Source organism: Vulpes lagopus, chromosome 23 (assembly GCF_018345385.1).
Source record: "Vulpes lagopus strain Blue_001 chromosome 23, ASM1834538v1, whole genome shotgun sequence".
Taxonomy (NCBI): domain Eukaryota; kingdom Metazoa; phylum Chordata; class Mammalia; order Carnivora; family Canidae; genus Vulpes; species Vulpes lagopus.
In genome coordinates this window covers 549,893-694,071 of record NC_054846.1, presented here as the reverse complement: position 1 = coordinate 694,071, position 144,179 = coordinate 549,893, and the positions used below count along the sequence as shown (strand labels likewise).

The window sequence follows — 144,179 nt, the reverse complement described above, 5'->3', positions numbered from 1 at the left end:
GGTGTCTCTGTGCGTGTCCCCACGTGTCACCTTATAAAGACACCAGGCATATTGGATTTAATCACTAACTTAACCATCACTCTAAAGGCCCTATCTCCAAATACATTCATATTCTGAGGTACTGGGGACTAGGACATCAACACACGAGGTTTGTAGAGACTGAATTCGGTCCACAACAGTCCTCCAGAAGTCAGTGTCCTTGGTGAGAACTAATCTTTTATCTCCATTCCCTCTACTCTGTCTCATACTTTCTCCCATATACAGAGTAGGAAATAATCTTTGCTTCAATTTAGGATTATGCTAATTCATTAACATAACACAGAATTCACTACTTAGATTTTGATGTATTACTCTTGCTCTTTTACCCTAAAATAGTACCACATATGCTGAGAAAATAAGGAACCACATACCAACAACTAGATTAACATATATCACATTCACATATTTATTCACTTGAAAATATGTATCCATTAATATGAGAATGTCTATGGAATATTATTGCTCTAAAGATTATGAAAGATATATGCTAAAGATTAGAAAACATATGAAAGTCTAGTGAGCAAAAATTATGATAAAAAATTAAACTTAGGGGCGCCTGGGTGGTCCAGTCAGCTAAGTGTCTGCCTTCAGCTCAGGTCATGATCCAAGAGTCGTGGGATCAAGCCCTGCATCGGACTCCTTTCTCAGCACAGAATCTGCCCATGCCTCTGCTCGTTCTCTATCTCTCTCTCTCAAATAAATAAATAAAGATCTTAAAATAAAAAAATAAGGGATGCTAAGGTGGTTCAGCGACTAAGTGTCTGCCTTTGGCTCAGGGCATGATCCCAGGTCCTAGGATCGAGTCCCTGTAGGGAGCCTGCTTCTCCTTCTACCTATGACTCTGCCTCTCTCTCTATGTGTCTCATGAATAAATAAATAAAATCTTTTCAAAAATAATAAATAAATAAATAAATAATAAACAAACAAACTTATCCAAAGAGAAATCTGAATTTGCTTCAGATACTGGGAGGTGGTCTTTATGCCTTTGGAATGTCCTGCTGGATGGGAGAACCTGGGGCATTGGCCACTGAGAAACCCAACAATGTGATTTATGAGAGGAGCTGTGTGACACACAGTATATGCTTTACCTCTAGAAAGGCTGGGGTCTCAATATCAGCTACATAATACCTGCTCTACCTCTGGAGGGGCTGGAGATTGAAGGTCAATTTTGCAGACTATCCACAATAGAGCACCAATAAAATTTCTAGACAGCAAGGCTCAGGTGAGCTTTTCTGGTTGTCAATATTCCATGTGCATCATTACCCATCAATACCAGAAAAGTAAGATCAATACCTGGCCATGACTCCATCGGGAGAGGACAACGGGAAGCTCCACATTTAGATCTTTCCTATACTCTGCTCCATGCATCTTTCCCCTTGGCTGGTTTCAATATGTATCCTTTAGCTCTAGTGAACCCACCTGTGATTATAGCAGCTTTCCGTGAACTCTATAAGTCCTCGCAGCAAATCATCAAATCTGAAACTAATCTTGTGGACTCTGTTCTCTCTAACACAATGGTGTCTATAAGTAATTAAAGGAATATAAATGTTATTTACAAAAGATACATAATATAACAGGAAACATAGGGTGAGGCTGTGTTACTGACCTAAAGGAATCAAAAGTAGAGTCTCCAAGAAGAGATGGAAGCTAATTAGAAATTTGATGAACAATGAAAAGGTCATTTCAGCATATGGAAAAGTATGCTAATAGACAATGGAAAGAAGAAATACTGTGTTTTGAAGAATGGGCAGTAGTGTGATGCACATGCTAAGAATATGCTCATTTTTAGATAAATATAAGTGGTCACATGTCTTCAGTCTAGTGATGTTAATTTTTGACTTCCAGCCTCCAGAACTATGAGGGAGTAAAATTCTGTTGTTTTGAGCCATCAAGTCCATGGTAATTGTTACAGTCATTGGAAACTAGAGTTTTTTTTTAAATATTTTATTTATTTGACAGCACACAAGCAGGGAGAGCAGCAAAAGGAGAGGGAGAAACAGGCTCTCCACTCAGCAGGAAGCCCAACATGGGGCTTGATCCCAGGGCCCTGGAATCATGACCTGAGCTGAAGACAGATGCTTAACCAACTGAACCACCCAGGTGCCCCAATACTGAGCATTGTTATGGTGCTTATTTTCTGCCAGATTCTATTTGAAGTGGTTGCCATATATTGATACATTGCTTCTTAACAACCCTATGATGAAGGCACCGTATATATAACCCCATTCTACAACTGAGGAAACAGAGAAGGTAGGCAATTGCCCAAGGACACAGTCGGGAAGTTCTTAAGTTGGAATCTTTTTTTTTTTTTAATTTTTTTTAATTTATTTATGATAGTCACAGAGAGAGAGAGAGAGAGAGAGAGAGAGAGAGGCAGAGACACAGGCAGAGGGAGAAGCAGGCTCCATGCACCGGGAGCCCAATGTGGGATTCGATCCCAGGTCTCCAGGATCATGCCCTGGGCCAAAGGCAGGCGCCAAACCGCTGCGCCACCCAGGGATCCCCTTAAGTTGGACTCTTAAACATCTTTCAAGGTGCCTGGGTGGCTCAGTCAGTTAAGTGGCTGACTCTTTTTTTATTTTTTGAACATCAATAAAAAATAAATTTATTATTAAAAATAAAAAATAAAAAAGGAAACTAAAGAGTTTAAAAAATGTATACAAGATTCCTCTTTCTTGTCTAAAAACTAAACTGCACCAAAGAGAATGAAAATCCACAAGGTCAAGCAAAAGAAAGCTGCATTTTCCTAGATGTCAGATGGATAGGAAATGATCAATTCACAACCTACCAAACTAGAGAGATATAGGTGAGTATCCAAATCATTTGTAGACTCCTAATAGACTTACTCCTAGGATTGACAAATTTGGCAAATAATAATACAGGATACCTAGTTAATTTGAATTTCAGATAAACAACATTTTTAACATAAATATGTCTCAAATATTGCAATTGAAGGTTCAGTTTAATGTCCTAATTTTTATTTATAGTCTTACATGGGACAATCAATAGATGAATGGATAAAGATGTGGTGTGTATATACAATGGAATATTACTCAGCCATCAAAAATGAAATCTTACCACTTGCAACAACATGGACAGAACTAGAGCGTATTATGATAAGCAAAATAAGTCAATCTTAGAAAGACAATTATAAGATTTCACTCATAGGTGGAATTTAAGAAACAAAACAGAGGATCATAGAGGAAGGGAGGGAAAAATAAAACAAGATGAAATCAGAGAGGGAGACAAACCATAAGAGACTCTTAATCATAGGAAACTATCTGAGGGCTGCTGGGTGGCAGCAGAGGGTGGTGAGAGATGGGTTGACTAGGTGATGGACATTAAGGAGGGCATGGAATGTAATGAGCACTGGGTGTTATATATGACTGATGAATCACTGACCTATACCTCTGAAATTAATAATATACTATATGCTAATTGAGTTTAAATTTAAAAATAATAAAAAGAATAAATAAAAATAATATTTTAAACCCTCTGTTTTTAAATAAAATGATGGTACATACTATCCTGAAAAAAATGATATGTTGATTTTCTGGATTTCAAATTGACTGGGTTTTCTATATCTTAATCTGGCAACTGGCAACTCCTTAGACCCATGCTAATAGGATTAAGAAAAAGTCAGAAACAAACAGTTAAAAATGTCTGCCAAATCAAGCTCCAAAATTCTACAGAGAAAGATAAGAAAATATTAATATTAAACAATATTATAAATACAATGCCAGTAACTAATGAAAAATTTTCATGTAATCCTTCCTGCTCCCCCCCTACAAAAAAAATATACAAAATGTGATCTATAAACTGGATAAAAATCAGTTAATAAAAATAGATAAAAGGGACACCTGGGTGGCTCACTGGCTGAGTGTCTGCCTTTGGCTCAAGGTGTGATCCCAGGGTCCTGGGATCGAGTCCCACATCGGGCTCCCTGCAGGGAGCCTGCTTCTCCCTCTGCCCATGTCTCTCTGCTTCTCTCTCTGTGTCTCCCATGAATAAATAAATAAAATCTTTAAAAAGAATAATTAAAATTAAAAATTAAAAAAATATTAAAATTAGCAGTTAAGTTCTTTAAAAGTTATTGCAAAAACATCCAAGAAATTGAAACTAATAATAAAAATAAAAAGGCAAAAGGTAGGGAAAAATATAAAACATATGGATATAAACATAAAGAAAAACAAACTTGAAAATTATGAATAAAAAATTCACTGGTTGAGATGGAAATCAAATTAAACACTGTAGAGGGAAAGATCAGTGACCTTGAGGAAATAGTAATATCTGCTATAGAAATTGAAGCACACAAAGAAAAAATGGCAGTTAACAAATGAAGTCTCAGTAGGTCATGGATATCAGTCTAACAGATATATAATTGAAGTTCCATAAAAGGGGAGTAAATAAGAATCAGAAAAAAATATTTGAATAAAGTGGCCAAAACTTTTCCGAATAATATAAAAACTATAAACCTACAGATCAAAAAAAAAATCAATAAATCCTGAGCAAAATAAATACAATGAAAACATCAAGCCATCATTCAAATTATTGCGTAGGTAATAGCATGTTACATAAAACATTGAAAATACAATATTTAATATATATTTGAATATCTCAGAGCTATGACTCTGAATATCTCAGAGTTTTAAAAAATGAAATAAATCTAAAAGTCTATCTATAAGAAAAATTAAATAAAAATTATGTATGAAGAAAATTTCTCTTCCTGTGAAAGCATACCATGAATCAAGTGCTATTCTTCATTATTTGTTCTTTTCTCTTTGTTTTAGAATAGGTAGTAATCAATAAATGACAAGAATGTCTTTTCCAGTTCACAAAGTCAGTCTATAGCAATTGCAAATCATCAGTTTATAATATCACAATATCACAAATATCAGTGTGGGAAATATTCAACATTCAGAATAATTTAGGAGCAACATAAGAGATTTTCATGCAGAGTGTGTGTAGAGACATATACTGCATTTTTATCAAATTGTGTTCTTGTTTTATTGATGTACCCATTTAATTTCAACTAAATTAGTAAACGGTGAAAGCTTGATATGTTTGTTACATTTTCTCCAAGGATCTGAATTTAATGCGATTAAAAGGACCACTCTCACATTTTAAGCCTATATTTTAATAAATGAAGACGATTTAATAAATGATGAGGAAAAGACTAAATGTATATACTTAAATAACAGGAATTCATGTCCCTAAGGATTTCTAAGAAAGAAGGGTAAACCAAGGTGCAAATTAAGAAGCAAAAAGTCAAGTTAGGTTTGGTACAGTCCGAAGTGGTAGCCACATTATTTTCATCCAGAGAAAGATTGCTCTTTCATTTCTCCCCTCAAAGCAAACAAAATAGAATCTACATTGCATAAAAGTCCTCTTTCCCTTTCTAAAAACTGGCTTCCTTTTACTGAATAGTGATAATAACTTTAAAACCCATGAGCTTATCTTCAACACAACCACACAGAGTAACCATAGCAAAGCAGCTGCCGCCTTAGAGTTGGTTTGTGTCCGTGCAGTTTGCACACAGACGCCTCTCAGTTTGACATCCTTGGGCTCCTGGGCCCACTGAAGAAAAACGCGTAGGACGATGCTTTGCATGTAATGAGGTGCTATATGAGAACACATGTGGTAATAAAAATATATTACATTAAAATCTAGGAGCTTTATATTCTAAATTGGCTCTGTGATTTATGACAGACTAAATAAAACTACGTGATTATTTAAACAAACTAAAGAGCCCACAATACACCCGCTAGCTTGGTGTTCAATAAACAGCCAGATAACTAAATTGCGAGATAGGGTGTATCTTGAATCGCCATGTGCCACTAGTAGGTGACTGGAATCGCGTAGGCCTCAGTGACAGGGTTTTGATGAATAATAATCTTGCTGTTGGTAACATCAAAGCCCTTCATGACATGGCTATAGGCTGTCTGTGCGACCCTGCAAATCATATGAGTGATGCCAACCTCCTGTGATCCATTTACCCCTTTTCCCAGGTCTTGGCCTGAGAGCGGAGGCAACTTTGCGAAAGCCTAGCCCATTTCAAGACTTCACTTTTTTTTCCCCCTTTCAGTTTTATTATGGCATGAGTGACAGGAAATTATAAGATATTTAAAGTATATGTTGTGATGATTTGATATTTTCATACAGTATGAAAGGATCTTCCCCCATTTCATTAATGCATCCATCGCCTCACATATTCATCTTTGTGTGTGTTGTGAATATTCAAAAAATTCTACTCTCTTACCAAATGTCAGTGATACAATAGTCTTATAAACTAAAGTCACCATTTCATATATTAGATTTTCAGACCTTATTCAGCTTACAGCCGAAAGTCTGTATCTTTTGCAAACCTCTCCCTATTTCCCCTTACTTCCAGTCCCTGGTAATTACTTTTCTATTTCTGTGAGTTTGACTTATTATTTACTAATCTTTTTTTTTTAATCTTTTTCCACATATAAGTGGTACCATGCAGTATTTGTCCTTCCCTGTCCAATTTATTTCACTTAGCATAACGCCCTCAAGGTCCATCCATATTGTCTCAAATGGAAGGATTTTCTTCTTTCTCGTGGCTGGATAATATTCCATTGCTTGTTAGCAACGCATCTTTATTCACTTAGTCATTGGCAGACAGACCGTTTCCACATCTTAGCTCTCTTCAAGAAAGCTGCAATGAGCAGATGAGGGCAGATATCTCTCGGAGATCTTGTTTTCAGAATTTTCTTTGGATATATACACAGAAGTGAAATTGCTGAATCATATGGTATTTCTACTTTTAATTTTTTGGGGAAACTTTATACTGTTTTCCATAGGGACTGAACCTGTTTACGTTCCCCCAAGCAGTGCACCAGGATTCTCTTCTCTCCACACCTTCACCACACTCGTTATTCCTCACTCTTAGTCTATCATACTATATCTACCCCTCTTCACTCATCCCAAAACAAATTTTGTCTTTGGCCCAACCCAACCTCTAGTTCTCAAAGCCACAATTTTGGTACCATCATATTATGGCCAAGTTAAAGACGAGAAGGAGGCTGTGAGGAAAGATTTAACATTTGGAGAATAGTAGAACCTAGAAACAAAGAGCAGATTCCTTTGAAATATAAACCCTGCACCTTGACAATTTATGGGAAGAACCATCGTCCTTTAAAGCTGCGGTTCTCAAACGAGTATTTATCAGAATCATTTGCTTACAACAAAGATAGCAGGTTTCTTCCCCAGAACTTCTGATTCAGTAGGTCTGGAGTCGGACTAAAAAGTCTGCCTTTCTTACAATTTTCTAAGTGAAATATAACCTTGCTGGTCTAACAACCACTTTGGGGAACCATTGGTTTAAGGTAATATTTACCTGTTAGTAATTTGTGTGCCTATGATGCATTTTTTAACAGAATTTAAATGTGCACTGGGCTAGAAACAACTGCATTATTGTTACTTTTGCATGGCTGCTGTACATGTCCTATATTTTTCTTATGAGGTTAGCTTCCAATAGTTAGGAATTACTGAGGAAATAGACTTGCCCATATATTCATATTAATAAAGCTATTAATAATAACAAATAAAACTAATAATATCATCTCTGCTGACCTACTTTAAGCTAGCTTAATATCTTGACATCATTGACCTTGTTTTAAAAACATAAAGAACAATAGGGTGCTTAGGTGGCTCAGCTGATTAAGCATCTGAATCTTGGTTTTGGCTCAGGTCATGATCTCAGGGTCCTGAGATTGCGCCTCACACTCAGGGGGGAATCTCCTTGAGAGTCTCTTTCTCTCTGCCCCTCCACCCCCTTCCCCTTGCTCTCAGTACCTCACGCTCTCTCTCTCCCTTTCTCTAAAAAAAAGAGAGAAAGAAAGAATATTCCATTAAGATAAACTTGCATAATAATGGATAGAGCCTCAATAAGTTAATCAAATTATAGCAATTAACAACCATACATTTATATATCATCATATTAAAATAAATACATGAGAAAGTAATAATTTTATTGTGGAATAGAAGGCAAAAATATATATATATTTTTTATTTTAACGATTTACATAAATTTCGAGTTAGTTACAGGACGATGTCTATCCTCAAGTGAAAGTAGAAAATCAAGTAGTTAATAGGAAAGCTTTACACATAATTTTAAAAAAAAGTGCCTAAAATTGAAAAATAATTGAGGCCGGGCTTATCGGGAGACTTCACTTTCCTCATGAATCCCTGTGAAGCACAGCTACTTGCTGCTTCTGATGTCGTGCACCCTGCCGGCAGCGGCAGGTAATAGTCCTAAGTGATCTACTTCAAGTAGCAGGTGGCTTCACTGTGTCTTGTGCTGGGATTGACCCATAAATCTGGTGAAATGTAAACAACAGTGAACAGTGATCAATGGAGCTCTGCAAGACCCCACATCTCCCCGACCCTCCTCTCCTGTGAGCTCACTGAAGGTTGAAATCCCCATTCAGGGTTTTCGAGTCTGTGTACAGTATTAAACCTCAAAATGTGCTTGTAATAATTTGATAATCATATAGAGCAATTCAGTTGTTTACTAATAGCTTTTGGTTTTAGTGGCTTTTGTCTTCTGAGACTCTAAATGACTCTACAGTAATCACAAAATGTTACAGAAATGCCTCCAAGGACGTAGGGCTCAGTGTAGGCCCGCAGAGCCAGGATGTCTGAGTTCAAATTCTTGTTCTATCCCCTATTCACTGAGTAAACTTTGGCCAGGTGTCCTGTGCCTTAGTAGGCCTGGGTAAAAGAATTATTTTACAGCTGAAACAGGAACCTCTATGCTTGTCTCTGGGGTCAACTGGAAGTCTGGAACTGACTCTTTGATCAAAATAAGGGAAGCAAGAGTTATAAGTAATAACTTATAATGAACTATTTAAAGTTCAAAAGTTACCTCCCTGGTGGCACCAAACTGGTGAAGTTGTTCATGGCTTACACCTGGTATTTCCAGTTAGACACCTTTGATTGGGTAAGTGACTAGGGGCATTAAAAACTCCACTGGAATCTTTCAGGGATATCTCTCAAAACTAAGATTTATCATACACACCATGATCGTTCAACCCAAACGTGAAGTGTGTTCTGTGCAAATCAGAAAGACTTTGGGAAGCTGCCCCTGGAAATCTCTCCTGGAGCTTCTCCATACTCTTTCTACTGTTCTAGTGCCTTTATTAATACCTTTCAGGTGTACGTTCTATAGAATCTTTAAATTATGTGACCCATTGCAAGTTGTGCAGATGGAATAGTTTATAATTTAAGTAAAGGTAAAAGCTCTGTTTGGGAGAATACAAATGTAAAGAAGGGAGGCAAGGTCAGGAACCATTGGTGCTAAATGACTTTCTGCCCATTGCACAAATGTTGCAATGATTTTTATGAGGAATGCCTACCGATGGATGTTGGAGGGATAGACCCTTCACTAGGAGGATAAATGAATAAATAAATAAATAATAAATGAAATTCGAAAAGAAGGCAAGTCAATGAAGCATATTGTACCTTGGCTGCTTTTGTCCTTTCTGCAGAAAAATATAGTAACAGAAACATTTGGTGGCTTCTAGGGCCACAGACTTGCTGCATATGATTCAGCCAATAATGTCCAATGAGAGTTTGGAAGGTGACTATTTTTTGTCAAAATAAAGTCCCTATATTAACAAAAATCCCTGAAAGCTAATATGGGATAAAATCAAAAGACTACAGAAACACAAACATATTCAGTTCAATCATTGAGCTAATTCATAGATTATCCAAGCTCATTTCTGAACCTCTACTGACATCAACCAACTTGGGAAATCAAAGAACTATTTCCCTTGTATCAGATCCTGTTAAATAGACAAGCATGTTAGTTCTTACTCGGGACCCTCATGTACTGAAGCTTTTGCAGAAATATAGACGGAGGAGCAAACCCCTCATTTGTTAAGCCATATGAAGGCAAAGGTAAATTACATACGCCTAAAAATCATTGTCCAAATCTTCCTTAAATATTAAAGCACACTTCTGAGGCTGAGATATAGAGAACAAGTAACTTTGATTAGTTGTAATAATTCTAAAATTTCTCCTAACTGCACTTTTGGTGAAGATGTGGTTGATTCTTTGATAGAAGAGGCTCTAGGTGCTTGAACTCCTAATATGACTAAACTGTTGTAGAAACAAGATGAAATGAGGGGGAATGTGGTGGCACTTCTTGCCTACTTACTGCAAATGGGAACTGATGATGAAAAAAATAATTATGATTATTCAAAAGAAAGAAAATAAGAATAAAAGGAGTTAAAAACTCAAAAAGACTAAGCTGAATGTTAAGTATTCAGAGGATTGATTTAAAATAGCACTAAAAAGGAGACCACAGATGGTGTAACTAAAATTTTAATGCATCGCCCTATAAAGAGTAGGTGATCTGACTGCTGCACCAACTCTTCAAACTATGGCAAGACTGTGACAGATTTGCTCAATTTGTCCTAGCCTTAATAATTTATGAAAACTCTGATTACTATAAAAAAGAGGAATTTATAATCCTTGAGTCTATGGCAATTATAATTGAATGGAACAAAAGTGAAGAATATAACTCTGGATGACAGGAGGACCAAAGTCACTTAGCTCAATCCTCTAGCAAGGACTGCAAACCTGTTAATATTAATAAGGGTGAAATGTTCTGAGGGTGGTGAAGAAGCTGTAGATTGCTGGACACTGGTGCCCGATATAATGTGACACTAAAGCCTCATAAGGAAAAATTAGCCGGCAATATAATTCATGTGGGGAGATGCAATGAGCACCTGTAGAGGATACAGGTAAGAGTATGGCTTAAAATACGGGAATTTATTAACAAATTTTTGTGTGGTTGTCTTACCCTACCAGAATGTACTGTGGGAATAGATGTAATGTTCAAATGGAAGACTCTTACCCAAATTATTAGGGAAAAACATTGTCTTGACGATCTATTTTTCATTCTCTTTTATGGCACATAGTAGATGGGAACTTTTAAAATTATCTGAGCTCCGTCAAGTGGCTAATTTAAAACAATTAGGATGGACTAGAGTTGGATACCTGAGGTGCATAAAGAAATTCTAATTTTAATTAAAGTTCTTTTAGATGCAAGTTTCTCAATACCCACAAATTCCTTATTTAATGACCTGTGAGAAAAGCCAATGAATCCTGGAGAGATTCACTATAGACTATAGAAATCTTAGTAAATAACACCCCCTTGCCTCAAGTAGTACACAATATGATATTACATATTCAAACTGTGCAACAAGCTAAGGGAAACTAATTTTGTGATCAACTTGGCTAATGCTTTCTTTTCTGTTCCTACTCACATAGAAATTCAAGGCCAACTTGTATTCATGTGACATGGATGGGAAAATATGCTTTTACTGTGTTTTCAGATATTTGAATTCTTCTGCTATTGCTATATCTAATGAGATAAAGACTCTTATTTTTTTTTTTTTTGCTGTACAATAAATCCCCCAAACTTATTCATCATATTGGAAATGTACGATATCCTTTGGCCAACATCTTCCCACCCAACCAACCCCCCTCCACCTTATCTCAGCCCTGGCAATCACTATTCTACTCTCTGTTTCTGTGACTTCAGCTTTTTTCTATTTCTTATGTAGGGACATCATACAGGACAGTGTATTTGTTCTCCTCTGACTTATTTCACTTAGCATAAAGCCTCAGGGCCCATCCATATTGTTGTAAATGGCACGATTTCCTTCTTTCTTATGGGCTGTAAAATATTCCATTGTATGTATAAACCACATCTTCTGTATCCATTCATACACTGACAGACATTTAGATTGTTTCCACACTTTGGGAATTGTAGATAATGCTACAGTGAACACGGAAGTGCTGCTGTATCTCTTCAATATCTTGTTTTCATTTCCTTTGGATACATACCTGGAAGTGGAATTGCTAGGTAATATGGTAGTTCCATTTTTTAATTTTTTGAGGAAACCCCATATCATTTTCCATATTGACTGCACCAATTTACATTCCTACCAACAGTAAAGAAGGACCCTCTTCCTCCACACCCTTGTCCAAACTTGCTATCCCGTCTTTAGCTTTTCCAGTAGGTGAGGTGATACTTCACGGTTTTGATTTGCATTTGCCTGATGAGCCGTGATACTGAGCACCTATTTGCGTACCTCTTGGCTCTTTGTATAAAGAGTTTTCTTTGGGAAAATGTCTATTCAGTTCCAATCCCCATCTTTATTTGAATTGTTTTATTTGCTATTGAGTTGTGTGTTTTTTATATGTTGTGGGTATTAGAGATAGACTTGATTCAATTGAAAAGTACAGTTAATTATTACATTAATGATATACTGTTTTTATATCAATCTGAACCCTAAACTAAAACTTAATTATAAATACTTGTTAGTTGCATGTCTCCAGAGGATGACTGATTAACTCAACTACAGTACAGGGTTCAACAAAAATAGTAAAATGCCTAGACATCTGTTGGACAGGGGTGACTAGGGCATTCTTCAGACAACCAAAAATCATTTATTATTTCTGTCAACTTCAAAATCAAAGCAAAAAGTACTGAAATTTGTTAAGTTGTTCAGTTTCTATTAGAGATCATATGTAACATCTGAGAAATTTAAGAAGTCCAGTATTGCCACCCAGAGGTAACTGCTGGTATTTTGAACTACAAAGTAATCTGGTGCAACTTCAAAGTAGAGCATTTGAAAACAACTTGGCTTATTATTGTTATGGGGGCTTTAATTGAAACTGTTTCTGGTATGGAAGATATAAATTTATTTAAAGATAGATATTTTTGTGGATTATGTCATATCATGGAGGAAAATGGAGAGAAAAATTTCCTCTTTAAACAAAAAATAGTATATTCAGGAATCCATAGTGGTAAGGACTGCGCGGGGCACTCATTACATATAAGTACAGGAAGAAGCTGCCATCCCTTCGGGTCCTACATCTCCCTGTGGAGTTATATAAGGACGTATGTAACAGAGTGGTCCCCTCCCTACGACACATTATCAAAGAGTGACAAAAAACAGGATGGTTTATAGGTGGTCATCAAAGGCAAAAGGCCAGCCCAAACTGCACTCAGTCTAGAAAGCAGCTATACTGTTGAAGTGTTGATGGTATCACAGTAATTAAAGAGGTAAGAAATCTGCTCAATGGGCAGAATTGAATGTTCCCTGAGACATGAGAGGAACTAGGCCACAGGAAAAATGCCCTTCCCAATTCCTGGGTAATAACCAATGGGGTTGCAATATGGCCCAGATAATGAGCCCAAGAAAACTGGAAAGTGAAGGAACCCCAGTGTTCTGTAGGAGAGAATTTGTCATGGAATCAGAGGTGAGGGTCAAAATGCACCATTTCTAACATAATCCCCATATAAATCCAACAATAACCTCAATAACTGTTATTACCGGTCAGTCAGCCTGGCTTAGCTACATGTGCAGAGAGGCATTAAAGATCCCACCAGAAACTTTTAGCAAGCTCTTCCAAAGCAAGATACATTGCACAAATGGTGGCTCAATCTGGGGATGAATCATAATCTGGCAAATAGGAAGGATCTTGAGAAGCAGCTGAACTCCCTTCTCCCTGCCCTACTATGCCCGTATCTTTATTAAAAACCCAAACAAAAAAATAAAAAAATAAAAATCTAAACAAAGATGCAAGTGGCATTATTTGAGTCTAATTTTCAATCTATTCAACCCTATCTATGTTATGAAGAAATAATGCCTATTTCATAGAATCATTTTGAGTAATAAATGAAATCAGTTAAAGTGTCTGCAACAAAGCTGTAACAGGTGTTTAAAATACTCTTTAATCAGTGGAACAATGGCATCATTTAGCATAGTTAAGGTATAATTTCCCAAGGTGAAGGGCCATACATACTTAAATATATGAATTCTAATGTTTATTTTTTAATTACCTCATAGCTACACATTATAACAGAATCTGTTTTTTTTTTTACCAGAAACATATTTACTTCAATGGAAAATATTAGCATATGTATATGTTGGAAAAATAATATTTTCATATTTTGATATGAGTTCTATTTTCTATTTCAGGAAAAGTTAAATCAAGTTCAAGGCTCTACTTGGCCACATTCGCTCTATAAGAACACATGTTTCTCTCTATTACCAGGTTAAACACGTCAAAAATGAATAAGATTCATCCTATGTTTCATTTCAAAACAAAGGAAAAAGGATTTTTAAACCAAGCTATATATGATCCAGAAATATGTAATACTGCTTTTTAATATACTTTGCTTTTAATATTAATTTCAGATGATACCAATTTGGCAGCACAAATATTTCTTCTTCATTAATGATAATGATTCTCTGACTTCTAATCTCTATGAAATATATAAAAATTATTATTCCAGGAATATGAACTTTGTTTCAAATTAATATACATGACTAATGTGCTAGAATCTAATTTTCAGAGTGATGAAAATAATTTTATAGTATGTTACTTTTTTCTTTGACTTTTAATTAAATTTCTACTATAAGGATTTGGAGATCTGATTTGAAAAATAATTAAAAATGGGTTATTTTTATTCATGAATTCTATTGCTACAAAATGGAAAGGGTCAGTGCAGATTTCCAATTAGAGTGAAACTTTAATGGACTTTAGAATATAAGAGTATGTCCAAAGTGCAGAGATAATTTTTTTTAAAGATTTCACTTATTCCTTTCAGAGAGAGTGAGAGCCAGAGAATTCACACAGGGTGAGGGAGAGGGAGAAGCAGATGCCCCACTGAGTGCGGAGCATGACTTGAGGCTCAATCCTAGGACCCCAAGATCACCACATGAGCCAAAGGTAGACACCTAACTGACTGAGCTACCCAGGTGCCCCTAAAGATAATTTTTAAAATCATATTTTGTTCATTTATCCATGACATGGATATATGTTACCAATTATGAGTGAATTTGCTTGAAAAACTGCTTTAAATTTCAACATCAATTAGTTACCTTCATCAATTTACAAAAACTAACATGGCATTTTGAGAAGGACACGTGGTATACTAAGTAAAAATCTATTGTTATAAGAGATAAACAGTAGAACTCACAAAAGTTTGTTTTGTTTGTTTGTTTGTTTGTTTTTTTGCTATTTTGTATCAGAAAGAACCCTGAAGTAAATAAAAAGTGAGATTATGGAGATTGGTAGCTAGGATGACCAATAATAATATTTTACAGTTCTAGGACAAGTACATATAAAAAATAGTAACTGGAATTGGGTGATACATAATTTTGGTATTTAAGTTAACAGATAATTTGTATGTGCTCAGAGATTAAGAGAACTGCCCACCAGAGAAGTGTAGGCCCCATCAACATGATTAATAATCTTACCCTGTTCTAATTTCTGAGAAAATCAAATTCATTAATTCAAAAAGATATTCTTGGGGTGCATTTTACATTTTATACACTTCTGAACGTACATCGAGTATGGTAGTAAGACCAAGAAATTGTCCTCATAGAGCTTAATTAGTTGTAGAGACACTTTAAAAAAAAGAAAGAAAGAAAGAAAGAAAAACTATTTTCACTACAGACAAGATGAAGAAAGAAAGCAAAGGTAGAAATAGCTTTGTAAGTGGAGGAGTCTATTAAAAACAGGTCAAATAAGATATTTCTAAGGAGGAAATATTTAAGCAAAGGTCTAGGTAAGAGAGAGAGCCATCCTTCCTAAGCATGGAGATAGGGATCTACGTAAATGAAAAGGAAGTTAAATATCAATTGCTAAGGTTTTGAGTACGAGGCAAGCTTGGTGTCTGCGAGATATCAAGAAGATGCCATTCGGTCTATAATAGAATGAACCATTGGAGAAGAGGGCAGGAAGATAGGGTTAGATCATGAGAGGTCTTGTATGACTTGGGAAGAAGTTGGAATTTTATTCGAAGAGTTTTGAGAAGTCACTGAAGGATTTTAAAAAGATGAGCAACATAACTAGTATACTCTGCTTCCTGTGTGGAGAATGGACTCTATATAGCGAAGCAAGTTGTCAAACAAGCTCCGTGAGCAGGACTTTGCAGTAGTCTCAGCTTGGAATAAGACAGTTGTGTAGAAGGGATGAAAGTGAATGGTCATATTCAAGATATATGATAAAGATAGTGTCAATAGGACTTGCTGATTCTTCGGGGTAGACAAAGGTAGTAAAAGAGGAGACTTGGATTTTGGGCTTAAGCAACTCAGTCGATAGTAGTGGCATTGACGTGGAAGAGCAAATTTGTAGTGCAAAGCAAAAATGTATAGTTCTTTTAATATACTTTTGGAGATGAAACAAAGGTGTTCAATCGATACTATGGAGCTCAGAGACAAGGCATGAAGTTGAGATTCATAAATATATGGGTGGTTTTAAAGCTCAGGAATTAAATTTGAAAATAAAGGGCAAGTATTTACTTAAAAACAGAAAAGGACCAAAGGCCAATCCCTGGTACATTTCTAACTATGGAAAAAGAGAATAAGCCACTAGACTTGCAAAGATTATCATCATCATCATGACAAAAGCAGCTTCAGGGTCGTGGGAGAAAACTTGACTGAAATGATATGAAGCGTGGATGGTCAAAGTGGAGAGAGGGCGGTATCGGGAGCTGTGTGAAGGAGCCCTCCCTCTGTAGAGGAAAAGAAAAATGGGATTGAAGCTGGTGGAGAATGTGCAGTCAAGGGCATTTGTTCTCTGCTTAGTTGGTTGCTCACTTTTTAAAAAGACAGTTGCTATGACATAGTTTGGGGTTAATGGAAATATTAAAAGAATAAAATGATGATGAGAAGAAATGAGATAATCTCAAGATTAAAGAACTTGTGTAAGTTAAGAAAGAAGGCAGAAGTCAACTGCTTAGATACAATCAGGAAAAGGGCCTAAGTTGGGAGGAGTGAGGAAGAAGGTAATTGAACAGATGTACAAGATGGATGAGAACTTCATGGTTTATATTAGTGCATATTTCCTCAATTAAACAATAAATAAGAAATCCGCTATAAATTGAAAGTTTGAAAAATGGAGGAGCGGGATTCAGGTTTGGTGAAAATTAAGAGTAGAAAAGATGAGCAGGATTGTCAGATGTGCTTATCACATACTTCCTATTTTGAGTCACATATTTGAGTTGTACCCGATCAATCTAGTGTTTCTATTGTACATTTGTGACCCTTATTCCTTGTGAAGTGACCATATGTATATTTATCTCCTTCCATAAACATTCGACTTAGACTTAAATTGATCAGCATAACACAAACACATGAATTTTACAGTAAACAACTAACTTACTAAGAATTATTAGTGTAATATGCAAACCCTGCACTTTTTAATCGTCCAATATTTACTCACTTCATAGTGTTCATGTCTGCAAAGGACACAAATCTGCGTTCTAAAAAGAACATCAACTTAACTATGGATATAGGACAAAATATCCTCCACTCCATCCTGGAACATAGGACTTTGGAAAACCATCATCAGTCAAAATAAGAATAATATTTTTTTTCAGAGTTTTATTGCTGCTCTAACTCTGTCAAAGTCAAAATTATAGACAATTATTTTCAAACATGATATGAAATTATTAATATATCTTCTATCCATTTGCCAAGTCCTTTCAAGGGACTTAAAGATAATTAGGCATTAAGAAAGAAAATTAGGGGATCCCTGGGTGGCTCAGTGGTTTAGCACCTGCCTTCGGCCCAGGGTGTGATCCCAGGTCCCAGGATCGAATCCCGCATTGGACTCCCTGCATGGAGGAGCCTGCTTCTCCCTCTGCCTGTGTCTCTGCTTCTCTCTCTCTCTCTCTCTCTCTCTCTCTCTCTTTGTCTCTCATTAATGAAGAAATAAAAAATCTTAAAATGTTTTTAATAAAAATAAAAAAAGAAAGAAAAACATTAGCATAAAGATATAGGTCTTTGTTACCAGGTAAAGGAAGTTCAACCAAAAATTTTCCTGTTTATAGAGTTGCTTTCTCCCAGTCATGTTTAATTTTAACTCTAACAGCAAGATGTAACTAATAAAAGAATAAGAGCAAAATCAACAGTCATTTAAGAGGTCTTGCTTTTTGATTATTTATTAGAAATTGAAACGAATGATTATTATGACTGAGTAGCAAATCCTTCTGAAATAAATATATCTGTAAACTAAAAAACTGATAAATATTTTGATATAAAGTACAATGTTCAAATCACTTGGAGCTTTACAGAATTGAGTTACATTCTTTTTTGAAAAAGATTTATTTATTCTAAAGAGACAGAGAAAGAGAGAAAGCACAGAGGGGGAGAAGCAGAAGGAGAGGTAGAGAGAATCTCAAGCAGACTCCCCACTGAGTGGAGAGCCCATCTTGGGGCTGGATCTCACAACCCTGAGATCGGGACTTAGGCCAAAATCAAAAATCGGATGCCTAACTGACCCAACTACCCAGGTACCCCAAGTTACATTCTTGTAACAAAACTGCTATTCCTACCAAAGTACTTATTAAACACACTTCTCAGAGTTTACGCCTATTAAAAAAGTACAACTAGAATGTGCCTTATACTCTCTCTCATTCCGGCTATCCGTAACAGTCATGCCTGGATACATGTGCTCATTGAGAAAGTAATTCATCTATTTCACTATATTATAATATATTCACTATATTACAATATATTTTAAAGACATTTGTATTTTTGGCAAAATGCACGCTATTACTCCAAGGACGTCTATCAGGAAGAAACAATTTTCACACTTAAGGGCTTATGTTCACAGGAGTTTTTTTAAAAGATTTATTTATTTATTTACTTACTTACTTATTTAGAGCGAGCAAGCACATCAGTGGGGGAAGAGGCAGATGGAGAGGGATAGGATCCCAAGTAGGCTCTCTCATTGAGTGCAGAGCCCAGTTCAGGGCTCAATCTCACCACCCTGAGATCATGATTTGAGTTTAAATCAAGAGTTGGCCACTTAAGTGACTGAGCCACCCAGGTGCCCCATATGTTCAAATTTTTGAACATTTTTAAAATGTTCAGATTAATTTTTTTTTTACAAATTATTTTTCAATGTATAAAGTGAGAACTTCCAGTATTGGTGTCCAACTAAAGTAGTTGGGTAGCCTCAACCACCCTCGAGAGATGATAATTATAACAGATGACAGTGATAACAACTGGATAAAATAAAAAGTCAAGCTATAGGGGCACCTGGGTGGCTCAGTAGTTGGTGTCTGCCTTCAGCTCAGGTCATGATCCCAGGGTCCTGGGATCCAGTCCCCCATCAGGTCCCCACAGGGAGCCTGCTTTTCCCTCTGCCTGTGTCTCTGCCTCTCTCTCTCTCTGTGTCTCTCATGAATAAGTAAATAAAGTATTTTTTAAAAAGCTACTAGAAGTTGTCCAAAATCAGACAGAAACCATAGTAAATTTCACTCTCATAAATCAGCTCTTAAAACAGTATGAAATGTGAGTTTGAGAATTTAGAACCTGAGTTTGTTACTTTTGGGGTTTTTTTGTTTTTTGTTTTTTGTTTTGTTTGTTTGTTTTAATAATAAATTTATTTTTTATTGGTGTTCAATTTGCCACCATACAGAATAAGAGTTTGTTACTTTTGAATTACTAGTTCTCTCAATCCCTTCAGCTACGATAATGCAAATAGGCAGGAAAAAACATAGTCTCATATGGTCTAAGTGCCAAAACTGAGTTTAGGATTGGAAGAGGAACTGGCAATTTAAAACAAAAATACTAGACATTCAAAGAAATAGTCAAGTGTGACACATACCCAGTAGACTGTCCTAGAAATTAATTCTAAATGAGCCCATACAGTAAGTTAGGAGAAGACCTCAAAGCTCCTCTTATAAGCATTTGGACATAATAAGACATGGAAATTGGGGAGGGAAGGAGGCAAGATAGCAGCAGAGTGATGGGCCTCGGTTCACCTGCTCCCCTGAATTTAGCTAGATGATTGTCAAATCACTTGGAACACCTATAAATCCAACCTGAGATGTAAGAGAAGAATTGCTGGAATTCTACAAATAGAAAAGCAACCATTTTTCTTGCAAGGGAAGAGTGTGGAGAAGTGAAACTGATGAGAAGTGAAACCAATCAGAAGATAGGTCCAGCCAGGGGAGGGGCGGGGGAGCCCCGCAAGCCTTCTACTGGAGAGTGATGTAGCACCAGAGCTCACAACCAGAACCTCCAGAAATCTGCTCCAGGGAGGAACATCCTTACCTAAAAGATGCTCAGTAGTGCTGTGGGAGCAGAATCCTAGGTGGGACAATGTGGTCCCAGGATCCCCGGATCACAGAGAGAATAAGGTGCCTGAGCCCGAACAGTTCCCAAGCATTGGACCTGGGCACCTGTTATGGTCTGTGAGAGAGAAGACAGCTCGCAGCTCGGTTCACCATAAACCCCAAACCACTCAGGATCCAGTGACAGCTCTCGGTCAGGGGGCTTGGAGGCTTGCAAAGGACAAGAAAGTGGGGGCCCACTGCCTCCCCTCAAGAGGGGTGTGTGTAGTGTGCACGGTTAGGCAATTGCTCTCCTGGAGGGTCCCACAAAGAACAGCAAACAGGACCCTCCACCTTCCCCCGGGGAGGATCAGTGTGGGCACCAACCCCAGGAATCCGCAGAGTGTGGCACCTACAAGAGTGAAGACCGCGTATCCCTGCAGGTTTATTAAGAAAGGGGACCCAGGTCTTCCCAGCTCTGGCTCAGCCATTTTTATTCTCATCCTCTAAGGAGGGTGGAAAGCCTTCAGGGAATAAAAGCCACAAAAACAAGCAAACAGAAAACAAACAAACAAACAAACAAACAAACAGAATCAGCTCACACTGAGCTCAGGCCTTTGGCAAGGGGTGGCGTAACTGTTAATGACACCTGAGAGTCAGCCCTGCAGGCACCTCCCCCGGACCAGCTGGAAGAACAGGGAACACCAAGTTTATGGAGCACTCAGCACTGTAACACCCCAGCTCTAGAGGACAGCACATATAGAATTTGAGAGTTTTTCTCATGATTCATTTAAATTTGTTTAAAATTTTCTTTTTTTTTCCTTTTTAACTAGTTTCTTATTTTATCAATTCTTTGTTTTTAAGGGGTTTTTTAACTTTAATTTTTTTATATTTTATAGGTATATTCATTTTTGGCATCTTTCACTGTATTCAATTTTATTTTTGTATAATATATAAGTTTTACGTTCTATAAAATTTGGAGATTTAGTGTCTTCTAACACACAGACCAAAATACACTCAGGACCAAGTGGGTCACCCTGTTTTGCTCACCTGGGAGATTATATACTCTTTTCCTTTTTTTTTTTTTTTTCCTTTCATAATCTTTTCGATTTTGGGATTTTGGTTTCTGGTCTCTTTGAAATTGTCTACTGTGTATTTCACTTGAGGCAGGGTTTTAATTTGTTCACATTTCATCCACTCTTCTCTGGGAAAAATGACTAGAAGGAGGAATTCACAACAAAAGAAAGAATGAGGTAATACTCCCTATCCCAGATCTAAACGATATGGCTATAAGGAAGATGTCACAGCTGGAATTCAGGATACTTATAAAGTTACTAGCTGGGCTTGAAAAAAAGCACAAAAGACACTAAAGAATCTCTTAGTGCAAAAATGATATCTAATCAGGCCAAAATTAAAAATGTTTTAAATGAGATACAGACTAAACTAGATGCCCTAACAGTTAGGGTTAATGAGGCGGAAGACAGAGTTGGTGATATAGAAGACAAGTTGATGGAAAGGAATTAAGCTGAGGAAAAGAAAAACAATGGACCGTGAGGGGTGGCTTCAAGAAATCAGTGATGCCATGAAAATAAACAATATTAGAATTACTGGAGTTCCTGAGGGAGAAGAAAGAAGGGAGGATAGAAGATATATGGGAGCAGATCATAGCTGAGAACTTCCCTAATCTGGGGAAGGAAACAGTTACTCAAGTCCGAGAGGTAGAGAAGACCCCTCCCCAAATCAACAAAAATAGATCAACGCCTTAACATAATAGTGAAGCTTGCAAATTTCAGAGACAAAGAGAAAATCATGAAAGAAGCTTGAGACAAGAACTCCTTAACCTACAGGGGCAGGAACATTAGACTGGCAGCAGACCTCTCCACAGAGACCTGGCAGGTGAGAAAGGGCTGGCATGACATATTCAGGGTCCTAATGAGAAGAACGTGCAGCCAAGAATACTTCATCCAGCGAGGCTGTCATTCAGAATGGAAGGAGAGATAAATAGCTTCCAGGACAGACAGAAACTAAACGAATATGTGGTCACTAAACCAGCCCTGCAAGAAATAATAAGGGGGATCTTGTAAGAGAAGAGAGAGTCCAAAAGTAACATAGACCAGAAAGAAACAGAGACAACCCACAGAAACAGGGGCTTTACAGGTAAAACAATGGCACTAATTGCATATTTTTTAAAAGTCACTCTGAATGTAAATGGGCTATGCCCCAATCAAAAGATGCAGGATATCATATTGGATAAAAAAAGCAAGACCTGTCCATATGCTGTCTACAAATGATTCATTCTATTTTTTTTAAGATTTTATTTATTCATGAGAGAGAGAGAGAGAGAGAGGCAGAGACACAGGCAGAGGGAGAAACAGGCTCCATATGGGGAGCCCAATGTGGGACTCTATCCCAGGACCCCAGGGTCATGACCTGACCCAAAGGCAGATGCTCAATGACTAAGCCACCCAAGCATCCCAACAAAAGATTCACTTTAGGCCTAAAATGTGAGGATGTGGAGAACAATTTATCATGCTAATGGACCTCAAAGAAAACTGGAGTAGCAATCTTCACATCAGACAAATTAAATTTTAAAACAAAGACTGTAGTAATGAATGAACAGAGATACTATATCATATTTAAAGGGTCTATCCAATAAGATCCAACAATTATATAGATTTATGGTCCTAACTTGGGAGCAGCCAGTTATATAAACCAATTAATAACCAAATGAAACAAACATCGATAATAATACACTAGTAGTAGGAGACTTCAATGCCCCACTCACAGAAGTGGACAGATCATGTAAGCAGAAGATCAACAAGGAAACAAGGGCTTTGAATGACACACTGGACCATATGGACTTCACAAATATAGAGAGAGCATTCCACTCTACAGCAAAAAAATACACATTCTTTTCAGGTACACATGGAACTTTCTCCAAAAGAGTCACATACTGGGTCACAAATCAGGTCTCAACCAATATGAAAAGATTGCTATTATTCCCTGCATATTTTCAGACCACAATTCTTTGAAACTGGAACCCAACCACAAGAGGAAATTTGGAAGAAAACCAAACACTTAGAGGTTAAAGAGCATCCTACTAAAGAATGAATGGGTCAATCAGGAAATTTAAGAATTTTAAAAATTCATACAAACAAATGAAAACAAAACACAACTGTTCAAAACCTTTGGAATGCAGCAAAGGCGATCCCAAGAGGGAAGTACATAGCAATACAAGTCTCTTTTTAAAAATTAGAAATATCTCAAATACACATGCTAACCTTACACCTACAGGAGCTAGAGAAAGAATAGGAAAACAAGCATAAATCAAGCAGGAGAATAGAAATAATAAATATGAGCAGGTATCAATGAAATAGAAACTAGAAGAACAATAGCATAGATCAATGAAACTAAAAGCTGGCTCTTTGAAAGAATTAAGAAGATTGATAAACCCCTGGTCAGACTTATCAAAAAGAAAATAAATTAATAAAATTATGAATGAAAGATGAGAGATCACAACCAACACCAGGGAAATACAGACAATTTTAAGAACATATTATGAGCAACTATATGCCAACAAATTAGGCAATCTAGAAGAAATGGATGCTTTCCTGGAAACTTATGAACGACCAACATTGAAACAGGAAGAAATAAAAAATCTGAACAGACCCATAACCAGGAAGGAAATTTAAACAGTAATCAAAAGTCTCCCAACAAGAGTCTAGGGCCAGATGGCTTCTCAGGGGAATTCTACAAAACATTTAAAAAAGAACTAATACCGACTCTTCTGAAGATGTTTCAATAAACAGAAATGGAAAGAAAACTTCCAAACTCGTTCTATGAGGCCAGCATTACCTTGACCCCAAAACCAAAGACCCCATGAGAAAAGGAGAATTACAGACCAATATCCCTGATGAACATGGATGTTGAAATTCTCACCAAAATACTAGACAATTGGATCCAACAGTACATTCAAAGGATTATTCACCACAACCAAGTGGGAACCTGGGCAGCAAAGTTGGTTCAACATTCACAAATCAATCAACCTGAATCACCACATTAATAAAAGAAAAGAACCATATGATCCTCTCAATTGATGCAGAAAAAGCATTTGACAAAATACAGCATCCTTTCTTGATTAAAACTCTCCATAGTACAGGGATAGAGGGAACATATCTCAACATCACTAAAGCCATCTATGAAAAGACAACAGCAAATATTCTCAATGGGGGAAAAACTAAGAGCTTTTCCCCTAAGATCAGGAACATGACAGGGGTATCCACTGTCCCTACTGTTGTTCACCATAGTACTAGAAGTCCAAGCCTCAGCAATCAGGCAACAAAAAGAAATAAAAAGCTTTCAAATTGGCAACGAAGAAGCCAAACTCTTATTCTTTACAGATGACATGGTACTTTATGTGGAAAACCCAAAAGACTCTGGCCCCAAATTGCTAGAATTCATACAGCAATTCAGCAATGTGGCAGGTTACAAAATCAATGCACAGAAATGAGTTGAACTTCTATTCACTGAGGCTGAAGAAAGAGAAATTAAGGAGTCAATCCCACTTACAATTGCACACAAAAGCATAAGATACCTAGGAATAAACCTAACCAAAGAGGTATAGGATCTGTACTCTACAAACTACAGAACACTTCTGAAAGAAATTGAGGAAGACACAAAGAGATTGAAGAATATTCCATGCTCGTGGATTGGAAGAATTAATATTATGAAATGTCTATGCTACCCATGGCAATTTACACGTTCAATGCAATCCCTATCAAAATACCATCCACAATTTTCACAGAACTGGAACAAATAATCCTAAAATTTGTATGGAACCAGAATGACCCTGAATAGAATTAGGAACATTAAAAAGGGAAAACAAAAGCTGGCAGCATCATGATGCCTGACTTCAAGCTATACTACAAAGCTGTGATCATCAAGACAGTGTGGTACTGGCGCTAAAACAAACACATAGATCAATGGAACAGAATAGAGAATCCAGAAATGGGCCCTCAACTTTGTAGTCAACTAATATTCGACAAAGCAGGAAAGAGTATCCACTGGAAAAAGGACAGTCTCTTCAACAAATAGTGCTGGGAACATTGGACATCTACATGCAGAAGAATGAAACTGGACCACTCTCTTGCACCAGACACAAAGATAAACTCAAAATGGATGAAAGATCTAAATGTGAGACAAGATTCCATCAAAATCCTAGAGGATAACACAGGCAACACCCTTTTTGAACTTGGCCACAGCAACTTCTTGCAAGATACATCCACGAAGGCAAGAGAAACAAAAGCAAAAATGAACTATTGGGACTTCATCAGGATAAGAAGCTTCTGCACAGCAAAAGAAACAGTCAACAAAACTACAAGACAACCTACAGAATGGGAGAGGATATTTGCAAATGACGTATCAGATAAAGGGTTAGTATCCAAGATCTCTAAAGAACTCAACAGCCAAAAAATAAATAATCCAGTGAAGAAATGGGCAGAAGACATGAATAGATATTTCTGCAAAGAACACCTACACATGGCCAACAAGCACATGAAAAAATACTCCACATAACTTGTCATCAGGAAAATATAAATCAAAACTACAATGAGATACCAGTTTACACCAGTCAGAACAGCTAAATACAAGGCAGGAAACAACAAATGTTGAAGAGGATGTGGAGAAAGGGGAACCCTCTTGCACTGTGGGTGGGAATGTGAACTGGAGCAGCCCCTCTGGAAAACAATGTAGAGGTTCCTCAAGAAGTTACAAATAGAGCTGCCCTATGACCCAGGAATTGTACTACTATGCATTCATCCCAAAGATATCAATGTAGTGATCCAAAGGGGCACCTGCACCCCAAAATTCATGATAGCGATGTCCACAGTAGCCAAACTGTGGAAGGACCTGAGATGTCCATCAACAGATGATGGATAGAGAAGATGTGGTCTATGTATACAATGGGATATTATTCAGCCGTCAGAAAGGATAAATACTTACATTTACACTGAGATGTGGATGGAACTGGAGGATATTATGCTGAGTGAAATAAGTCAATGAGAGAATAATTATCACATGATTTTACTCATGTAGGAAATATAAGAAACACTACAGAATATCATAGGAGAAGGGAAGGAAAACTGAATGGGAAGAAATCAGAGAGGGAGACAAACCATGAGAGACTCAACTCTGGGAAACAAACTAAAGGTTGCAGGAGGGGAGGTGGGTGGGGGGGATGGGGTAACCGGGTGATGGACATCAAGGAGGGCACGTGGTGTGATGAGCACTGGGTGTTACACGCAATTGATAAATTCTTGAACACTACATCTGAATCTAATGATGCACTATATTTTGGCTAATTGAATTTAAATTAAAAAATACATTAATTTATGTTAATGATAAAAATAAGAAAAGATTGAAATTTGAGTAGCTTAACGTTAAAGCCATAATAGGAATAAACTTTACCAAGAATAAATCCAGACTAGTATGGCTTCACTAGTGAAATCAATCAACTACTACCAAAAGAAATAATATTAATAATACACATATTCTTTCAAAATTAGATGAAAAAGAAACACTTCATAACTAATTTTATAAGGTCATTATTCCTCTGATAACAAAGCTAGACAAATCTATTATGAAAAAGAAAATACCAGGGCACCTGGGTGGCTCAGCAGTTGGGCATCTGCCTCCAGTCCAGGGCGTGACCCCGGGGTCCTGGGATCGAGTCCTGCATCGGGCTCCCTGCTTGTAGCCTGTTTCTCCCTCTGCCTGTGTCTCTGCTCCTCTCTGTGTGTCTTTCATGAATAAATAAATAAAATCTTTAAAAGAAAAGAAAATACCAATATTTTATCCTTTATGAATATTAGATATAATTTTTAAAGAAAATATTAGAATACTAAATTCAACAATATATTAAAAACACAATACATAGTGGCCAAGCAGAATTTTTTGCAGGAATAAAGGTTAACTTAACATTCAAAATAAATTACTATAACTCAATATATTGATACAATAAAGGAAATAGTTCATTTAATTATCTTAATAGTTTCAAAAAAAGAAATTTTAAAAATCCACCAAACATTCATGATGAAAAAAAAACCTCTCGGTAAACTATGAATAGGAGATGTCCTCAAACTGAAAATATATCTTTTAAGGTATATTTAAATAGACCTTAGGTAATATACTTAATGATGAAAAACTGAATACTCCCCTCTAGGATTCATAAAAGTTTAGGATGCCTACTTTACTATTTATTCAAAATTCTTAGCCAATAAAATAGAGAAAAATAAATTTTAAAAATGCAGATTGGAAAGGAAGGAGAAAAAATTATATTTTTTTCTTCAAACTGACCTATTTATGTAGAATATCCTAAAGATTTACGAAAGAGCTGAAAAAACTAACAAATTAACTTAGCAAGGTCACAGAACACAATGTAGATATACACAAATCATTGGTATACCCATTTATTAGTTACTAAATAACTGTAAAATAAAATACCAAATATAATATTATTTTCAATGGAATCAGAAAATGTGAGGTCTTTTAATAAAATTAAAATAAAATTAATGCACTAAAAACAACAAAATATCCATGAAAAAAGTACATTTCAATAAATGAGAAATATACTGTGTTCACGAATATGGAGATTAAATATTGTATAGGGATCATTTCTTCTCAAAATGACCCATAAATTCAGTACAATCCCAATTAAAAGAAATTGGAAGGCTGTTTTAAAACTCATAAAATAATGTAAATAATGCACAGGAGCCACGCAATTAAAAAAGGAGGCAGTGGAGAAAGAAGAACAGGAGTAGGAGAAAGAGAAGTATATCAAGTGTGAAAGTTCACATTATTTGATTTTCACATTTACTATAAAGCTACTGTTATTAATTAAGACAGTGTAATATTGGTGAAAGGAAAGACATTCAGATTAGGGAAGCATAATGCAGAGCCTATTAATAGGCTATTAATAGCCTATTAATTAATAGTAATAGTAATAGGCTATTAATTAATAGCCTGTTAATTTTATTAATAGTAAAATAGTTTTTGACTCAAGTGCCAGGATATATTAACAGAGAAAAGAAAATCTTATAAACAAATGGAGCTGTAACTCTGCTTCCCTACAGGGAAAAAAAAATAAAGCATGACTCTTACTTTACATCATACAAAATATGAGTATTGATCGTATCCCCTGTAAGAAATGTAACCATAAACTTCTAAAAGAAACACTGTGACACTGGAGTAGGCAAAAACCTTTTAAAACACAAACAGCTTGAATCTAAAAATTATTAAGTGGACTTTGTCCAATTATTAATCAGAAATAAAGAAAAATTTCCCATTTGTAGGACATCATTTCAAAAATGGAAAGACAAGGCACGCGCTTAAAGCATGCATTTGTGAATTGAAGATGATAAAGAAAAACGATCTCTTACAACTCAGCACCGAAACCATCATCTCAGTTGGAAAGTGGATAAAAGATTTGAACAACTTGCGTAAAAACATGTAAAAATGCCCATTTGGTATATGAAAAGACACTCTGTCTCCTTGGTCATAAGGGGATTGCAAACGCGAAGCACAGTGTGGTACAGCCACACCGATAAAACTAAAATTTTAAGAGGTGATAATGTCAAGCGTTGGCATAAAACCATCCTTACTTATGTGACCGCCAGGTGATCAACAGGTAAATGGGTGAATAATATGTGGCAGATCCACACAATGGAATATTACTCTGCAATAAACAGGAAGGAACACTTGATATATACATGAATCAACCCCAAAAATATTCTACTGGAAAAACCCAGACAAAAAAGAATACGTAGCCTACAATTCCACTTCTATGAAATTCTCAACAAATCAAACTAATCCAGAGTCGCGAAAACCAGATCAGTAGTTGCCTAGGGCAGGAGGTAGATGGAGGAGGAAACTACACAAAGATCGGGAACACCTTTGTGGGGGATGAAAATGTCTTGAATCTTGACTTTGGTTTCAGTTCCACAGGTGTATATACCTCCAGAACTTATCAAATAACACACTTTAGATGGATGCGGTTAATTGTAGGTAATATAAAGTTGTTTATAAAAATAACAAAGATTAGGGGAAAGGAACCAGTAGCTTACAGATCTAAATGAAAATGGAAACCTATACAGGCAAGCTCAGAGGAAAAAAATATATACACATAATTTAATAAGATGACCTTTCCAAAACACACATTACTTCAGGACAGACATCTGAAAAAAGGGAAGTGGATGGAAATAGGAGTTCAGAGAGGCCAGGGAGGATGCACAACAGTCAACTGTTAAGGGCGTATTATATGTTTTTTTTTTTAATGACAGAGGGGATGGAATTGCTACGGTATTGGGATATCAGCAGATGCTTTTAGAAGAGTAGAAAGATACATTGCAACTATCTAATTTTGAATAAAAATATTTATACAACACCTTTTAGAAGGATGAAGACATACATAGTTCTTCAAAGCTCATTAGGGAAGGGGCGCTGGGGGGGCTCAGTCAGTTAAGTGTCTGCCTTTGGCTCAGGGTCCTGGGATCAAGCCCTCTCCTCCTCACTCAGGCTCCCTGCTCAGCCCTCTTTTTGTCTTAAATAAATAAATAAATAAAAGTCTTCAAAAAAAAATCATTAGGGAATATTGAGACAAAACAGTTTAAAAACCACTGTTGAACTGGAAAAGAAATTTGTTCTATTTACAGCCATCTTCTCACAATTGTTAGTTTTAGGTATTTTTGTAGTGCTCAAGGAGGCAGCATTATTATACGAGTATAGACAAATTTATATCAAACAACCTACATTAATAAGCCTTTTTTGGAATCATGTATAAAATTGAAATCCCAAATTATTAATTGATATATATAAGCAGCACAAGGAAGGAAACTTGGTCTTGTTCAGTGAAGTACCCCAAGCACCTAGTGCCTTTCTAGGCACGTATCTGTTGCTTAATGAGTATTTGCTAATAAATGGAGTGAATGATATATAAAATTTGGCTCCTAGGAGGATTACATGATTTTTTGGTATGACATACTACACAGGGATTCAAATTTTATCTAGAAGATCGCCTAGTGAATAATTTTCAAAAAAAAAAAAGATTCCTAAGGTCAAGGTTGAATTGCCTCCAGCCAGAATGCAGTGGTGAACGTTGCCCAGGTGGGGATTGCCTTCGTTGCCTACTGCAAATCCAGAGGCCGAGGCGCCCCTGAGGCCTGCTGCCCCTGGGTTCTCACCTGCGTGTCTGCCCTTCTGGAGAGAAGGTGCCAGAGAGCACAAGCCGCAGGCCAGACCAGCAGAAGACCTCCAGGCATCTAAAAGCCTGTGCACCTAACTCTGGGAAACGAACTAGGGGTGGTGGAAGGGGAGGTGTGCAGGGGGTTGGGGTGACTGGGTGACGGGCACTGAGGGGGGCACTTGATGGGACGAGCACTGGGGGTTATGCTCTATGTTGGCAAATTGAACTCCAATTAAAAAAAAAATTTAAAAAAAGGATCTAATCCCATGGATCTAATGGATATGGATGTGGGAACATTGATGCAAAGATGTAAAAAAAAATTTTAATTTGCAACCTAAATAAATAAATAAATAAATAAATAAATAAATAAATAAAAGCCTGTGCTCAGCCATACCATGCTACCCCCCGGTCACAACCCATCAGGTGGAGCTGGTCACATGGCTCATCCCCAAATCAAAGGAACAGCGGGAGCATATACATGTACCAGAAATGAAGAAATCGAATGATCAGTACAGTAAAAACAACAACCTACACCACACCTAGTGTCAGGCCACCGCACCTCTAACTTAAGCAAGTATCAGTGGGTACAACCAATATTTGCCCCATTTTTCTAACTAACCCACCTGCCTTTGGATTTATCACTTTTTTTTTTTTAATTTTGACTTTGTCAGGTTACAAGCATGTCTTTTTGGCCTCGAAGTCATTCTGTCTTTTTATACAGTTTTAGCTTATCTCCTCTCTGACCCAGCATGTGCTGATTTGTGACCAGGCACAACATTAATTCCAATATATTGAACGCTGCTAATATTCCTCCTTTGTACCTATAAGGATGAATTTTAACTCAAATAAATGTAACAGGAAAAATTCGATATAGGCCATATGTCACTCTTCAAAGCCAAATTTAGAATTGATACAATTACGGTACATACTTCAGACCTTCCACCTCCCTCCTCTATCCTCAAGTGTTTGTTTCTCCGTTTCTGCGCGGGAAGACCCTTTCCCTCCTTCTAATTTGTATTTCAAGTGCTACTTTTGCTTTTCTCGCAGCCGAAAGTAATTTGCTTTTTATGAAATTGTCCATAGTTTCCATAACCTGTTTATGGCACTTATCATTTCTCACCTTGTATACTATGAATTTTACCCATCTACTAAAATATAAATACCTTTGAATCAAGAATATGCTTTTAAATTTTGTTCTATGTAATTCCTGTCTTATTTATTTACTTTTTGGGGTTTTTTTCTTATTTATTTTTTAACAGAATATCTTTATACCATAGACATTGAAGTTATAGTTTCTGATGTTGGACTACGTAAGCTCAAATTTCCACTGAAGCACTTCTTAGGGTATGATTTTGGGCAAATTTTCTGACTACATCGTACCTCAATATTCTCCTCATGAAAATACAGGTAATAGCTCTTAACCTAATATACAGTTGTTGTAAGAATTAAATTCACTTATATGGGTAAATTTGCTTGAAACAGTGCCTAATATAGAGTAAAAAGCTTTATAACTTTTATATTAGTAACTATTGTTAGCATTTCTTGCTTTCCATATATTAGATATTTTAATCATATTCAAATAAACTTCAAAAATTATCATGAAAATTTTCAAATATAAACAAAAATTGAATTATCTAATGCACTGCCATCTCGAACAACTTTCAAGATTTTGTGATACTGAATTAACATTCCCCACGCCTCTTTCACAAGAAATGTTTTAAGCAAATCCCAGACATCATCGTTGTAACTAAGTTTATTTTTTAAAAAGCTAAGTAGCAAAGTAATGATGAATAAAAATAAAATAATCACCATCTAGAAGGAAAGTAGGAAATATCACCAAATCTCTTTTCTCTCAATTATCTGATAATATTAGAGAAAATATGTTTGTCTCAAATATTTTGAAAATTTTCATTTCACACTGACACAGTTTATAATTATGGCCACAAATCACACAACTTTTAAAAATAACCATAACAGAAAAAATGGATCATTTTGGTTCGGTGGCTGACTCTGTGACTCTGGTTTTCAGCTCAGGTCATGAACCCAGGGAGTCCTGGGATCAAGCCAGGTCTCAGGGTCCAGGCTCCCTGCCATCTGCTTAAGGTTTCTCTCCCTCTGACCCTCCCCCCAAGTGCTCCTCTCTCTCTTTCTCTCTCTAGAATAAATAAATCTTTTTTAAAAAGAAAGAAAATGATATTTTTAGTTGAAAAATAAATTTTCCTTTGTTTTTAACCTTGAACCGTATACATGCAAGTATAAAGCTATTAGTAATTACTATGTGCTCTTTACATACACACAGAAAAAACACAAGACAAATTCAGACATAAATACAGACACACGTACAAACACGTGTACACACATAGACACGGAATGATTCATTTTTTGTAACTTTTTCATAAGCAGGCATAACATGGTACCAAGTATATTATTAAATTAATCAGAATCTTATGAATTGAATGTGCAGATATATTTTTCTGCTCATAGTAAACACTGCATTATCTTGCTTAATGATTTTCATCCATATTTTAACAGTAGACTGATTTTGAGCAAAGTAGTTATGGAAGCTGATCCACTGATACTTATTGTAATTTTATGTTCTTTCCTTTTTTTAAATTTTATGTTCTTTCAATGAAAAATTTTTTACCTGTAATTCACTTTCAAAATTTTTTAAAAATTTTATAGACTAAATGAATTCTGTGCTGTTCAATAAATGGCAGTAGAATGATATAATACATGTTTATTTGATATCTGGAATAATGTGTGAAACTTAGGAGACAGATATTTCCTAACAATTCATTAGAATTTGAAGGTATTTTTAAAACTATTTCCTTAAAATGTAGTAAAATTAAATAGTAAAATGAAAATATATATGAAGTCTGAAAATGATAATGAATTTATAGTTTCTCCAAAGACTCATTCCTGGGTATTCAATTCTGACCTAAATATATATATATTTTTTAATTTATGACCAGATACACGGTAGTTAAAAATACTTAATAATATAGATGCACATAGAACTTAGCAATTTGAAACATGAAGCTAGGGGCCAGAGTACCTGGAAGATTATCTAAAAATGGTAAAGCAGAAAATAAATCATTAACTTTGTGACTAATCAACTTGCCTTTCCATAAGTCATCTGCTTTTTCTAAAGATTACACGTCTTTCATTGGTTGGCTAATGTATGTTCCTTAAATCAACACCGGACCAGGGGTTTTATTTATTTTGTGCAATATTCCTACCTGGTCACCTATGACTGATAACTCAGGGTAAATACTGTATCTTGAGACATGAATTGACCCTATAGTTTCTTTCCTGAGAGACTGGGGTGAGCAGTAGACATATAAATTTGAACCCTGAACCTCGATTCTGTGGCTCCATAGGAAGACAAGCCTATGCAACTGATCACCTACTAAAACTCTTTTGTTTTACTCTGAAGTTAACCTCAATCATCAAAATGTTCTGCGGAGACTACGTAAGTATAATGGCTGCTTCTATAAAACGTTTCCAGTCTTTTGAGATTTGAACCTTATTTATAACATTTCAGTGTAGTACTTGACGTTTTCACCAGAAAATATTGACATTTTAGTTCACTTTCATTAAATTTTTAATTAGTAGGTGTTCAACATGGCTATTAAATAAAGTTAATATTATTAAATCTCAAACCTATGCTATTTTTGAATTTATTATTCCGTAAAGGGAATTTAGATGCCGTTACTTTCATAAGTGACCTCTCTTTGATTTCTCACAGAAGTTATATTTCCCCATATGTATTTCTATAAGAAACTAAAAATAAATGTGATTGTTAATTTTTATTTTAAATCTATGTTCTCTACAGAAAATAGTTTATTTTTTAATGATTAGCTGTTGAATTAAGGCAAGGCATAACTCAGTTTAGTATTTTTTTCTCGTCTGAATCATTTTGATCCAACTGTTAAAGTCCACGAACTTTTGAAGGGCTGACATAGGCACTCAGTTGTCTAAATGTACATTTTTAAAAGATACCCATTATGCATGGTCTTAGAAATTATATGTAACTGTGTTCTGTGTTGACGACAATTTTTTAAATCTATATAATAAAAAAATGTTATCAGGAAACTTATTAGTTTTACTGCAAAAAGTTTTATGCAAAAAAATCACAGCATAATTATTTGGTTAAACTTTGGCAAAAAAAATAATTTTATTTACTTATTTAAAAAGTATTAATTTTTGAGAAATTTCATTTATTTTGCTTTTCAAATTAAATATTGAATAAGGATCTAAAATGAGTCCACTTTTCATCACTGTTGCCTTACGCTTAATCTCATCTTGAGATTCTAGGATCTCACAGGCAGTTGAAACTTATCATTACAGTTTTATTAATTGTGCAGCAGTTACACTTCACTACAAAGAAATAAAAGTCAGGAGGTAATTTAGACCAGCATGGTAAATGATTTTACAAATGATTTAATTTGTAAAAAGCTACTGTTCTCTCACTTTATAGTCATTAAAATATAATTATTTGGAAATAATATTATATTCTATATGCCATGTATGCCAATTTATCAAAGGAAGGGTATATAAGCTATATTTCAGGGAATATTAAAAGTTATGAAGATGATAAGATTTTAAAGAAATGCAACAATGGCTTAGGGTTCTAGAGCAGATAAAGGATATCCGAGACTAAAGAGTTTGATTTGAGCATGCTTAAATATTCATTTTAAGTATTTTTGATCATTTAAGAGATAAATGTTAGGTTTTATGTATTATCTCAGCACGTTTTGATAATAAAATGGTTTTACATAATCAATGTCATTATATTTTAAGGTGATTTTTTATTATCTTGAGATATGTGACCCACGTGATTAGAATTTGGCAATAGTTGAGGTTAAATTCATCTGTTTAATCGCTGTTTGAGTCTGGTGTTCTCAGGCAAAAGACAAGCTTTTCCAGGCAATAAAGCAGAAAAACTCATTTTATACTGTGGATGATTGTTGATTGGTTGCTCTTAGGTCCTCTACTGAGCCGTTTCTATTCAATATTTGACATCTGAACTTAAATGCTTGATATAAATATGTGATCATTTTTGAGAGGCACTGAGGTAACTCATTAGTATCAACTTAAAAATAGAGAAAATTGAAATATAAGTCAAGCAAGAGACAAGATTCATAGAAAAGTAGTTGCACATCTGAAAGAAATAATCATATGTGATCCTTTAAAATTACTTTATAAAATTATGGATGTAGATAACCCTTAATGATTAAGGCTAGTTTAAGTGGGTTAGTCACATTAAGAAGGTAAATTTACCTTTAATGCAATGAGTGTATTTTACCTATGTGCTTGACCAAAAGGCTGCCTACTGAAAGCAAGATTTAATTAAATGATTATGGAAAGTCTGAAATTGTTTTATTAATTAGTCAGATACAAATGACCTTTTAGGAAGATGTTATTATAATATCCCTCCTACATTGAGGGAAATCGCACTGAGGAGTGCTAATATATGTATATATCTGCCAAAACCCAGGATCCAAACCCAGTACCCCCATGTCATTTGAGCTTTTAGTCACCATAATATACTGCCTCGTCCAAATATATTGGTCTGATTCTTCTAGGAAGATATCTGAAATTGTTGGCTGTTTTTGTTCTGTTTTGTCATTAGTTGATCCCCTTTTCTATATAGTAGAATTTTATTTACTTTGGATTTATTTGATTATATTCTTCCTTTTTGACTCAAAGTAAACTTTACTCCTATTCTTTTTCCAATCCTTTTGACAACTTTCCTATTTCAACCACATTTATTGATTGATAGAAAAATATTAATTGTAGAAGTATTACAAGCAATATTACGTATTGATACCATCGTCCAATCTGAATTAACATTATGTATAATACCTAACGTAGAGAAACAGTTGTTAAAATTATCTGAATCTCTACTATACACCAGGAGCTTTGCATACCTTGTCTAATTTAACAGTCACAGAAAATCTTTTCACGAAAATACTCTTTGACATGCAAAAGTTTTAAAACTTTTTTTGGAAACACCAGATATTCTGTTCAGTGGAAAGCCAAGTACAGTACAAATAATGTACTGCTGCAGTACATTATTTTCCGTCTTCACAACCTTCAAGGAGAGTATTCCTATTTTCCACCCGAATATACTGAGGCTTATACTTTCCTCCAAGTGAAACACCAGGAAGAGGTGATGCACGATACTAATTCCAAAACTATTTCTAACACACACAAAAGATAAAGGTAAAAAAAAATACCAAATGGTGATCATCCTACATAATTACAGACTTCGTGTTTCAAAGCAAAAAGTGGGTCCTTTGGGAACCCAGTTAAGAGGTAGAAAATTAGCAGCAGTAAATTTACAAAGATGGCAAAGGATGGCTCTTCCTCATAAATCTGTCCCTAGAATGGCTCCCCAAAGAGCGTCAAAGCCAAACAACAGCAATTTAGGCCATTTCTAGTGTGCGTAACATGATAGTCTGCCTTTAGCCAAACGAATGTGGACTGGTACTTAGCAGTGAAGTACATGTGAAGCAGGAAGAGGCCTCATAAATCCAACAGATTCAGGGCATCCCATCCACAGTGATTGTGAGCTGAGAAGACCTCCCAGAGGAGCAGAAGCTGTTGATTAGGCAAGATTATTTTAAAGCAGGATTTTCCTATCGAAAGGTGTTCCTGAGAGAAAAACTTCCATCCAAGAAATCTGACTTTGATTATTTATCTGCAGTATGACTTACTGAACAAATATTAATAAAAGGTTATTCATACGTTAGATTGCTTCCTACTATCACAAGACTACATTGTCTGAACTTTACACACTTCGATTCGACAAAAGTTATGAATCATGCTGGTTATGCTTCAACTCTTACTGAAGCCTCTTGAATTAACGTATATTGGGCTGGAAAAATTAAATGTGGTGACTTTTTCCTTGAAGCAACATATAAGCATGTTGTTAAATTTTTAGGGCCCCATATACTAGCTATAGAATACTTTTAAACGTAAAGGCCAAGCAAATACAACTGTAGAATAATAATGAAACATAAAGTCAGAGCCAGCCTTGCCCCCATGGGACCCATATGACTGAGAAAAATTTATCTTTCTGCCTCTCAGTTTTCTACCTGTGAAGTGGATGTGATGATACCACCGGTGTTAAAAGAATTTCTTGAGAATTAAGTGGCAGATAAAATGCTAAGAAGACTTGAAGCATAAACAGTACCCCAAACAGTACCCCAATGGAGGAGGGAAATTAAGTATTCTCACATTAGTGTTTATTTAGTAGCAGGTCCAGCACTTTTATCCCACTCTAACTCAAAAGCCCTGGCCTTTAGCAACCCAGTGAGCTCCTTCTAGAGATGAAGCTGTTTTTACCAAGTTTAAGGCTACATAAACACACATATATGTGTGCCATCACTCACGTATATATGTACACACAAACACACACATACACAGGTATGTATGCCATTATTCATCAAATCTATTAATAAAATTGAATAACATCAAAAATTTCATGAGTGGAAATACATAGTCTCTTAAACTCAGCATAATCATTATTTGTGAATAGCTCCTACCATACTAAAATTTTCATAACTCCACTTCCTTCCCTCATTGGTTACTGCCAAACTCTCTTTTTTATGGCAAAATTCCTTGAAAGTGCAATGCATTTATCATATTCAATTCATCTCCACTGATTCTCTCCAAAACCAATTTAACTGGGTTTTCACCCAAACCCACTTCGCCTTAGCTCTCCTTGTGAACATCAATGGTGATCTCCATGTGCCTGAACCCCACATCCAGTTCTCATTCCTCATTTTATTAGATATGTGAGTGTGGTTTGACACGGTCTCCTTTGCCAGGAATGTTCTAGCTTTCAACTGAAACTTTTCTTTTTCCTACATATGGTCACTCCTTTTGTCATTATACCCAATATGATGGTTTGACTGTAATGTATACACACAAAGTTCCCTTGATTTACATCTCAATTTAGCATCTCTGCTTCAATCCCAGAGTCATAGGACCAGATGTCTACTCACTCAGTGGAAACTATCATCTTAACAGTTCAGGCCAAAAAAAAAAAAAAAAAATCTCTGACTCCTCTCTTTCTCTTGCGCCTTAAAAACAATCTATTATCAAAATCTTTTCTATCTACATTCACGATATATTCATTATCTGACTACCTCTCAGCACTTCCACTACAACTATCCTGGTCCAAGCTGCAGCATCATCATCACTTGCCAACTTTACGAAACAGCTTCCTACCTGGTCTCCCAGTCCAATGTCTGCTCTCAATTCTAGGTACTAGGGAAACAACAGTGAATATGATTGTCAAAAGCTCTGACTTATTGAAATCTGTATCCCACTGATGTATAAGGACCATCATTATTCCAGAATTAAACAAAGACATGAAGTAGGAGGTAAAAACATTAAAGAAGAGATTGTGAGAAAGGATTTGGTTCTGGCTTTCAAATTCTTAGAGCATTCACCATAAAACAAGACAAGCAATAAAACTTAAATTTGTAGGGGACGCCTAGGTAGCTCAGCAGTTGAGCATCTGCCTTTGGCCCAGGGCGTGATCCTGGAGACCCGGGATCGAGTCCCATGTCGGGCTCCCTGCTTCTCCCTCTGTCTGTGTCTCTGCTTCTCTCTCTGTGTCTCATGAATAAATAAAGAAAATCTTAAAAAAAAAACTTAAATTTGTAGAATCTGTTCCACTCTCAAAAGTGCTTACAGTAAACAGATCATAGGGCCTGTGGAAGATGTCATTCCATTTATTGCTCACCAGATCTGTATTATTGTTGTATAATAATAATATACTATTGTATTATTATTGACTTCTCTTAAATGCCAGGGCCCAGATTATTTTGAAGTCTTTCCGAAAGTTATTTTTCCATTATATTTCTATTAGTAACATTAATGCAATTCACTCACTTAAATAAACATTAGGTTAAAACTAAATCCTCTTCAAGTTTAAACAGCATTGAAAGTTGGAAAAGCAACAACAGAAAAAAAAATACATGGCTAATTATATTTTTATTTTTTCTACTTAACCTATATAACAGCACAGGAAAAAAGTCATCGGATTATCACAACTCACTTTTAAAAACCTGTATTTCTCTTGTTACACCACAAGATTAAAGTCTTAAGAAATGATGTTTGCGTACCAAGACTCAGTTATCTTAATGAGTCATACATTTCTGGGACTAGGTGGACTTGAGAAAGCAAATAGAAAGACAGCAGGGGCATTCCCGAGTGATTGGCCCCTTGTAGCCCCACCTCCCGGACCCACACCCAGCCTCCCATCCACCATAGATTTCTTCTATCAGCAGAAACTCCTTGTAATCAGGGATAGTCCAGCTTGATTCACCAAAAAAGAATGGATTGCAGTTTTTTTTTAAGTATTTCAGAGTTCACACTATCAGTCCCTGACTCAGCTGCTTTGAATTGTCTCCAAAGATTCTGAAAGTCTGCCTATAACTCGTGGACGTGCTTTTCTCACACAGGCATTTAAAGGAACTGCCTCTTGAGACCCATTTCCTTTGCCAAGATCCCACCTTATCACCACATATAATTCTGAATATATTCTTTCTCAATTACCCTTCTATTGATGTTCTTCAGACATTCTGATAATCATGCTAAAAGGAACCAGAAAAACTGTCAACAGTATTATGAGTATCCTGTATAAAACATAAAAATAATTATAGGCTCTTTGTACATAAGATGTGTTTCAGGTACCGCTATGGATAAAATGGGAATCAACTTTACTCATATGGGCTTTTCCTCTTTATTTTGTGGCAATTAATAATAAAGCAACAAGATGTCTTAATGTATTTTATCATCCTATTTCTTAATTGCAACGTTTGTGCTATTTTATTTTTAAATAGCCAGAGTTGAAAGCACTGTAGAAATATTTTTTCAAGTTAAAAAAAGCTTCAACCCCAGTAGGCACATTGTTCTAAATAATGTGTATTAGCAATCCTTTAAAAAGTATAGAAACCATTGTATTTTATGGTTCTTATGTTGTTGCCATCACCACAATAGTCATCTTCTTGAATTACCGTTCAATTCGTTAGAGATGTTGAATATATGTACACATTCTTCTAGATTGTCATTTAGCTGCCAGGCTCAAAATGTCAGTGTTTTAAAGGATAAATAAGAGAACAGACAAAGACGCTGTAAGATAATCCTTGGTACCTGGAGGTACACACACCCTCTGTGTACTTTTCATCACTGGCTATACTGACTACTGTGGGTTTAATCAAGCACGTAGCTCATATATTTAAAAAGTAAATATTCACAGTGAGTGCAGTAGTCCCTGCAAGGCAAAAAAGGGTCAGATTTGTGAACCCTCAATGTAGGCGAATTATTGGTTTTGAAACGAGGAATTTTCTGTGCAACAAGGTCGCAACTGAACCTATCACAACTTAAGGTTCACTAGAAGCTCGTCAAGATCTCACTCCCCTCCAGGTCTTATTTTATCTCAGATATTGTGAATTGTAGGATGACGGTGTATGGATACGCCATTTCTTTCAAGATACTAAATGTCTTCTAATTTTGCAGTTTAGTGGAGTTGGTCTTTTTCTTATGTAGAATACTGATTTGGACTAAGTTGAATGCTTCGGAGTTTGAAATATGGTTTTAGAAAATATTATTTAACTCAGTTAGAAGAAGGAAGTATTAAATAAGAGCCTTTCTCAGAATCACTGGGTTATATATATAACTTGTCTGCCAATAATAACCAAGAAATAGATGAGTCACCTCCCTCTCAGATACTATGCTTTATCTCCTCTCTTAAAAAAAAAAAAAGATATAGAAATGCAGCTTTATATTCTAGGTTTGTTTCCTTCTTAAGTCTCTTTGTATATTCAAAAGCAAATTCATGTAATCTAAAATTCAATGTAGGAACTAACTGTTAGGATAGGTATATTGTACTCTGGTGTGCTAAGAGGTCTATTGTACTTTTTCTGGCCCCAGTCCTGGCATTAACCACTTCTCTGAGGATCCCTGATTCCCTTAATCGAATAATAATATTTTAAAAACTGAGATCTGAATGCTGGGCGCGCTCATTTCTACAGGGGAACCATTGCTTATAAACTCTTTAAGATGACAGAGCCAGGAAATACGTGAAAATGCTAACCCATATATCTGCACGTATCTATATGCACGTATGTACGTTTAGATCTTCCCACCTATTCACCTATCTATCCATCTACTACCTACCTTTCGGTGTGTGTGTGTGTGTCTGTCTGTCTGTCTCTCTCTATTATCTGTCTTCATATTGATAACGTCAATCTAATCCAGTACCAAAATTTTAAATTCCTCTATTATTTATAACCTCACACAGTAAAAATCTGCCAATACCTAAAACATGTTTATTTGTTAACACTAGCACAAGTACAGTTTAAAATGTGCTAAACCACAGCCCTGTGAGGACCAGTTTTGCCAACAAGGCTCTTTTTATCTTTAGCTTTATGATATCCAGTTAAACACTATTTGCCAAAGTTAGGACATGTCCCTTCTCCCAACCCACTTCACTGTGGGTACAACACTCATTTATGAATTAGATTTGCTTGCTACAATCTGTGTTCCTTGTTGGATTCCCTCTACAGTCTAGTCGATCTTATTAAATTTAAATTTATGTGAGACAGAAGATGGTGTTTGAGCTATACAGTTGTATGAGTTATGAGTCATCATCCAATACTACATTTCCTTATAGAAGACTTTCCTCACCCCAAAATCCCTCCACAGTTCCCCTTCATAGTCAACCATGTCCCCAAGCCCTCAAATCCTGGCAGATATTCATCTGTTTTCCATTCCTCTAGTTCTACCTTTTCCAGATTGTCATATAAATAGAATCAAAGACTATGAAATCTTACGAATATGGCCTCTTTTACTTATTAGGATGCATTATCTCATTGTAGTTTTACTTTGCATTTCTTTGTGTGTAATGATATCAGTACTTTTTCATATGCTTATTTACCATAACTTCACTGAGAATAGGTCTACTTATAATGCTTAGCTATTTTTTAATTCAGTTTTTTTTCTGTTTATTTCTCATTGTTCTTTATCTATTGTGAATAAAAAGTCTTCATGAGAAATGTGATTTACAAATAGTCTCTGATTCTGGGACTTGTCTTTTCATTCTTTCAACAGTTTTTTCACGGATCAAAAGTTTACAAGTTTTTTCCTCAAAGATTATATTTTTATTGTCATGTCTAAAAAAAATGTTTTGCTAACACAAAGTCATGCAGATTTTCTCCTTTATTTTCTTCCAGATATTTTAGACAATCACATTTCTATTTAGGGCTAAGATCAATTTGGGGTCAATTTTTGTGTAACGTGTGAGCTATAGATCAAGGGTTTGTTGTTGTTGTTGTTGTTGTTGTTGTTGTTGTTGTTGTTGTTGTGGACATCCTCATAGTGCTTTAAAAGCACTATGGACAGTGCTTTTAAAGCACTGTTTCTTGGAAAAAGTCTTCTTTCTTCATTGAATCGCTTTACAACTTTGTCAAAAGCTATTTTTCCATATGCATGCAGCTCTATTGCAAGATATCCTATTCTATTCCATTGATCTATTTTTCTAGAACATTCATCAATACCACAATATCATTATTACTGTGATTTCATAAAAATTCTTAAAATCAGCATTATTCTTCCACATTTTTTTCAAATCTGTTTCAGTTGTTCTAGGTCCTTTTCATTTGCATGGGTATTTTAGAATCAAATTGTTCAAATCTACATAAAATGCAGATGGGATTGGTATTGGGATTGTGTTAAATCGACAAACCAACTTGAGGAGAATTGATATCTTAACAATATTAAGTTTTTCTGCCATGAAAATGGTATACAAAATCTCCATTAAGTTATGTCTTCTTTAATTATTGTCAAGAGTGGTTTTTTTAATAATAAATTTATTTTTATTGGTGTTCAATTTGCCAACATACAGAATAACACCCAGTGCTCATCCCATCAAGTGCCCCCCTCAGTGCCCGTCACCCATTCACCTCCACCCCCGCCCTCCTCCCCTTCCATCACCCCTAGTTCGTTTCCCAGAGTGAGAAGTTTTTATGTTCTGTCTCCCTTTCTGATATTTCCTACCCATTGGTCAACTAATATTTGATAAAGGAGGAAAGACTATCCACTGGAAGAAAGAGTAGTTTTTTTTCGTCTCTTTCAATATATATGCCTTTTAAAAAATATCTCGATTCCATGGGATGCCTGGGTGGCTCAGTCATTTAAGCATCTGACTCTTGATTTCAGCTCATGTCATGATCTCAAGGTCCTGAGATTGAGCCCCATGATGTGCTCCCTGCCCAGTGGGAAGTCTGCTTCCCCTCTCTCTCTCTCCTCTGTCCCTCCTCCCGCTCATGCATTCTCTCTCTCAAATAAATCTTTAAAAAATATTTTTATTCCAGTACAGTTGACATACAGTATTATATTAGTTTCAGGTATACAATATGATGACTTGACAGTTCCATATGTTACTCAGTGTTCATCAAATGTACTCTTAATCCCCTTACATATTTCACCAGTCCCTTCACGTACTTCCCCCTTGATAGTCATCTGTTTGTTCTCCATAGTTAAGAGTCTGCTTTTGGGACACTCGGACGGCTCAGTCGGTTAAGCATCTGCTTTTAGCACAGGTCATGATCCCAAGGTCCTGGGATGGAGCCCTGCATCAGGCTCCCTGTTCAGTGGGAAGCCTGCTTCTCTCTCTGCTCCTCCCTCCTGCTCTGCTCTCTCTTGCCATCTCTCGTTCTCAAATCAATAAGTAAAATCTTTAAAAAGAAGTCTATTCTTTGGTTTGATTCTCTTTTTTTCTGCATTCATTTATTCTATTTCTTATATTCCATATGTGAATGAAACCATATGGTATTTGTCTTTCTCTGACTGGCTTATTTTGCTTAGCATTATATTCTCTACTTCCATCCATGTTGTTGCAGATGGCAAAATCTCCTTCTTTTTATGGCTGAATAATACTCCATTGTTTACATACCACATCTTCTCTATCCATTCATCTATTGATGAACACTTGTTCTGTTTCCATAATTTGGCTGCACTAAGTATAGGGGGTGCATATGTCTCTTTCGATTAGTGTTTTTGTATTCTTTGGGTAAGTACCCAGTAGTCTCACTGCTGGATCAAAGGGTAATTCTATTTTTTTTATATTTTTTAAGGAACCTTCATGCTGTCTTCCACAGTGGCTGCACCAGTTTGCATCCCCACCAATGCTGCATGAGGCTTCTTTTTTGTTCACATCCTGATAAACACTTGTTGTTGCTTGTGTTGCTGATTTTAACAATTATGACAGGGGTGAGATGATATCTCATTATGGTTTTAGTTTGTATTTTCCTAATTATGAGTGATATTGAGCATTTTTTCATGTGTCTGTTAGCCATCTGAACATGCTCTTTAGAGAAATGTCTGTTCATGTCTTTTGCCCATTTTTAATTGGATTATTTGTTTTTTGAATGTTGACTTACATATATAAGTTCTTTATATATCTTAGATACTAATCCTTTTTGGATATGTCATTTGCAAATATCTTCTTCCATTCAGTAGGTTATCTTTCAGTTTTGTTGGTTGTTTCCTTTGCTGTGCAGAAGCTTTTTATTTTGATGAAATTCCAACATTTTTTGTTTTTGTTTCCCTTGTCTCAGGAGATATCGAGAAAACGTTACAGTTGATGTCACAGAAATTACTGCCAATGTCCTCTTCTAGGAATTTTATGGTTTCAGGTCTCACATTTAGGTGTTTAAACCATTTTGAGTTTATTTTTTGTATGGTATCAGAAAGTGGTTCAGTTTTGTCCTTTTACGTGTAGCTGTCCAATTTTCCCAACACCATTTGTTAAACAGACTTTTTATCTTTGCATATTCTTGCTTCCTTTGTCAAATATTAATTTACTATAAAATTATGGACCTATTTCTTGAATTTCTGTTCTGTTCCCTTGATCTATGTGTCTATTTTTGTGCCAGTACCATACTGTTCTGATTACTATAGCTGTGTAATATAACCTGAAATCTGGAATTGTGATATATCCAGCTTTGCTTTTCTTATGATTTCTTTAGCTATTTGGGGTCTTTTGTGGTTCCATATAAATTTTAAGATTGTTCTATTTCTGTGAAAAATGATTTTGGTATTTTGATACAGACTGCATCAAATCTATACATTGATTTGGGTAGTATGGACATTTTAATAATATTCGTTCCACTAATATATGAGCATGAAAGATCTTTCCATTTGTTTGTGTTGTCTTCAATTTCTTTCATCAGTGTTTTATAGTTTTCACACCTAACATCATATTCAGTGATGAAAAACTGAGAGCTTTTCCCTTAAGGTCAGGAAAAGACCAGTATATTCACTCTCACCACTTTCATTCAACATAGTACTGGAAGTCCTAGCCACAGCAATCAGACAAGAAAAAGTGAAGAAGGCACCCAAATTGGTAAAGAAGAAGAAAAAACTTCCACTATTTGCAGATAGCATGATACTATATATAGCAAACTCTAAAGACTCGACCAAAAAACTACTAGAACTAATAAATGAATTCAGTAAGGTTGCAGAATGCAGAATCAATGTATAGAAATCCAATGCATTTCTATATGCTAATAATGAAGCAGCAGAAAGAGAAATTAAAATAATCATAATAATAGTAATAACACCTAAGAATAAACTCAAAGAGTTGGAAGACCTGTATAATATACATGTTTTATTTTATTTTTTTATCTTATTGTACTGATTTTCAGTAGGATGTTGAATAAGTGATAAGAAAAGACATCCTTGCTTTGTTCCCAGTATGAAGGCAGTGATGGAGCAAGTGGTGGAGTACATTCATATTTCACCATTAAGTATAATGTTAGCTGAAAAGTTTTTGTAGATGTCTTTAATTAGATTAAAGAAGTTACTTTCTAAAAAATAATAATAAAATAAAACTAAATAAATTTTAAAAATATGTTGCCTTCTCTTTCAAGTTTGCTAAGATTTTTAAACATGAATAAATGCTATACTTGATTTTTTCACATCATATTTTGATGATCATATGAGTTTTCTTCTTAGTTAATTAAAATGATGAAATAGATTGATTAATTTTTGAATGTAACATCAGCTTTACACACTTGGAATAAAACTCACTTTGTCATGCTACGTTATTCTTTTTATATATTCCCGCATTGCATTTTCTTATATCAGGTTGTGTGTTTTTGAATCTTTGTCCATAAGGATTACTATTCTATAAGATTTATTTCTTGTAATGTTGGTTTTATATTGGTACTAGTGTAAATATGTCTCTATAAAATGAGTTAGAAAGTGTTATCTTCTATTTTCTTTTTTTTAAGATTTTGTTTATTTATTCATGAGAGACAAAGAGAGAGGCAGAGACACAGGCAGAGTGAGAAGCAGCCTCCATGCAGGGAGCCTGATGTGGGACTAGATCCCAGGTCTCCAGGATCAATCCCTGGGCTGAAGGCAGGCGCTAAACTGCTGAGCCACCCGGGCTGCCCCTATCTTCTATTTTTCTATAAGAGATTTGGTAACACTGGTTATTATTCATTCCTTGAATGGTTGGTAGAAATCTCCAGTGAAACTATGTCCCTGAACTTCTCTTTGTTGTCTATAAATTCAATTTCTTCAAAAGATATTAGACATTTCATTTTATTTGTTTTTCTTGAGTGAGTTTTGATAATCTTTGTCTGCTAACGAGTTACAATTATATTTATGGGCACAATTGTTCATAGCATTCCTTCTGGTAGTGATGTCCTCAGTTATTTTCATATTTACTATTTTGTATCTTCTCTATTTTTTTTGTTAGACTTACTAGAATTTTATCAATTTTACAGTCCAAAGAATAAGCTTATGATTTCATTTATTTTCTTTTGTTTTTCTTTTTAAGTTTTATTTTTACTCTTGTCTTTTTTACTTCCTAATCTCTGCTTGCTTTAAGTATAATTTTCATTGTTTTTTCTAATTTCTTATCATAAAGCTTAATTTTTTTATTTGTTTTAACATAGGCATTTAAAGTTATAAATTGTCCTTTAAGTACTGAAACTGAATACTGTGGATGCCAAACTTGCATGGTTAATGTAAATGGTTGACTTTGTTTCTCCTGTCTTTTTTTGATTAGAAAATTTCCATATAGTCTTGAAAGCTGCTAGGATCTGTGACCAACTTCTCAATATTATACAATATTATACAGTATATTTAGATCAATAATAGTTGAAAGCATTTATGAATTTATAAATTTTTAAGTATATAAGAAATGGGAAAATATTATAGGTATATGTGTGGGTATCTAAAAGACTGAAAGTTTAAAAAAATAAAAAATAAACTAAAAGACTGCAAGTTTTAATTTTACAACTGAATTAAGTTATTATTTCTAATTTTGCGTCTAAATGATTTTTTTGAAAATGATATTGCCTCTTAGAACTCTCATAAGAACAATTAAAATCTAAGCAGGAGTATAGGTTGAAGCTAATGATGATAATGAGGAATAGGAAGAGGAGAAATAAGATTAATAAAAACTACTACTAACTGGAATATATATATCCCATTAATCTCCATGACTACTCAAACGAACAATGTATCTATGACTGTAATTCCACAAAAGGTGAATGAGGAGAGTTTAGGGAACTTGCTACATTGTCCAACAAGGGATAATGATTATCTGAAGCCAAGCCAAGCCAGCCTTACTTAGATGTATGTGTTCATCAATAAGGGAAGTGGAAAGAGTGTCCTAATTTTTACTGATTACACTTTATAATTTTTTATAATATGCAGAGAAGGCAATTATCAGATGTTTCCTAGCTAATGCTACATGATACTTGCTTTACCTTTTCACTTACTTGATGGATGCATGTTTCTTTTAATGCCCCACCCCCTCTACTCAGGCATATGATAAACCATAGAAAATAAAGATGTATTAGATATAGACGTGGAGGCATCCTAATCAGTGACATGAAGCACTGACAGCTTCACACTCCACGTTGGGTGGGGGAACTCATGACTTTTCTCTGGAGAGCCATCAAAACATCAAAATAGACCATGAAATCATTGCTATATCAGTATTCTTTTCACACGGACCCCACTGGCAAAGGTATAAGCAGACCAACCAAAAAGAGAGTATGGATCTACCTGATTACAAATCAAAGACTGAATAATTCAATTTAAAATAAAAACAGGAAAGACAAAGCCTTGGGTTTTTGTTTTATTTTGTTTTGTTTTAAGATTTTATTTATTTGACACAGAAAGAGAGAGCACAAGCAGGGGGAGCAGCAGGCAGAGGGAGAGGAGAAGCGGGGAGCCCAATGCTGGGTTCAGACCCCAGGACGCTGGGATCATGACCTGAGCCAAAGGCAGCCCTCAACCGATTGAGCCACCCAGGCACCCCAAGACAAAGCTTTGTAATTTGTAGTTAAAATGTCTATTACTTGGTTTCACTTCTCACTGTTAAATATTTCTTTGGGAATGAAAGAAATATAGACTGAGAAAGTCCATTAAGGCAGGTAATGGGGTGAAATAGAACAAAGAATTTCAATGAAAGATACAAAGCAATTTAAGTTTTAGTTTTTTAAAATAAGTGTCTCTGACACATTGTTAACTTTCTGATTATGTAAATTAATGCACTATTATATTATTTACCCTTTATTTTTGGAAAATAGCAAAATGACCTTTTAGGCAGTTAAGCTTGGGCTATTAATTAGAAACAAAAATATATGTGACTTTTTTTATTCTCACACCGTCCATTTCAGCACCATGGGGCTAGTTTCCTACAGGCCCTGTCTTAGCTCAGGCTGCTATAAGAAAATATAATAAATTGGGTAACTTAACCCACACAGAGTTTTTGCTCACACTTGTAAAGACTAGGAGGTTCAAGATGAAGGTTGACAGCAGATTCAGTTTCTGATAAGAGCCTGTCCCCGGGTTTGTGGAACACTTTCTTCTCACTGGGTCTTCACATGGCAGAGACAGACTGTTCTGATCTCTTCTTACAAGGATATTAGTTCTGTTGTGGGGGGGGGGGACCCACACTTATCACCTTATATAAATCCAATTACCTTTCAAAGTCTCCACCTCCAAATATTAATACATTGGGAATTAGGGCTCTATTATATGAATTTTGGAGACACAAACATTCAGCTCATAGGAGATATCATGAGTCTATTACTCTACCTAATCGCATATTAATAAGTCACTTCCACTCACAAAAATTTATAGATATTAAAAAATGTCTGTTTGTGGAGGTAAAAATTTTGAACATCTATTTTTTTGTTAAGATTTTATTTATTTGAGAGACACAGAGATAACAACAGAGATAGTGAGAGAGGGCAGGAGCGGAGAAGAGAGGGAGATGCAGGCTCCTTGCTGAGCATGGAGCCCAACTCAAGGCTCGATCCCAAGACCCTAGGATCACGGCCTGATCCAAAAGCAAAAGCTTCACCCACTGAGCCACCCAGGCCCTCCTGAACATTTTATTCAAAGTTTCTCTCTCTCTCACCGGCTCCTGCAGGCCAAACTCCTACATCAGTAAAGAAGGCAAGACTGACTTTTTCATCCTTGTTTGGGTCTGTCCCTCATACCTGAGAGCAGTCTGACAGGCCTTCAATGCCTCCAGAATTAGGGAAGGGTGAGTATATGGGAAAAATGTTCCAGAAAGTCTTCGGTCTAATTTAACAGGTATTTTAGTCACGTAGCACTAAAGTTCTCTGGCCACAGAAGATGTTTCTTTGGAACCACAGGAGGTTTGGGGGATACCTCTCATGGCCAGGAATCCTCTGGAGTTTATCAGTCTGCTTCTAGAGTTCCTATCAATCCTCTGAAAGAAGATTTGGATCCAAATCCTTCAAAATGACTTATGACTAAATCTTCCTATTTGTGGCTCTCAACTGGCCCATGGTAAACACTCAAGATGTCCTATGTCCCAACAAATTCTGGGAGTGTGACCACCTCTGGATGTACATAAATTCTTAGAGTCCGGGCATTCCTGGTGGAGTCACCCCTCTTCACCTAAAGCCGCTAGTCACCCATGCAGCCTCACCGTTAGCCTTTCCCAGTGAGAGTCCACGGTGTCCCCCAAACTCCAGGAACATGGATCAAGTGCTCTCTGTGGTCTCCGTGAAGACGGTATCAGCATCCTTCAGCTTCCACCTCACTTACCCTGGACGGCAGAAAGGTCTTAGAAAACGCTATCATTTCTTCCAAAATATCCCATCTATAATTCTAAATTAGACCCTCTTCAACTTCTCAAGGTTGCTCAGTGAGAGTCAGAACACGGGTTCCTAGAATTTTCTTTGCAAGCCCCACCCAGGTGGCTTATCCTTCCATTTGGGATGTGGATGCACTTGGCAGCTGCTGTTTTGCCAGCAGGTTAGAGCCTCGATGGAAACTGAATTCTAAAGGGAGCAAAGTTAAAATCCTGTTCTAGTATTATATAAACATATTGATTTTTTGGGCCCGTTTTTTTTTCTAGTATTTGTCTATCAAATGAATATTTCTACCAACTCTCACTTTCCGAAAAGGAGATTAATATATGTCCTGTGCGGAGCAATCCATACTGATTCCTATTTAACACACCATATTTATTTGGCAGAGATTTTCCCTTGAATATAAGATATCATATAAGTTTGGATGAATTTTAACATATGTTCTCAATTTTTGTACATTACCTAAGTACTAGCATTGATTTAGCTCTTACATTCAACTGTTACACTTTTTAAGTGAAGAAAGGCGATGTAAAAACATTCCAAATGCAATTTAGAACAGAAAATGGAATTGTACTTGAGTACATATTACAAAAATTTTAGATGGGTTGCCAATGCTTTGAAGTATAAAAATAACCAAGTATTATTTTTGAAAATAAAACAACAAGACTAGATTTCCCCTTTATGTGGATGACTATCATTTCCTGAATCAGTCGTGGTATCATAGTGTAGTTTGGCAAACGGTTGGCAGATTATTTCAAAAATTAAAAAAAAAAGTTGGGGCGCACCTTACCATATAGTTTAGTGACCATCAATATTTTCTGAATCATCTTTTACTTCCTAAAAATTTGATGACTTCTAAGATACATACTTCTCAATGAGATCACTTATTAATTGTTATTTATCAGAATATTGATGAACATTTACAAGGAAAAGCATAATAAAACTTAAGTCCAATGACCTTATAAAACCAGGCACTCTTAAGAAATTACATTCTAATACTTTAAACATTTTTAAAGCCTTTTAGCTATTAATAAAATTAAGATATCTCACTTGTCTTAGATTCCTTACTCTAATGCCATCAGTGCATTTTATTAAGGAAGTAGAAAGCCAGGAGCCAATCAACATAAAACCAATCAAGGTATAATGTGCTCCTTTTGTCTCTTCATCTCCAGAGCAAACTACGGCTAGATAAACAAGGAATGTCTATAAAGAAATTTTCTAGTAATTAATGCTTTTCACCTTTATTATGATACCACATTTTTCTTTCTTTCTCTTTTTTTGATATTTGTACATCTTCACTCACCAAACATAATAAAATGCCATACGGGACATTTATTTAAAATAATATTACCCTAAACAAACATTACTTTAATTTTAGAATATACATTAGTTATATGTGTATCAAAATTAATTCCAAAATTCTAAAACTTTTGTTTGGGTTAAATTTCTCTTAATACAGAAATATAGTTTCCTTATTATATATGTAACCAACTTATTTATGGATTACCCAGCCAAGATTTTATTTAGCTGCACACTGGCTTTTCTTTGAGATCATATTATCTTGCTTTAGTTAATATTAATTCAGAGAAAGGGAAAAATGTAAAACTAGCCAAAACCAAGAATTATTATAAAAGTAAAATTAGGTAGAAATAGAGCATCCTATTTTCCACAGTTGTCCTTCAGTGTCCTAAAAGGAAATAAAATGGTATGCAAAAGAGGCCATTTTTTTCTCATTATAATTTCAAAAACATGCAGTTCACTAGAAAATATTATCTTTGATTTCTGTATTAAAAGCTAAAGAAATTTTAATTACTAGGAGGCTGATTCTCTTTGTCAAATAGATTACTGAGCTTTGGGAGTACAGGTTACTAACCTCTCAAAAATATCAGATTAGAGGAAAAGTCGCTGAAATTTTAGAATCACTATTCATCTAAGGGTCACAACATCATTTTGCAGAAATTGTTTCAATAATCATGAAATCCAATTCTTCACACATTAAATATCAGCATAATCTTCATAGGTAGGAAATCCAAGACTGCATGTGTTACATGAGTATGAGAAATCATTTAGATCCTATACTGAATGTGCTTCTCATTTAACCTTCCAAATATGTGAAGTTATTATGTTTTATGCCCTCTAGATTACATTATCTGCATTAGAAATGTTTAACCACTTTATGAGACATACACAAATATGAAAGCAGCACTGATGTTTTGAAATATGAGAAAAAAATCAACAAAGGAAAAAATGAATAGAGTTGAAAGATAAGATATCCTGGAAAAGCACTAGGTTTAAAGTCAGAACTCTTATTATGTTGAGCTGGTAATTATGAAACCAACAGGTTTGTATAAAAACGGAGTTTTTTTGTGTGTGTGATATAGAAATAAGAACACTTCCCTTGCCAGATATAGCCTTGCTGATAACTTCAAGTTAAGTAAAGAATATAAAAATACTGTTTAAATCACAAAGCAGCTATACAAATAGTAAAAAGCAAAATCTCTCCTTCACCTCTAGAATACTATGGTTTGCAAAACATATTCACACAGTATTTTATTTGGGGGCATGGTTATGTTCATTTAGACCTAAGTGTTATTTTAGCTATTTTTAAATAATATGTTATTAATGAAATTCAAAAAGTGTTTTAAGAACTTAATTAGGCCATTCATAAGAAAGGTTACATAGTATTTTTAGATATGTCCATGATATTTTTACCTTCAAAGATAAGAAAATAACAGAATAGACTTTAATACCCATGGAGTGGTACGATATGAAAAGAAAAGACAGATGACCACATGATACGTAATATATGATTCCACTTGGAAAAACATAACTATATGTAAAGATATGAAAAGCGTAAGAAGAGCTGTTGGCAGATGTTTCCTTTTATTTACAATCATTAAAATATTTAACAAGAATTTGTAGATAATACCATAAATTATTTTTTTGACTTTTTTCTCAAAGATTTCCTTATTTGCCGAATCAGTGATATTGATAGTATGCTAATTATTTAATGATAAAAATTTCCCACCTATGTTTCTTCTCTATATGGAGTCTAGTCTAGCAATTAAGAACACAGGCTTTAAAAAAAAAAAAAAAAAGGACACAGGCTTTAAAATCAGACAGATCTGGGCCTCTGGGAACCATTATTTACCAACCAGGTAACCTAGAAACAGAAATTAACCTCTCAAAATCTCAGTTTATCTGTGGCAATAGTACCAATCTCACTTGTTTGCATATTTGATTGTTAGTTTAATTCCTGGGAGTTAAATAATACTATGTAAATTATTTTACAATTCTTGATATATATTGAAAATTCAACAAGAGTTGACAGTTTTTTAGTTGTAGTATTAAGAGTATGAACCTACTTCTTTTGTTCACTTACTGTGTTACCCTGATTCAGATTTCTCTGGGTTGGAATCATTCTTGAGTATTACGTTTTGGAAAGGATATGTGTATGCTATTTTTCCTTTTTGCCCTTTCTCTTAAATTATAGTTTGGTCTAAAACTTCTAAATCCTAGATCTTTTCCTCTGAATTCCTCTGAAGACCCATCAAATGCCTTCTAACATTTAATTTTGTGGACGAAAATTATAATCCCAGTTTGATCATTCCTTATAAGCAAACTGAGTATGTCTAAATGTTGTGTCTTAAATGTTAATCTTGACTTCTTCACTAATATTCACCAATATGGGACGATCACTTTTCACAAAGATGTGATTTGTTCATTACCTGATTTTTTTCTATCTTTTCTCTTGTATTACTTTTCTTCCATTGTTCTGCTCACTTCAGATGCATGTACATTAAATGCAATGTCCTCAATTATGCTTCCATGCTTTATTTTTTATTTTATAATTTACAATCTCATCACTGTATCTTTTTCTGATTAAATATTCTGAAGGATATGAACAGAATTTTCTACTAGAAATAATCTTTTATAATCCTCGTTAATTGACCTTAGTCACATGAAATTCTTCTATGATCTTTCACAGTAGTATACCTATCCTAGTAACTTTAGTGAAAATCTTTATTTACTTATTGAATTTTATTAGCATTACCTTTTACTTATCCAGACAGAATGTTACTCCAAATGTCCTCATCATATCTTATTAAATGCTAGCTCCCCAAAAAATGCTACCAAAATACTCTGATAATGAAGCAAATCTAAGGGGAAACTCTACCTTGATGGTCTTAATAGCATTCGAGTGGAGGGAGAAATGGATTCTGGCCTTTTCTAGCTTCTAGAAGCTTCCACATTGCCTTAAGCCATGTCCCTTTCTTTCACCTTCAAAGCCAGCAATATAGCATCTGGTTTTGATCATGATGTTCCCTTCTTCTGTAGCCCACCCCCTGTATAAGGGCATTTAGGATATTTATGGCCTAGCCAGGTATTTCAGGATAATCTCTCCATCTCAAATTCCCTCGAAATCCCTTTTGCCAAATAAGGTAATATTCACAAGCACCAGGAATTACGAATTGGCTATCCTGAGCCTTAAAAAGTGGCCATTCAATGCTATCAATTTTACTCTAATTAGGTTAACTTTAGTAGTCTTCTATCACATATTATTAAGATAAAGTTAATACTATCTGTACGAAGATAAGTTATTTTCAATCATATCTTCCTAGGAAATTGTTTCCTAAAAATGTTAAGTCATGTTAATGAAGAAACTTTCAGATCTTAGTTATAAGAAGCCGTGTGGGTGAATTCAATTCTCTCTCTCTTTCTTAAACTCCTCGACGTCTATTCACTAAGTTGTAAAGACTTTACAATGACTAATTTAGTAATTGGTTCGTATTTATAAATACTTCTGCATCAATTTGAGAAATAATGTAACTAGGACTATCTTAATATCATTGTCTGTGTTAGTCATCTGATCATTAAGTTCTATTTTGATTATATAATATATACAAATTTTCTTTGAAAGCATAGCCTTGATGGAAATCAAAGTCATAACTGTTCTTTAAGATTCAAACTAAGTCACAAAAATATTATCTCTGCGACTGTTTCTCTAAAGATGGTTGCCTGAGGCTGGAGGAACACAGGAAATAAAGATGAACATGTCTCTCCCTTCAGGCTATGTTTCCATTTCTGTTCAGTCTATCTCTTCTCCATGGTGGAAACCCTATCATGGACACAACCCTAATTATTCACTCTTTCAAAACACCATCAACAAAAAGCCATCCCAAGCAACCTTTTTGGGGGGTTCATGATAAAAGAGAGGTTATTATTGGAGTTCTGCAAATACCTTGAAGTTAAATATTACGTTCCGTTCTTCAATGCATTTTGGTGACCCAGTCACTGGGAGTCTATTTTTGGCTTTTTCACATTCTCTCAATCCCTCCTTCTAACACACACACACACACACACACACACACACACACACACACACACACACACCTCTTTTTCTCTTTGAACTGACTTGAGTAAGAGCTTATGCTTTTAGAGTTTTGTTTTTACCAGCAAGATTCTTTGCGACTAGATTTTTTTTCCTGCAAAGATGAGAAAAAGGCCTCAATAATATATGCTATTTTTATTTTACATCAATTATAGCTATAATGGAAAGGGCACTAGCCATGAAGTTAAATTTGGATTTGAGTATTGGCTTCATGAAACATTACCTGTATGTATGGCTTTAAACAACTTTCTCAGCCTCATAATCTCATCATCTGTGAAATAAGATTAGTTTTATCAGTCTCACAAGACTGCTGAGGTGATTGCCAAGGAAGTGAAAGTGAAAGTATGTAGAGCATAGCCTACTTATATGAATAATGAATTTTAAAAACTACTGGATAAACTAAAACCGTTACTGTAGTACATGTATTTTTAGATTCTGTAAACATTCCAAGAGCCTATATTATTATATCTAAGGCACTAGCCTAAATTTTTGCAAAGCAAGAAAACAAATGTACCTGTCCTCCAGAAGTTTAAAATTTAGAGGACAAGACAAATGCAAAAACTGCAAGGCCATGTAAAATAGAGATGTAAAGTAAATGATAAATAATACTTGATACCATTTGAAAAGACTTCACATAATACACAGAGCTTGAGGTGACTGTAGCATTTGGGTCGGATACGATCCATATAGATGGAGCATATGGAGATTTTTGTTTTTAAATTTATGTCTAAGAAGTATGTGGTCAATGAGTACTAAAGAGTCTACTGACAAGTATGAATGAAACCTAAAGACTAAGATTAGAGATTGACCCGCTTGAAGATTTTGCACATCACTTATTCCAGCTTTCTTTCCCTGCATCTACCTCTCTGAGTACAAATTATACTTTCAGTATCCTTCCAGGCCAATTACGGTAAAAGATCAGTGGCCATTTACTTTCACAAAAAGTAAAGGTATGATGTTTACCACTGCCTTCTCTATCACCAGAATAATAGAGAAAAAAAAAAAAGAATTAGTATCTTCAGATACCCCAAAATAAAAGAAAAAAAAAAATAAAAGGAATAACTTTCTGTGACTAAGCTAGTAGATCAGATATGTCTGAGAGTGACTGTAAATTAACAAAAGGAACTATTTTTATATTTCAATGTTTATTATACAGAGAAAATGTTATTGATTTGAAATAAAATATTCTAATAACTAAGAAAAGCCTCTATAATGGTACAATGGTAGTGTTAAAAATCTGTGTCATTCCTCCTGTGGGATGTCTACTAACCAAGGCTCCAAGTAAGGTAAATATTTTTCCATAAGTTAGGATAGGTTTAAGCCAAATCCAACCACAGTTTTTAATCCATTCTTTTTGTGGCCTCTCAGCTAAGTGAAGTTTTGTTTATTGAAGCGTTGGGTAATGAAACACTATCAATTTATTATCAAAATTTTATTTTTTAATTTAATTTTAGTAATTGCCTCCAGGTTCACTTATTTCACAGTGTATTTTTCATCAAAAGAAAAAAGGGGAATTGTCCAGCTATATTACTTTACATATCCTTAGTCCTGCCTTCAGCTAATTAGAAACATCAAATCCATCATTAACTGAAAAAATATTCAAATAGCTCTAAAAGCAATACTGAAATAGCTGTCCCCATAAGGATATTTGAACAACTGGAATAATAGTGTGTTCTCCAAAATCAATTCTTTTTAAAAATCCATCAGACTATTACACAATAAATATATATTTTGTTCTCTCAGTTTTTAGCAGGAATAAATCATATCACTCCAGATTTCTTATAATCTTTGTCATACTAGCTAAGTGCTAAGCTTCTGGTGAACAAGGGACTCACCTACGTGTAGCTCGGCCATTCTAATAAGGGTTGGGCAGTGTTGTAAAGCTACAAAAGAAAAGGAGAAAATGTACATTTAGCCTTATTAGCATGGAACATTAAACAATAGAGCTTTCAAAAAAGATCGCATAAAAACACAAGTTCCTCTCTTTCAGCGGATCTAGTCACGCAGAGTGCCATCTGATGATCAGTCTCACAGTGGTTCCAGCCACGTGTTTCTATTTTGGGGAGGAAGCCTTGTAACCCTGCAGGTTCTTCCTCTTCACTTTGATTTATGCTGTGTTCTCCGGTCCTGAAAAATCCTTCAGACCAATCTGAGGGCCAAGGGATTCTAATGTGATTGCTGTCTCAGAGCAGGAGGGCCTGCGTGGTGGAACCAGCATGCTGTCTTTTCCAATAAGTCAAACTAATGAATGGGGAGTTGTTGCCTAAATTATTCAGAATCCTTCTGTTGTTTCACTCAAAGAAAGATATTAAGCCTTATAGGTTATATTCTGTTCTCTAGAGAATTTCTCCTTCAAAACCATTTCATGACGTGGAAGGAGTTTTTCAGAGATTTGCTGGAAAGAAAGTGAAAAATATGTATATATTTTAGGTGACAAGAAAATAACTCTGAAGATACTGTTTAAATGCATAATGATACCTTTATGGCATAGTCTATTATTTATTTGGAAAAAGAGAAAATATCAAGAAATAAAAATAAAATTAAAATATCAAAAATGTGATTATTTACATTTTTTGTAATTCTCTAAATGTTCACACCATTTATTCTAAACTATCTGGTCGATATAGAATATTTGTGCAGCCAAAGATAATAAAAAACTCTACTCGTTGGATAGATTTGAATCTATAATGCTTGTTTTTATATTTAATTATGAATGGCTTTATATTTATCTGATATTTTCCTTAGAAACATCATAAATAATAATATAAATATATGGTATGATAAACATTCTTTCCATAAGAATGGAAGACTATCTCATAGGTCTTTTGTTCTCTTAGTTTCAAGTATTTAATACTGTTTATACTGTAATACTGTCACAATTGCAATGAGAAAATTTGGCTAGAAATAATATGAAATAGCAAAAAAGGAATAATGTCAGCCCATAAAACTATTTAAGGGAATGAGAGATAGAACCTCATGAAAACACATGAGACTTCCAAACAACGCATTTCCACTTGCTGAAATCTAATCAAACATGAGGTTTTTGCCTCAAAACTTCTTCAAGAAAACGTCCCTTAAACTCTTTCCTATTTTCACTAGATTATCTCTTTCTCAAAATCTGTGACATTTTATTAGATTTTGATGGTACAAGTTATCATCTGCCTTGAATCTGTTGTGTAGATGCATTTCATGTACAGTAATTAATGATGAGATGCAGCACAATCTGTTACACACATTGTGGTTTATTTTAACTTTCTTCAAAAAATAACTAAATAAACTGACAGGGGATATGATATTTTATTTCCCGGGTAATCTCAATTTTCCCCTTGAATATGTTTTTTAAGCAAATTCATTCTTTTTTAGTAGCTCAACTTTTTTAGCCTCCATTTTCACCCTCTACTAATAAGACCCATTCTCTAAAGTCCATGTCAATTGCATTCTCTTTGGATCAGCGACATCTTGAGCTTGTTTCCAAGCCTCCTAATCTCATAAGAAAAACAAGGGTTATAAAAGGAAAGAGAAGGTGCTTCTGACTGAGATAAGGTGATTAGGAGGTAATTACCATTTTATTGGATTGCCTAGTAATATTTTTTTCAAGATCTATTTATTTATTTGAGAGAGAGAGAACAAGCTGCAGTGGGAAAGCAGAGGGATAGGGAGGGAGAGAATCCCAAGCAGACTCCCTGCTGAGTACAGAGCCCAGTGCAGGGCTCAGTCTCACACCCCTGAGATCATGACCTGAGCCAAAATCAAGAATCAGATGCTTAATCGCCAGAGCCACCCAGGCACTCCTGCCTACTAAGTAATTTAATTGGGAATTTGCACATAAACTTGAAGCTCAGTCCACCACATTACATGCTGTAGAACTATGTTCCAGTTGTGAACTTTAACTTCTAAGAGGCAACGCTTAGAACCAATGTGAATTATATCATATTTAGCCGAATTTTAAGTCAATTTGGTGAAATCAAAATTCTCACACTCTATTGAAAACTTAGAGTCTATTGAAAAGGCTGAAACAGCAATGATGTCAAATCATAGATAGCACCTCCAGTAAAATGACACCATATAATCTATGTCTTTTAGGGCAAGATGACACATAAGCCAGAGTCTGCATAGAGGATGTAGACATGAAACTGCCTTAAATACCCTGATTATGTGATGTAAATTCTAAAGCCTTGCCTGGGCTTCAAATTCTCAGCATTTTATGTTGTCAAGATATTTTTTTTTCCACATGAGACTGTACAGCAACTCATTATTTTATTTACCCAGACTGAATCAAATAACTCATCCTTTTCCGTAGTCTGAAAAACAATCCATATACAGTACCTTTTAACAAATATTAATGAGAAATTGTGAATAGCAGAGAGAAATCAAAGAAAGTAATTCAACCCCTCACTCTCCATTCCTGTTACTTATCACATATCGTCCCAAATTGCTTCCTAGAAATCCAAATATTCTTCCTTTGTTCATGAGAACAGTTCGATCTCCAAATTTGCACAATCACTCACATTAGGGTTCATTCTCAACAAGACGAAGGGAGCCCAGTTAATATAACTCATTATTCCTAGAAACCTGGTAAAATTAGAGATTAGTATTTTCTGCTGATATCCCTACTGGTGTTCTAACAGGATATAGTACAGCCCTGGCATAGGATACATTGTGGGCACCAGAGAAGGAGCAGACGATTCTACTAGACGCGTCGGGAAGGGCTTCCTGGGAAAGCTGATACTGGAGTCGAAGCTCGGAAGTTAAATCTTGAGTAGATGCTTACAAGAATCATAAGATGGAGTCAAGAGATGTGTGTGTGTGTGTGTGTGTGTGTGTTGTGGGAGGAAGGGGGAATATTCCACACGTACGGAACAGAACAAACAGCGATACAGATGGCCCCCTACGCTGGAGTGTGCAGCTATGTGTGTATGGGGTGGGAGTTGAGAGGTTTAGGAGAGAGAATATAAACATGAACTCAGATAATGAAGGACCAGCCACGAAGAGCATTGTTTATTCTGCTAAAATATTTGAATTGAATCCCACAAGTCATCTATTCTCAGTCCTAGGAATGAGCAGCAATATGCCCTGACATAGACATTGCCGTTCATACTAATAAGCCAAAGGATGAATGTTTCCTTCTATTCCTTACAGCTCATGTTTTGCCTATATTATGAGATTCTCATTCAGCATCACGATCTACTCTGCTGAGCAGGCGAAAATAAAATGTGATTAAGGCTAGCGTACTGGTACGTGCTCATGACCCTAAATGTTCTCAGGTCTGTTTCTTTCATGTGAAAATCATCTGTTCTGTGCACCTCAGTAGAAAACTAATATGAGGAGCACTGCTTTACGTACTAACAATTTTAAGCATGGGAAGACAGAAGATGTGTTTGATCTTTCAGAAGGATCATTCTGGAAAATTGGGCCTACTTAGCAGCCTATTGAAATAAACCCAAAAGAAAAGTGGTAAAGGCTAACGTAGTAATAACAGAAACTTTAAAAAGGGGAATCACCTGAAAGCTGTTGTGAGGACAGGGCTGACAGGACTGGACTGAAGGGCGGATTAGTCGTGGAAGGGTAAGAGGGGAACAATGTGTCTGTTAACACATCTTTCCGTGCTGTGTTCAAAGCCACTGAAATCCCATCAGAACGACTCTTGTCAGATATAAGACAGAGATCAGGTGGCGGAAGACCTTCTGGAGAGTTTAGGGCATTTGGGACTGAGGCAGTGGAGCCCCAAGAACCAATGCCCTAAAGGTGAATACCTGCCTGGCTTCCTTAGGGAAAGGAAATCCCAAGATTTCTGTAGATTTTCCTTTCATGGCTCTAAAATTCCTAGGTTAACTGGAGATCTAGTCACCTCAACTAAACCAAAACCAAGGTATTTCGATGATGTTCAACCATTCATGGAAACCCGGACTCTATCAAGCATCCAGTCACTAAATTGTCAAACTGCATGGCTAGTATTTCAGAGTCCAAAAGTCCAAAAGTCAAGACATTCAGATTTCGAGTGTAACTCAAAAACCACACGAGAAGAAGGATTAAAATGTGGAGAGCCTATGAATGTTGACTTTAGCCAGATACGGCCTTATGGATGCCGGCTCTGGATTAGCTGTGAATAAATGAAATATGATGTACTTACTGATGCACCTATTGATATGAGATGTTGCAAATAATTTTATCAACTTCCTGAGCAGAATAGATGTGAATTTTTTTTCAGTTTGTATTCATTTCCAGATAATAATTTAAATTTTTTTGTGTCAGTTAAAGAAATCTATTCATTATCTACTCAGGCTAGATTCTAGAACCAACGTTAAGTCTACAAATCACTCATGCTCTTCTGCTTAATGAGTTTATGGGGCAGTTTATTCTGTCTTTTAAAAAAGGGAGTATTTTGTATTCCTCTGTCAAAACCCGAGTTCACAAATGACTAGAAGCAAAGATTATATTTTGATTACCTTGTGGTAAGAATTTAAATCTAAATGACAAGCACTAGAATTTATTTTGCCTTCGACAAGTGATACTATTTCTAAATCTGCCAGTTTTCAGAGCAATAAAAATAAAATAATTTTACCATATGCTCATTATTTTCACGTCATACAGGAAAGCATCCAATTTTTCAAAATTTCCAATTAGCTCTAAGATGTGAAAAATTAGGAACATGTGTATTAAAAATAGCATTGCTTTAAAAGGCATATATGCTCAAAAACACCTGAAACAACAGGCTCGGACTCTTTCAGAAGATTTAACTAGTGTTACTGTGTTGTTAAAATATATCTTAAAAAGTTAAGTTGCATCCAGTTAGCTAAGCAATCTGTATTTATTAAGTGTATGCTATTTGTCTCAGTTCAGGGGTGCATTAAATTCCAACTGAGTTTCCAAATTAGCTATCTCTGCCACCGGCATCACTTCTGGTTATATCCTTCACATTGGAATACAGGGTTATTTGTGGGGTCAAATCAGATTATTTTACTCTCCCGCTTAAGAATCTCTAGATGTCGCTTGGTCATAATGTCTTTGCCGCTCCTCACCTCTGCTCTTTGCTCCTCACAGAAGTCAACTATCGAGACTCGCCGTGTTCCCATTTCCCAGATCACTTCATTGCTCATGCATATGGTTGGAAAAAATTCTGCCCTGGGAAACTAGGAACCTCTCCCTCTCCTGCACCTTCTCCTCCAGGGTGATTCTTGTTTGTCTCATTTATTCCTCTGTTCAGTTTTTCTAATACAAAGCAACAAATACGATAAACACAATGAATAAAAGAATCTTCTTAATTCATGTATGTTCTGCATTTGTAAAAAAAAATAAAAGTTTTATCATATTTATTGTGTATAAAGCTAGGTCATTCAGCCAAAAATCTCATTTTTTTAAATAAACTATTTAACAAAAGTGACATCGCCAGTGGATGAGAATATTTTTTAAAAGAAGTCTCACTGCATAGATTTGATATAACATAGTCAACAGGTATAAAACATAACTAGAAGGATAATTAATGGACCCAAAGACTAGCTACTTAGCACAGCAACATGTTATAAGCAACAAGTACTATATATGACTCAGTGAAATTCCCAATTTTAAGAATAGGTAGCAAATAAGAAAACATAAGGTTCTGATTTTAAATTAAAATGCAGTAAATTCTAGGGAGTTAGTAGAAGAAGTGGTGAGAATAGATTCATTTCATTGGAGAGCCTGGTGTTGGGTATTTAGGAATGCATAGACTATGCTTGAGCACAAATTTGGGGAAAAATATCCAAAGGAAAGATCAAATTACCTAAAAGTAGATGAATATATACCTTTAGGTACATCATATCCTTTGAAAAAATTTTATGGCTCGAGACACCTGGGGGGCTCAGGGTTGAGCATCTGCCTTAGGCTCAGGTCATCATCTCAGGTTCCAGGATCGAGTCCCACGTCGGGCTCCCTGCATGGAGCCTGCTTCCCCCTCTGCCTGTGTCTCTGCCTCTTTGTGTCTCTCATCAATCAATCAATCAATCAATAGATAAATAAAATCTTTTAAAAAAAGTTTTATGGCCCAAACCATTAATCAATCTTTTTTTTACATAATTGTTTCATTCCAGGGACAAAATTAGAAATTAGTAATTGACTGTTTAAATAGACTTAACTGGTCAGTTTAGTCAAACTGATCATTAAAAGACGTGAGTTCCAGGGGCTGGCAGGGGAGGGTGGTGCAGACTGGGAGAGGTTTGTCACAGTACAGACTTCGAGTTATAAGGAAAAGAAGTGAGGGATCTACCGTACAGCACGGTGATTTTACTTAGCAATACTGTATGATATACTTGAGAGTTCCTAAGAGTGACTCTTAAATGTTCTTATCAGAAAAATAAAAAGGCAACCGTGAGGCCATAGACGTGTCAGTCAACCTTACTGTGGTCATCTTGGACACGCTATACATGTACATGTCATACAGCTTAAATCATGTTAAAACAACTTAAACTTACACAATGTTATATATCAATCGCCTCTTAGTAAATCTGGAAGAATATTACCATTAAAGGATAAAATCAGTATCCCAATGACAAAATTAGTAAAAGGAACATTATGTACCTTATGTGGAATCATGTGGCTGACTTGAGCTTAAATGAAATAAATAATTAGCATAAAAATAAATATAATGCTTTCCTATTATATTTAAATAGGGGGTATATTTAAATGGTTTACTATTATATTAAAAATAAATATAATGGTTTACTATATAAACGGCCATAAATGACAAACGCTTACTAGAAAAATTGTGTCCAGTGAATTACTAAGCATTTACAATTTTTTCTTTACTTTGCTTTACTTTGCTTTACTTTGCTTTACTTTTACTTTACTTTACTTTTTTCTTTACTTTTCTTTAATTTTTTTTCCAAAACATTTTTAGCGTATTATTTTAATCCCAGCTGATAAGGAAATAAGGGCTTTAAATGGCAAAGAAGGTGAGGACTGTAACAAAAAAAAATGAAAAAAAAATGATTTTTATATTATATCATAAAAATATGTTGCACTAGTACAACCAACAAGGATCACCAACAACAAAAAACTCTAAAGGAAAAAACTGGACTTTTTCCTTTCAACTACAGATTGTGTCTGATAAATCACAATAAACATTTACAACTTCCTTTATCTATAGCTTTTTATCTATAGCATTTAAAGCTGTTTTTTCTTCTGTTTAATAAAGGTAAATGCTTTTCTTTTATAGCACTTACTCCAGTAGAAATTCTGGAAAATTCTAGTCTAGCCAGCAATGAAATGCTCTGCGGTAAACATTTGCATACTCCGTGCTTTAAAACTGCCTGGATGACTTACGCGTGTTTAGCAGAATGTCTTAAATTGTTTTCAAAACTATTTTCTCTTTTATAGTTTAAAACAGCCCTCTGGCTGATAGCAGTCAGCAAAATTAAGGTAAAAAATGGTTATTGTCCACATAAGACTTGTCCAAACAAATCATCCGAGTCCTAAAACAGGGGAAATAAAGTATCTCTGTTTCCACGGCTCAAAATAAATCTTGATTGTCCCAATGGGGGGAAAAAACTGAGAAAGAACCATGTAGACAAAAAGGCAGTGACAAATAGCAGAAAACAATTTTTCACATTCGATAGATGCCTGTTATTTCGAAAGTTTAAAGCTTTCATTCTTCTAGGATAACAGGATTTAAAGGAAGATGCTTCAGGTGAGGAGAACTTGGCCTAGGAATTTACATTAGAATCTGCTGCCGAGGCTTAATCTACTAAATGACAGAAGAACCAAAGTCTGACTTCTTAGTAGAGTCCCAGGGGGAAGTGTAGGGGATAAGGAGGTGACAGTCATATGGCCTCTAGGTGCCCGGCCCACGGAGCTGAGGCCTGGCTCTAGAGAACTTGACTCTAGACCACGTCCAGTGGACCTGAGCAGGGGAGCCAACCGCGCGGCCTGGCAGCCTAGGACGCAGACCACACTCTAACTGGACTTACAAGCATCCGTGCACGTCGGCATTGAAGAAAAGGTTTTGCACTTATGAAAATACGACTGTATCCCAATGATTATAGGGTTTCCAGTCTACTTCAGACGGACAGCTTCATGACCATGATCCTAATCAAAGGAAATCCGAACTGAATGTATTTTTTTTTTCATTTTTAACTCAAGTGAACGAGTTTCTTCATCCCCCTAAAATCGTTTCATAAATATTTTGCTGTCAGTATATGTCTTGGACTAGAAATTATGGTGCAATTTTCTCGTTAATTAATTAATTAATTTTCTGCAGTTAGAAAACCGCATCCTCAGCTGGGATACTATGCGCGTGGAAGGGCTGGTGAAGGCCTGAGTTCTCGGGGTCTCGTGGACGCACCTGTCGTGGGAAGCCGTTTCCCCAGGGTTTGTGGCCACACCGGCCGCCGACGGGGCACAGCTCCCAGGCTTAATGAATTTTGATTGATCGTTGCCCTGTGCTGAGTTTGATGACGGGGGGGCTAGTCCTGGCTGGCTCTGTCTGAAATAATGGACCGTGTGGGTTCAAAGCCTGACATATTTTGGAGAGAATCTGCCATGTTATTAGCAGATTATTTTATTTTATTAAAATAGCAAGTTCTGCTATTTTATTACTAGCAAGAAAGAAAATTTAAATGGAACGTCAGCCAGGTTTTTGCGTTTTCCTCCGCAGGGTAGGCCTCAGCTAAACAAATCTCTGCCTCATCTACACCACCTAGATTTTTATGAAACTGGCAATCTAAATTCAAATATTTTGGCTTTCTCTCATATGATTGTAGGGCCCCTGCTGGCTAAAAAAGCTGTGGTGGCAAGAGCCGCTTCTAACCCATGTGAATGTTGTGAATTCAGACACGATAACAGACAAGATAACGGAATTATCTTTTCAGTTTCTTTAAATAGCCACCAGTTCCTGAGAAAATGTTTGCTGTTGTTACAAAGATTTACACTTATTTGATTCTCACATTTTCTCCTATTGGCCCTGGAATCTCAAATTCGTGGATAAATAATAGAACCAATATAATAGAGGCCGATGGATTAAAAAAAAAAAAAAAACACTCAACCAAATTTGCTCCATACAATTAACGCACGATTAACACACTCGTTTAATAGTCGTGAATGCATGTCCTGGGGGAATTTAAACATACAGAATGTATTTTTGTTCTCATCTATCTGCCAAAAAAAAAAAAAATGTTGGAATCTTTCTTATAAAACACTGCAACCTCTTTCTCGTTGGCTCTTCCACCAGGTGCAAGGAACCATCTTCCCAGCTCCCAATTTCAGCCCCATAGCGGATGCCCAAATGCTGGGGGGGGCGCTCCAAGGATTCGGTAAGCCCGGTTACCCCTCTCAGCTCTGCCTGTAACCTCTTTCACTTTACCTTGTTTGGGACCTTAATGCGGCTGCAGAGAGCTGCTGCCTAGCAGAAGGCAAACAGATTAAAACAAAAAGCTGGGCAAACAACGAGAATGAGGAGAAAAATAATAGAAAAGGACAATAATGGTGAAGTGACTTGTTCTCTCAATCGCAAATCTGATCTTGATGTGTTTCTGCCTTAAATCCTTAAATGTCTATCATAATACATTAAATGGAATCCCAAACCAAAAAGTCAATCAATCAATCAATCTATCAGTCAATCCTAGGGAAAAAAATCGCTCTTTGCCCTTGTTTGTTTACTAGCCTATTTCTTTTCTGCTTCATTTCCAGCCAAACTGAACTTTCTGCTACTCCCCCATTGGATCTGCTTCTCCACGTGTCTGTGAACTAGCCCACAGTCCCCTGCGTGGAGCGCTCTCCTCTCCTCCTATTAGTTTGCATCCCGATTCCTTCCAAGATTCTCTCCAAGTAATCCCTCCCCTTTGGACCCTGTGTGTGGGCACTGCAGACTCCCGGGGCCCTGCCGACCGGGCCCCCTCTGTGCTCCCCGCACACCCCAGAGCCTCCCGAGGGTGGAGCCCGGCATGCGGGGCCTCCGTGGACAGGTGCCCAGTGAGTGACACGAGAGGCTAGAAAAGGACCGTAGAGACGAGGGAGGCGAACCGTTGAGTTCTTTCAACAAGTTTTGATCTTTAAGAAATGAAGTGGAGCTGGCGAGCACCCATGAGGTCTTCCTTACCTAAAACCTGCTCTCAGGCCTCTGGTGAGCCTGAAGGTAAACACTGAAACGTTGCATAGAATTTGCACGGCCTTCCCGGGGGCAGCAAGCTCTTGGTGGCCTTGGGGCGCTGGGGGGCTCAGAGGGTGGCACCTGCCTTGGCCCGGGTGTGACCCAGGTCCCGGGATGAGTCCGCATGGGGGGGTCCCCGCAGGGAGCCTGCTCCTCCCTCTGCCTGGGTCTCTGCCTCTGTGTGTGTGTGTGTGTGTGTGTGTGTGAGCATGAACGCGTGCGGGCTCATTTTTGTGTGAGCTCACGGGAAAACAACAAAGGACCTTAAATGTGCCCTGTGCGGGTGACGTTAGGCGTTTGGGATGCTTTCACGCCTTTGGAAATACCAGTCACCACTAGAGAAATACAGAGGCAAGTCAACAAAGGGCTATGGGTCAGCTGCCTTCGGGAGAGGGATTTTTGCTTTAAGACCATACATCAGTCTGTTCACTGAGAAACTTTTTCTTTGCTCCGCTTTCCACTTTCCTGTCACAGCACCTTTAAGGTCAGAACATGGATTCGCTTTGGCCCTTGTAATTTCTTGCCTATCAGTGTTTTTGGCTCAGAATTCAGGGGTCCCGGGCCTTACTGCAAGCCGCGCACTTGGGCCTGGCCCGCCGAGCAAGGACACGACTCAGGATGCTTCCGGGTCTGTCCCCCTGCTGACCCTTGCAAAGTGTACTTTAAAGGACAGTCGTCGATGTTCGCCCCAGCCACTTGCAGCTTCCTTTTCCTAGTCTTCCTGCGATATAACGGTACGTCACGTCGGTTAAGATGTGCCATGCGATGGCCCGCCGGGCACATACGCTGGGGAACCAGCAACTCAGGTCGGCCGCAGCCTCTCTTTCCCTGACATAGTCATCAGTCTTGTTCCTGCTGTCATGGTGAGAACACACGAGATCTACTCTCTCGGCAACTCTCAAGGGTAGGACACGGTGGTGGTAACTACAGTCACCACCTACACTTAAGGTCCCCGGGACTTACTCCTCTTGTAACTTCGTGCCCTCTGACAGCAGCTCCCCATTTCCCCACCACTCGGCCCCTGGCTGTTTTTCTGAGTTCAGCTGTTTTATTTTTTTATTATTTTTTTAATTTATTTATTCATGAGAGATACAGAGGGAGAGAGAGGCAGAGACCCAGGCAGAGGGAGAAGCAGGCTCCATGCAGGGAGCCCAATATGGGACTCGATCCCGGGACTCCAGGATCACGCCCTGGGCCGAAGGTGGCGCTAAACCACCAGGCCACTGGGGCTGCCCAGTTCAGCTGTTTTAAATTCTGCATGTAAGTGATACCATATGGTATTTGTCTTTCTCTGACTCATTCACTTAGCTTAATACCCTAAGGGTTTATCCATGTCGTGTCAAACAGCAGGCTTTTCTTCTTTTTTATGACTGAATAATACCCCACTGTATGTGTGTGTGTGTGACAGACAGACAGACAGACAGACAAAGAGTCTCACATTTTCTTTATCCATTCATCTGTTAATGGGACTTAAGTGGTTTTCATTTCTTGGCTACTGTGAATCCTACCACATTGCATACGGAGGTGAAGATTTCTTTATGAGACAGTGACTTCATCTCCTTTAGATAAACACCCGGAAGCAGGACTGCTGGATCATATGGAAGTTCTGCTTTTAATTTTTTGAGGAACATCCATACCGCTTACCATTGTGGCGTTACCGATTTACATTCCTACCAAGAGGAATTCCCTTTTGTCCACATATATTGTCTTTCTGATGATGGACATTCCAACAGGTATGAAGCGATATTTCATGGGAGTTTTGATTTGCATTTCCCTGATGATTAGTGATATTGAGCAGCGTTTCATGGACTTACAGGGCATTTGTATGTCTTTTTTAGAAAAATGCCTATCAGGTTCTTTGCCCATTTTTAATTAGATCATTTGCTTTTTTGCAATTAAGTTGGATAAGATTCTTATGTGTATAGATATTAATCTCTTATTAGGTATATAGTTTGCAAGTATTTTCTCCCTTTCTGTAGATTCCTTCTTCATTCTGTTGTTTCTTTTCCTCTTCAGAAGCTTTCTAGTTGGATGATGTGGTTCCATCATCATTGTTGATTTTTAACTTGGCTATTATGGTGTACTTAGAAACAAATCAGAAAGAAAAAAAACCAAAAAACTCTAAAACCATGAAAATGAGAGTTTTAACAAAAATTGTCCTAAGTTGTATAACAATTCACCAATCACACTAAAAAGGAACAACTCTCAGTTAACATTCCTTAGTAGTGCAGCCCAACATCTAATCCCTTACCATTAGAAGCTACTTTCCCTATCTATACAATCTAAGAATAACCGCATTTATTTTGTCTCAATTAATTAAATTTATATATACAACATATACATTTAACATGTATAATTTCCAAATCATCTTTGTGAGATGCTGGACAGCTGGAACTATTTTTATCCTAATTGCCTAATTCTTGACAAAGCTGGATACAATTCAAAATTAATCTTTTTTGAAACAGTGAGTTCTATTTTGAGTGGACATCTTTGCTTTGTTCCTTATCTTTGTCCCAATTAAGTTTAATGTTCCCTATAGATTTTGCTGAGAGTCTTTATCTTGAACAGGCACAGGATTTTGTCAAATGTTTTTTTCCTCATCTGTTGATACAGTCAACAGTTTCTATTATTTATTCTATTGATGTGATAAATTATGTTAATTGTTTCTCAAATGTTGAGATAAGATTTGCTTATGTGAAATAAACACCACTTGGTCATAATCCATAATTCTTTTTATACTGTGTTGAATTCAATTTGCCAATTTTTTTGGAAGAACTTTTATATCTGTGCTCATGACAGATATGGGTGTATAGCTTTCCTTTCTTGTAATGCTTGCTCTGTTCTTGGTATTAGGGTTATGCTGACTTTATGAAATGATTTAGGAAGTATTCTCTATGCTTCTATCTTCTGGAAGACACTGTAAAAGAAATCATATAATTTAATCTTTAAAACTTTGATAGAGTTCACCAGTGAACCCATCAGGGCCAAGTGCTTTCTGTTTTCACAAGTATTTAAATGTGTTTAATTCCTTTAATAGGTATAGGCCTGGTTCATACTGTCTACATCTCTTTGTGTAAGTTTGGGAAGACTGTGTCTTTGAAGAAATTGATCCATTTCATCTAGAGTATCAAATTTGTGTCCACACCGTTGTTCTTAGTATTTCTTTCTTACCCTTTTCTTACCCATAGTATCTGTAGTAATGTAGCCTTTTTCATTTCTGATGTTGGTAATTGTATCTTCTCTTTTTTTCTTAGTTAACTTGGGTAGAGGTTTATCAATTTTATTGATTTTTTTTTCCAAAGAATAAGCTGATTTTCTCTATTTCTTGTTTTCTATTTAATGGATTTCTACTATAATTTTTGTTGTTTCTTTGCTTCTGCTTGCTTTAACTTGTTTTTTTTTTTTTCTAATTTCTTAAGGTGGAAGTTTACATTAGTGATTTTAGGTCTCTCTTTATTTCCCACATATTTGTTCACGGCCATAAGTTTTCCTCTAAGCATTTCATTTGCTGCATCCCACAAATTTCAATAGCTTATATTTTCATTTTCATTTAGTTTGAATTCTTTAAGTGTCTTGAGCCTTCTTTGACACATATGTAATTTACAAGTGTGTCGTTTAATCTAAAAGATTTTTTTAGATTTTATTTATCTATTTATGGGAGACAAAAAGAGGCAGAGACATAAGCAGAGGGAGAAGCAGGCTCCAAGCGGGGAATCTGATGTGGGACTCAATCTCAGGACCCCAGAATCAAGACCTGAGCTGAAGGGCAGATGCTCAATCACTGAGCTACCCAGGTGCCGTAATCTCCAAGAATTTTAGGGTTTTCCAATTATCTTTCTGTTATTCATTTCTGGTTTAGTGCCACTGTGGTCTGAGAGCATATTTTGTATTGTTTCTATTTTTTTAAGCTGGTAGAGGTATATTTTATGTAGTCTATTTTAGCACTACATCTGTGTGTGAGAATAGTAAATAATCTGTTGTTTTTGGATAAAGTATTTTACATTTATCAGTTAAATCAAGTTGATTGATGTTGTTGATCTAAAGCATGTTCTGACAAATTTTCCACCTGCTGGATCTATTTATGATAAAGAGGTATTAAACTCCTGATAAAATAGTGGATTCGTCTGTTTCTCCTAGCAGTTCTATTAGTCTTTACCTCATGTATTCTGATGTTCTTTCAATGGGCTTATACATATGAAGATTTATAATATCATCCTGGAGAATTGGTCCCTTTATCATTATGTAACGGTTCTTTTATCCCTGACAATTTTCCTTCTTCTGAAGTTTTTTGTCTTAAAATCAATAGAGCTACTCCAGCTTTTTTTTTTCAATATGTTAGCATAGTATGTCTTACTCTGTCCCATTACTTATAATCTATCTGTGTTGACCACTCAGTGCTATTTAGATATAATTTGAAATTTCAGTAATAATTATGTTCTTGCTTAGTAGGCCACCTTTACTTGTTTGACCATAAGTCAATGTTTATTATTCACAGATTCCACATTTGCCAGTTTGACTACTAGCTAAAATTCATCCGTAACACCAAAATCAATACTTGCTGTGCTTTCAAGGTCATTAACAGACATACGCAGAGAGGTGTAAACTTTGAGTCCCCAGACTGCATATTTCCAGTCGACGTTAGACAAGATGATGCTCTCCCTCCCTGTCTCAGCTCTTATCCTGTTAACAAGTGTCCTTTTTGGGGTCTATTTAATGCTACATTATGCTTTTGGTTGGTGATCGTGTCCTCTAAAATACTCCCCCAAATGTTGTGGGGAAGTACTGTCAAGTGTTCTCAAGCACAAGAAGAAATATTATGGAAAAAATATGCGTATCAGATAAGCTTCATTCACACATGAGTTCTAATACTGTTAGCTATGCAATTAATGTTTATAAATCACTAATATAGTACATTTAGAAAAAAAGATAAAATTCACTGACCTATACATAAAGCTGTCCAGAAAAATGTAAAGTATTATCTGTTCTATTTTATAAAGCTATGGAAAAGCAGCTAAATTTGTGAGTTCATGAGATGAAAACTGATAATAATATAAAAAGTGTAGTGATCACCTTTCTTTTGAAAGTAGTGATAGATGGCTTACATATTTCAAAAGGTGATACAGCATAAGAACTGTTAAACTTTCAGTTGAACAAGTTCTGTAGATCAGTAGGTTATAGAAGAATGCCTCAATAGATTCTTTAAAAACACCTTCTAAATTTAATCCAGGAAAAGCATATGAGGAAAGGAAGGATTTCAATGCTGAAAAGACAGGCTTGTTTTATAAGGACATTGACAAACAAACAGATATGCTGAAAATGGCATTTCTGTTGAAAATGTGTGACCAGTGATTTTACCTAAGTGGAAAAAAAAAAAAACAACAACAACAACAACAACAAACAACAAAAAGAAACCTAAATGTATGTTTTCTCCCTAGCAATAGTTCAGCATCTATTAATTCAGTGTTAATCCAACTTTATAGAAAACTATCACAAATAACAAGAATCAACTGTACATCATAAAAGCCTATAAAATTTCTATACTTTGTTATGCCAAGCTTTTCTACTAAACCAGAATATAAGAATTATCTATAAATTCTTGTCAGAATGCAATAGGTTAAGAAAGAAAAATCTATAATGATTGTAAAGAAGAAGTCAGAATTCTTATTATGTGCAGAGTATATTATTTATAACTCAAAATCTAAGCTATTCAACTAAAAAGTTACTAAACATTGTAAGAGTTCAATAATTTTCCTAAATACCAGGTAATTTTATGGTCATAAAATGTAATGTCATTTATTTAAGCAATTATGTGTTAAGAAACAAAATAAAAATAATATAGCTTTAAATGTCAACTTAAATGCAAATATTAATGCTGTTTAGCAAACTAAAGTTTCTTGCCATTTACAAAAACTCCACAAATCCTTACTATGTCTTTTTTTTTTTTAACTTCATTTAAAAAAAAAATTTATTGGAGTTCATTTTGCCAACATATAGCATAACACCCAGTGCTCATCCTACCAAGTGCCCCCCTCAGTGCCCGTCACCCAGTCACCCCAACCCCCCGCCCACCTCCCCTTCCACCACCCCTTGTTCATTTCCCAGAGTTAGGTGTCTCTCATGTTTTGTCTCCCTCACTGATATTTTCACTCATTTTATCTCCTTTCCCTTTATTCCCTTTCACTAATTTTTATATTCCCCAAATGAATGCGACCATGTAATGTTTGTCCTTCTCCGATTGACTCACTTCACTCAGCATAATACCCTCCAGTTCCATCCATGTCGAAGCAAATGGTGGGTATTTGTCGTTTCTAATGGCTGAGGAATATCCCACAGTAGACACAGACCACAGCTTCTCTATCCATCATCTTTCGATGGACACCGAGGCTCCTTCCACAGTTTGGCTATTGTGGACATTGCTGCTATAAACATCGGGGTGCAGGTGTCCCGGCATTTCACTGCGTCTGTATTTTGGGAAAAATCCCCAGCACTGCAATTGCTGGGTCGTAGGGCAGGTCTATTTTTAACTGTTTGAGGAACCTCCACACAGTTTTCCAGAGTGGCTGCACCAGTTCACATTCCCACCAACAGTGCAGGAGGCTCCCCCTTTCTCCGCATCCTCTCCAACATTTGTGGTTTCCTGCCTTGTTAATTTTCCCCATTCTCACTGGTGTGAGGTGGGATCTCATTGTGGTTTTAATGTGTATTTCCCTGATGGCAAGTGATGCGGAGCATTTTCTCACGTGCATGTTGGCCATGTCTAGGTCTTCCTCTGAGATTTCTGTTCATGTCTTTTGCCCATTTCATGATTGGATTGTTTGTTTCTTGGGTGTTGAGCTTAAAAGTTCTTTATAGACCTTGGATACTAGCCCTTTGTCTGATACGTCATTTGCAAATATCTTCTCCCATTCTGTTGCTTGTCTTGTAGTTTTATTGACTGTTTCTTCTGCTGTGCAGAAGCTTCTTATCTTGATGAAGTCCCAATAATTCATTTTTGCTTTTGTTTCTCTTGCCTTCATGGATGTATCTTGCAAGAAGTTACTGTGGCTAAGTTCAAAAAAGGTGTTGCCTGTGTTCTCCTCTAGGATTTTGATGGAATCTTGTCTCACATTTAGATCTTTCATCCATTTTGAGTTTATCTTTGTGTCTGGTGTAAGAGAATGGTCCAGTTTCATTCTTCTGCATGTGGATGTCCAATTTTCCCAGCACCATTTATTGAAGAAACTGTCCTTTTTCCAGTGGATAGTCTTTCCTCCTTTATCGAATATTAGTTGACCATAAAGTGCAGGGTCCACTTCTGGGTTCTCTATCCTGTTCCATTGATCTATGTGTCTGTTTTTGTGCCAGTACCACACTGTCTTGATGACCACAGCTTTGTAGCACAACCTGAAATCTGGCATTGTGATGCCCCCAGCTATGGTTTTCTTTTTTAATATATTCCTCTGGCTATTCGGGGTCTTTTCTGATTCCATATAAATCTTAAAGTGATTTGTTCCAATTCTCTGAAGAAAGTGCATGGTATTTTTTGATAAGCATTGCATTGAACGTGTAAATTACCCTGGGTAACACTGACATTTTCACAATATTAATTCTTCCAATCCATGAGCTTGGAAAATTTTTCCATCTCTTTGTGTCTTCCTCAATTTCTTTCCAAAGTGTTCTGTAGTTTTTAGGGTATAGACCCTTTACCTCTTTGGTTAGGTTTATTCCTAGGTATCTTATGCTTTTGGGTGCAATTGTAATTGGGGCTGACTCCTTAATTTCTCTTTCTTCAGTCTCATTGTTAGTGTCTAGAAATGCCACTGATTTCTGGGCATTGATTTTTGTATCCTGCCACACTGCCAAATTGCTGTATGAGTTCTAGCAATCTTGGGGTGGAGTCTTTGGGGTTTTCTATCTACAGTATCATGTCATCTGTGAAAAGGGAGAGTTTGACTTCTTCTTTGCCAATTTGAATGCCTTTAATGTCTTTTTGTTGTCTGATTGCTGAGGCGAGGACTTCCAGTACTATGTTGAATAGCAGTGGTGAGAGTGGACATCCCTGTCTTGTTCCTGATCTTAGGGGAAAGGCTCCCAGTGCTTCCCCATTGAGAATGATATCTGCTGTGGGCTTTTCATAGATGGCTTTTAAGATGCTCAGGAATGTTCCCTCTGTCCCTACACTCTGAGGGGTTTTGATCAGGAATGGATGCTGTATTTTGTCAAATGCTTTCTCTGCATGTATTGAGAGGATCATATGGCTCTTGTTTTTTCTCTTGCTGATATGATTAATCACATTGATTGCTTTACGAGTGTTGAACCAGCCTTGCATCCCGGGGATAAATCCCACTTGGTCACGGTGAATAATCTTCTTAATGTACTGTTGGATCCTATTGGCTAGTATCTTGTTGAGAATTTTTGCATCCATGTTCATCAGGGATATTGGTCTGTAATTCTCCTTTTTGGTGGGGTCTTTGGTTTTGGAATTAAGGTGATGCTGGCCTCTTAGAATGAGTTTGGAAGTACTCCATCTCTTTCTATCTTTCCAAACAGCTTTAGTAGAATAGGTATGGTTTCTTCTTTGAAAGTTTGATAGAATTCCCCAGGGAAGCCATCTGGCCCTGGACTTTTGTGTTTTGGGAGGTTTTTGATGACTGCTTCAATTTCCTCCCTGGTTATCTCCCTTTTCAGGTTTTCTGTTTCTTCCTGTTCCAGTTTTGGTAGTTTGTGGTTTTCCAGAAATGTGTCCATTTCTTCTAGATTGCCTAAGTTATTGGCATATAGCTGCTCATAATAATTTTTTTAAATCGTTTATATTTTCGTGGTGTTGGTGGTGATCTTTCTGATTCATGATTTTATTAATTTGAGTCTTTTCTCTCTTCTTTTTAATAAGGCTGGCTAATGGTTTATGTATCTTATTAATTCTTTCAAAGAACCAACTCCTGGTTTTGTTAATCTGTTCCACAGTTCTTCTGGTCTCTATTTCATTGAGTTCTGCTCGAATCTTTATTAACTCTCTTCTTCTGCTGGGTGTAGGATATATTTACTGTTTTTTCTCCAGCTCCGTCAGGTGCAAGGTTAGCTTTTGTATTTGAGTTCTTTCCAGTTTTTGGATGGCTGCTTGTATTGTGATGTATTCCCCCCTCAGGACTGCTTTCTCTTTATCCCAAAGATTTTGAACGGTTGTATCTTCATTCTCATTAGTTTCCATGAATCTTTTTAATTCTTCCCTAATTTCCTGATTGACCCTTTCATCTTTTAGCAGGATGGTCCTTAACCTCCATGTGTTTGGAATCCTTCCAAATGTCTTCTTTTTGATTTAGTTCTAGTTTCAAAGCATTATGGTTTGGAAATATGCAGGGGACGATCCCAATCTTTTGGTATCGGTTAAGACCTGATTTGTGACCCAGTACGTGGTCTATTCTGGAGAAAGTTCCATGTGCACTTGAGAAGAATGTGTATTCAGTTGCATTTGGATGTAAAGTTCTGTAGATATCTGTGAAATCCATGTGGTCCAGTGTATCATTTGAAGCTCTTGCTTCTTTGGAGATGTTGTGCTTAGGTCTGTTGATTGTAGAAAGCGCTGTGTTCAAGTCACCAAGTATAAGTGTATTATTATCTAAGTATGTCTTAACTTTGGTTATTAATTGATATACTTGGCAGCCTCCATATTCCGGGCATAAATATTCATGATTGTTAGGTCCTGTTAAGTATGATATACTGTCCATCTTCATCTCTTACTACAGTCTTTGAGATAAACTTTAATTTATCTAAGGATCTAAGGATGGCTACCCCTTTCTTCGGAGGACCATTTGAATGGTAAATGGTTCTCAAACCTTTTATTTCCAGGCCGGAGGTGTCCTTAGGTCTAAAATGAGTCTCTTGTAGACAGCAAATAGATGGGTCTTGCTGTTTTATCCAGTCTGAAACCCTGCGCCTTTTGATGGGGTCATTAAGCCCGTTCACGTTCAGAGTCACTACTGAAAGCTATGAATCTAGTGTCATCATGATACCTATTCAGTCCCTGTTTTTGTGGATTGTTTCCTTGGACTTCCTCTTTCTACTACAGAGTCCCCCTTAATATTTGTTGCAGAGCCGGCTTGGTGGTCACATATTCTTTCAGTTTCTGCCTATCTTGGAAGCTCTTTATCTCTCCTTCTATTCTGAATGAGAGCCTTGCTGGATAAAGTAATCTTGGCTGCATGTTCTTCTCATTTAGGACCCTGAATATATCCTGCCAGCCCTTTCTGGCCTGCCAGGTCTCTGTGGAGAGGGCTGCTGTTAATCTAATACTTCTCCCCATAAAGCTTATGGATTTCTTGTCTCTTGCTGCTTTCAGGATCTTCTCTTTATCTTTGGAATTTGCAAGTTATTAAATGTTGAAGTGTTGAGCAGTTTTTATTGATTTTAGTGGGGGATCTCTCTATTTCCTGGATCTGAATGCCTGTTTCCCTTCCCAAATGAGGGAAGTTCTCAACTATGATTTGTTCAAATACACTTTCTGGACCTCTGTCCCTTTCGGCGCCCTCGGGAACCCCAATTAAACGTAGATTTTTCCTTCTGATGCTTTCATTTATTTCCCTTAACCTATCCTCATGATACTTAAATTGTTTTTCTCTTTTCTCCTCAGTTTCCCTCCTTGCCATCAACTTGTCTTCTATGTCACTAACTCGTTCTTCTACCTCATTAACCCTCGTCATTAGGACCTCTAGTTTGGATTGCATCTCATTTAATTGATTTTTAATTTCAGCCTAATTAGATAGAAATTCTGCAGTCATGAAGTCTCTTGAATCCTTTATGCTTTTTTCTAGAGTCACCAGTAGCTTTATAATTGTGCTTCTGAATTGCCTTTCTGACATTGAATTGTAATCCAAATTTGTAACTCTGTGGGAGAGTGGGCTGTTTCCAATTCTTTCTTTTGTGGTGAGTTTTTCCTTCTAGTCATTTTGCTCAGTGCAGAGTGGCCAAAAACAAGTTGTACTTGATAGAAGCACAAACTCCTCTCACTGTAGCATTCCAGCTGTTCTCTCTTTAAATCTCAGACTGAATTTGTAGTTTTTCAGGATGATTTGAAAGTTATTTAGGTAAGTTGGTGGGGACAGGTGACTTGGGGACCCTACTCTTCCGCCATCTTGCCCCGCCTCTACTAAGTCTTTTAGAAAAGAAAAACACTGACATAATTGAGCAGATATAGTGACAAAAAAAGGATAACTTTTCAAAATTGATTCCTAAATTTACAGTTATCTGAATTAAAATTTTTAATGAACTTTTGAGATTCATATAAAATTAACCTGAAACATCCTAGAAGAATAAATGAACAAGAATTGCTATGAACACTTTGAAAAATGAAGATTCAGTCGGAGAGGTAGGTTGTAGATAATCTCAAGAGAAAAACACAAAAAGACTGAAGACCATTATAATCATATAAATGTGATGATAGTAATAACAACAGTGGATGTAACTGAAAAATCTATTTATTATTAAAAATGTATTCCTTTTGGAATTCCCATCATGCAGTTAACAGACTCCTACAGAACTGCTCTGTGTCCTTCCAGTCCAGGGTATTAACCAGCTAGCCCCAGGGCAATATGTTACTCTCTGCTTCTCACAAACCATAAATTTCAGTGTTTAGAGATAATTCTAGCCTCCCTCCCTCCGTTTTACACCTTCTGGTCATTCCTCTCACCTGCATAAAACATGCTGCTCTTCCTTTTGTTTCTTTTTTAAAGATTTTATTTATTCATTCATGAGAGACAGAGAGAGAGAGAGGCAGAGACACAGGCAGAGGGAGAAGCAGGCTCCATGCACTGGGAGCCCGACGTGGGATTTGATCCCGGGTCTCCAGGATCACGCCCTGGGCCAAAGGCAGGCGCCAAACCGCTGCGCCACCCAGGGATCCCCATCTTCCTTTTGTTTCACATGGTATAATCATCTAGGTAAATCATAGTCACCTGCCTTCATTCACTGGCTATTTGACTGTGCTGACTCTGCTTTCCTAAAACCTAAGGGCATCCAAAAAGATAATTTGCTTAACATCCTAGCCTGTCGATTCCTTTTTTTCCTCTTCTCCAATAAATGTCTCCTTTTGTCAAAGAAAAATTATATTATACAGAATTGAACAGGCAAGGAAGACTTTATTTATTTGAGACTATTGCAACAGAAATCAAGACATAAGCAATAGAGGAGAGAGACTGAACTTAATTCCTCTGAAACTAATGACAAGAGAGCTTTTGAGCATCGGAGAGCAGTGGGGAGGGGAGGACTAGCTGAAAAGTACTGGAGAACACTGGGAGTTGGGGTGTTTGTCAATGTGATTAGGTCATCTATGTCTGCTAATTATTATTTTTTTAAGATTTTATTTATTTATTTATTCATGAGAGAGAGAGAGAGAATGGCAGAGACACAGGCAGAGGGAGAAGCAGGCTCCATGCAGGGAGCCTGATGTGGGACTCGATCCGGGAACCCCAAGATCACACCCTGGGCTGAAGGCAGGTACCAAACCACTGAGCCACCCAGGGATCCCTGCTAATTATTTCTTAAGAAAAGTAAGGTCCCTGTTCCCCCACAGAGACTGGGAGATAGGGATTCTCTCTTTCTTCACGATTATATTTCAAGGAGATGGCTTCCAAGCTTTTGGGAAAGACATTTCTGGGTTGTAAAACTGGGAAGTGATTGGCAGATTTATTTCTCAAGGGAGTAAAGAAGACTTTACAGTTGCAAGGTTTCCAAAGCAAATGCTCCCAGAAAAGGGGGAACAAGAGTCTGTAGTCAGAAAGAACCTGTCTGAAATTTAGTCAAGCTGAGGGAAATGTTAAGGCCTTCTTGCTCACTCTACTGTGACTACAATTAGGGCTAAATTTGTCTAACCTAGCTGTGCACTCAGCCTTATATCGGTACGAGGAGTTGGCATATAAGGAAGTGGAGGCCTCAGACAGCCCGGAAACAGCCTCGGCTACAGGAGGAGGAGGCCGTATGCTACATGGCGGCCATAAGGTTCACACAGTCCCCCAGGAGGTTACGCGGCCCTCGCACTTCCACACTTTCCTTCTCCATTACTCTTCCTTCTGGAGGTTTGGAACCGTAGCTGCTATTTTTGTCTTAGTGCATGTTCCTTACAAACTATGTCTCTTAACTGTAAGATGAGAAAGATGCTGCATCCATTTGAGCACCGATCAGCTTGAAGGTCAAGGAAGCCTTTTTTGGTGGAGCGGAAGAGGTGGCTGCCGAAAGACATGCATTTTAGCCCTCTCCCTCTGTATTTCTTAAATTGGATCTTTTTAAAGGGAAATCAGTAGGAACAGCACTAAAATGAGAGGGAAGAGGAACGCAGCCCTCATCAAGTGTTGCTCTACGATTTCCAATTTTAGTTAAAATCGCTCACTGCTCAAGCAGCGTCGGGGATGATGCCTGGGCCAAGGCTTTTGATCCTTAGATAACGGCTTCTTCCAAACCACAGAGCGGCAACTTGACTAATCCCCAAATATTCTTCTTCCCCAGGCTGCGACAAGGACCTGCTGATCGCTGTTCTGACTCAGCGCTCTAACGCACAAAGGCTGATGATCGCAGAGGCCTACCAGAGCTTGCTCGGCCGGGTAGGGTCTAGTCTCTTCTGCTTGACCTATTTTAGGGCAAACTCCTGGGAAATCCTAACCGTTTCAGAAAACAGGTCCTGCTATTCTCCTCAGTCTCACAATGACAAAGATCCCAGAGTCCACCGCGTGTCAGAAACGGCTCCTATGCCTCTAACATGCTCCAAGGACTGTAAGAAAGACGTGTGCATGTGTGAGGCATGTTCACACTCCTAGGAACTCTTCCAGTCCCTTCTCAAAAACCCTTCGGCTTCACATTTTGATAGGCCCACACTGCTGCTGGGCCCAATGAGACTAGAAATGTTGTGCTGGAAACGCCCCTGTGTCAAGCTTTAGGGAAAGCAGAGAAAGGGCTAATGATCACTGGGTCAAAAAAATAAGATCTTTCCTGCAATTCTGCACGGGTCTTCACCTAACCCTCAACCAAAGTGAATTCTGTACTAGCTTTTCTTCTCACAGCTTGCAGTTGCAGAGACCATTAAAAGAGAACGGAGGTTAAAAATAGTTCAAGGCGATAAAACTATCCATCGTGCTTTAAAGTAATCACCTTCTAATTTCAAAGCAAGTGCCATTAAAGATTCCTTCCTTTTGTTATGCATTTAAACCGCAGATTCAGAACAAAAACTCTTCAGGCCAAAAGGGCCTGAAATACCAATTACTTTGCCAACTGAGCATTATGGATGAGGCACTATCATAAAACTTTCCCTACAGAGTTAGCTCTTATCAATCCACTCCATCTCTAAACCTCAGTCTTTAACCAGCTATAATACATGAGATAAAGGATAGCCCTCTGTTGCAGTATAAATTAATAATCAAAGAAGCTACCCCTTCTTTGGGGTAAATTAGTTGAATGAAGCCGTAGAAGAAAACCAAGCATTCTTCTTATTTTTTTTTTCCAGGTAAAACTGCTATGTAAGCTTATGCTCCTATGATGCCAGGGCTAGTTTTCTTTTGAAAGAGAATGTAAAAACCATCAAAGTTGTAGGTAGCACCACTAATCAAATGTTATTTTAATATGCATACTGTTATAAGAGTGGTCATTTCTCAGTATTTTTTAATCCAAAAGTGTACATACATCTTTGCATTTTATACGTCAGGTCAATTTAGGTTGGAGGCATAACTTTACCACGTCCCACAAAATTACACTAAAACAGATTAAAACATTAAGAAAGGAGGTACTTACACTCAAGGAACGTAAAATCCATTAAACAACTTACACTCTGAGGTCTCAGGGTTGGTTGGCCCGTCCCCTCTGCTGAACGGCGCACGCTGCAAGGGAGATGGATTCGGATGACCCCGAATCCTGCTGGCCCCTTTCCTCCAAATACCCTTGTCGTGCAGTCTGTCATCCAGCCTTGAAAATTATTTTTCCTCTCACATCTCTGTCTTTTTCTCCCACTTGCACAGTCTTGATTCATCTGGTACCCAGACTGTGTGAAACTCCCGCCAGGTCCCTGCTACCCTCATGCCTCCCCGCTCTGGTCTATCCCCCACACGGAAGCCAGAACGATTCCAGATCCAGATCTCTGCTTTCTCGATTCGGGCCCTGAGTGTTTATCTCATTTCTGCCTCCCAAATACCCACAAGTCCATAGAACACGCCAGTACCTTCCCAGGACGAACCAAGCCTTGCTTGCTTTGTTTCTGTTCTCCGTCTACTCCTTTCCTCCCCTCTTCACACACCGCGACCGCAGGCCATTGAACTCTCTACACTTCTCCAGACGCCCATGCCCTCCCCTTTAATCAGGTGCTTCGTCTCCTTCGGTGGCCTGATTTCCTCCCTCCACAAGCTGCCACTGCTCACCCTCCCGACATGCACAATTCCTCACACCACTAACCCCCAAGAGTGGAACGGACTCGTGCTGCTGCTGTATTCACAAAACTTCGCCCTCAGGACCTAGGGACACATCAGTGAGCTTGTCTATATGTGTTTCCCTTTACCGGATCTGAATCTTTGAAAGTCGGAATGTGCTGATCCGTCCCTAGAGTCTAGCCCAAATGTCTATATGATGTGCTGAGATTGCTTAGTCCTGTTTGTGCAATGACAGTGTGAAGGCAGTTTCGGTTGCTTGTGTAGCCTTCCCCACCTGTCCCACTCACCCTCTGCCCTGAGCTAACCCCCGTACATACTGTTCCCATGGCCTTGCCACACTGGGTCGTGTCCGTTCACTTTTTTCTCTTGATGACTGGACTGAAATCCCCTAGAAAATCAGGGACCAGGTTGTTTGCTGCAATCCCTCCGGAGCTCAGCCCAGGGCCTAACATAGAAGATGCATTTCATTTACAGAACAAGGGAATCGAAGGAATTCTATTTTGCCTACTTACATGTATGTTTAAAAAAGGGGAGGGGACATTCCTGTACCATCCACTTTAAACTTTTGCTATCTTTCCCTTTCCACAGTGAGAGTTTAGAGACTTCCTGTGTGTTAGTCTTTGATATTATTTTTTATTAATATGGATAATCAAGGATTTCCCAGAATTATTTTTTTTAGCTGCCGAACAAAGCGCTAGTGTAGGCACGCGCCATAAATACGTGCTACTTGACATTTTACACTAGGGAAGAATGGGTGACTTTCATCAACTTTTCCTCACCCAGAGCACACTAATCCCTACACTCAAATGAAAAGCCTTTTGGAACGCCTCTGACTGACATATTAATCGACATGATTATGAGGGTCTCCCGTGACCTTCCACACCAAAGTAAACACTATGCTATCGCCAGTGCAGCAAGACCAGGGGAACAAGGAAACACCTCTGGGGCTAGGCGGAGAAACCAGACGTACCTGAGAAGTTCAGCACGTGGACGATGATTCCTGGATGTAATCAACCTAATCTGTGCTCTCAGTTTTCATCTGGAACAGGGACAATCAGCTCTGAAGTTCCCGGGCATGCAGAATTCATTAAAATGGTGGCGTTGGTCATACGATTTAGTGCCGAGGCTAACTTGCCCTGAGCAATACAAAGTTAGAACTTAAACCAAGGTTATCCGACTCTAAATCATGTCTTGCAAAGTTCTCCATGCCTGTTGTTCTCAACCGAATGAGCACCAGATTTAACAAGAGCAGATACGGATCCTGCTACCCCCCTCATATTCTTCAAGGCTTTGGGCAATGTCTGCTACTCCAGAAGGCCCAGTCTGATTGGTCTGTTTAAAACTGTCATCCACCCAAAGTCTGTGCCAGGACCCACATCTCTTTCACCTATTTTTGGTTTTTTTTTTTCTTTAACACTTACTGCTTTCTAAGACACTACCTGATTTATTTATATGTACGTATTATTTATTGTTTGCCACCTCTCCCTAATGCAAGCCCCACAAGGAGAGGAATCTTTGTTTTGTTCATTAATGTGTCCAAAGCACTTATGACAGTGGCAGGCACAAAGCTGGTGTTACAGCCTCAACTGTAACATTTAAATGTTGAAACCCTAACCTCCCAAAGTAACTGTATTGGAGATAAGGCATTTAAGGAGATGACTAAGGTTAAATGAGGTCATAAGGGTGGGGCCCTAATCCTATAGGACTGGTGTTCTTTCTTCTAAGAAGAAAAAAGATACCAGCAGTGCATGTAAAAAGAAAAGACCATGTGAGGATACAGCAAGAAGGCAGCCATCTGTAAGCCAGAAGATATCTCCCTAGAAACCAGCCCTGCCAGTACCTTGATCTAGGACTTCCAGGCTTCAGGCTGTAAGAAAATAAATTGCTTTGTTTAAACCATCCAGTCTATGGTAAACTGGCAGGGCAACCTGAGCAGACTAATGTAGCTGATAGTGCAGAAATGTGGAGGGCGATGCCTGGGTGGCTCAGGGGTTGAGCATCTGCCCTCAGTTTAGGTCATGATCCCAGGGAACTGGGATGGAGCCCCACCGTGGGGTCCCCACAGGGAGCCAGCCTGCTTCTCCCTCTGCCTGTGTCTCTGCCTCTCTCTGTGTGTCTTTCATGAATAAATGAATAAAGTCTTAAAAAAAAAAAAAAGGAAAAGAAATGCAGAGAGGAGTTAAGAAAGCCGAAGAGTGGGGGTGCTGTAAGCTGGCCTCATCCCTCAGACACAGATAAATATCAAATCATTTCGATCACCTAAGAAACTGATCTGAGGACGGAGAGCACAAAGCTACACAAGCAGAGGTAGAAATCAGCCACCCTGTGGGCAGCAGGAGCTGTGGAGAGTTGATGAGAGTTGATCTGGGGGAGAAAAGAATCAGAAGTGCTACAAAGGGGAGGGAGCCCTGGTCACAGAGAGAGAATTGAGACAAAGAGAGAGAGAGAGAGAGAGAGAGAATGAAAGCACGCACAAGGAATCGCATGAGAAAAACTCTTCCCCAAAACCACTGACTGGAGAAAGGAGAAGGCCAGTGTACCACAGGTGTTTATAGACAGTGGAGCACAAAGTCCGAAGTTTCGGTGGTCCACACCATCGCCAAGGTCATGCCTGTTGAGCTTGGCAGTGCTCTGGTGGGAAAAGAACGTAGAAACCTGGAGCAGGCGACAAGACCAGAGGATGCCCCGGGGCGCACAGGGAGGAACATTTCCCCACTTGGAGTGCATCTGGGAGTGGTGGCACAGCCTCTCTGGGGACAAAAGAACTGAGGGTACCAATGTACTGCCATGTTCACTAGCACAGGAACAAAGACATCAGCTTGGGAGAGCAAACCTTGGTGCTGGCTTTTCGGTTGTGCTTTATCATAAACTTAGAACAGTTGAGGGGCACCTAGTGGCTCAGTCAGTTAAGCATCTGCCTTTGGCTCACATCATGATTGCAGGATCCTGGGATTGACCCCCACACCTCAAGCTCTCTGATCAATGGGGAGTCTGTTTCTCCCTCTCCCTCTGCCCCTCCCCACACACGCCTGTTCACGCTGACATGTGGTCTCTTAAATAAATAAATAAATAAATAAATAAATAAATAAATAAATAACTTCAAACGGTTACATGGTTTCACAACCAATTTCAGGGACAAACTGGCATCAGCTACAGTGCAGCAAGACCCTCCCCCAGAGCATCATCATGAGTCCTTACCCACCCACCCCCAAATCTGTAAAATTTGAAGTTTTTAAGCCCAGCTGTGTGCCTAAGACAAAATGCAGAAGTACTGCGCCACCTGGCAGGTGGACAGCGCTGATGCAGGCAGGGTGAAGACGGGGACCTGATGGAAGCCAGCGACAAGAGAGATAATTGTTCCTTCTTCTGTGAGGGCTTCCTGATGAGTGGCAGATGTAGACTCCCTGCTCCGTGGACAAGAGAGTGAGAGCCAGGAACACAATTTCCCACCAACCCCACCCCCCAAATGACTGACTTCAGTGAGCAAAATAACACCACCCGGTGGAAGCTGGAGTCACTAACACCAGCCCAGAGAACTCCCAATAAATTCAAAAAGAGCCATCCATCACCAAGACATATAGTCAAATTCACAAAGTATACAGACAAGGAAAGAATCCTGAAGGCAGCAAGGGAAAAAGTCCTTAACCTACAAGTGAATACTGATTGGGTTGCAGCAGATCTGTCCACAGAAATTTGGCGGCCAGTAGAGAGTAGCAGGATATATTCAATGTGCTGGATCGAAAAACAATGCAGCCAAGAATATTTTATCCAACAAGACTGTCATTCCTAGACAAGCAAACACTAAAGGAGTCCGTGACCACTAAACCAGTCATGCAAGAAATATTAAAAGGACTCTGAATGAGTGAGGGGGAGACCAAAAGCAACAAAGACTAGAAAGGACCAGAGAATATCACCAGAAACACCAACTTTACAGGTAACATCAAGGCACTAAATTCCTATCTCTCAATAATGACTTTGAATGTAAATGGACTATATGCTCCAATCAAAAGATTTTACAGTATTAGAGTGGAATAAAAAAATAAGAGCCATCTATATTCTACCTAGAAGAGGCTCATTTTAGACCTAAAGACATCTGCAAGTTGAAAGTGAGGGGATGGAAGACCACCATCTATCATGCTAGCGGAGACCAAAAGAAAGCCAGAGTATCCATACTTATAGCAAACAAACTAGATTTTAAACCAAACACCATAACAAGAGATGAAAAAGAGCATTATATCATAATTAAGAGTTCCATCCATCAAGAAGGTTTAACAATTGTAAAGATTTATGCCCCCAACTTGGGAGCACCCAAATATATAACTCAATTAATAACAAACATAAAGACACTCATTGAAAGCAATACAATAACATTAGGGGACTTTAACACCCCACTTACAGCAATGGACAGATCACCTAAGCAGAAAATCGACAAGGAAACAGCTTTGAATGACGCACTGGACCAGATGGATTTAACAGATATTTAGAGCATTTCATCCTAAAGCAGCAGAATACACATTCTTCTTGAGTGCATATGGAACATTCTCCAGAATAGACCACATACTGGGTCACAAAACAGTCCTCAGCGAGCCCTCAGAAAGATCGAGATCATGCCGTGCGTATTTTCAGACCACAATGCTATGAAACTTGAAGTCAATCACAAGAAAAAAAAAATGGTAGGACCAAAAATACATGGATATTAAAGAATATCCTACTGAAGAATGAATGAGTTGACCTGGAAATGAAAGAAGAAATTTAAAAATACATGGGGGCAAATAAAAATAAAGACACCACCATCCAAAACATTTGGGATGCAGCAAAGGCAGTCCTAAGATGGAAGCATATTACAATACAGGCCTACCTCAAGAAGTAAGAAAATTCTCAAATATACCACCTAACCTTACCCCTTAAAGGGATAGAAAAGGAATAGCAAATGAAGCCTAACACCATCAGGAGAAGAGAAATAGTAAAAATTAGGGCAGAGGTAAACATATAGAAACAAACAAATAAAAAAATCAGTAGAATCGATCAATGAAACTAAGACCTGGTTCTTTGAAAGAATTAATAAAATGGATAAACCCCTAGCTGTACTTATCAAAAAGAAGAGAGAAAAGACCAAATGAATAAAATCATGAATGAAAGAGATCACAACTGACACCACAGAAATACAAACAATAATAAGAGAATATTATGAAAAATTATACACCAACAGATTAGGCAATTTGAAAGAAATAGACGAGTTCCTAGAAACATACGAAATACCAAACCTGAAACAGGAAGAAATAGAAAACCTGAACTAACCCGTAACCAGCAAAGAAATTGAATCAACAATCAAAAATCTCCCAAAAAACAAACAAACAAACAAAAGATTCAAAGCCAGATGCCTTTCCAAGGGAATCCTACCAAACATTTAAAGAAGAGTTAATACCTATTCTTCTCAAACTGTTTGAAAAAACTAAAATGGAAGCAAAATTTCCAAACTCATTCCATGAGGCCACCATTATCTTGATTCTAAAACCAAAGACTGCACTAAAAAGGAGAATCACAGGCCAATATATCTGATGAACATGGATGCAAAAATTCTCAATAAAATACGAACAAATCGAATCCAACAGTTTATTAAAAGTATTATTTACCACGACCAAGTGGGATTTATTCCTGGGTGGTAGGTGTGGTTCAATATTCACAAATCAGTCAATGTGATATACTGCATTAATCAGAGAAAGGATAAGAACCATGTGATACTTCAATAGCTGAAGAAAAAGCATGTGACAAAATACAGTATCCTTTCTTTTTTTAAAAAAAAAGATTATTTATTTATTTATTCATGAAAGACACAAAAAGAGAGAGAGAGAGAGAGAGGCAGAGACACAGGCAGAGGGAGAAGCAGGCTCCATGCAGGGAGCCCAACATGGGACTCGATCCCAGGTCCTCAGGATCAGGCCCTGGGCTGACGGCGGCACTAAACTGCTGAGCCACTGGGGCTGCCCCAGTATCCTTTCTTGATAAAAACCCTCAACAAAGCAGGGAGAGATGGAACACGCCTCAACATCATGAGCCATATACAAAAGACACACAGCTAATACCATCTTGAATAGGAAAAACCTGAGAGCTTTTCCTCTATGGTCAAGAACAAGGCAGGCATGTCCACTCTCACCATTACTATTTAACATATTATTTAAGTCCTGGCCTCAGCAATCAGACAACACAAAGAAACAAAAGGCACCCAAATCAGCAAGGAAGAAGTCAATCTTTCACTATTTGCAGATGACATGATACTCTAGATAGAAAACCCAAAGACTCTACCAAAAAACTGCTGGAACTAATACATGAATTCAGCAGATTCACAGGATATAAAACCAATGTACAGAAATATGTTGCGTTTCTATACACCAATAATGAAGCAGCAGAAAAAGAAATCAAGGAATCAATTCCATTTGTATATGCACCAAAAACAATAGAATACCTAGGAATAAACCTATCCAAAGAGGTAAAGGATCTGTACTCTGAAATCTATAAAAGAGAAAAGAAAGAAATTGAAGAGGATACAAAGAAATGGAAAAACATTCCATGCTCATGGATTAGAAGAACAAACATTGTAAAATGTCCGTACCACCCAAAGGAATCTACATAATTAATGCAATCCCTATCAAAATACTAACAGCATTTTTCACAGAGCTGGAACAAACAATCCTAAAATTTGAGTGGAGCCACAAAAGACCCCAAATAGTCAAAGCAGCCTTGAAAAAGAAAAGCAAAGCTGGAGGCATCAGAATTCCAGACTTCAAGGTATATTATAAAGCTGTATATTATAAAGCTGTAGTCATCAAGACAGGTATGATATTGGCACAAAGTCAGATACATACATCAATGGAACGGAAAAGAAAACCCAGAAATGGACTCACAACTATATGGCCAACTGATTTTTGACAAAGCAGGAAAGAATATCCATTGGAAAAAGGACGGTCTCTTCAACAAGTGGCGCTGGGAAAACCGGACAGCCATGTGCAGAAGAATGAAACTGGACCCCTTTCTTATATCAGACACAGAAATAAATTCAAAATGGATGAAAGACCAAATGTGAGACAGGAAGCCATCAAAATCCTAGAGGAGAACACAGGCAGCAACCTCTTTGACCTTGGGATGGTAGACATGTCGCCAGAGGCAAGGAAAACAAAAACAAAAATGAATTATTGGGACTCGATGAAGATGAAAAGCCTCTGTACAGTGAAGGAAACAGTCAACGAAACTAAAAGGTCACCTACGGAAGGGAGAAGATGTCTGCAAATCACATGTAATAAACGGTTAGTGTCTAAAATCTATAAAGAATTTATCAAACTCAACACCCAGAATACAAATAATCTAATTAAGAAATGGACAGGAGACATGAGTAAACATTTCCCCATCGAAGACGTACAGATGGTCAACAGACACATGAAAAGATGCTCAACATCACTCATCATCAGGGAAACTTAAATCAAACCACGATGAGATACCACCTCACACCAGTCAGAAAGGATAAAATTAGCAACACAACCAATACTGCATGAAATGTTAACTAACTAGAACTTAAATAAAAATTTTTGGGGGGAAAAAAAGCAGACATGTGAATGTGTGAAGAGTCTAGTTCACTCTTCAGACCCATCTTGTTCTTACAACACTATTTTTTTGCTATTATATCTCAGCTTTTGATTAAAAACACCGATATTGAACTATCAACATACCTAGGAAGTAGCTGTTTAGAAAATCACCCTCGCTACTCCCCAGGTGGGACAGTCTTGTCTCGAGCACCAGCGATAGGCGCGGCACCTGTTCGTCTATCCTCGCTTCTACCTTAGAACTGAGGGCTGATGTAGTTTTAGCCTCAAAAGCTTAAATTCATCACACAATTTATCACACATCAATTTCATAAACGTGAATTGAGTAATTTAAAATGGTGCAACTAAATAAAATAAAAAATAAAAAATAAAATGGTGCAACTATCTCATCTTCCAAGTATATAATGGATTCGATATACCCCTTTCGGTAAACCTTAACTACCAGGAACGTAATTTATAACTTCGAGACGATTTTCTGTAGAATCAATCAAAATTTTATAAGTTCAGAAAACCTCTGCGTATGCTCGTTACAGCCTGAACGATTATTTGTCTTTAAAATAACATCTGAGCTCTGCCAGGGAGGGATGGAGGGAAGAAGAAAGACGGGAAGTAGGAGAAAGTGAGCTGCTGCGGAAGCCGGCTCTGACTGGGCTTCGAACTATCTGAAACATTCTGTAAATCTGCACTCCACCTGCTGCAAATATATAATGATTCCCATTTCCCTTAAATCTTCATAAAACTTCTGAAGTTGTAACCCATTTTATGCATATAAATGGGATCTCATTATGGTTTTAACTTGCATTTTTCCCTGGTAAAATGTAACGTTGACCATCTTTTCACGTTTTTTGTTTTTTAATTGGCATCCTGGCTTCTTCCCCTTTTAAATCTAGATTCTCTGTGTATTTTTCTTTCAGTAGTCTGCCATTTACTGACTGTAATTATTTATAGAATTTGGACGTCAGTTATTTCTTGTGTATGTAGACTATAATTATTTTCTCCAAATATATGTTTTAATTTCCAATTGTGTCGTACAATCCGCCAAAAGCTGTGAAAGGTAATGAGACTTGGACGTACGAGACAGTGGGAAGCTAAGCAGCCGAGGGAACGTAGATCCTGGTAGGAGACAAGAGGCCCCCGCGGCGAAGGCTAAGTACAGTTTCTCACTCACAGGCACAGCTGCCACAACGTCAGAATGTTTGCACCAGTTCCCTGAGCCTCGATCCCAAAGGTCAAGGCAAAAATGAGTAGGTGACATTTGCACACACAGTGGGTTGCCCTGCAGAGAAGAAGCCATGCGATGGGAGACTTGACCCATTGACAATGGGCAGAGCCAAGGGCTGCCTCTGCACTTAAGGTGAGCCCGGCTACCTGAGGGTGCCATTCACCACATGAACACGCTTGGAAAGCTGGTCTAGAACATGCGACTGTCGGGGCCTCACTCTGCGCCACACTCAGAAACACGAGACCTATGGAAAACCGTCTTCCAGCAACATCGCCTGTCGTCGCATTTCACTACTTCACCGGTGGCTTTTCTCCTAGGAGCACAGCACGCTCGAAGCCACTCCTACGGTTCCAACGAAGGCTGAGACTAAAGCCATCAATTTGTCTCACATAGCACGTAACTATCAAAGATTCCAGCGGCAGGGGGAGGTATCGCTGCCAGTCACTCCAGGGGCCTGGACCCAATGAACTCAACAAATCCCATAAGTCATCAGGGCCTATTTAAAAAAGCTGAGCGGCTTGTTCCTAAGGTTTAGACATGACCTTTCCTCTTGAAGTCTTCATTTAGATACAATAAGATGTATTAGCGATGGCAGAGACCTTACCTTTGCCCACAAGGAGGAAGTCTAGAACGGGCCCATCGTCCATAATAACAACCTTGACCAGTGAGTTGAGGTCGTCCTACCTTCCAGAGCCGAGGTGATGTGATTAGGTGTTTCCTCTGCAGCTGCCAAGGTTGTTGCTCTTGCTCCACCATTAGGAAACTGTCACTTGTCAAGTCGTTGAGACTTCATTTTTCGTATTATTTCCAACTCAGACTCAGAACTTTCTTCCAGAAGGGTCAGGTGCAGGAGGGACAAAGACGTTTTTATAAAACTTCAAAAAAAAAAGCCCTTATGTTACACAAGCAGTGTACCCAACGAAAGAGCTGTTATCCTTATGACCCAGGACTGTGAAACTACAGAGGCAATTTGGTGGCTGAACTAGAATTGGTTCAAATCCTGAGCCCACTTCTGCTTAGACTGCCACCCGCAGAGCAGAGTAACCAATACACTGCGAGGCTGACAATGCTGGAAGGAAGAAAAGCATCTTCATACCCAAGATTGGTCGGGACAGAATGCAAAATTTTCAAAATAAGTCTACATGATTAAAGGAAAACTCCTGTTTCTCTCTGCATAATTCAACACTTCACTTCTGATACCAAATGTGCGAATTACTTTCCTCAAACTGAAGATAATTCTCAAACTAACCACAGATCCTAGGTTACAGGCGATATCACCAAAGTGTCTCCCACTTCAACGTCCTAGATTGTCACCTGTACCTCTGGTTAACTGAAAATCGGAGGCTCCCACAACATCCTCCTTAGCTCAGTAATTTGCTAGAATAGCTCACAGAACTCAGGGAAGTGCCGTGCTTACGATTACTCGTTTATTATAAAGGATACAGCTCAGAAACAGCAAAGTGGCAGAGGTGTATAGGGCAAGGCGTGAGGGCCAGGATGCAGGACTCCCCGCACCTTGAGGTGTTCAGCAGCCTGAAAGCACTTCATACCTCTTTACAGTTTCTGTAGAGGTTTCCCTATATAAGCACGAGTGATTGAATCATTGGTCACTGATGAATGAGACAGTCTCCGCCCTCCTGTCTTCCTAGAGATTAGTAGGGCTGCAGGTTCCAACCCAATCCTCTGGTAATCAGCCCCCTCCCTCTAAGATCACCTTCTGACCATAAACTTAGATCTGATTGAAAGGGGGTTTTTATGAGTAACAAAAGATGATCCTCTCACTCCTTTCAGAAAAGTGTAAGGTTTCAGGAGCTCTATGCCAGGCATGGGGATAAAGGCCAAATATTTATATATATTTATTTATTTATATTTATTATATATATTAAATATATATTTTATATATAAATACATATAAATTATAATAAATTTATATATAAATAATATAATATATTATATAATATATAATAATATATAAATGATTTGTGATAATAAATATTATTTATTAGTAAATAATTAATAATAATTATTAATAGATAATAAATATATAATTACAAGATTTATATAATAATATAATAATAATATATAATGTTATAAATGTAATATATAAATTAAATATATATTTATATATACGAGTATTTATATTTATATTTAAATATATTTATATATTTATAAATATATAAATATGTATATATTTATGTATGTTATTAAATATTATATATATAATCACAATATCACAGTAACCCTCTCCCCCACTTCACTATGATCATAATCCAGGAGGGAAAATTCCATTTGGTGACCAATGGCCCTACTAAGCTGTGTACAGCAGGAGGAGGTAAAGCAGACAGAGTCAGAAATTTTATTGAGTCAATCAACTATCACCAATACCAGAAACCAATGGATGGCGGGAACTATGGGAGCTCCATCAAATAGCTTCACTATCAGTCTATCAGTTGAGCGACTTTGATAATAAACATGGTACCATGTACCAGACTGCAAGTAGTCTGGAAAGGCAAACACATGACACAGATTAGTTTCAAGGACAATAATTGTGTCCAGAGTCAGCTGACTCAACAGGAACAGCTGTGCTTCTACTTGACAAAATATTAACGATTTCCAGGGCTACTAGTAACCTCAAGAGGAAGTCAACTGTGGTGCGTCCCATCAGCCGCGGCTGTGCGGGAGCAGTGCCCTGTGAATGATGACTTCGCTCACACTGAGTAAGGCAAGTCCAGTGTTGACCAGCTCACAAAGCTGGCAAGAAATGTTCACCTTGGCTTCAAGCACATAAAATACTACACGCCCAGCGTGTGACAGTGCATGTGTTCTGATGTCCAGGAGGATGATGGATCCAGGAGCAACACTATAATCCGGGCAGTGCAGGCCTGAGTCGGTCTCAGCAGGGAATGAGTCCTCACCATGGACGTCTGTGAGGGGGACACCCAAGTTCCCATCAGCAGCCACCGTTTGTCTTGATAGATTACAGCCCTCCAAAAAGTCCTTTTTCATATGGAATCTGTACATTTCCAAGAGTCAAACCAAAGAGATAGGTCTAACAACCCAGAGTGGGTAGAAAGACTAAAAAGTTTTTCAAGAGGGGCACTGGCCAGAACTATGAAAACAGCCTTGATTTCTTCCCATCAAAAAAAAAAGGGGGGGGGGAGGGGGCCCTTTTTGGTTCTTCACTGCTATTGCTGAGTTGAACAACCACGGCCACCCAATGGACGTCTTTTGGGTTTACCATATCTGAACCATCAATAAACCAGTCAAGGCATTTAGGGCAATTGACTAAAGACTCCATTGACTCAGTAGCTTGTTTCAAGAAGCAGAGTGGGGTTAAAGTTTCCCCAAAAGGAATAGCTGCCATTTTTTTTTTTTTAGCTGCCATTTTTTTTAATGTAAAACCATGATTCTCCTGGGCCCAGGCCAGCTGTTACCCTCAGTGTACCGTCTCCATTAGGTGAGATTGGTTGATTTCTTCCCACCTTTCCAGTCATTGATCCCAGTTGACCCCCCAAAATGAGACCACGAGGCACAAGTCAGCCCCAGAGATCAGCATTCAGTTAAGTAGTGTGCATGGAAGTTGCATGACGAAGGCAACAATTTTAAGACACCAAGAGGTACCTGTGGGATGCTGGCTCTTGTCCGAGACTCTCATCAACAAGCCATCCGTCACAGAGACGTACAGCAGATAGTGGCTATCGGGGTCATTGAACCGTCCCCATTGTGCTGTAGGCAGAAGCCCTTCCCTACGTGCACCAAAAGCATCTCCCTTGGCACGTGAAGGCATTCCCAGGGGAGACCAATGAACATCCATTCCAGCCGTAGCCATAGTGGAAGCTGTTCTCGCAGTAGAGTGAAAGCCGCCCAAAGGGCCTCGAGCACTAGCTCCCGTAGTTTTCCTTTTTCCACTACAAACCTTGCCCACGCCCATCATTTGAATTGGGGGCAGCCCCAATTTCAACCGACAGGTCCACACAGAATGACGACCTGGCAGCTGTATCCAACAGATTCCTAGGAAATTGGGTCCTTCTGTTCCCAAGAGTCCCCCCAGCACGCTCCAGCAGCAGGAATGCTTTCGCCCAGTGGGACAAGACCTTGGTGCGACTCCTGATCATTCCTCTTTGGAAAGCAGCAGAGGCTGGGGTAGCGGGGAGAGGAGGCAGGCACGGGAGGACAGCAAGAGGCTCTGCATCAGTCAGCAGCCCATTTCCTCTCCGTGTGTCACCCGTGCGCCTCTCAGTCACACGGACTTCCATGGCTGGGGCCCACCGAAAGTTCTGCAGCAAGAAGTGGCAAGTTCATCCCTGCGGACCCCGTGTTCGACCTTGTGCACTCCTGACTCGGTGGCCAGAGCCACATTTTGTTCTGGCCACAGGCACTGGCTTGGTCCTTTGGCTGGTCTGGAGGTGGCTGACATTTGGAAAGGTTGGTACTGCGTCCACCCTGGGCATGGCTCCCGTGGCAGTGCCGCTGTGTCTTGGCGGTGGCCTCACGGGCTTGGCTGCAGGTAACCAAGAGCTGGGGGCTTGGTTACCAAATTAATCATTATTGCGCTTTTGATGGGTTAATTCATAATTTTCAATTTCTTTGTTTGTTTTTCTTATAATACCCAACTCCCTGTTTCTGGTCTCAATGTCGTTTTTCAAAAAAACAAAAAACAAACAAACAAAAAACAAACAAAAAAACATTGATTTCCTAGCATTTTTTTTCTCCCAGAAATGACAAATGATTGGTGTATGGTTTCAGTCCCCTCCTCAAGAATACCTTTATCATTTTATTGTTGAGTATTAGTTTAGATGGTTATAGCATTCTTGGCTGAATTCCAGTTACTTTTCCTTAGGTCTTTGCAGATATAATTTTTATTTTTTTCCTAGTCCTCATGGACAACTTTTGAGAAATCCCTTCTTCCATTAACAGTCTTCCTTTGTAGATTACCTCTTACTCTGTTTGTTTTAACGGTTTTTTTTAATCTTTGATATTCTGTAGTTTCACAGTATTAGTTAATAGGCTTGCGTATTTTTATCTAAATAACTGAGGATTCACATAGTATATGATATTTGAAATAGTATCGCCCTGGTATTGCCCACATTCTCTCCCGCGGTAGCAGTCGGTTCTTGTCATTCAGTCTTCCAAGTCCCTTAACCTTTTATTCGTATCGTCTATTCTTCTCTGTTTCTGCAGAATCTTTTACAATTTTTTCTGGTAGTTTTCCCATTTACTAATTCCAACTCAGTTGTTGATTAGCTACTCCTTAAAATATATATTATGTCTTTAAATTCTAGAACTTTTTCATTTCTAGAATTTTATTTACTTTCTTTTTGAGGTGTCATTTTTTCATAGTGTTCTTTCCTATTGCTACCAATTGTCTCAAATTGATGAGGTTTTAATTCTGTGACTTGTAGAGTCCACTGTCCATCCTCCAGGAAAATTGATTTTAAGTGCATACTATATTTTTATTATGAGAACTTTTAAAGTGATGCTCTTTTTTCTCAGCGAGATTTTTTTTTCAATTTTTATTTTATTTATTTATTTATTTATTTATTTATTTATTTATTTATTTTTATTTATTTTTTCTGGAGAGTCAGAGAATCTCTCTAGATTTGTTTGGCATTTGCTTCTTCCTGGTGTCCCAGGAGAATCACCAGCCCTGGATCAACTTTGATGATGATTTCTCTTCACGGAGGTCTCAGTTCTTATGGATACAGTAGAATAAATTTCAGAATCCTGCCCAAGGGAGACACAGCTCTATTATTGTGAAGGTCTCCGGGAAAATATCCTTCTACTTAAAACCCAGACAATGCAAGGTAAGCTTTCTGCTCACCTTCCAATGCTGGGTGATATATTTTTTTTTTTCCTACTTCATACTTTTACTGTGGGTATAATCCACCGAGGTTCCCAGCCTCATAGTTCCTTGTATTACACTGACCCCATAAATGCTCTCTTGTCCTCATATAACATCCCATCCTGGGCACTGAAACCTAAGGCAAATCATTCTCAAAACCAACCCCTACTCTCCCCCGTCATCTGCACGATCATCTCCAAGGTCAGCTCATTTGCTTATCGTCTGGTTTTCATTTATCCCCTGGTGTTGGCCCCCTGGGATTTCTCTTTATTCCGAGATCAAGCGTACTTTTAAAAGAATGTTACTCTTATCGTGGCATTTGGAGGAGAGGACTTTAGACTTAATATGCTACGTTTCTCCAGAAGACCGAAGTATTATCATCATCACTAGACGGAAATGAGTTCAGACTTCCGCTGAAAATTGAATCATTAAATAAACGGTGAAAACGGCTGTTAGTGGAGCTGTTCAAAACAATGTTCACTTACCACTGTGAGCTGACAATGCGGCTTGCACAAATGTTTTTATGATACGATATAAAATTATGCGAGTATTTATACAATGAGTATCGGGGTAGGGGGAGCTAAGAGAAATTCTAGGGCGCGCTTTAGAGGGGCCTACGTCCCTGAGGGTTTAAAGAGCGAGTATTGGTTCTTTATGATAATAGAAAAAGGCCTATAAGTTAAAAGCATACACAAGTGTCCCCCTGAGCATGCTCAGACGACCAAATGTGGGTCATATGTCTACTTCCTGCCCCTGGTTACACATAATTATATGTAAAGGTAAGAAGAACGAGGAAGAAGAAACTAGCACTTCGCTTTCCTTTCAAAGGGAGCGGCGGGAAGAGCGGCCCACGGGCAATCTGCAGCTTCAGCGTCACCCACAGCAGGTCCACTTGAGGAGCAGGCGCCTTCGCTCGGCCGGGCCACGCTGCGATGCCCAGAGTCCCCTTAGGGCAGATCGTCGGCCAACAGGAAAGCAGAGGGGGCCGGGCTGGGGCAAGTGAACTGCCAAGGTTGCACCCGCGAGGCTATTTCTATAAAGCCAGGTGCAAGCGTAAGGCCGTGACCGGAGCACCCACTTGAAGGCCCCTCCCTGAGCACGCGGGTGGCAGCGTTGAAGCGCAGCCTTCAGTATTCGCCTCCCCTGGGAGAGCGAGATCTCCTCCCAGGCGTCCTGATGCCACGCTCCGTCCTCCAGGGGGGCGCGCAGCACGCTTCGCATTGAAGGCAATGATCACTCCTGCCCTTCTGGCTCCCCTCCGCTCGGAAGAACTGTCTGGCCATAGGGCCCTTCCCTGTGCATCTTGGGAGAGCCAAGGATGACCCCACGCAGGTACGTGTTGAGTGCCAAGTGGGCTTCACTTGTTTATCTTGGACCCACTCTGAGCGGGCTCACCCCGTGGCAGGCACAGTCCTGCAGGCTGGTGCGATCGCGGCGAGGAAACCAGGCCAGAGGCCCTGCCGCCAGGCAGCTTCCTTCCCATCTGGGTGAGACGGATGAAAGAAACGGTAAACTGAGTCACGTTAGAAAGTGACAGCGTCACGGAAAGAAGGATGAGGCCTGGTAGAGACGCAGGGAGTCCTAGGGAACCGGTAGGATTCAAGGTCGTGTGCCAAAGGCCGGCCTCCTCGAGAGGGCCGCGAGGGGCGAGCCCAGGAACATCCAGAGGAAGAGGGTGGAGGAAGAGGGAAGGGCAGAGGCCCCGCGCGGACGGACGCCCGCTCTTCCAGGCTCAGCGAGCGGGGGGCCAGGAGAAGGGCTGCAGGACACGAAGGCCCAGAGGTGGCCGAGGACACCTGCGAGCCCTGCAGCACGTGCGCTTCCCGGACACCACACAGCGGCCTCCCTGGTGGCCGGCCCTGGGCGAGGAGGGGACGGGCCTCTGCGGCGACTGATGGGACTTGCATGCGCTCGGGGTGGCCCTGCCCAGTGTGCCGAGGGGTCGCTCGGGCAGACACAGGAGGGACGGTCCTTCGGAGGCTTTGACCTTCCCAGAGGGGGCTGATGACCGTGGCCGGGGCGAGCCCTGTAGCCGGGAAAGAAGGGCGGAAGAGCCCTGCCTCTGGGGTATTTCTAAGTTGAGACAACAGGATCTACTGACGCTCGGATGGCACCGAACTTGAGGGAAATCATGCGACGACAGGTGCGGTTCTGACGTGGAGGAGAGCCAGGGACAGGGGACTCGGAGGGAGCCGGTCCAGGCCCGGCCATTCCCCATCGGCAGCGAATTATGTGATTGCTTTGAGGACGGGACGACACTTTGAGGCCCCTAAATGGGCCAGGAAGCACCAACGCTTCCATCTGAGTTGCGTGTCCCTGAACTTAGATCAGGGCTCGTGGGTGCACGTCACAGAGAGGGGAGCCGGCGCGGAGGGGCAGGCCAGGAGCAAACCCGGAGGCCCCCTCCCGAGCCCCAGACCCCGAGGCCATTGGAGGGCCCCTGACACGGTTTCCTTCACGGAAATCCTAGAAGCCCACTGCGTCTGCCCAGGCCCGCCAGCCCGCGCCGCCCCCCCTGGGCCACGGCCTGCCCACCCCACCCCGCGGCCTCGGGACCGCAAGGCCCAAGCCATTGTCCGCTTGAGCGCTGACCGACGCTCTACCTGCAGTCAGAAAAGGGGGTTTGCCCAAAAAGGGGGTTTTGTCTGGGTGGACATCCGTCATTCATGCTTGCACTTGTTCACATACTCACTCGTGAGCAAGGCGCACGCTCTGTGCTCCGAACACCTGTACTCAGCCCGGCCCGGGCTCGACCGTGAACCTGGGAGACCTGAGGGAGAGGCTGGGTTTTGCGGACTGGGGGGGCCACACCGCTGTCGCCCGGCCGTGGGATCTGGAGCGATGGATGCGAGGACAGGGCAGGGTGGCAAGCGAACAACGGCCCCACTTAGAGGAGGGCCCTGAGGAGGGGTCACCCCAATGTGCGCCTCCCCGTCGGCTGCCAGCCGCACCGTCTTCTCCCAGTAGAAGGAGTCGCCCGGTCCACGCGCACCCGAGCCTTCGGTGGGCTGCACCGGATCTGAGTGAGACAGCACTTGCCCCGTGTGCTGCACGCACCCCCCGGGTGACCTGCCCCTGCGGCTTCCACGGTGAGTGTCCAGGGGAGACACGGGGAGCCGGACTCCTGACTCCGGCGCTTGCCCTTTGGCCACGTGGAACTTGCTACTCGAGCTCTGCGTGCCACGGCTTTGCCCCCTGTGCCGTGGGATCTTCTGCTTCTCGTTGTAATGAATCATTGGGGTCGTTCCAACGTGCAGAGGCCACCTGGCAGGTGGGAACGGGGACGCTTGGTGGGCCACGTAGTCATCACGCTCCTCTGCTTAAATCTCCACGAGGAGGACCTTTGCTCTCCGGACTGGAAGGGACATTGCAATGACCGGCGGCCAAAGTCGCTCAGAGAACCTGCAGATTCCCAGGCCACTTGGAGCCGGGGCACCTGCGGGTCCTGCTCCCGTCCATCCCAGTGACGCTCCCCCGGCGGGGAGAGCAAGCACCCCCGCTCCAAACAGGTGCTATGCTACTGCTCGGGAGGGCCTCCCACCCAGGAGCCCCGCTCGCCCCCCGCCGCCCCCAGGTAAGGATGCGTTGCTGTGCGGCCCCAGTGTTACGAGGGTGTTTGATTCCAGGGTGGGGAAAAAATGCTGAAAATTACTAAATTAAATGATCATTTGAACCTGGGTGTTAACTAGCGTAGCCCATAGATGCGGGGAAGGATCTACTTGAAAGAGCCACATCAATCCAAGCTTTAGGAAACGTCGGCTTCGCAGATGCCAAAGTAACACGCTAAAATAAAATTCAAAATCCACGATATTGAGGTGCAGACTCATTTCAGTACAACCTGATGAGTTTTCACAGGCACGACGGCCCTACATGATCCGCATCCTTCCTGCCACCCGGCTTCGGCCGTCTCGGGGACCTTAGACGCCCCAAACAGCGCACAGTGTTAGGGCCTCGCGGCTTTAATTCCTTTTACTGTGATGACTAACGTCAGCCCGTTTTCTGCTCTTGGCGCTCACGGGCTTATTTCCTAGGTTCGCTAACAGCGCAGATCCCCGGTCCGTGTTTTCATCAGGTCGTCTTCGCATTATTGAGTTTTAAGAAGTCTCTGTGCCGTCTGGGCACAAGTGTTTTGTCCGACGTGTGAAGCCAAACACGCGTGGTTTCCTTAGAAGAACTGAAGTCTTTATTTTGATAAAGTCAAATGCATCATTTTGTTCTTCTCTGTCCCCGTGTGGGTTGCTCCTTCTACGCGCTCTACCCAGGAATCTCTTGCTGCACCAAGACCCAGGATTGCTCCTACGCTTTCTTCTGCACGATTCACAGCTTTAGCTTTTCTTTTCGGGTGTGTACGTCGTGCGGAACACGAATACGAGTGGCTTGAGAGCAAGTATCTCTGCCCTGTTCTCAGTCCTGGGGCAGGAGTATTCACTGTTCACGACCGCGTCACCTCAACTCTAAAGTTTTCAGGAATTCCCTCTATCAACATGAAGGAATTCCTTCTATCCATTCTGCCCTAAGAGTTTTTCCTATGTTTATATGTTAAACGTTTTCAAAAGCTTTTGCTACATTTATTGATATCTTGCAGCTTTTCTACTTATGAGGAATTGAGTTTATTGATTTTTTTTTTCAAGCGTGAATTGACCTTGCCTTCCTGGGATAAATCCTATCTGGTCGTTACATGTCACTCCTTTGACATATTTTACATATTGGACTTTATCGGTGATTCCACTGGGGTCTAGAGACTGGCAAGGTGGAGTTAATTATTAATTCAATTTCCTTGATTACTGTAAGGAAATTCAGACTGAGTATAAAATTCTGCTTGAGTTTTCTCTGATAATTTGTATCTTTCAAGAAATGGGCCTTTTTCAATTAAATATTAAAATTTAGTGGCGTTAACGTGTTCATAAAATTTCTTTTTCCTTTAATGTCTGTAGTATTTGTACATGACACTCTAAAATACCAAATACTGATATTTTGTATTTTATCTCTTTTTCTTGATCAATCTAATTAGAACTTCATTAACATTACTGTTTTTTTTTTTTAGAGAATCAGACGTTTTATTGGTACTTTCTAATATTTATCAATTATCTATGTTATTGGTCTCTGATCCTGTTATTTTTTCTTCCTTCTTATTCTCAATTTAATTTACTCTTTCTAGTTTTTTTTTTAATGTGGAATCTTACATCATTTATTTCACATGTTTTTCTTATAACATAAATATTTTAATATATCTATATTTATAAATTCACATAAATTTATATAAAATTTATATATTTATATAAAATTTATATATTTATATAAATATATATTTATATATCTTACAACATAAATATTTTCTTATAACATAAATATTTATATTTTCTAACATAAATATTTTAACATAAATATTTATATTATAACATAAATATTTTAATATTTAAATGAATATTTAAAGCTAAAAATTTATCTTCAAACACTGTCTCATCTGCATCCTACAAATTTTAACATGTATTTTTCACCTTCATTAAATTCAACATATTCTTTGACTTCCTTGTGGTTTATTATTTGATCCTTGAATCATGCAGAAATATTTTTTTTGACTTTCAAATATCTGGGATTCCCCATATATATCTTAAAGTTTATTGTGTTGTACGGAGAGAACAAATTCACGTGGAAGCACATTACCAGCCATATTGAAGGGAATCTCTCCATCATGTGTCAGTACAAGTAGGCAAGGACCTCACTGTTGGGAAAGAGCTACAGGTGGGCATGGGGGGAGGGAATGGGCGGAAGGTTGAGGAAGCCAAGAGACCCCGTCAGGATGGCAGCGCTGGGGGGTTAGGTCCTCGGGTTGCGTGTCTAGGACAGAAGGCACGATCCTAACAGCGAAGTTGAAGTTTGAGCGTAGGGTATCAAGACCCAAGTACCACACCTGCTTGACTTCACCCTTAAAACACCTATGCAAGGTAGGATTGACTTAAAAATGACAAAGAGTGATTAAAATTATCTTGTAATTCATTAACAAAAAGCAGTTATTAGATCTATCGTAGACTCCTAGATCTCCTGCATGAATATCTGATTTAAAAAAGCATTTTCATAAAATTTTATCTGGGAGAGACCATTAAGAAAAGAAGTAAGTGGTGCATCCTAGATATTTAGAACAACAAAATAATGGGAAATTATTTGTGGAAAATATTTTAAAGGCACAAGGTTTTTTTTTCATATAAAAAGTTATTACATTTTAATCTTTTAAGGGGTAGGAATCAAAGTTAAAATAAAATATTAATCAAAATTCATTCCTCTTGATGCATATTGAGAAAAAAAATATCATTTTTAAGAAGCTGTAATTATTTTGTGCCTTAATAGAACACAGGCTTAGAGTTCCTTGGCCACCAAAAGCTGCCCTGGGTCCCGAGTTCCTGCAGGAGCAAGGTCCCCTCGTCACATAGTTCTGTGCTGCAAGTCTAATCTGACGCTCCTCTTCTCCTCCAGTGGGTCTTGCAGTCCTTCCGACGGACTTATCACCCCGCGTGTGCAGACACACCTAAGCAGACACAAGGATTGCCCCCGCAGTGCACTCCCCCCTCACCGACCGACCTTCCGAAGGGATTAGTCAGGGCTGTCCAGACACGCAGGACCCACACGATTTGCACATGTGCGCCCGTGTGCTTGGCAGGCCTGCACCTGGCCCCTTACAGACAAGCCTGGGGGAGGGTCCCTAGCATCGGGGTACTGGGGGTTCTCATCACAGCAGTCCTCTGAGGGCCCTGGGTGCCCGTGGAAGCCCGAGGCCCTACGGGATGGGGCTCCCCTGGGGAGAGTGTTCACCAGACAGCGCGCAGGCCTGGTTCACCTGAGCCACCTTGAGGCTCAGCACGTCCAGCCCATCCCGGCCCTTCTGCACCATCCCGACCCACATCTACTCTTCCCACAGGTCCAATAAAAGGGGAAAAAATCTCTCTCCCCCTTGAAGTCTCTCTGTCCCTCACTCTCTCCCTGTCCAGATCATGTAGGACCTTATAGCAAGGATAGGATAAGGTGCTCAAACGTCCTCATTAGAGCAATGGCAAAGCTGTTTAAGGAGGTGGCATGAGCTAGCTCTGTCCGTCCCGCTAAAGAGAGAGAGAGAGATTTTAAGGAATTAGCTTATGGGACTGCCAGTGACTGGCAAACTCAAAACCCATAGCAGGAGACTCAAGGAAGAGCCGCAGTCCAATTCCAAGGCTGGTCTGTTTGTAGGATTCTCTCCTCTTCAGGGAGGTTAGGCTTTTTCTATTAAAGACTGGATGAGGGCCACGGATATTGTGGAGAATATTGCTTTACTCAAAGGTGCTGACTTAAATGCTGATCTCATCTACAAAATACCGTCACAGAAACATCTAGAATAATGTGTGACCTAACGTGTGGGGACTGTGACCCAACCAAGTCGACATATAAAATGTCACCTCTGGGTTTCTAGAATGTGAATCTCCTTGAAAACAGAGACTCTGCTGCGTTTCTCCCAAACCTACTATGTCTTGGAAACAGTATTAAATCAAATGTGTTGAGTAACCGCGATCTTTCATTCAAACACAATTTTTGAGCTCCTGAGTGCATGAGAATGTGAGTTTCATAAGCTCATATGTTTATATGTTTTATTCATTGATGTAGTCCCACCACCTACAAGGGTGTCTGGCTCGTGTCACCTTAACAAGTATTTGGTAGAGAAATTGGAAATGGTCAACGGTGCATAAGGGGGGAATTAAATAGAATATAAGTTCTATGGAAGAAGGGATCTTACACTTCTTGTATATACTGCAAGCACCGGAGTCACTGACCCTAGCAGAAATTCGATTCAGACTCTCTGTATTACCAGTGACCAACTTACAGATAAGTGCTTTTATTTACTAAAAGTGAAAATCCACAATATAGGAGTGGTGTTGTCAGATTATACTAAATAAAATTAAAATTATGACTATCTTTTATTCTAATAAAGCTTATTATTCCTCATCATCTTTCACTTGAATTCTGTTGAGTCACCTCAGAACTAAAATATTGCATATTTTTTAAATAAAATTGAATGTTCTCTATATATCTTGATGAGAAATGTTAAGTTTTAAAACATCTTTCAAATATCTTTGTAACATTGCAAAAGCATTTATATAACATATATTTTTAAATATTTAATTTTTAAATATTTAATTTTTTTGAGAGAGAGAGCAAGAAAGCATGAGCAGGGACTGGGGGAAGGACGAGGGCAGAGGGATGGGGAAGCAGCAGATCCCCCCAGCAGAGGCTCCATGCAGGGCTCAATCCCAGGACCTCAGGATCACGACCTGACCCGAAGGCAGACGCTTGACCAACTGAGCCACCCAGGAGCCCCTAACATGTGTGATTTTAAAATACCCATTCTACACTAGCAAAACAAAAGTCAAAATTAAAATTATCAATTTCATGCTTTCATAATATGTATTCCAAGGACAAACATTCAACACACTTGTTTTTCCTCCTTAAGTGTTTACCTTTCAATATTTTTTTCAAAAATGTATTAATGCGGCTATTTGATGAAAGTTCTTGGATTACTCAGTTCATCTACACAAGTTGATTGAATCATTGAACTGCAATGATAAAATAAGATGCATGTTTGATTTAAGGTCTAGTGCTTCATTAATTCCACGCAAGAAAACTAAACTCTCAACCACGATGTTTTTCAGCTTCAATTTTTTACTTATTTTCATAATGAGATCAACAGGTTGGTGTTGGGATTAGGAAAAGAAGATCATTTCGTATTTACGTGACCGCAGTGTCCCTGCGGATGACCTCTCAGGCAGAGATGTGACTACATCAGGCGTTCTCGGACCCTCAAGTCCATCAGTTCCTACAACTCATGTTGGCATAGAAAAGGAAATTGTAGTCAGAAGACTTTCTGTAATTATCCCATTTCTCTTGTAAAATTAGTAACTAATATAATAAAAGTCTTTGCTTTTCCATCCATAGGACTTAATTGGTGACCTGCGGGAGAAGCTCTCAGATCACTTCAAAGACGTCATGGTTGGCCTCATGTACCCGCCGCCATCCTACGACGCCCATGAACTCTGGCATGCCATGAAGGTAGTGGTTTGACAGGAAACACGCCTGGAAGAAGTGCGAGGAATATTTCAATAGAGCGGGAACTGCCCTGGGATGTTGCTCTATGTGATCAGGTTTAGAGGAGGGGATATCTGAGCAAGTTAGAGCAGTGCACATGCTGTGCTCAGGACAAGTGACCCTGTTAGGAAGAGGGACCCCTCGGCCCCGGTGGCTGGGACCAGTCTGTTCGTTTGCTGTGCACACGCAGACCCACTGACCCACCTCCGTGCTGACCCACAAGGAAGAACGAAGTAAGCTTCCAGGGCTGTTCATCTCTGTCCCTCCCTAGTGTGTATTCATATATTAAGCAAAAATGTTCTGCGTCGTGTGAACCTCTTTAAATTTTTGTTAAGTATCGGACTCACTACGTAGAAGTAGGATACTGAGTCAGACATAAAACATAGACATCTTATTTATTTTTTGTGACCTTAAGTTACTCTTTTATAAAAACTGTTGCTGGAATGTATAAAAATTCTACTTCTGAAGAACCAGAATAATTCTTCCTTACAGTAAACTCACGCCCATGAAATAAATTGACTACAGATTTGTTAGAGACTTTCTTGGCCAGGGATGGGGTGTGGAAGGGTTTTTACGTCTTTCCAAACACAGATATTAAACACCTGCAGAATTGTTGCGATCGTTCCAATACGATGCCTGCCGGTGATCAAGTTACTCGATCTGTGAGTGATGTGGGGCAGGAAAGAGGGAGCGGGAGGGGACATTAAGGGAACTTGGATTTTGGCCATCATTTTTGCAGATGAGAATAAGCATTGTATAAAATTCATATGTATTTAAACCAATCGCTTTTTTTTTTTAATGTGGCAATTCCTACCTCTTGCAAAATGATGTGCCTACGAACTAGAAGAAGGAAGTCTCAGGTTACTGTTTAGATAAAGGGTTATCATTCATCGGGGTCACATTGAATGCTAAGGATTTCTGAGACTTTCCAGAAGATGTGTGGTCTTTACAATCACTGTAACAGAAAAACATACGCGTACAGCTGTTAGAGACCCGAGAAAGTACCCAGTCCAAACCTTAGACGATTGGTACAAAACTCCACATTTAGGGAGAGGCAGAGAGCGGGCCTTGAATCAACTTTAGGAAACTCAGAGACCAAAATTCTAATTTCAGCTTTGCAAAGAACTGATATTCTAGTAGGAAAAAAACAAAATCAGTGTCATGAGCTCAAACATCTGTTTTCCACATTATATAGAAATGTCCGGGAATCCCTGGGTGGCGCAGCGGTTTGGCGCCTGCCTTTGGCCCAGGGCGCGATCCTGGAAACCTGGGATCCAACCCACATCGGGCTCCCGGTGCATGGAGCCTGCTTCTCCCTCTGCCTGTGTCTCTGCCTCTCTCTCTCTCTTCTTCTCTCTCTCTCTCTCTCTCTGTCTCTCTCTGACTATCATAAATAAATAAAATAGCAAAAATTAAAAAAAAAAAAAGAAATGTCCGTGTTGTTTTGTTCTAAGTGAAGGAACAGGGTTTCAGAAAATAGTATCTTCTCAGGGGCAAGAGGCTAGGACACAGCAGAGCCAGAATGAATCGAGCCCATCCTCGTCCCAAACACGCTTTCTTTCTCCTCCGCCCTCTGAGAATACCAGGAATGCTGTAAACCTTTATTATATAGGAGATGCACTATTATTCCCAATACAAATGCCTTTTCTATTTCTCCCTTTCTCTGTCTTTCAGGGAGCAGGCACTGAAGAAAACTGCCTCATTGATATTTTAGCTTCAAGAACAAATGGAGAAATTTTCCAGATGCGAGAAGCCTACTATCTGCGTAAGGAAATGCACATATGTGCCTATGCTTTACACACATGTAAACCTTATATTCTTCAAATGCACAAAATATTCCAGTTTAAACATTTTTTTTGTTTTTTTTCTTCTAAGATACCCTTATATTTGAAATATTTCTCACTCAAGACCAATTAAACCCACTTAAGTAAACTTGTTGATCAGGTGCCAAAAATGAAATGATTCTCTAGACAGTCAAGTTAAGAAAAGTTTCCAAGAAAATACGTACAACTTACGACAAGCCAAGTGCTCACGTTAATACAGGCAGGCGCACAGCGCTGTGGCTCAGGAGCATTTATCTCTTACCCAGGAGAGACCGGGTAGAGACTAAAGCAAAGGGCAATGACCTCTTCGCAAATTCGACAAATGTGGGTAACTACTGCACCGTACATACATTTCATAATCCCTGGAATCTATCTCAAAATCATATTTTTACGCATTTTAAAAGTAATAAAGTTGACTAGTTTTACTTTCCAAAAGAGCCTAATACCTCAAGCTGCATTGCATCAGGTATTACCTCTCACTGAATGTCAAGATACTAATCTAGACAGTCAGCTCGTGGCATCGAACAAGAACAAGAGGAAATTCCCAAAGGGAAGGAAGTAAGAACCTTCACCTAAAATATGAAAAGGAGACAAAGCACTTGGGACAAGTTCCGGGCTGGGTAGCAGTCTATGGAAATAGGATGCAGAATTTCAGATTTTGAGAATTAGAGAATGTTAAACGACTCTCAACGTTTTCAATTTTGAAATAAAAATAATAGGTTCTTTTTTTTTTTTTTTTAAGCAAACAGACTTGTGCCTATGTTAGTTAGGTGTCACGTTTCTATGGTGGATTCTTTAGAAGATTGGCTTCATCCGAGCAGGAGGCAGTAAAAGACAAAGAAGTGTCAATAGATTGATTGTATTTCCTGTACTTTCCACTCACAACTGGGACAATGACATTAACCGATTCAAAGTATGTTGAAAAAAATTTTTAAAAATGAAAAAAATGAAAAAAAATAAATTAAATAAATTAAAAAATAAAAATAAAAAATAAATTTTAAAAAAGTATGTTGAAAAAAAAAAGTATGTTGACATGTGGTTCTATAATAAATCATACCTTTGACATGGGCGGTTATTTCTTCCTAGAATACGGCAGCAATCTTCAAGAAGACATTTACTCAGAGACCTCAGGACACTTCAGAGATACTCTCATGAACCTGGTCCAGGTATGAAATTCAAAATTTCACACCGTTTTGCACTAGTAAAAAATATAGGTTTCATTTTCAAAAAATAGGACAGAAAACTCTAGTTTAACAGTAAATTCAGTAACTGAATGCCAGCTAACTCAGAGCGCTATACTAGAAGCTTGGATTGGATATAGAAACAAACAAATATAAATAATACGCCATTTCTAGTCTTAAAAAAAATCTACTATATATACAATGATTATAATTATAGACATATACACGAGTAATGACATATTATGAGGGTGTTAAAAGGTTAAATTATTTTTAAAAGATTAGAAATTAGAATTCTAATTCTATGTTTTTAAGACTACTAAATGGGTTTGGTGCGCACTAGCTTCTGAGGCCCGAGTATGGCCTAGTGCCCTAGGAGGGGAGAAGTGCGTTTCTCACTTTGAAACTACAAAGTACTGTAATAAAAATATTCTTGTAAGCATTTTCGGAATTAAAAAGACAAGAATCGGGGCACTTGAGTGGCTCAGATGGTTAAGCATCTGCCTTCGGCTCAGGTCATAATCCCAGGGTCCTGGGATCGAGCCCCACATCAGGCTCCCTGCTCAGCAGAGGGTGTGCTCCTCCCTCTCCCTCTCCCCCTCCCTCTGCTATTGCTCTTTCTCTCTCTCTGATAAATAAAAAAAATTAAAAAAAAAAACGGAATAAAGAACTATTAGGTGTTAGCTCTCTGAATTAATAAGAGCTAATAAGCAGAAATCCAGAATCTGAATTGAATCCTGTAGACTCCCAAGGGCCAGCAGACGATCTTCAGCGTTACCTTTGAAAATTCTGTGGTGCTACACGTTCCCACAAAAGAACCCTATGGCTTCAAATTAAAATAATCGAAATTTGACCCTTATTTTATCTTTCTGTACTGACTACCTGGGACGTAATCATTGTATTTCAACTAGTATTTCTTGGAAACATCCCAAACGTCAGCACCGCACGATAATGTGCTTAGATGCAATCAGCCTGTGCCCAACGCATGTTCTCGGACCTTCCTGCCATCCAATCCAGCAGGCGCCTTCAGGGGTGCGCAGGGAACCGTGTGCGGCTCTTCACTGTCACAGGAAACGTGGAAGCCCACAGCGGGCAGGAGTGTCTGAAGGACCCGTATTTCGGTTTGGTTTCACGTTGTAGGAGCGTGTGTGTTGGATGAAACAAGCGTTTCTGAATCCCCAAAACGTCTGTCTTCGTGCCAAGAACACAGCCAGCCGTGGCACTTCGGGACCTTCCCCCAAGGACCCTGGGTGGACAGGACTGCGTGGTGGGACGCGGACTTCAGAGGAGGCTTCACTGCCTTTAAAGAAAAAAGAATAGATGGTCGCCCCTGGGGAGGACAGGGGGACGGGACGGGGCGACCGAGGACGGTGGAGAAAGGCGACGAGGGGACCGGGCGAGGCCGCCCCGGGCAGCGGGACCAGGCCCACGTGCTCAGCTGGGGGTCGTCACTGGCCGAACGGGGGGTGCGGGCCCGCCAAGGGCCCTTGCTCCCCTGCCCTGAGCCCTCAGCACCAAGCGCCCCCCGTCGCTGCCCATGTCTCTTTGAACCTGAACACGTCTGGGCCCAGCTGCCGGCTCCGAGCTGCTCTCCTGGGCCCGGTGGAGCTACGCCCGGGCCTGCACCCCCGCAGCCCACCTGGTGACCCAGGCGGCCCGAGGCGCCCTTGTCTCCAGTCTGAACTCACGAGGGCCTCGAAGATGTGGCCTCCAAGACTTTCAGAAGGACCCTAAGGCGATTGCTCCCGGGGAACGCTGCCCAGACCTCGCCGCGGCCCAGCATCTCTCCTGGGGTGCCCTCTGCACCCCCACCGCCAACCATACGTGTCTTCTCCACAACCTACGGCCAGTGCCTTGAAGTCCTCGCAGATAATGAGCCTGGTCGGCCACCCACTGCAGGGCCGTCTGGGGGCGCCGGCCCCGGCCCTTCCTCAGGCCCCAGCTCATGTGCTCGGGGTCCCTGGTGGCCCCGTCGCCGCCACACGCCCGGGCCTCTCTACTCTCCTTTCTTCCTGCTTGCAAGGCAGCACCCATTCACCCAGCTGGGCCCTCGCTCACAGCTCCCCCAGCAGCACCAAGTAGCTGCCACTGGTTAGGCCCCCGTGCGGCCCAGAACAGGGGCCCGGCCCAGCTGCGGCTCCCCTGCTAGTGCTGCAGGGACCGGCCCTTTCCACCTGCTGGCCCGTCGGTCCCCCCGCTGCTCCTTCTAAGCCCTGCAGGGGTGCAGGTGCTGGGGCCGCTCGGGAACTTGGGGTGGCCTCACTGGGATGCCTCCCCTTCCCCTCACGCTTCGCCGGCCAGACCTCCACGAGGTGACTCCCCTGCTCCGAGGGGGGCGTAACCCAGAAGCCAGCTGTTTGTCCCCAAAGAAGATGAAACAAGTTGGAGACCAGCCGTCAATACGCAGATGAGACTTGCAAAGCCACAACCGAAGCAGGCCAGGGAGCAACAGCGGAGGGAAGATGAAGACACATGGGACAGTAGGGAGGGAATCCAGGAGGATGACTACTGGGGGCACAAAACAGAGAACTTCCCGGAGGACAGCAATATATACACAGACCAAAACGTCCTGCGTGATTTCTTAAAAGCACTTTATTTTTTTAAAAAAATACTTTAAAGGGTAAATTCCTTTCCATTTTTACCTATGCTTTGATTTTTGGCACATCCTTATCGTTTCACTGTTTAAAATGATCTTTAAAAGATCACGGCGTGAACGATTCTCGGCCCTACTTCTAATCTCACCTGCAGAATGATGGTGTTCACCATACGATATGCTATAATGTGTATAATACACAATTTTAATCTGAATATATGTAAATTTTTATGTAATGAATCCTATCATGAATAATTCTTATGAGATGAACAAAAACCAACCCCAGTTTAATCTTTTATTTCTTCTGTTTTGTCTTTGGCCTCGATGAACGATGCATGTGCAAAAAATGCATCAGCCCAACATTCACCTGTACTTGGTTGATTGATAGCTGAGTTGTTCCAACAAGCACATTTCAAAAATGCTAGTATGAGCGGCACCTGGGGGGCTCAGCGATTGTCTACCTTTGGCTCAGGTCCTGACTCCGGGGTCCCGGGTTCGAGTCCCATGTCAGGCTCCCTGCATGCAGCCTGCTTCTCCCTCTGCCTGTGTCTCTGCCTCTCTCTGGGTCTCTCATGAATAAATAAATAAAATATTTAAAAAAAAAATGCTAGTGTGAGAGCCAGTACGGGAGTTATGAGTTCTCCTCGGGCCTCTGACTGAACCCCCTCTTCAAAGCCTCCTGCTGCTCCCTAGGAACTGCTCTCTTCTAGGCCTGCCTTGGGTATTTCTATTCTATTTTGCCATATAATGCGGGATGTGTCTACACAGCCACCTCTCCAGTAGCTCAGCTTCCGGTCATGACAATGATGTCCCCCTATGCAACGGTAGAGTCTTAGAACAAGGTTGTGTGCACGGTTTGTGGAAAGCAAGTCAGACTTTTTGGACATAAATGCTGCAAAGAACAAATTCACTGAAAACTCTGGGAGGATAGTGTTCAGTGCTTGCCGAAATCAGAGGCTTCCTATAGAATGGGTCTGTGCCAGGGTTCTGGAAACTGAGCGCCCCCGCACCCCCGGAGAGGACGAGGGAAGGCGGTGCAGGGTGGATGGGAAGGTCCCACGTGGGCATGCTGGCTGGCTCGCAGGACGCCCGCCCGCCCGCCGAACGGGGCAGATTTGTCCGATTAAATTTCTGGCTGAGATGCGGGTTGACAAGTTGCCCGTGAGCAGCAGCGAGCCACGGGCATTCTTTGGCAGATGCAAGACGACCACGACCGGGGAGATCATCCTTTATCATCTCTGTGTAAGCAGCAGAAAATTAAGTTGCACGTGTCATGATCATCTACCACAACGAATAGGAGCGTCCACTGAAAGCCCCGTTTGTGACTTACGAGAGTCTTAGTTATGAAGAATAAAAGCTAATTTCCCCTTATTATCATCTTTAATTTCTTAATTCCATTCTCTTTGACTTCAAATTGATCAGGTCAATCAGATGTAAGGTGAAGTGAGACAAGAAACAGCGAGAAGATGCAGCAGGAGACAAGGGACGTGTATTTAGGCAAGAAAAAAATATTAACAAATTCCCTCTTTTATTACTCAGATTGTCTTACCGGCCATCTTCCAGCAGGGAGAGCAATCAGAATTCTTAGTTCCAACTAAGACTAAAGAATAAAAGGAAACAAGGAAGCATCCAGTTGAGGAAAAAATACAGCAAATTCCCCAGCTATTCGGGAAAATAGACCCACAGCCATATGCTGATTTTTTTTACCCTGAAATTACAAATTCAAATACTTACCTTACAGAGATGTCTACATTTTTTTTTAATTCCACAAAACTTTGCTTTTTAAACAACAAAGTTTGTAAGACTTTTCCGAGGTTAAAATATTCTCTTACTACACACAAGAAATATGAAATTAAGAATGGTTGGTTTCTACCTTGTCTAGAAACATAAAGTGAGAGCGTGAATATTTCCTCTAGGATAGCAAAGGCAGTGCGCAAATTTACATTACTACTTTATTTTCCTTCTTTTCTTATGATGTTATTTTCCTGCCTTCCTCATCCCAGGTGGATTAACATGTCCAAACAGGTGGCATGGGTTCTCTTAATATGTGTTTCTTGTGATTAAAAATTTCATGTTGTACTTCACTCATTATTTTGTATGATTGAATTAAAGAATAATTATATTAGATTGCAACACTAACTCTCCATTCATTGCCAGACAACACAGATTTTAATTCTCTTTTATCCTCTTTGTGTGTTTTAGGGGTGCGTGTGCCCAAGTTATTGCCAGTTTTGAATTAGGAATAAACATTCCTGAGGAAATCATTGCTGAGGAAACCAAGTATTAACTGCACTAGGTTTAGGAGAGATTGGTAATTTGGATTTATTGGATTTTTTTCAAATTGTTCACTTTAAAAAGGTGGTATAGTACTAAGCAAATCCACTGGCTTTTCAAATAAATTAAAAAGTTTGTTAGATTAGATTAAATTAAATTAAATTTTAAATTAAATATTAAATTAAATTAATTGAAAAGCAGGGTGGCTAAGTATAGCCAGTGTCTGCCGTCAGCTTGGGTCATGGCCCAGAGTCCTTTCGATGGGTACCCAATGTCTCACGGAAGTGTTGGATCAGTGTGTTACGTACCTAAACCCAATATTAGACTCTATGTTAACTAACTGGAATTTAAACGAAATTTAAAAGAAAAAAACACGTTCTCTCAACTTAAAAAGGTCATAATTTTTTTAAAAAAAATTTGTAACTAATGATGCTACAAAATATAATTTAAGACAACAATTTCCCTTGGGGCACCCGGGGGCTCAGTCATTGAAGTGTCTGCCTTTGGCTCAAGTCATGACCCAGGGTCTGGCAATGGAGCCCTACATCCTGCTCAGCGAGGTGTCTGCTTCTCCCTCTCCCTCTGCCCCTCCACCTCCCCGATTGTGCTCTCTCTCTCTCTCTCCTGCCCTCTCTCTCACTTGCTCATGCTCTCTCTTTCTCAAATAAATAAATAGATAAAATATTTTGAAATAGACTATAATAATAAAACAACAGTTTTCCACTCAGAAATTCATATTAGCATAGGCGTTGCCTCTAATAAAGGAAACCAGCAGGCCCATTGTAAATCCATGAGTTGCAGCCTAATATCAAACAAGTTTTTATTTTCTTAATATCCAAATAGAAATGTATTTCAATTTATTGGTGAAAAACATACGTTCTCTTGTAGGAAATGAAATGTATTTTATTAGTTAATTTTGCATTCTCTTACACTTATATCAGAGATTTTGTTCCCAAATCCTGCTTTCCTCCTCTCTCTTCCCTAAGTGTTTCTCCCAAGCACACTCCATAATAAACAAGTCGAGTGCTCATCTGCGTCTCAGAATCAACTTTCCTTGGAACCCAGCGGCCATATCCCCTCCTTGCAGAGACAAGGAAGGCTCAGAAGGATTCTCATTACACATCTACGATATGAAAACAGACCTAAGTACGCTATCACCCCATTGTTTAAATCTAATTTCTCCTTCCTCCAACCCCGTTTGACTCCATTCCAGTTCTACTTCTCTTTGGTAAAATGTCAATGACCAATATGCAAATAACCTCTCAAAATCTCTGTACTCCTTAAATGGTTGAGCTAAACACCACTTAAAAGTACTGACATCTCAGAATCAGGATTGCAGTGGATTCTTTTAAAGCAAAGATTCTTCTAGTGCAGGGGAAAAAAAAGCCAACAACACACAGTTTTGAAAATTAAGCATGACAGAAAAATGGCAGAAAATACCAGTGACCCATGTTTTCTCAATGTAATCGGGCAATTGATCTTATTTGTTTGTTTTTTTTTAAGTTATTTATTTTCAAAAATTTATGTATTTATTTTTTTATTTATTTATGATAGACAGAGAGAGAGAGAGAGGCCGAGACACAGGAGGAGGGAGAAGCAGGCTCCATGCAGGGAGCCTGACGTGGGACTCGATTCCGGGACTCGAGGATCACGCCCTGGGCCAAAGGCAGGCACCAAACCTCTGAGCCACCCGGGCATCCCAATCAATCTTATTTGTAATTGCAGTTCCTTTTCGCTGAAATTAAACAATAATACTTTATTATTGATAAAGTGGATATGTGTGTGTATTTGTATATATAGTGATATTATCTATAGAGACGTACATATTTTAAAACAGCACACTAATTTATGTCATCATGGGGTTTTTCCTAATTTGGATCATGACTTTACAGTATAAAGTATTACGTCTTACTTTTAATTTCTAGAGTTGGAACATTAAATTGTGTGTGTGTGTTTAACTTTGAAATAGCTTTTCAGTGTAGTTTACTTCAGTAAGTAAACGTTTCCTTCCAATAGAGAATATTAAGAAATGAGGGTGAAGAGACCTAGATTTTATAAGATGCCAAAGAAAATTAATAAAGTTTACTTAAAGGGGTGCTGGGGTGGCTCAGTCAGTTAAGCAAAGGCCTCTGGCTCAGGCCGTGATCCCAGGTCCTGGGATGGAGCCTGTGTCAGGTTCCCTGCCCAGTGGGGACTCGTCCTCTCTCCCACTATCTCTGTCACTATCTTTGTCTCTCCCTCAAATAAGTAAATAAAATCTTTAAAAAATAAATAAATAAAAATAGTTTACTTAAAGACTAAATACTTATAAGGTTTCACAGTATATTTCTCTTAAAATCTAAAAAACAAAAGTATAAAATAATACACAGTTTAAATTCCTTAAAATTACAATATTACAAAAATTCCTTAAATTACAATAGAAATTAAAGTAAGAGGAGGTATCTTAGGATAATCTCCTTTAATAATAGTCTTTTCGAAGATCAGGAGTCTCATGATAACTCATACTGTTTATGTATAAATGATCATATATATAATTAAATAGAGTTTTTTTAATGTTTTAATTTTTGTTTAATGTTTCTTAGAGTTTTTAATGTTTTGAAGAGTTCCCATTGACTCCCGACTTCTACATCAGTGGCTCTTCGTTTGGAGCTTCTGACCTAGCATTTCAATTAGTAAATTTGGTTCGGGAAAAATAAACAGTGAATTAGGGAACCAAAAAACCTTATCCCTTCTCCTGACCACTACCTGTGGTGTACACCACTTCAGAGAGAATCGATCTAGACATTTTATAAAAAGGAAATGGAATTTATTCCCAAAGGTTGTGCAATTTAGACTGATAACTTCCAACCAGATAACTGAGGGCTACTTCAGCGTGAACAAATCTCTTCCACCCTATAGTTGGGATCATTTTTCTCTCTCTTTCCAGCTCCTTCTGACTCTCGTGTGCGTGTGCATGTCCCTCTCTCTGTTGGTCCGTCTTTCGCTTTCTCAATCTCCTTTTCTCTTTGTATATATATAAATGGTAGATGATAGATAGGTAGATAGATAGATAGATAGATGATAGATAGATGATAGATAGATAGATAGATAGATAGATAATAGATAGACTTTGTGTAAAACAAGGTATATATCTATATATCTTTTCCTCTTAGCTGTATTTAATTGTATGACCTTATATTTATTATTTTACCTTCTTGAGATTCAGATCAGAGGGATTTGCTTTATAAATTAAGGAATGTGAACTCATTCCTCTCTCAATTCCCTCCCAATACAAATATTCTAAAATTATTCAATTATTGTAATTACGTCTACTACTTGCCTCTGCATTTTATTTGATTTTCAGAATCAAAGTAACAACAATCTGTGGCTTTCATCTTTTTAACATCATGGAAATCAGGCTCACCTCTTTTGTGGAATTAATAGAGATTGAGAGGATTGGAGCATAGGAGCCTTAAGATCTTCATGAAATGGAAAATGTTGGAAATTATTGTCATATTTCCTGGGAGAGAAGATTGTTTACTTAACCTTTAAAGTATTTTCAAAAAAGGATATTTTGAATAAGGAAACAACTCAGCCAGAACACCTTCTTCTTGAAAACTGCAGGCCCGTCATTAAATGGGCTTACCACACTTCATGCGTGCTTTCATTAAACTAGATATACAGGAGATCTAATTATCTGTCGAATAATACAAAATTATTCATTTGGAGATTAATCAATGAGTATGTGCAAATCACACTGGAGATGATAAGTGTTTTCATTTCATCTCAGCTCTTAGGATTTTCCTTTCAATGATTTCTCAAACTTGTACAATGAGACCTCTGGGGATGCCATTGCCATCAGATTTCAGTGATCATCTCTAGTCCACTTACCTGTTTCAAATATTTTCAGCCAGATTTTCATTCCCTTAGTTTCTCCTTTTCACAATTTTATGTTGCCCCTACCTCAAATTCTGTACTCATTTATGTCATTTCTCTGGCATTTACATCAGCTACACACACCATGCTGCTGTTGTAGGATTTTTACATGACAAAACCAGCTTGACTCTTGGTGGAAAAAGCTAAATCACAAACTTACTTATCCATGTATTTATTTGTTTTTAATCTACCAGTCTGCTTAGAAGTGCCTTTGGTAATTAACTGCAAAAGGAAGTAAATGGATAAGCACCCATTTCAAGTTTAATGTCAAAAATCTAACGTTCCAAAAAGTATTTCAGATAATCAGAACTGCAGAAAATTCTTAAATATTCCTCACAAACTTTGAAAGAGTAGGCATTTACTTAGCTATGCAGTGTGATTGGAAATCACCAAGAAAATTTCAATTCAATGATCTGTAAAATCTTCTTACATCTACTAGTTGATCTTTTCATTATTTATTTTAATTCCAGTGTAGTTAACATACAGTGTTATATTAGTTTCTGCTGTGCAATATGGTGATTCAACAATTTCATAGGTTGATTCAGTGCTGGTCAAAATAAGTGTACTCTTGATCCCCTTCACCTACCCACCCATCCCTCACCCCCACCTCCCCTCTGGTAACCATTCATTTGTTCATTTTAGTTAAGAATCTGCTTTTTGGTTGGTTTGTCTCTTTCTTTTCCCCCTTTGTTCATTTGTTTTGTTTCTTAAATTCCACATGTGAGTGAAATCATATGATACTTGTCTTTCTCTGACTGACTTATTTCACTTAGGATGATAGGCTGTAGCTCTAATGGGAAAGGTCTCATTCCATTTCATGGCTGAGTAAGGTTCCATTGTGCATACAGACCATATCTTCCTTATCCACTCATCTATCGATGGGCTGCTTCCGTAGTTTGGCTCTTGTAAATAATGCTTCAATAAACGTGGGGGGTGCATATATCCCGTCATATTAGTGTTTTTGTATTTTTTAGGTAAATACACATTACTGCAATTAGTGGATTGTAGGGTAGTTGAATTTTAAATTTCTTGAGGGACCACTACGCTCTCTTTCTTTCACAGTGCCTGCACCAGGTTGCATGCCCACCAACAGTACACAAGGGTTCCTTTTTCTCCACACCCTCACCAACACTTGTTTCTAGAATTTTTGGTTTTAGCCATTTTGACAGGTGTGCGGTGATATCTAACTGTGGTTTTCATTTGCCTTTCCCTCATGATGAGTGATGTTGAGCATCTTTTCATGTATCTATTGGTCATGTGAATGTCTTCTTTGGAAAACTGTCTGTTCAGATCTTCTGCCCATTTTTTAATTGGATTATTTACAGGTTTTGATGTTGGTTGTATAAGTTCTTTACTTGTGTTAGATACTAACCCTTTATTGGATATGTCATTTTGAAATATCTTCTCCCATTCAGTAGGTTTTCTTTTAGTTTTCTTGGTTGTTTCCTTTACTGTAAAGAAGTATTTTAGTTTGATGTAGTCCCAAATTTATTTTTGCTTTTGTTCCCTTGCCTCAGGAGACACATCTAAAAGGAGGTCGCTATGGCCGATGTCAGATAAATTATTGCTGTGCTCTCTTCTGGAATTTTTATGGTTTCAGGTCTCACATTTAGGTCCTTAATGCATTTAGAGTTTATTTTTTATGGTACAAGAAAGTGGTTCGGCTTCATTCTTTCGCATGTAGCTGTCCAGTTTTCCCAATACCATTTGTTGAAGAGACTGTCTTTTTCCTATTGGATATTTTTTCCTGCTCTGTCAAAGTTTAACGGACCATATAATTGTGGGTTTATTTCTGGGCTTTCTATTCTGTTCTATTGGTCTGCAGAAATCTGTTGCATTTCCATACACTAATAATGAAGCAACAGAAAGAAAAAATCAAGAAAACAATGACATTTATAATTGCACCAAAAATTAGATACCTAGGAATAAACTTAACCATGGAAGTGAAAGACTTGTACTCTGGAAAATGTCAAACAGTGTTGAAAAAAAATTGAAGACAACACAAAGAAATGGAAAGACATTCCATGTTTATGGATTGGAAGAATATTGCTATAGTATCTATACTACCTAAAGCAATCTACATAATCAATGCAATCCCTATCAAAATACCAACAGCATTTTCATAAAACTAGAACAAATAATCCTAAAATTTTTATGCAACCACAAAATATCCCATATAGTGAAAGCACTCCTTGAAAAAGAAAAACAAAAGTGGAAATATCGTAATTCCAGACTTCAAGTTATACTACAAAGCTATCAAAATATAGCTGATCTTTGAATTCTGCTATTTGAAAGTTATTCCTTTAGCTTTCCTATATTCTTTTAGTACTGACTCAATTAGCATTTGTCACGTGCCTACAATGTGCCAAGCATGATTCTATGCAATAGGAAATTGTCAGTGAACAAAAGAGACAAAGACATCATCAATCTTTAAGAAGCTCACTTTCTAAGGGGGAAGGAAAAGTTCAAGAAAAATTTAATGGACAGGTTCATTATACAGAATGTTAGAAGGCAGTTAAAGGTATGGGGAGCAAGATCATGGGGATAGAAATTGTCGGGCTGGGCATGGCGGGTGGGTTGCAATATTACAGAAGTCAGTCAGGGTAAATCTCATTGAAGAGGAGATATGAACAAACATCTAGAAAGAATGTGTCAGCAAATGAATGATTAATGATAGGGCATTCCAGGCAAAGAGAAAAATTAGGGAAATGTCCTAAGGCAAGGGAATGGCTGACGGTTGTGAAGAACAGCAAAGAGGCCAGCTGGTGCACCTGAGCAAGCCACGGAAACGTGTTGTAGGAGTGGTGAGTGATGTCAGGAAAGTAACAGGTGAGGGAATTAGGTCAAATCTGCAGCCTTGTAAGGACTTCATTTCTGTTGTGAACAAAATGGGGAGAGGAGACTCGTTCCTGGATTTTGAGAAGAGAAATTATATGATTTTAAGCTTTACAATATTCACACTAGATGCAATGTCAGGGAAGAAAGTAGGGAGACAGGTTAGAAACAAGCCTGGATGAAGAAAACGTGGATGCGAGAGCAGCAACAAAGTCAAGATACGATGTTAGTCTGGACCCGAAGGAGAGCTCTGGCAGTGATGAGGTGCCCAGATTCTGCATGTATTTTGAGGGTAGTGTCCATATTATTTCCTGAGGAGTTGGATAGAGGATGTAAAGTAAAAAAGAAAGGAAAAATATTAGCTTTTTTAGTCTGAACAATAGGAATGATGGACCCGATATAAACTGAGATCTGGAGGGTTATGGATATAGGAGGCTTTTGATTTGGAGGGAGACCTGGAGATAGATTTTGAACGTGTTGCAGGTGAAGACATTGGGTTGGCAACTGGAATATATGTACCAGAAATTCCGATGTCAGATCGGAGCTAGTGATGTAAAATCAGGTATCATTACGACATAGAATGTAAAGCCACGTGGGCAGCTAAGATTAATAAGGGAAGGATGGTAGATGCAGACAAGAACAGGGCTAAAAACTGAGCACAATAACTTTCCAGTATTAAGAGATTGAAAAGTAAAGGGGGGACCAATACACAAGATTTAGGAAGGAGTAACCAAGGGGGTAGAAAAAAGGAGAATGAGAGTGTAGGATCCTGGAACCCCAGTGATGGAGGCATAGCCAGGAGGGGAGAGTGAGCATCACATCAAATCCTACTGATAAATCAAATAAGATAAAGACTATGAATTACCATAATAACTTTGTTATTAAATAAATGGCATATATTCGTAGAAGACATAGCATATTTATTGCTTTCTGTCATTTGTTGCTTGAGTAAAATAAAACTATAAGACCAGAGGATATTGCCTGAAAATAATGAGTTCTTTAGGCTAAGGGAAGAGTATAGTAACCAAATCTCAGGCCAGATATGGCACTGAAATTTTTTTAAAAAAATCATCTTTTTCAAAACAATCAGACCTTGAGAAATTCACTTAGTATCTGTAAACTCATTTATTTTTTATCTTCGAGATAAGGGGCCAAACCATACAATCCCTAAGCTCCCTCCACCTCAAGACTTGTGCAATTTGAAAATAACTCCCAAAATTCTACCACTTAATGAAATGACATTCACATTTAAGTGTTGTCTTCTGTTGTTGCCCATCTATGTAGAAAGCACACTTGTATACAAAAATACACAGATTTTAAAAATAAGAATTTGATGTGTGCATTCTTAGTCACCTGATATTCCATAGTGGGTCTGGACTGTGGAGCAGATACACAGCGAGCAGCTACCCAACAAGGATTTTATCAAGTTTCCACAGGACCGTGGTTCAGATTTGTTTCTTGTGGAACAGAAGTTATTAGGAAACATTAAAAATGTGACCAAGACAGCTAACAAGACCCATCTGGTTACAGCCTATGACCATCTTTTTGAAAATAAGCATTTCAAAAGGTAATGAAAGGATAAGTATAAAGTGGCTATAAGCAGTGAAAAATGAGAAGCTTAATGAAGATAAATCCAAGGAAACCACGTCTGAAGAGACTCTGGATGAGGGTCCACCAAAACATATAAGATCTGTTCTTAGATATAAAACCAACTTCCCAAAAAGGGCAATGTTGTTCACTGCTGGTTTAGAGGAACACTATAGGATGGGACTGGTTTTGATGCTAATATTCAAGAGTTCAGAGGAGAAGAAAAATGCCACACGTCTAAGTTTGCAGGTTGGAAAAGGCAAAGTCATCAGAGGATGGGACGAAGCATTTACTGGGAGAAAAGGCTCACCTAGAGATAGAAGGGGACAGGGCCTATGCAAAGGACAGCCTGATGCCAAAATTTTACCAAAGGCAAAACTCATTTTTGAAGTGGAATTAGTGGATACTGATTGAATAGCAACGCTCCGGATAGTAAGACATGGCCTCGAAGAAATGTGTGTAGCTAATTAGAACTGGTTACTACTGTGAGGGAAGAGTCAACTGGAAAATTCAAGAAGTTGGATATTCTTTACTCAATCCCCAACTTCTAGGATTTGTAATCCATTATAATTCCCTAAAATCTGAAATATTTTACTCCATCTGTGTAAAAGATTGGGTAGGGAGAACTGGCTTTCCCCTTCTACCTCATGTTGTAAACTAAAAGGCTCCATAAAAACCTCTCCGGTGTCTTTCAGAAAAAGTTTGTACCAGCTCTCCCTTGGGTGGGCGAGTCTGGGTGATACACAACTTCTAAGTCATCGTTAAATGCGTTACATTTCCCAAGAGAGAGGTGGAGAGGCATGTGCGTGTGCTTTAGGAGATCTCTTTCCGTGAGAGAGAGTCTCTCGATCATGAAGATATTCTGTGCATCTTGCTCAGCTTGGCTGTGGGGTGGCAGGTAGTTCCGGACAACTCCGGCCACGTAGCTGACGAGAGACGGACGCCCAGGGCATAAGCACTTCTCACCAGCAGCTGCCAACCCATGCGGCTGGCTAATTCATGATCCTTTTTCTGTCTCATTTTGATCAGAGCCAAGTAACCGTCTATGATGGTTTAGCCTCATCCTCACTCTCACTGGAGGGGATTCTTCAGCTCTTTCGGACCCAGCCATTTCCAGAGTCCAAAAAGATGGGAGCAGAAGCCACTGCATTCTCCGTGTTCCCTCAGCGTCGTTAAAAAGGAAAAAAGGAAAAGGAAAAGCTTCCCCTCCAGAGCTCAACCCAAGGGAAGGGTTAAATGAACTCTGTGATCACATGCCTCTCCCCACTTCTTCTCCCTCTCGTCATAGTCCCTGGAGACCAGAGTCTCCGCTCTGGCTCCCCCTCCTGCCCTGCGGCTTGCAAGGGGCATCCCTCCATGGGCGTGGGCGTGGGCGTGAAACACCTGCAAAGCATTCTTACCGCACAAAAGCTGGATTTCGTTATTATCTTAGCGTTGCACAAATCCCACTTGACAGGTCAGAGACTGAATATTATCAACTCACGCATCCTCTCTGAGTTTTCACTCTGACAATGTTAAATCTGTCTGTACTACCCACGGCCAGGCCTTGGATGCTCAGTTCGATGGGAAGAAGATACTGTACAGAGAATCAGAAGAGAAAAATATTTCAACATCTCTGAAAGATTGCCGCGGGTGCAAAGAAGAGATAAAACCCACATTTTCAAAAAGGACCTGTATTTCGTATTGTACTCAACTCCAAATAATGACAGAATTTTCTCAGACATTACCAAGGCACTTGGTGGTTCAGAGGTTTGTGTCCCAATAATCCTAGGTGGGTTGTTAATTAAGAAAACTCACAGAGCAAAACCTGTGCTTATTTTACAGGGAACCAGAGAGGAAGGATATACAGACCCTGCTATGGCTGCTCAGGATGCGATGGTGACTAGAACCAGATCTCAAAATAATTATGAAAAAAATGTGTTAAGATGGTCTGGGGGGTTTGGGTGCTACTTGCCAGCTCTGTGATGTTTCAGGTGCTGTGGGAAGCCTGTCAGCAGAAGACAGGGGAACACAAAACCATGCTGCAGATGATCCTATGCAACAAAAGCTATCAGCAACTCTGGCTGGGTAATTACTAATTAACCTTCTTTTCAGCCACTTAACTGAATGTATAATAAAAAGCAAGTAGTTAACTGGAAGGCAAGAAAGGGAAATGTCACAGACAAAGGAACTTATTTTGAATCATGTGTATACAGACGTGCCTCAGCTAATGACACTACTAAGGAATACAATTTTCTTCTGACTTTATTTTTTTCCAATAACTGAATTATATAACCTTTAAATATTGAATATTTTAAATCATCTGTTTCTGGTGGAGAACTTACTCAAATAAATTAGCTATTTTCTATTGGGTATATTAAATGTTTTCGTGAAGAAAATAGAGTGAACATGGCTTAGCTAGTCCATTATAAGTCAAGGAGATTATCATTAATGACATGACTTACATGAAGCTGCCATATTGGTCTTAGAGATACATTCTTATCAGTTTGCATGTTGTTTGACTTTTATACCTTTCTGTTTCTTTTAGCTAAAAAAAAAATTGGTTTTTTCTACATATATGAAATAGTATAAAAAATCTGTAAAAGACAGCCTACTCCAACTCAGCCTGCACCCCCCCAGTTTATTTACCTTCACTACTTCTAGCAATATAATCAATATTTATATTTTAAATTTATATTTAATATCTTTATACTAATATGTTTATGATATGTACAAAATCTCCTTTGAATTACATCAATTTGTTGAAGTTTTCCAGGAATTTCAGAATATTTCTGGGCAAGACATAGTAGATGCCATCAATGAATGCTACGATGGATACTTCCAAGAGTTGCTAGTTGCAATTGGTAAGTAATAATTTATTTGGTGTACAGAAGGCCTTTTATTCCACAATAAATGCTGATGAGCTCTGACCGAATTAGAGATGCATGAGTTTGCTCTTTGTTGAGTCACTTTCCCATTCATTTACTTAGCGAGGATGTTAACTCTGTACAGGGGAAGTACATTAGCTACTGACACAGTGCACTAAGCTGGCAAATTGTAACTTTAATAAACTAATACCCTCCCCTAAGAGCTGGTTCAACTTTCCTACTGGGGAACATTGAATTCTCAGATACTCCCTCCGATAACTGGGATCTCACATCTTTACATTCATGTTACACGTACTGGCTTCCATCCCCTTGTTAAGGAGCAGATGAATGGTAGCAACGCGGCTTCCTTTTCTCCAAGAAGAAAAGAGTTTTTTGCCATCATCTTTAGTACTTTGCCTTTCGGGGTAAGTTCTACCATAAACACCGATTTACCAAGCTGTTTCTCAGTAGTGATGTCTGCAGGCTTGTGAGAGAGACAGACATGCCTCCGTCTGTTGCCTAAGAAAAGGTGTGTTTCCACAGAGGAAAACAGTGGAGGTCACCATAACAACTTCTCTCAAATTACCTGTGCTGTCCCCGTGCTGTGCTATGACTTGACACCGTAGGAACTACAAGTGAAAGGTCTTTGTGAAATATCCCCGTACAGGATACATATCAAGTAATCACTTATATTTCTTCAATAAATGAATATTATGATTTTCCATTCCTAGAAAGGCACAAACATACCTGGGCATTGGAGAGGGCAGGTAACAGGGTTTTTATAACTTAGCTTGTAAAGGTGTTTTAAGCCAGGTTCCCATAAAAAGGTTTGGTGGGTTCTATGAAATCCTTAAAATAGTGTACGATATGTGAGTATTTATGTGTTTTTCTGGGAATAGAGTACATCTGTTTCGGCTAACTCTCAACATAGTTTAATAACCACGTATCACATCACAACTCATTTAGCAAACAAGGTCCAAGGAGGTTAACTGACTACTTCAGAGTCTATCAACTAACGAGCAACGAAGTTATGACTAGAACTCGTGTCATCTGAATTTCAAGATAACTTTTTCCACTGTAGACAATACCACAGACACAGCCGTGAGTGAGAGGAGATAGCGGACATGAGAAATACCAGAAAACAATTTAACTGATTCATTCACTTATTCCATAAACAGGTATTGAGTTACGTACTATTCTGGCCATTGATTTAGACATTGCAGATGGGACAGTGAAACAACAAAACCAGCAACAAAAGCTACTTCTCCTCAAGGTGCCGACATTCTAGCAGAGACTCAAGAGTATTATGAAGCTCACGGTTATTAAAAAAAAAAAAAAAGTAAAAAATGAAGGCATAGTCTCACAACCCAAAATTATCATTTGAACTACAGAGAAAACTCCACTGTGATGGTTTTTATTTTGGCCAAAAGTTATAACCTCACATATGTTATTCGTTTACTTATTCAAATAAACACTATTGAACGTCAATAATCACCAGCTGCCCTCCAACAAGAACAACAGTTCACCGGGCTCTGAGGGGTTCTAATGCCACAATGGTTTTGAGTAGAAGACTCCTAACACTGGTCCAGGCTCCTTATGGCCCATCCAGGTTTTCTTTAAGAGACCTCAGATTTGGGGCACCTGAGTAACTCAGCCGGTTGAGGATCCGACTCTTGGTTTCAGCTGTGGTCATGACCCATGGCAGGCCCCACATTCAGTGGGTGGTCTGCTTGCGGTTCTCCTCCAAGCCTTGCCCTGCACTCTCCCTTCCCCCAATTCTCTCTCCCTCCCCCTCTCACTCTCTTTCTCTTTCCTAGATAAATATATAAACCTTTAAAGAAAGAGAGAGAGAGGGAGAGAGAGAGACCTCAAGTCTACTCATAAGTCTACGAGGGATTAAAAATAATGTTTGGGAAAATGAATCATTTGCCTATTGTTACACAATAATAAAAATCTATAATAGTGGTGATAACCTGGGTCTCTTTGAAGCTTTATTTAATTTTCAGATAAAGAGGACGCCTTTTTCTGTAGTCGGCTATGTGAAGGAACTAACAGATCACCACCGGCTAGAGATAGACTCAAGGAAAACCTGAATGAGTCATTATAATATTGTTGCTTTCCATTTTTCTATGGGTTAGGGTTTTACCGCTATTCTAAATGGTGAAATTTTACTGTAGTGTACAACGAGGGGTCCCACACAGAACTCAAAAAGTATCACTCTTCCAGGATTTTAACAGAAAGAAAAAAAAGAAGTGTTCTCATTGTTTCCCAAATTCTGAAGGAAATATATATTGTCACTCTCACTGTCTTCGATTTCTCTGATTTTTCCTAGTTCTCTGTGTTCGAGACAAACCGGCCTATTTTGCTTATAGACTATATAGTGCAATCCACGTAAGTACGACCAACATATTTTTAAAACTTCTCCAGAAAATCATGTCTATTTTCTCAAAGCACTAGGTTTACCTTTAGTATTTAAATATTTTTAACTTGTGTGCAAATATATTCATTTCAAACAAAATATGCTCAAGTGAAAAAAAATGTCTCATACACTAAATGAGACCCACCAAACGAATGATGCTCTGCTCTCTCTCTGCGCTGGGATGAGTTACCTGAGAAGTGTGGCTCCTTTGGGACTATATCCCCCAGGTGCTTTTCGCTCTTCTCAGCCTATGAAGAAACTGGCAAATCCAAATACTTTTATATTTTGCCAAAGACCCCCACTTCAAGCTTAATGCAAGGAAAAAAACATATAGTATCAAGCAGAAAATGTCAAAACATTATAAGCCCTTAGTAACAAATTGCTACATTTCTGAAGTTTAAAGACATGAAATAATGGCACTGGTTATTTTTAAACCTAAAGTGTTTTTTAAAAAAAAATACCTTAAAAAGAAATGGCTAGACAAGAATAAATTCTAAATCTATTTTAATAATTAAATGAGAATCTTATTCATAGTTTAGTGTGATTGCCAATCACAACTCCTTTGGTGCATTTATTTTTTAAAAAACAAGAGCTTTAAATTCATTAGACAATGCACAATTCATCCATGATGTGCATGACACATTTGTAGAAAAAAGAAAGATTCTGATACAAATCATCATACATATATTATAGCCTCAAAAGCTCAGTGAAAATTATTTTTTTTAAAAAAATTAGTAATACAGTAGTTTTAGTAATCAGCATCCTGTCCTCAGTAATTTTTACAGACCAACTTATTAAAAGTAGCTAGCACGCTGGGATAATACGATAATAGTCGAGACTATTTCTATCGTGTATCTTGTAAAGATATTTATGATAAAGATATATTATTTATGTACAAGGACCAACCTATGTATCCTCAGAACACATATGCTCACAGCCTTCTGCTTCTATTTTATTCTATATCCAAGCAGAAAAAATTGACTTGATTTTTAAGAATTTTAAGTAATGTATTGGTCAGTGCTATGGAATGATTTAAACAGTGTCCTTCTCCACACACAGAAGTTTCACCTGCAAAAAAAAAAAAAAAAGTTTCACTTGCGAATGATCCTGGGGAAGTAAGTGTAGTTACTCTGATGCCAAATTTGCCCAAGCTAAGAGGTACTTATTCCAATAATAAATAAAAATTCTATTCCTTCTGTGTGTGTTTCAATACAAAAATGAATATACATGTCCTCACAACTGGTTTGGAGGTAAAGAGGAAGATTGTATATTTAGGTAATTGAATTTTTGATATATGATGACCTCAAATGTAAAATATTGGTAAAGCTGTTTACACTACCCCTAACCAAAGAAAATCTACAGAGATTTTTCTCTCGTGCACTCTAAGTAACTTAAATATGGGAACTTGGGTGAGTCACTTAATTCAATCACCTCAAATTGTGAAAATATGGCTTAGAGGTCTATACACAAAACGTTTAGACATCAAAAATCTAATGCTCAAAAAAAATTTATATTATGCTCATTGGCCACTGGATGTCCCTATTACTCCATTTGGAAAGAACAAATAGAACTTGGTTTGTAAAGTAATATTCTTTCCAGAACTAGGATATAGAAATTGATTTTGGTATTTTTCAGTCCTTGAGTTTAAATCCAAAAATATCTCGAATACTCAGAATTTTTATTTTTACAGTTTTTAATAATAGGCCATAGAATAAAAACGTACCTGTTGTCTCACTCAGACATATCAACGTCCGTCTAACGTGATTGTAAGCTCACCTCCTTCCCTGGGCTAGAATTTTTATCTAGAAAGAGCACATGATCAGACTTTTCTGCTATAACACGACGTGAAGGCGACGGTGTGAAGGTTGGCTAGGCCAAAAGTAGAAGGACCTATTTCAGGGTGAAAGGATGAGGCCCAGCCTCAAGGCCGCGAGCCTGGAGATAGAGAGCCCTGAGGGGCCGTGCCCAGACGCACCGTCCGGGCCAGTGAGGAAGCAGAAGTTTAAAGAGCATCTGGGCTATAGGTACAGGAAATCCATTCATTAACCTTAAAACGTGCACCAACGGGCAACAGACAGTCGAGGCCTGTCTAGGGTCAGAAAACCGGTCAGAGCCCCAGGTCTCACGCTCCCTCTCCGCCTTGAGAGCAGAGACAGGCCCAGGGCCCAGGGCCGTGTGCTGGGGCTGCCCCGACGTGCCCGGCCCCGACCCTCACCCGCTAAGGGCGACACCCAGACGGCCCGCGGGCGCGTGGACAGATGTGCAACCTCACGGGTCATCAGGGAAAAGCAAATCCCAAGTGCCATGAGCTGTCGCCTCCCGCCCTCGTGCCTGCCAGCCGGGCCGTCGGTGCAAAGACGGAGAAGAGCGAGCCTCGGTGGGCCAAGCTGCGGGGCAGGGAGAGCCCTCATGGGCCGCTGGTGCGACGAACCCTGGGGCAGCCAATATGGGAAAAAAGCATGGAGTTTCCTGAAAAAAACCAAAAATACAACTGCCACACGATCCAGCAATCCCACTTCCCACTGTTTATTCAGAGAAAAGGAAAACACCGATTTGAAGAGGCGGGTGCATCCCTGCGCTGGGCGCAGTATTAGCCTCAGTGGCCGAGAAGCAGCCTCAGTGTCCGGCAGCAAGCAACGTGCCACACACGCGGGCGGCCCATGCACAGGAATATGACTTAGTCATAACATAATAATGGGGTATTGCCATCGGCAAAACGTGGGGCATGGGTGGGCGCAGAGGCTATGAGGCTACATTAAATAATTCAGCCAGGAAAAGACCAATACTCTGCTAGTTCATTTCCGTGTAGATTAAAGAAGACGCAAACCGTCTCCTGGCCACAGCACACAGGCTGCTGGTCGCAGAGGGAGAGGGTGGGGGCCGGGGGAGCCGCTGGGGGATTAGGAGGCCCAAACTTCCAGCTACAGGAGATACATGGTGCCGCTGTGACGCGGCCTCGGGGACAGGCAGCAACGGTGTCGGGATGACCAGGGTGCAAAGCTGCCTGCTGAAACATCAGGTCCCGGGGCCTTGGTACCGCATAGACCTTGGACCACTGGGATGATCGAAGAGGTGAGAGCGTGTCACTTACACCTGCACGAAACGAATCCACAGACGGAAGGACACAAGGCAGAACCCGGCACCGGGCACCGCGGGCGCGGGCAAGGCCCAGGCCCAGGCCTCGGGGCCCGCAGGGTCTGCGCAGGAACCAGCCCGGCAAGGGGCACGAGCTCTGCAGGGTAGACTGACCTCAAGGCCCTGCTTTCTGATTGTTTTTCCTCTCCTTTTCTCTTTTAGGACTTCGGATTCCATAATAAAACTGTAATCAGGACCCTAATCGCCAGAAGTGAGATAGACCTGATGACCATCAGGAAACGATACAAAGAGAGATACGGGAAATCCCTATTCCATGACATCAAAGTAAACCTCCTGCACGTGATTTGCTTTTGACCCACATTTTAACCTTTTTGAAACTGAAATAAGAGCTTTCGTTTAAATGACCTCGTGCGAGAACCTAAACAGTTAGCTCTGCTGGCGAGGACGGTCCTGGTCGGCACGTGGCGCGGCCTTCAAGGCCTCCCGGGTAAACGGGGCGATGCCTTCACCCCAGCAGCACTGTGCTTCTCTTTGATGTATTTTAAACAAAAATCGTTGATGGATTCAGGTAAAATATCCATCGCCTCATTGCGTGGCTGTGCCTTCTGGGACTTCAGTTCGAAGCTTGAGCTGTGTCAGGGAAGGCACAGTTGGCTGTAAGGCCGCACGGACCCAGAGGAGGCTCCTTAGGTCCGCTCAGCTGCCCCCTCAGAGGCCCAGAGGGCAGGGCCGCAGGAAACCCCACAACCGGGGACCCGGACAAACCGAACCTGGCCGCTCTGTGCTCTGGAACACTCTCCGGCCCTCTGTCCCTTCAGCCCCGACAGCAAAGCAGCGGTGATTCAGAAGCACAGTCAGCCCCGCCATCCCATACGCCCACCCGCTAGTCTGCAGTTTGATAAGACCCAATAAAGAATTATTAGAATATACAGGACCGCCTATGTAATTTGGGGCATCTAACCTAAAACTAAAATATTTCACCTCTCATTCAGAAAAATCATAAAGAATTTCAGGACGAAATTCAGCAGAACATTGAACCAAGGGAGCTTTATCTTACCTTATTCTTCGCACGGAGAGCTGAGTGCTGTTACCTGTTCAAAGTGCTTTACACTGACATTTTCAGTGGCATAAAGTGGCTTTTCAGTTGATTAAAAGAGGGATCCAGAAGCAACTTGACAACCTAAGGACCAAAAGATCAGAAAAACACACACACACACACACAGAAGACCCTGTAGGGCTTTGCACAGCCAAAGTGGTTTCCAAAAGGAGGCATTGTGGCAGTTAAGAGAAATTTTATTCCTTCGTTTTGATAAAACCCTCCTTGCACCTACCTTCAAAACCCTAAGCTTTTAGTGGCAATAAATATTTCTCATTGAGAAATACATGTCCTAACTCATTTTCTAAATGAATAAAATAATTCTAATATAGATACTGCATTTCACCACAGTCACCTCAAAGTCTGCATATAATTAATGTAACTTGACCACATTTAAAACAGTGAATTATAATTACATGACTTTGTGTGAGAGAACATTAAATATGATAGTTGATTTTTAACACAGGTTTTATAATTCCATTTATTTATTTATTACTATTATTGTTTTGAAAAACTTAGAAACTGTAGAAGACCGTAAAAAGAATCATAAAAATTGCCCTTATTCTCCATCACAGAAGATCAGTAGCAAATGTTAGACACTCTCTTTAAAATATATATATATTTTATATATATATAATAAATATATAAATATAAATATATTATATTTAAAATATTAAACATTAAATATTAAAATAAAATAAAATATATAAATCTATTTTATACACATATAAATTATATATATAATACCTTTATATATATAAATTTATATAATATTTATATATATATTTTACTACATAAAGGAATACTTTTATTGAATCATGGTATTCCACTGTTTAAGTTATAAAATACATAAACTACCCCACATTATTAACTATTGCTTTTTTACTTTTTCACTATTATACAAAATGTCTATGTTTTTTGGTGTAAGTTTTTGTGTTCATCAATAATTGATCATTTCTTAGGCTATATTTCTGGAAGTAGAACTACTGCATTACTGAGTACAACATTTTGAAGTCTTTGGAGGCATATTGTCAACTTGCCTTTCAGATTCTGAACTGATTTATAGCAATAATATTAGGGCACCTCTTTCAAAGTTGAGGAGAAGATTTAATTCTACTGTGAGTTATTCTTTTCATAAATACATATTAGAGTTCAATCAACTTTAGATGAACCCTATTGTATTGACTATAACCATGGTATTATTTTTCAATAACTTCCACTCGAAATAGTTCTCAGGACATACTAAATCTTTAGATGAAAAAGGTCAACAATTTTGGAAATGCTAATGGCCCATGGATCTTCCTCATTGCAGTTCAGAAGAATCATGCTTCGTTTTTAGAAACACTAAGATATTTTATTTCAAATACATTGGTTTTTTTTTGTTTGTTTGTTTCAGAATTTTGCTTCAGGGCATTATGAGAAAGCTCTGCTTGCCATCTGCGCTGGGGATGCTGAAGACTACTAAGTCAAAGGACACTGTACTCCTCTTCAGAAACTTGTCAAAATACAGAGTTGCAATAAGTTTGCATCATTAGAAACATTATAGCAAAACTATAGAATCATATTTTCTTTTCTCTTTAAAATCATTCTAAGCCAAAGAAAAATCTATTGATAAAAATACGTGAGACTGGATTTGTACTTGTCATCGAAATCAGAAATTTACTGAATTGTGTCTAATGGAATAATAAAAAATTCACTGAAATATATTTTATTTATTTATTTTTAAAGATTTTATTCATTTATTCATGAGAGACACAGAGAGAGGGGCACAGACACAGGCAGAGGGAGAAGCAGGCTCCATGCCGGGAGCCCGATGTGGGACTCGATCCCTGATCCCGGGATCACGCCTTGGGCCAAAGGCAGACTCTCAACCGCTGAGCCACCCAGGCGTCCCCAAATATATTTTATTTAAATGTGAATTATAAATTCCCTATAAGAAAATCTACTTAGAGCTGTTCTTAGCACGCTTGGGGAAAACACGGTGTGTGGCGAACCCCCTTGGAGAAATTTTCAATATTTTCTTACAAATGCAATAAAGCTACAGTGAACGTCTAAAGCTGCCTTTATTTAAAAGAAAATGAAGTTACAAAACTGCAAGATGCAGCCAGGTAGACGCTTGTCAGGCGTAGATGTGTAAGAGAGCCAGATGTGAAAATGGGTGTCTGTGTCTGTGTGTGAGTGCATACATGAGCTGGGGGTTGAGGGTGAGTATATCTGACAACCATTCTGGTAAAGGCAGTTTATTTCTAGCCCATTTTTTTTTTAAATATGTGCGCCTACCCAACCCAACATTTGCCCATGCAGTGTCATAAATGTCATTGCTTATTGTTTTTGTCTTTCCTTCTTAACATCCACATCAAAGTCATTTGGAAGTTACTATGTGCTTTGTGCCATCAGGAAAGCCTGGCCCCTTGCATGTCTGAAGATTCAGGAAATTAGGAGCAGCAAGGGAAAAATACTCACAAGGTCAGTTTGGGGAGACCATCTAGATTGATGCCACAAACTAGCCAAGAATAAAAGCAGAAAAAGGGACAGGTGAGTCCACAACAGAGGGCTCCCAATATATGCAAGGGAAAAGACAAAACCCAAGATCCCAGGAAGCAGCACTTAATGAAGTCAACCAAGGAAAATGAGGACACATGCAGTAAATCTAGAGGAACTGGTGAAGTTGATAGGAGTCCTCTATTCTAACATGGGATGTTTTTTCAATAGCCTGTAGCCCATTCCCTGTAGATCTGTCTCAATCAGTCTCAGAAGTGAAAAATACATTCAGAACCTGTTTCTTTACAGTCAAAAATGATACAGGACATTTAGAACACAGTGACTGGGCACAACATGAAATATTTCAGAATAATTAGACTTCTGAAATCATTTCCAATATTTCAACTTGCTGCTGAGGTATATGTCATATTTTAAATTGGCTTTGATTTCTATCTTTTAAAAAATATTTCAAAAAATAAAAAATAATAAAAAAATAAAAAATAAAATATTTCTTTAGCATTTCAGTCAAAGGTAGTAATTGTTTGAAATATTAAGCATAGTTATTCTACAATTTTTTTCAGCTAAGAGTTTTAAAACAAGCAAAGTTGTTAGAATTCCTACTGATAATTTAGATATTTAAATTAAAATTTTCCTGGTTAGGACATGTTTGTGTAGTACTTTAGGACATTGTGGAATTTATACTTTAGCTAGGTAAAGCTTTTTCTTTGGTATGGCACAGTGTTGTCAAATCAAAATCAAATCTGGACTTAGGGAGGGATTTTATTCAAAAAGACTATTGCAATAAATGGAGAGAGGAGCTGCAATAGGGAAAGAAGGGCTACTGCAACAGAAAGGACGCTCGGACCGTGAGGTTTGCAGGGGGCTCAAGCATCAACCAGCAAAGGATGTTTAATTTATAGGAATGAATAAACAAGGCTGGAAAGAATCGAGTGCGGAGGAATGGGATGAACTTGTGGTGTGACTGGACAATCCCCGTGGGGATCTCTCTGGTTAACGTTGCCCGTCATTGAACTGAGAATGGACAGTTGATCTGGGGACGCCTCCAGTTAGTTTTCAGCAGGAACCAAAGGGTGGATGAAAGTCCAAGGAAAGGAGAAACCTGAGTAAAGTTTAGTCAAGTCAAGTTAGCCTACAATTTGTCCAGATTGGTCAGTAGGGGAGAATAGTTCAATTAATCATTTATGAGACAAAGAGTAGGAATTTGAAGGGCGTGTTGAGGATTGTTATGGGTAAACAGGGGTCATGTGCAAGTCTTATCCAAGTCATATGAGAAAGAATGGTTCTATATAGCAGGACATTTTCTGAAACACAAAAGGGTGAATATTTCTTCACCATTTCTATTTTCCAGGATCACAGCAATAAAGATTAACATTATCAATGTCTTTTTTTTCCCCCAAAGTTTTGTCTTGAATGTTTCACTTAGTTGTTTAAATGCCAACATAACATTATCATCTTCACTATCACATAATTCAGTTAGTAAAATCCTGTAAAAAAAATAATGTTTAAGTTATTATCATTGTTATTTGTACTTAATGACGTTTAGCTGTTTATATTAGCCCAAATGTTTACTATACCTGATGGATCGAATAACAAGTGAAAAATCTCTGATTAAATCAAAAGCATCTCCCATATTTAAACTGTAGGGAAAAAAATGTTTAAAGGAATAAATTTGCTTTTGTTGTGTTATTAACTTCCAGTAAAGGAAATACTAAATGACCCCTGAACTCCTGGCCATTCCAGAGACAAAATTAAATCAGATATGGAAAGACTGCAGAGAGGGATTTATGTCCGTTGTATTCAGTATTTTACTATGCTCAGTTTAGCCCTAAGGAAGTTAAACTTGTATGTGATGTCACTGAAAATGGCAAAGTAGTTTGCTTTAAGAGCCCATCCCTCCACAGAAGCATCCAAAAAATCATGCAAAAACTGTCAGAATCAACTTTGTCAGAACTCTGAATCAAGAAAAAAGTTACAGAAAGTAGGAAAAATTAGTGATATTTTTATTTGTTATTTCTCCATCCTCCTCCCAGCTCAGTGACAGTCTTGAAGACAGCAGCCTGCCCCTAATGTGGACTTCGGGTTTCTGGTTCCGGAAGGAGCAGATCTGGCTTATTTTTTATTTTTTTTTTAAAGATTTTATTTACTTATTCATGAGAGACACAGAGAGAGAGAGAGTAAGAGAGACAGAGACACAGGCAGAGGGAGAAGCAGGCTCCATGCAGGGAGCCCGACGTGGGACTCGATCCCAGGACCCCGGGGTCACGCCCTGGGCGGAAGACAGATGTTAAACCGCTGAGCCCCCCAGGGATCCACTAGCTTACTAACAAATAATATGTTTATCTGTCTGTTCTGTCTGGGAGCTTCCTAAAAGACCAAGGTGCGGCACTTGTCTTTGTTTGGTCCAACTCAGAACTCAAGGGGGAAAAATCATAAGACAAATGAGCCACCTGCAGCTGTCTGGGGCAAAAGATTACAGTTGAAGCAGTACAACTGAGTAATAAAAACCTGTGAAGAAAATTTGGGAAATCTATACATTCCCCCTATATAGGGGATGTAGAAGGCCATTCACTTACCTAAGGCAGGACACACGGCTAAAAACTCTTGCGAAGATCTTATGCTCTCAACTCATGGGCTCTAGGATTAGTCCAAGCAGAAAGTGGAAGGCGAGGCAGTAGATCCAAAGACACAAAGATGTTAAAAGTGAAATGATGGGGAAAGATATTGCATACAAATAGCAAATAAAAGACAGCGGAGTGGCTTATACTAATATCAGACCAAAAAAAAAACTTTAAGTAAAAAAAAACTGTTACAAGAGGGGGTACCTAACTAACTGATGTGGATCAGTTAGTTAAATGTCTGACTCTTGATTTTGGGTCAGGTTATGATCTCAGGGTTGTGAAATCAAGCCCCACATTGGGCTCTGCATTTGGCGGGGGGTCTGTTTGGGACTCTCTCTGTCCCTCTCTCCCTTTGTCCTTTCTCTCTCTCTCTCTCTCTCTCTCTCTCTCTCTTTTCATTTCTGGAATAAATAAATAAATCTTTAAAAAAAAAAAAAAACCTGTTATAATGGATAAAAAATACATTATATGCTGATTAAAGGTTAAATTCATCTAGAACACATAACAATTAAAAATACATAAATATCACACAAAAGAGCCCTCAAACATCCGAAGTGAACATTAGTAGAATGAAGGAAAGAAACTGATGGTTCTTGGGTGCCTGGGTGGCTCAGGGGTCGAGGGCCTGCCCTCAGCCCAGGGCGTGACCCTGGGGTACCAGGATCGAGTCCCACGTCGGGCTCCCTGCAGGGATCCTGCTTCTCCCTCTGCCTGTGTGTCTACCTCACTGTGTCTCTCATGAATAAATTAATTAATTAATTAATTAATTAATTTAAAAAACTACTTTTTTAAAAAAGAAACTGACAGCTCTAAAATAATAGTTGAAGACTTCAATACCCTACTTCCAATAATAGACGGAACATTTAGACAGAAGATTAGTAGGGCAATAACTACTTAAACAATATCATAACCAACTGGACCTAAAGGACAACATACCCAATAACAGCAGAATATACATTCTTCTCCTGTACAAACATTATCCAGAAGAGACCATATGTTAGTCTACAAAACAAGTTTCAATGTATTTAAAAATACTTAAGTCATACAAAGTATCTTTTCAGGCTATAAAGGAGTGAAGCCAAAAATCATTAACAGGAGGGGCATTGGGGAATCCCATATAGCAATGGGTCAGAGAAAAAAATCTCAGGAAAGTTAGAAAACACTCAAAAATAAACGATAGTAAAAGCACAGCATACCAGAATTTATGAGATATTGATAAAGTGGTACTCAGTGGAAATTTATACCAGTTAATGCCTTTTTCATTGAAAAAAATGAAAGAGCTCAATTCAACAAACTAATTGTACACCCTAAAGAACTAGAAATAGGAGAGTTATCTAAAACTTAAGCAGCAGAAGAAATGAAATAAAAATGATTAGTTGGTGATAAATAAAACAGAATAGAAAAATAATAGCTCAATAAAACAAAAGTTAGATCTCAGAAAAGACCAACAAAATTGACAAACATTTAGTTGTATTTACAGAGAAAAAAAAAAGATATAAATAAAATTATAAATGAACATGAGGGCATTACTACTGATGCTACAAATATACAAAGGATTATACAGAAGTGCTGTAAACAACTAACTATACGTATATATTATATAATTATATATTAATAATTAATATCATAATTATTAATTATTATAATGTATAATTATTGTATTATATAATTAATCATTAATGCATGTATTTAGTCTGATATATACATATGTACATATATGTATTTATATATATATATGTATACCTGATATATACATGTATCACGTTAAATTGACACATTCCTAGAAGTACGTAAATTATCAAAACCAACTCAAAAGAAATGTAAAATCTAATAAAACCTATAATAAGAAATTGAATCTGTCATCAAAAACCTCACAACAACAACAACAAAAAGTCCATCCCAGCTGGCTTCACTGGCAAATTCTACTAAACATTTAAAGTAGAATAAGTGACAATCTTTTTCAAACTCTTCCAACCAAAAGAGGAAAAAATATGTCTTAACTCACTATCCTTTGAGCCCTGTATTGCCTGACACTAAAATCAGACTAAGAGATCAGAAGAAAAGAAAACTACACACCAATATCCCTATAAATATAGATTCAAAAATCCTCAATAAAATACCAGCAAACTGAGTCCAACAGCATATTTAAAAAATTATACTCTATGACTCAGTGGGATTTATCCAAGAATGCATGAGTGATTCAACATAGGACAATCAATCAATGTAATATATTATATTAATGGAAAGAAGGTGGGTAAAAAAAAAGCTATATGATCGCCTCAGTTAATGCATAATAATCATTTGAAAAAAAGTATTTTCATGATAAAAACACTCAGTACACTAGGAATACAAGAGAACTTTCTCAATATACTAAAGAACATTTATGAAAACAGCTAACATAATAACAAAGGACTGAAAGCTTTTTTCTAAAATCAGCAACAAAACAAGGATGTCCACTTCCATCATTGCTATTCAACATTTACTGGTAGTACTAGCCAGAGCAATAATGTAAGAAGAATAAGAAGAAGGCATCAAACTGGAAAGGAGAAAGCTAAACTCTCTACACACAGAAGGCATGATCCCATATATAGAAAATCTTGAAGAAGCCACAAAATAAGTATCAGAGCTAAAAAATTTTAGAGCTGCAGAGTTCAATATCAACACTCAAAAATCGGTCGTCTTTCTATACACAAGCAAGGTACTTCCTGGAAAGGATATTAAGGAAAAATATCCAGTTACAATAGCATCTAAAAAATAAAATACCTAAGAATAAATTTACCCAAGTCTAAAGACTTGTATGCTGGAAAATACAGCATTGATGAAAGAAATTAAAGAAGAGCTAAAAAATGGAAGTACACCTTTTGTTTATGGATTGGAAGAGTTAATATTGATAAGATGGCAATGTACCCAAGGTGATCTATAGATTCTTTGCAATCCCTATCAGAATTTCCATACGTCCCTTTTTAGAAGTAGGAAGGACAAACTTGTATTAATATGGAACTGCGAAGGACGTTGAATACCCAACACAATATTGAATGCAAAGAACAAAGTTGGAGGAGACATTTCCCTGGTTTAAAAGCTAGAGCTTTTAATATATATTAGTTTATATATATATTATTTTTTTTAAATATATCAATGATATTTCTCAAAACTTATTTAAATGGACTCAACAGCTAAACCTGAACATTCCCAGAAGAAAACTCCTGGGGGCTCCGTTGGTTAAGCGTCCAACTCTTGATTTCAGCTCAGGTCATGATCTCAGGATTCTGAGATCGAGCCCTGGTTCAGCCTTTGTGCTCAAGATTCTCTCTCTCTCCCTCTGTCCCCACCCCGAACTGTCTTTTGTCTTTCTCTTCCTCTCTGTCTCTCCCAAAATAAATAAATAATTCTTTTTTAAAAAGGAAACAAAAGGTAGGGATAAATCTTTATTAACTTGGATTTGCAAATGAATTCTTATATATACACCAAAAGCATGAACAACAACAACAAAAATAGGCTGGATTACATCAAAATTAAAAACCTTGATGTACCAAAGAACATTATCAAGACACGGAAAAGATACCTTATAGGAGAAATATTTGCAAATCATATATCTGGTCAGGGGTTATATCTAAGACATACAAAGAATACCTACAAATCAAGAACAAAGAGTGACTCAATTAGAATCAGGTGAAGGAAAAAAAAAAAGAATCGGGTGAAGGACTTAAAAACCCATTGCTTCAAAGAGAATATATACATTGTGTCATAACATGAAAAGGTGCTCAACTTCATTATTTTTTAGGGAAATACAAATCAAAACCCCAATGAGATATGTATCACTTCACATCCCCTAGAATGGCCCCCTAGAATTTTTTTTAAAAAAGGAAAATTACGGATGTGGTGAGATTTCTCCGTAAGTTAAACTTACAGTTACTATATGACCCAGTCATTCTATTCCAGGGTATATACCGAGGCAATGAAAGCAGATACTCAAATAAATATATGTACATGTATGTTCACAGGAGTTCGGGATAACCCAAAATTGAAACAACCTAAATATTCATCAACTAAGTAAACAAATTGTACATAATATACTAAAGAATAGCATTCAGCTACGAAAAGGAGTACAGTTCTGTTAATGCTACAACAGGTATGGACCTTTATGATAGTGAAAAAAGTCAGACACAAAAGGTCCCATATATTGTATGATTCCTTTCCTGTTAAATATCCAGAGTGGGTCAATCCATATAGACAGAGAACAGATTAGTAAATGGCCAAAGGTTGCAGGAATGAAGGAATGAGACATCGGGAGTTACAATTTAATGGTACAAACTGTCCCCTTGGGTTAATGAAAATGTTTAGTAACTGGAGTTAGTTGTTACACAACATTACGAATGCACCAAATGTTGTTAAATAGTTCTCTGCAGAATGTTTTTTTTATTTATGTGTACTTCACCACAATGATAACAGTAAATAGTATTTTTAAAATAGCCTAAAATAATTTGGATCTTATTCACCTCTTAAATTGGGAAGCTAGTGTCACCAAAAATGCAAGCTACATTTCATTGGGAGGAAATAATTGTGAATCTCCTAGAGATCTCCCTTCACTTAAATGTTTTCCCTTAATTTTACAATTATCTACCATTTCTAGAATACAAAGCGATGTGAAATCAAAGCCATTGCATAAGCATTCTTTTTTCTCTTTGCATAAATAAAAGCAATAGGTTATAAAAGGAGTATTACTTTTACATTAAAAGATTTCTAAGAGAAAAGAGTAAGGAACAAAATCAGAGGCAAATCAAGAACCTTAATATAATAAATTTAATATAATTGATATATTTGATATATCAAATATCAATTGATATTTAGCTACCATTGTAGCTAAATGTAGCTACCATTTTATATTGTGCTTTGTTTTTTTAAGTATTTTTATCTGCTTTCTTGATTACTTTCTGATTGTCTTACATGTTTCTTCATGCTATTTATTTTCTTCTGTAGTTTGGACATTATACACTCAAATTCTGTTCTCTCAATAGATAATGACAAATTTATATAATTTATATAAATTTATTTAGTTTATAAAAGTCCAAAACTGAGATGCCTGGATGGCTCAGTCACTTAAGCATCCCAGTCTTGGTTTTGGATCAGGTCATGATCTCATGGGTCATGGCATTGAGCCCAGGCTCTGCGCTCAGCATGGAGGCTGCCTGAGTTTCTCTCTCCCTCTTCCTCTGCTCCTTCCTTCTCCCTCTCTCTCATAAAACAAATAAATAAGTCTATAAAGGAAAAGAAGCCCAAATTCATCAATGATTTTTATCCTCCCCTTGAACATTACCTCAAACAACTCTCATTCCTGAAATTTTTATTATTGTAACATAATTTATCTCTTTATTTAAGATGTTATTTGAATTTTTAAATTTAGATAATAATAATTTACCCCCATTTATCATCATATATATAAATAAAATAAAAATATATATGTAAAAACATACATATATATTCTTTATTGGAGTTCAATTTGGCAACATATAGTATAACACCCAGTGCTCATCCCGTCAAGTGCCCCCCTCAGTGCCCGTCACCCAGTCACCCCCTCCACCCGCCCACCTCCCCTTCCACTACCCCTTGTTTGTTTCTCAGAGTTAGGAGTCTCTCATAGTTTACCTCCCTCTCTAATTTTTCCCACTCTTTTTCTCTCCTTTCCGTGTTAATCCCTTTCACTATTTTTTATATTCCCAGTATGAGTGAGACCATATAATGATTGTACTTTATCTTCTCTGATTGACTTACTTCACTCAGCATAATACCTTCCAGTTCCATCCATGTCACAATGCCGGATTTCAAGCTATACTACAAAGCTGTGGTCATCAAGACAGTGTGGTCCTGGCACAAAAACAGACACACAGATCAATGGAACAGAAGAGAGAACCCAGAAGTGGACCCTCAACTCTATGGTCAACTAATACTCGACAAAGCAGGAAAGACTACCCACTGGAAGAAGGACAGTCTCTTCAATAAATGGTGCTGGGAAAATGGGACATCCACATGCAGAAGAATGAAACTGGACCACTCTCTGACACCAGACACAAAGATACATTCAACATGGATGAAAGAACTAAATGTGAGACAAGATTCCATCAAAATCCTAAGGAGAACACAGGCAACACCCTTGTTGAACTTGGCCACAGCAACTTC

General features: G+C 38.4%; 1 protein-coding gene and 1 pseudogene across 2 annotated transcripts; both read left to right on the top strand.

Moving 5' to 3' along the window:
- The first annotated feature begins 33,680 nt into the window (after nucleotides 1–33,680).
- On the top strand, nucleotides 33,681–134,436 carry ANXA10 (annexin A10). Of its 2 annotated transcripts, XM_041738628.1 has the most exons (12): nucleotides 33,681–33,867; nucleotides 67,165–67,246; nucleotides 81,556–81,650; nucleotides 107,074–107,187; nucleotides 108,898–108,988; nucleotides 110,133–110,212; nucleotides 125,253–125,306; nucleotides 125,402–125,495; nucleotides 126,176–126,271; nucleotides 128,607–128,665; nucleotides 131,991–132,113; nucleotides 134,282–134,436. In XM_041738628.1, exons 1-12 carry the CDS (start codon nucleotides 33,850–33,852, stop codon nucleotides 134,348–134,350), a joined length of 975 nt encoding a protein of 324 aa, XP_041594562.1. In that variant the 5' UTR covers nucleotides 33,681–33,849; the 3' UTR covers nucleotides 134,351–134,436. The 2 variants fall into 2 exon arrangements, with proteins under 2 accessions (XP_041594562.1, XP_041594563.1); XM_041738629.1 differs by lacking the exon at nucleotides 125,253–125,306.
- LOC121481137 lies at nucleotides 121,733–123,842 on the top strand (annotated as a pseudogene).
- Nucleotides 134,437–144,179: the final 9,743 nt, after the last annotated feature.

Excerpts from the sequence above, each read along its gene's own strand:
- ANXA10 (XM_041738628.1), top strand. Across the intron at positions 125,307-125,401 it reads TGGCTGCTCAGGATGCGATG|GTGCTGTGGGAAGCCTGTCA; the intron begins GTGACTAGAACC and ends GTGATGTTTCAG. Across the intron at positions 128,666-131,990 it reads GACTATATAGTGCAATCCAC|GACTTCGGATTCCATAATAA; the intron begins GTAAGTACGACC and ends TTTCTCTTTTAG.